Consider the following 138,391-nt stretch of genomic DNA (forward strand, 5'->3'; position numbering starts at 1 on the left):
GAGCTTTGCAGCAAGGAAAATGGAGGGGGGGGGGGAAGGCTGGACACGAACTGTGCGTCTGAAGGGGGCCTTGACCTTGGGAACTCTAGCATTGGCTTGTGGGTTGAGTTTCTTCCCGTTTGCACAGAGATGAATGTCTATATTAGGTCTGTAGACTGTTGGCCTCCTTCCCTCCATTTTTTCCTTCCAGTGCCTTTGTTTGCAGGACCGGCAACTGACCAGTGGAACTCTCTGCTGTGTGATGCAGAGAAGGCTGGCGGGGGGGGGGGAATGGGGCAGCGGCCTGGTTGTCTCTCAACAGCTTGTTTGTGGCCTACGTGTCCCAACACCGGAGGGCCACTTCCGTTGCATGGTGTGATAGGCTCAACACACCAGTGGGATTTGCTTTAGGATGCTTAGGGCTGATCCTGCGTAGAGCAGGGGGTTGGACTAGATGGCCTGCATGGCCCCTTCCAACTCTATGGTTCTATGATTCTGTGATTTCCATGCTTCTGGTGACCGGACACAGAAGGCAGGCCTAGAGAGGAGCCCTTTTGTGGCCCAGCAAGCCCGTTCTTGCAGGCCTCCTAGCGTGTTGCTGCACGCTTTGTCCCCCCCCCCCCCCGACTCCAAATTTCTGCCTTCCACCCCAATGGGAGGCTGCAACCGCCGCCCCCGTAACACAGAACGATTTTGCCCCACAGAACTGGCGCTCCCTCACCGGCTCTTAAAAAATGAATGTGCCAATGAGGCAGGGCAGCTTCTCAAGGGAACTGTGGGGCTCTCTGGTATTTGCATGAGTTTCCCCGGAAGGCTGGCTTTAAAATGACAAGAAGAATAATTCCAGTCTTTGCTTGTTTTTGGTGGATTTGGGAATTTGGGGGGGGGGGAAAGGGAGCTGGCAGCCTCTCTCATCTGTTGTCTCCTTGGCATACTCAACGGTGCCCGATGCCACCCAGTGGGCCTGGCTGCTCTGGCGGAAGGGCCTTGAGTTTCCCCCTATTCTCATTCTGTTGTACATCCCTATAATGCAGTGTTGAGCCTTGTTGGGGATGTTAAGAGCTTGGGGGAGGGGCGGCCTCTTCCCTTGGCTTCCTTCACCGCCCGATGCTGAGTGAGGACAGGAGAATGTCCCTTACGACTTTTGTGCCTCAGGTTTGTCATCTGGGGAAGGGGGGGGGGATTATGAAAACGAAACCTGCCTCACAGGCCTTGGCAAGAAGCATTTGGGTCGAAAAAAGACAGTCTTGTTTTGTGCTTGATTTGGAACCAAAATGGACGGGGCTGAGATCTGGATGTTGGGAAAAGCCAGCTGGAGCCAGTGTCAGGAGTTGGCTCGACCGAAATCCACATCCTGGAAGGACTGTTCCTGGCGCTTGGCGTCAAAGGAGGAGGCAGGGTGCAAAACAAATGGGCCGCATTCAGACACTTTTCCTGATGGGGAAATGAGATTGCTTTGGCCAGGGGTGGGGTGGTCAAACTGCGGTCCTCCAGATGTCCATGGACTACAATTCCCATGAGCCCCTGCTATCTGGAGGGCTGCAGTTTGACTACCCCTGGCTTTGGCCATGCTCTCCTGTTTCCTCATAATGCATGTAATGGGATTTAGGAGTCCAACTTCTCTCTCTTCCTGCAGATGCCCCCTTTAGTGGGGAGAGGGGACCCACGGGTGCATTTGGAATCCTCTGCTCAAAGGAGCTCAAGAGCTTGGAGCCAGCCGTGATCCTGGCACTGGTGCAGGGGACCCTCTTTGCACAGAAAGTTTGAAGCAGGGGGAAAGCTTCCTTGTAGAAGTTTGAAAACTCCCTCCCCACTTATGGAGAGCCATTTATGAGCTGGAAAGTCTTAACGATTCCTGCGGCTTCGTGAAATTGCGCAAAGGGGAAACAAACCTGTCAGAATCATCCCAAATTGTAAGGCAGCGGCAGCGAGCGACTGACATCAGCCTCGTTAATTGAAATCAAGCCTTCTCTTCCATTTTAAGCAATGCCTGAAGTAAGATACCATGAAAGCAAAGTTGAGCCTCCATGTTCAGGGGCAGTTTACCATTTTGAGTCCTAAATATTGGGTGCAGTGGATGTTGTGTTTCCACTGTGCCTGGGGGATTTAGGAAGGAAAGGCTTCTTGTCTTGGTGGGCTGGCAATCCTAGAAGTTCAGCCATGTCCTGCTGATGCAAACTGACCATGAGCAGAGGTCTTTGGGGTGAGCGGCTTTGAAGCCTGGCTATGAATGTGGTGAGGGATGGTTGTGTTTCCCAGCAGCATTTATTACAAAAGTCTGGAATCTTCCAAGTATGGTGGGATTGCGACTACACCTGTGTTTGATCCCCATGGAGGGTATCTGTCTTTTCCTCACCTGCCAACTCCTGGGCTGCCTGTTTTTCATGGCAGCAAGTCAGTTAGTTTGCCACTGACCATTCCTTCACCTTCGAAAGGTATTTCTGGGTTTTGCCATGGAGGGAGTTTGGCTTCTCCCCCACTTGGGTCTGCCTTCCTCCATTCTATACACTTCTTGAAAATTTCTTTCCACCAGGTAGGGATTTCAGTATGTTGAAGACATATTGAAGATTTCAATATGTTGAAGAACAGAAATGCCAAAACACCACACCTCTAGACATGGAAGGAGGGTGGTGATTTTGCAATGGTCTTAATCAGCCACTTCTGGATGTCCATTCATCCCAAAGGAAGGTTTCCCTGCACTGCAGGAAAGACAGGGCAGAAGGCGAGTGGCTCCCTCTGAGCAGTTGATCTGGGCTTTCAGGAGCCTTTTAAGTCATATAAAATATTTATAAATCTTTCTCCCAGAAATCCAGTACCCAGTGGCAGACCTTGGCGCACAATTTAGAAATTGCAGCTTTTTCAGAGGTGGAAGGAAACAGGACTGGTTAGCGTGATCATTTAGCTGAATGTTCTTCATTTAGCTGAATGATGTTCTTCAGTGTGGTGTGCTGGTCAGTCCGCGGTTGGTTGGATCACTCCCCTCCCACTCCTTGATGAATCACATGGGGGGGGGATGAGAATGGCCAGAACTTGCTCCCCAGAGTCTTCATGTTCTATCTATACAGTTTGCAAGGCCCAGCCAGACTGATGTGTGCCACTGCCTTGCTCTTGTCTTTTTGGCCTTTGATCTTGTGCCTCGCTCTCCGAGCCTCTTGTGTGCGTGTGTGTACATGTGTGTGTTTGAGCGTGAATGAGTCTTGCCCCTTGGCCTGTGCTTGCAGAATTGTGTGTGTGCTTGCATGTGCAGTGAGACATCACTCTGCTGGTGCATAGCTGTAGCACAGATCACGAGGAGCAGAGGGCAGCTGGGCCATACCTGTAATCTCAGCTTGATGTCAAGAGGGTGTGGGCACACCACCTTCCTTGCAGTGGCTACCATGATTGCATTAAAGTTTTTTCAAATGCAGGTTATAAGATGGACGTGGCTCTCAGGGCTGGCTTGGATGCACATTTTGCACCCAAGATAAAAACCTGCCTTGCAGCAGGCAGACGCTGGCCCTGCTCTCTATCCTCAAAGCGACCCTGTGGCAGATGGGCTGTCCAAGGGAAAACAGTTTCATGGGGAAGGAGGCAGAGTAGCAGCCATGAAGGCCAGAAACTTGATTTAAGTGGGACAGTGGGCCTCCGTGCCGAATAATGGATTCAGGGGCTACGTAGCTTGGCTCCACTTGCCAGCTCTGGACCGGGATGTTCCTGGAAATTCAGAAGGTGGGGCTTTGGGAGGGCGTGGGGAGGGGAGGCACCTTGGTCGTATTTAAAACAGATTGGACTCTTGCTTGCTCCTTAAATAGGTGCTTCTTCTGGTGAGGATCAGGAACGAATCTGATTGGGAGGGGACTGCAGAATTCCTGCTTCATCTCATTTCCCTCCCTTTCCCCAATTCAGTTCTGCAAAGAATCTTTCAGTTGTCTTTATTTTTTTTAGAGGTATTTATACCTGTGGGGTGTCTCTGGGGGCGTATGGGTGGCGGTAGAAGATGACGTGCAAAAATTCAAGGCATTAATCTTTTTTTTTTTGGATTGGGACAGTGGCTGTGGGTGATTATGCTGAAACGTTTAAACAAAATAGTCATATTTCTTCAGGGTTTTTTTTCATGCAATAATGAGACCTAGAAACTTGACCTTCAGTAGTCTGTGTTCAAAGTCTGCTGCTTTGTGACTGTGTCCAGTGGAGATGTGATCCTTCTCCCCTTCCTTGCAAGGAGGAATATGAAAAGTTCTGCTGCAGCTGTGCCACCCTTAGCTCCCACTGGGAAGGAGAATGACAAGCAATGCAAGGGCCCCCCTCAGTTGCCCAACTGCCGAGATGCTTGGAAGAGTGGGGTCCAGATAGTGGACCCCTGGGCAGAAGCCCCTGGAGAGGAAGGACGTTGGCTGCAGAGGCACCCAGGCTCACGTTTGTCTCTTCTCCCCCCCCCCCCACAGCTCTGTTTTGCATCCCGCCCCTTCTGCTTCCAGGCATGTAGGGGTGCCAAAAAAGCTGCGGATCTGTCTTAACAGGCCCTGTTTTGTGTTCCTTTGGGAATCGGGCTGCAAGTGATTGAGTGGGCTGCAGCCGTTTGCACCCCGATTTATCCATTAAACGAATTGCTAAAAAACAAACCAACCCAAACAGGATCGTTTTGATTTCCCATTATTGGCATACCCCAAAGGCAGCTGCAGCCTCTGCCCCTGAAGGGCCAGGCCAACCGCCCTGCAGCAGGGGCTGGGCCAGAGGTAGAATTATGCTCAGGGCTTCCCTGATAAGAAAAGAAGCCGCAGACACATGTGCTTATCAGGCACAATTCTCATTGTTTGCCATTCAGTCTCAGAACAGCCAGGACATTGGCATTTTAGATTTTTTTTTGTCACTGGGCGGATTGCAAGGGCTGGTTTTAATCAGGGTTTTATTGTGGGGCTTTTAATTGTAACCTGCCACAAGCCAGCCAGCCAGTCAGGAGTGGTGGGAAATAAATCCAATTGAAAAATAATTATTCTACCTGTTTAGTCCTTGGAACCTGCAAATTTGAAACAGATCACTCACCCCACCCCTGGTGCCTTGCAGGGCGCGGGTCTCTTCTGGTCCATGTAGGGAAAACTTGAAATACTTCTATGGAGCTATTTGTACCATAAAAACATTGGTGTAAATGTGTTTTTATACCTCCAAAGTGATGTAATGACTGACTGCTGATTGCAAACAACTTTCATTCCACAGGTGGACAGTGTGGCTCTTTGGGGATGTGAGAAGGGGGGACGGGGACAAGCTGTGTTTGTTCGTTTTCTTAAGCAACCCCTTGCAATGGTCTCTCCTGCCAACGTTGTACCTTTTATTTTTTAAAAAATGTTGAATGTATGACTGAGAACTGATATATGGCTAAACCAACCAAATGTTTGAACACTGGTGGCAGTGGGACACTGCTAACCGAAGCTGGCTGCTTTCTGTCCCATTTCATCTGGACCCATCCTGTGTAATAAACATGGCAGATCCAAAGTGACTTGCGCTTTTCTCTGGTTCTGGTTTTCTTTTCCCAGTGAGCACATTCGGGCAGTGGGTGTTTGAAGAAGAGTTGGTTTTTATGCCCCAATTTTCACTGCCTGAAGGCGTCTCCAAGTGGCTTCCAATCGACTTCCCGTTCTTCTCCCCACAAGAGACACCCTGTGAGGGAGGTGGGGCTGAGAGAACCCTGATATTACGGAAGACAAAGAAGATTTGGTTCTTATACACCGCTTTTCTCTACCTGAAGGAGTCTCAAAGTGGCTTCCAATCGACTTCCCTTTCTTCTCCCCACAACAGACACCCTGTGAGGGAGGTGAGGCTGATCTTATATGCCACTTTTCTCTGTCTGAAGGCGTCTCAAAGTGGCTTCCAATCGACTTCCCTTTCTTCTCCCCACAACAGACACCCTGTGAGGGAGGTGGGGCTGAGAGAGCCCTGGTATTACGGAAGAAGACGAAGAGTTGGTTCTTATACTCTGCTTTTCTCTACCCGAAGGAGTCTCAAAGTGGCTTCCAATCGACTTCCCTTTCTTCTCCCCCTCTCCCCCCTGTGAAGGGAGGTGGGGCTGAGAGAGCCCTGACAGGACTGTTCTGTGAGGGTCACCCTGCTGGATGCACGTGGAGGAGCAGGGAATCAAACCTGGCTTGCCAGATTAGACGGCATTGCTCTTAAGCACGATACTCTGCTGGCTCCTTCGAGAGAACCAAGGCGGCAGGTCTGGGCTGCAAAGAATTGCAGGCTTGTTCCGAGAGAATCTGGTGGTTGCCTCCATCTGTGACCAACATACATCAACCCCAACACATAAGCATGGCTGTCTTGTTACCCTGCTGGAGGTATGCAAGTTGACTGGGGAAACTCTGATTTAGGATTTTTTTTTAATTTGGACTTCTGAGATTTCACTATTGTCTACAACACTTTTAGAAACTTGAGGGAAAGAAGACAACCGTGATTCTTAAGAAACTGAATTCTGTACCTTAAATGCTGGGCGTACGGTGGGGCGACTGGAAGGGAGCTCTGACCAGTGAGTCTTCCAACAGCCAGCAACAATTCTTAAGGGGCCCTCCAGGCCTTGAGGCGGGGTCTCTTTGCATGCAGCCAATGCAGGCCTGCCAGCATAGCTCATGGGGACCATGGTCCATGGACAGCTGGAGAGCCACCGTTTGGCTGCCTCCAGCCGATGGGGCCCCCTGGCTGGCCGCTGTGGGGAACAGGCTGTGGACCTAGAGGTGGTCTTTGCCCCCCGCCCCCCCTAGCAGGGCTCGTGCGCCTGGGGGGGCTGCCAGCAACTGCCCCTTGGATCAGCCCTCATTTGACTCGAGATAAACTTCCTCTTGGAGCAAAGGAGACTCCTGATGTAAAGGGGAAGGGCTGATTTCAATGTAACTTGTTGGCTAATTAATGGCAGAGGATGCTCGTTACTGCCATCTGGCTAATTAATACCAGCCCAGATTTGGTGCCCCTTCTCTCCCAGTTGCTCTGTTCTGTTCGGCTTGGAGAATTGTCTCTCTGTGAAGCAGTTAATTAATTTCTCCACCCTTTGCTCTCAGGTGGGTCATTGTGAGGGGGTGGGGGAGGGCATCTGCTCTCTGCCATGCTGGGCAATTTGATTTCTCGTCTCTCCCTGCCACCACCCTTTTGCAAGGGAGTCGAATAGGGACAGGGATATAGGTGCTGTAGCCCCTACAGAGCCCCTGAGGCTGTCTGGCTCTGCAGCTTTATTCAGGAGTCCTGGGACTCTTTAAAAGGGCTGATGCAAGGGAGGGTTTTCAGATTCCACATGCCTTTCCCCCTCCTGGAGCTATGAGGCCTCTTAAAAAAGATCAAACCTTTAAAACAGAAAGGTAATCCTGTGGCGATTAGACTTAACTGGAGGGGGGAGGTGTATTGTATAGGCCCTAAACATCTGAAGGGACTCTAAAAAGGTTTGATCAGCAGAAGGTAGCTAATTTATCATTCAGAAGCAGAGTAAGCACCTGGTGTTTGCCATTAGCAAGAGAACCATTAGAAGAAATGGGAAGCAAAGGACAGGCAACTGTCTTTCCTCAATTAGCCCTTTGTGCCAGAAGGGGTGGGGGTGGGGGAAAGGGTCTTTGCCAGGCTGGTGAGGGTTGCTTAGGCAAGGTTGCTTAGGGAAAAAAATGAAGCTGGTGGGATCTCTCAGCTGGGGGGGGGGGGCTGCTGCTGCTTTCTATTTTATGGGGTTGCGGCCTGTGCTGCTAATGCTCAAGGAAGGGCTTTGCACGGGGGGCATTCTTCCATCTCGCACCTGGGCTGGCCCCACAAGTGAGAAGGGCCCTTCCAATCAATGCTGCCTTGGGGCCTCGATCCAGGCCACCTGGCAGGACTGAGCCTCCTGCTTGGGAGATGACTCAACCACAGCAGAGCCCTGCAGTCTTGAGTCACTGGCTTGTTAAGAGTAGGCACATTGCAAGGGGGGGGGTTCTTGGCAGCCCAGAGAGTGCTGCTGGCCAAAGCAGGCACCTTTAGCTACCTGATCAGCTTGCAAAGAATCATAGAGTTGGAAGGGGCCATACAGGCCATCTAGTCCAACTCCCTGCTCAACGCAGGATCAGCCCTAAGCATCCTAAAGCATCCAAGAAAAGTGTGCATCCAACCATTGCTTGAAGACTGCCAGTAAAGGGGAGCTCACCACCTCCTTAGGCAGCCGATTCCACTGCTGAACTACTCTGTGAAAATTTTTTTCCTGATATAGAGGGAGAAGAGGTCTCTCTCACTGGGGGAAGGTTGAGCATCTGCTGGGGGACTTGGCTCAAAACACCCCTCGCCCAGCCCCAAGGATGCATAAGCAGTACAGGTGCACCCCCAAGTGGCCAGCAGGGGCTGAAGCAGAGAGGAGGTCCCAGCCCCTCGGTTATGTTCCAGCTCTGCTTCGGCTTCTGGCGTCCCTTCCTGCTGCCACTGTCAAGCCCGCCCACCCCTTCTGCTCCCGATTTTGCCTCAGAGACCACCAAGTGCGGACATCGCGTCCTGGAATCGCTTCCTGGGCTGCCTCCGTCACTGAGGAAACGGCCTCTGCGTCAGCCGGCTTGATATAGGTCCATTTCCCACCCCGACTGCCCCAGGATGTCCTATGGCATAGCGCAATCAGCAGCAGAGGAAAAGCCTGTCCTGCCAACTTGCCACGACACTTCACTAGAGCAGAAAAACAAAGGCTCTTTCTACTTGCGCGGCCGTCAATGAGAGCAGGGCAGCACGAAACGTGAACAACAGAAGATCAGGACAAAGGAGCGATAAGGAGCTTCAAATGAGGCCAAGGCTGAAGGATCTGAGCCACAATCTGGTGTGCCAGAAACAGAACAAGCAGTGCTGGGCAATCAGGCCCACCCAGCAGAGACAAACCAACAGAAGGGAGAAAGGCAACTTCTGCTGACACAACCAAGGCAGAAGACTAGGACTGGCTCTCAGCCCTTGGGATGGGGGGGGCCTTGCTTAGCCTTCAGCCTCCCCTCCCCCCATGGGGTCTAGCCAGGCTCTGGGGAAAGACCGAGGGCGGCGGCAGCCACTTCCTTCATGGTGGGCAGGCGCTATAGCGGGCCCTGTGGCAGGGCCGCAGAAGGCCACCTCTGGTGCATCTCAAGACAGAAGGTGGCAAAGAGAGCAACCTACTGGCAACTAAGGGGGGGGGGGACTTTGTTTCCTGATTCTACTTGCGTTGATAGGGCACCAGCCGTCAAGAGAAAAGGCCCTTCCTCAGAGAATAAAAGTATTTAGAAATGTGATGGGGAAGGGGATGGGAGTGCAGAGTTCAGCTTCCCACAAGGACATCACTTTTAAGGGCAGGGCTGGCCACACTGTTGCACCCCAGGGACTACAGTCACCATGAGCCCCTGCCATGCTGGCTCATGGTCACTGTAGTCTATAGACAGCTAGACAGCCAGTTATGCCACCCCTGTAGGCCTCTCGCTCTAGGCCTGATGGGAGGGGGGGGGGACAGGGAGATTTCTTTTCCTGGCCACGGGCCTTCCGTGCTCCTTGGACTTTGCCCAGCAGAACCAGAGCTGTACAAATCAGACATGGCACAGATTGGATTAGCTTGGTTTGGCTGAAAGGATTTAATTCCAGGGTTCTTTCCTTGCAGTACGGGGGGAAAGTGTGAAGTGTCAGACTGGCTTCCATGGGCCCAAGGCAAGAGATTCCACCAGCAAACATATCATGGGAAGCCTTTCCCTTCTCTATGACCCTTCCAGGGGAACGGGGGGAGGGGGGGGGGAAGCATCCTGTCCAGGACTCCTGCCTGTGCCTGAGAGACGTGCCAAGATCTTGGATCAAAGGAAACCACTGAAGGCTACTCAGTTCGGTGTGTACAATTCAAGGCGGAGAACAGGCTATTTTTCAAAGGTGCCTGATCATTTTTCCTTCTGTGCCTAACGGAGCTGGAAACTTCACCCTCATTGCAACCCCACTCTCTGCCCATGATGGGGGCACCCCCAAAAAAGAACAAGTCTTCTTTTGGAGAAAGTCATCTTGTTAGAACAGGTGAGATTTCAATCATACCAGACACGAGTGATCAACGGACTCTACGGCACTTCCCTCTCCGACTCCCACAGAAGTCCCAGAGGACGTGGCCCTGCATGTGGGCGTTCCGATCCTGCTGCAGCACTGGAGTAGCCCACTCACTCCTTCCCACCATGTCAGATTACTCAGCACCAAGCAGCCAGAAATGCCTCCATCCAGGTGGATCAACTGTAGTTACACATCCGGGTTCTGCACTGAGGTTTGTTGGCAACGGGGCAGGGGAGGAGGAACCAGAAGAGACTGCAGCTGAGAACAGAAGGTGACTAGGCTTGTGAGCAATTATGGCCCTCCTTCCTTGGTTTGTGGAACAGGGAGAAAGGGCCGCAAGCCACAAAGGCCAAAGGGAAGCAAACCTGCCCAGGAAGCCTTTCCAGCGGAGACACACGGCTGTCATGCCAGTGGGGCTAATCTGCCCAGTCCATGGCTTACTTGTACCCACAGCTAGGGCGGAGAGGGGAAATTGCCAGAATGTGCAGGCTTCCCGGGAAAGCCCCTCCATTCTGAGGCCTAGACTAGATTCCCTCTCCCCACGCCCAAAGGCTAAACAGTGAAGTCTACAAAACAGAAGAGTGTGTCCAAGCTTAGAGGTAGAAAATGCCTCCTACTGTTTTTTTTTTCTTTAAAAAAGGAATTTTACTCTACAAACTCTCTCTTGAAAAGTGAAATTAACTGATTTTTGCCAAGATGCACTAGAACAGACTTGGTGCTAGGGAGCAAGATGGAGGAGACATCTCTGAGCGATCTGATTTAACTGGCACACCACCTGGGAGAGAAACAGGGAGAGAGAGAGGGAAGGGAAGGGAAGACAACACCGAGAGAAGATTAAAGGTGCACAGCCAGATATTCTGCTACACTACAGTGGATTTTATTGTGCTGGTTGCAAAGGTTCTGCTGGACTGTTCTTTGGCTTGAGACCAACACAACCAGCCCCCATAATCCTAGCCTGCCTGCCACCCCCTCCCTACTACTGCTTCTCGTCCCATTCATAAAACGGGCTAGGTGGCCCCATTCCCAAGCCTCTGAAAAACAGCCATGCTCCTTTCCCTCCCCCTGACGTTCACCCAAAGACTTGGTCACCTTTCAATCTAGCCCCACTTCAGCTACGCTCAGAGTGAGGTCTGCAGAGGCTACCCTGTTAGTGTCACAACACCCTGGCAAGGCAGGCAAGACTAAGGGAAGATTTGCCAGCGGGACAGCATCCTGGCAAAAGCACAACGATGTGTCTACCAGGGATTGGTCCACTGGCTTGTGCCACAGCCTGAGGCAGGCCGAGCTTGAAGTGCAAAAGGACTTAGGGGGTCTTCCAGCTCAGGGGGCTCAGCCCTCCCAGTTGGCCCACAAGAACAGAAACCACACTCCCACCTTGGTGGCTGCTTAGTTGGCATTCCTCTGGCGCACGTTCTGATCCTTATGATTGGAAGCATTGCTTTTCCTGGGAGAGAGAAAGAACAGAGTCAGATATTTCAAGTCCGCCCCCTTGATGGACACTTGTCTGCATTCCCACCCCACCCTCCATCAACCTGCAGCATTTTGCTACTTGTGGCAGAACCTCTGACTGGCCTTCCCTCTCCTCTCCTCTCTCTGAGGCACAACCCACTGGGGAGTCTTCCTGACTGAGCCTCCCGCCCTGGGCAGAAGCACTGCCAGAAAGAACGGAGGCGTCTCCATGCAAAGAGCACGCTGGGCCCTTCTGACCTAAGAGCACCCGGCCAACTGCAGGCTGCTCATTCCAGGAGCAGGCTGATGGTACCAGCTGCAGGCCTAGATAACCCTCCTATTACCTCTGCTGCTGGCGACTCCCCCTCATCTCCCTCTGCCAACAATGCTCAGCAGTCTCAAGGGAACCAACCTCTGATGCCACCCCACCCTGGTCAGGAAGAGGGCAGACCTTCTTGAGGGGCTTCTTGGGACTCTCTACTGAGGTGTTCCACGACCAGGGTCCCCTTCCCTGCCACAAACGGCCCAAAACAATTGCAAGAGAAGGAAAAGATGTGGGTACTTACAATGGCGCAGTCCCGCCGTCATCTTCTACACAAAAGCAGGAGAGCAGACAAGAAAAGGAAAGGGCAGCATTAGAAGGGTGTTTCTTCCTCCCAAGCAACTCTGTTCCCAACAGACCCCACCCAGTCAGAGGACCAAAGCACCAGCTGGTGTCCCTAGTCTGAATTGCTCCCTAAAATCCTCCACAAGGTATCTACACACACCTCCCCTCTCCTCCCCCAAGAAAGGATCAGCCTCAAACATCCAGGATAAGGATCTGTCCAGCCACTGCTTGAAGACGGCCAGTGAGGGGGAGCTCCCCACCTCCTGAGGCAGCCCATTCCACTGCTGAACTAGACTCCTAGAGTGGGAAGGGGCCACACAGGCCATCTAGTCCCACCCCCAGCTCAATGTAGGATCTGGCTAAAGCATCCAGAAGAAGGATCTGTCCAGCTGCTGCTTTAAAACGGCCAGTGAGGGGGAGCTCCCCACCTCCTCAGGCAGCCCATTCCACTGCTGAATTACTCTGTGAAATTTTTTTTCTTGTTCTACACGTTGTTTAAACCTATTACTGTGGGTCCTCTCCTCAGTTGCTAACAGGAACCTTTCCCTACCATCCTCTGACAACCTTTCAGTTACTTAAAGACATCAATCCTCTCTCAGCCTCCTCCTCCTCTCCAGGCTGAACTTTCCCAAACTCCTCAGCCTTTCCTCAGAGGGCTTGGTCCCCAGTCCCTGGATCATTCTTGTTGGTCTCCTCTGAACCCTCTCCATTTTGTCCATGTCCTTTTTGAAGTGAGGCCTCCAGAACTACACAGGTGGGGTCTGACCTGTGCCATTCTGCCACAGCATCTAAAAACTCTGCCAGAGAGCTGAAGCACCTGATCAGTGGGGCAACAGGATGCATGAAGATGTTAAATAGCATTTGGGAGAGAATTGCACCCTGCAACACATTAGTGTTGGCAGCAGTGTGACTGGTTCTCCCCACTGGCAACCTTCTGCCCTCAATTGCAGAGAAAGGAGATGAACCATGGGAGGGCCATCCCCCGTATCAATAAGGCGGCGAGCAGGAAGGTCACATGGCCTACCCAGTGAAATCCTGGTGTGAGATGGAGCAACACAAGCAGCACTGACCCGCCTCAGACCAGCTGTCTCTGGATATCACTCATTAGGGCCCTCAGTGCTGTCTGCACTCTGTGGCTGGGTTGGGAGCTGGACTGGAATGGATCCAGGACCAACGTGTCATCCAGCATGCTCGCAGTTTGTTCGTGACAGCCCGCTCCATCACCTTCCCCGGGAACGCAAGATACAACATAGGGCAGTAGTTGGCTGGCTGCCAAGGATCCAAGGATGACTTTTTCAATAGAGGACAAACCACTGCCTCTTTCAGACCGTCCAAAATGTCCCAGTAGACAGGGATAGGTTCAGGAGCTATAAGGGGCAGGGATCTAGGGGGCAAGTAGTAGGCCTCACTGATGTTAGCAATCCGTCAATCTGCATGAGGCATCTGAAACTATCAAAGCTCTCCTACAAAGGTGGTCAAGGGGCTACTTCCTCCTTTACTGTAGTAAGCATCGGGGGGGGGGGAAGGTCGTGGCAGAGTGTCAAAGGTCGTGGCAGAGTGTCAAAGATTTTATCCGCAAAGTAGCTCGCTAATCTCCAAATTACTTCCTTTGAGAGCATTTCATGGAGGGCTGTAAGAGACCCAATTACCTCGAGCAACTGAGCTTAGGGTCATAAGTTTTCCTCCAAACTCACCCTAGGTGTCTCAACTCCTGTTTTCATTTGTGTGGTTCATCAGTATACCAAAGGGCTGGCTTAGGACAGGAGAAGAGAGGTCAAATGGGATGCAATCTCATGGATGTTGGCCATCATCTGGTTATTCCAATCTTTGACCAACTCATCTAATGAGTTGCTGGGAGGTTTTGGATCCCACTTTCTGGAATCGATCAGGATCCAGAAGTCTCTGCAGGTGGGCATAAATGTACCCCCCGCTTGTAGAGGGGGATGGGAAATCTGCAGTCGGGTCTTCAAAACACAGTGGTCTGACCATGGCTCTGCATTCTTTGCTGCCAGGTCCCACCTCTAGCCCCACGCCAACGATCAAGTTCAGGGTGTGGCCTGCATGATGGGCAGGACCGGCAACAAACTACAATAGCCCAAGTGTGCACCTGTTTCTTTAACATTTCAATAAAGAGATTTCTTTCAACCATAAGTCTGCTTATTGGGGAACCTGACAGTTAAAGAATCTCTCTTCTCTGTTCATATAAATGTAAAGTTCTGCATTTAGGTCGGAAAAATCAAATGCATCACTACAGGATGGGGGAGACTTGTCTTGGCAGTAGTACGTGTGAAAAGGATCGAGGAGTCTTAGTAGACCAGACACTGAACGCGAGTCAGCAGTGTGACTCGGTGGCTAAAACGGCAAATGGGAATTTGGGCTGTATTAAAAGAAATAAGTGTCCAGATCATGTGAAGTGATGTTACCACTTTACTCTGCTCTGGTAAGACCTCACTTGGAGTATTGGGCACCACAACTGAGGAAAGGTGTAGACAAACTGGAACATGTCCAGAGGAGGACTATGAAGATAGTGAGGGGTTTGGAGGAAAGGCTGAGGGAGCTGGGTCTGTTTAGCCTGGAAAGAGGATGACTAAGAGGTGACATGATGACCATCCTCAAATACTTGGAAGGGCTGTCATATAGAAGATGGAGCAAAGTTGTTTTCTGTTGCCCCAGAGGGTCAGATCAGAACCAATGGGTTGAAATTAATTCAATAGAATTTTTGGCTGAACATCCAATGACAATTAGAATGGTTCCTCAGTGGAGCAGGCTTCCTTGGAGGTGGTGGGTTGTCCTTCTTTAGAAGTTCTAAAGCAGAGCCTAGATAGCCATCTGACAGAAATGTTGATTTTATGTGCTTAGGCAGATGGTGAGTGGGTGGGCAGGAAGGGCTGTGCCAGTGTTTGCCTCTTGTGGCCCTTCCTTGTACACCCAGGGAATTGCTGATTGCCACTGTGGAAGGGTAGATGAATTTCCTCCAGGCCAGGCTGGATTCTGGAGATATTTGGTGTGTGTGTGTGTGTGTGGGGGGGGGATCATTTGGGCATGGAATTGGGCTCACTGTCGGTAGGCAGGTAGTTGTGAGTGTCCTGCACTGTCCAGGGGGTTGGATTAGATGAGTCTGGTGGTCCCTTCCAACATTATGATTCTACTAGTAAATAAGCCAGCTGCAGGCTTAATGCAGCGGGCTCTAGTGGGTCCTCGGAGGCGGCGGGGCCGGTGCGGGCGGCACGGCTCTTCCGGGGCGCGGGAGGCCGATGGGGTCGTGGCGCAGCGCGGGTCAGCTGGGCCACATGGAGTTGGGGAGCGGGCGAGTCAGGCAGCGGCGAGTGCATTTGGCCGTGGGGCGGTGCGTCGCGGCTCAGAGGGCCCTCACGGCGCGCTGGCTACCTGGGGCGGCGTCAGCGGCGCTGTGAGGAGGTGAGGCATTGGCGACTGGGTGCGGAGGCCGGTAGCCGGCGTTGGAGAGGTGAGTGGAGTGATGCTGGTGTGCGTGCAGCTGCGGGTGAGGAGGAAGGGGGGCGGGGCGGGGCGGGGCGGGGCGGGAGGCGCTTCGCGGCTTCGATTAGGCAGGCCAGCGTGAACTGGCCAATTGCGAGCCACGCTGTGCGCGGCTCGCAATTGGGCCCTCCGATTGTCACTCTGGGGGAAGGGGCCTATGGGCACCCTTCCCCATCACGGACAGGGCCCACCTTAGGTGCCCTTAACGGATTATATTATCCGCTCCACCAGGAGCGGTTAAAGATGATTCTAAGAGGGCTGGTGGGACTGGAAAATGGAGGGGCATGGTCTGAACTCCCTCACATCCCATGTTGCCCCACTCTCCAGGACGAAAGATTAGGTGGTTCAAGCAACCATCAAGACATTTCCCACAGTTTAAAAGCTGGAGGCCTCTCTGTCGTATATTTCCTGGGAGCGTTTTATTGTTTTGACTTTGTTATCCTGATGTATCTCTTGGGAATCACTTTGTAGCATCTAAGCTACTACAGGTGTCTTCTGCATGGGAAACACAGTCTGTGCCTGGCTTCTTGTCCAGCACTCCTTTTTTTTGATTGAGGGAGGGGGGTTGGAGAATGAATATAGTCTGCAGCTAGCTTTGCTTTTCAGCTTTAGCAAGGTAACACCTTGCCCTCTGTTCATCATTTTCTTCAATAAAGAGATTTTCTTCATCGGTGAGTTGGCTTACTGAGAATTCAACAGAGGCCAGATACAGGATCCATTCTACAAAGTGGGATATGGTCCATAAAAGCAGGAATAAAATGTCACTGGACTGAACATGGTCACCCTTCTGGAATTACAATACTTTTTCCCCTGGGCATCAGGCTGGCCACCCTGAGAAATAGGAGTGCCATTTGGGGCTAAGTCATTAAGAGACCATGAAACAAGGCTGCTGGGTCTGGCAAGTCTAAGGAGCTGCCACCCACCCACCCACCCAAATCCTGCAGGCCACAGCAAGCGAGCAAAGAGGGGGTTAAACAGCTGAAGCGCAAATGGGGCTCTGGATCTCTCAGCAAACACAGAAGCAGTGCTGTAGCAACAGAAAGAGGCGGGCTGGTGGCGCGGGGGAAGACTCACAGGCCTTGCAACATCCTGCTACAGTCTGCCACCCTGCAGGGAGCACAGAGGACACCCCCCCCCCGTGCACTAAGCAATCACTCGAGATCTCTCTGCAGACCTGGAGTCTGGCACTAGAAGCATGCAAAAGAGTGCCACGGAGAGATCACGCCACAGCCGGCGAGAAGAACGTGTGGGCACACAGCTGAGGCTGGCTCCTCCACTTACCACAAGCAGTTGCACCCCCAGCAGCAGAGAAAGGAAGAGAGGGCAAAGATAACGCCAGCAATGACACCCCCTCACATGCCAGTTTGCCAAAACGTCCCTGCCTTACAGGACCAGAGCTGAGCCCCGCCCCCCCCAGCATTTCCCAAATAAAGGGCCATTTAAAAGTGCTAGAAACAAGGAGCCCAGGATGCAGAATTCAGAGGCTCTGAGCTCCAAAGGCCAGAAGGGCTATGGCGCCAGGCCAGAGAGAAGGTGGCAGAATCCTGCTGGTGGGTTTTGAAAGGTGAAACCATAGGCCTACATCTCACAGCTACAAAGAAAAGCTTGGCCCTTCCCCTACTCTCGCTCTTTTTTAAAAGGAGTAGCATTTGGGGGCAGATTGTGATGCAACACTGGGTACCATGTCACACACCCAGAGGGCAGAGAGAATCCCAGCGCAGTAGAAATAAAACACCAACTTGGGCAATCTCTGCCATTTGTCCCCAAGGCCTTTATATGCAAAGGGAGGAGACAAAAGCAGCAGGATCTAGGAGACTAAAGCGGACCCTGGTCCAATTCAGCAGCCTCAGTGTTCTCACATTTCCAGTCACCGAACAGCGATTAATTGTGCCTTTCTCTCTGAAGACCAAACACTCTTGCCTGATGGATTTAATTTATGGCACTTTTACTTTCGCCTTCCAACCTAAAAGGGACTTGGGGCAGCATGCCGTCCCCTCCAGCCTCACAACCAGCTGGGGGATGGGAGAGGAAGAACCTGGGCCAAAGGCCATTGGGACTCCTGGCAAGCAAACTGAGACCTCGCGGTTCACAAATCCCTCAAAAGGCAGACCAGATGTAACTCTCAAAGCAACCTGGTTTGAATTCCTGAGGACATCTTCTCTATGCAGGCAGACACAACTCCAGGTAAGCTGCCACCTCCCTACTGGGGAGAGGACCAGAAAGCGCTCTTTCTCAAGCCTGCAGAAAGATTCTTCAACTGAGGACATGCTCAAGTTCAGAGGCTTGCTTGGGAGGAAGCCCTGTAACTGTAAGAAGCCTCTCCACCCTCCATCCCTATGCAGCACCCCTTACCATCAGGGACCTCGTCGGGCTTTCTCCTCTTTTCGTAGATGAAGATAATTGTGACGAGGACAAGCACTTCGGCCACGATTCCGAGGAACGGCCACAGAGCTGCCAGGCGGCTGCGAACCCGCAAGGACACGACGGCACTATCTTCGCCCATCTCATTGGTGCCATTGCACCTGTACTCGCCAGGGTCCTTCTCAATGTCCAGGGACATGATGCGCAGCTCTGTCTTGTTGACATCGGATTTGATGAAGAATCGGCCATCTGTCCCGTTCAGAATGGGCTGGGTGGGAAGAAGAGCAGCTCTCATCAGCTGAGCATCAGGAGTCAGACGTGAGTGTCTGGTTTTAAAAGGAGGGGCAGATTTTGAATCTGATGAAAGCTGCAAGGCAGATGGTCCGCTCCACTCACTGAGGCCTGGTCCACCTTGTAGCATGAGGTAATGAGGCATACCAGATCAGACTGGGGGGGGGGGGGGGGGGAAGCTTGCATTTTTAGTGTTCCTCAACATTAAAAATCAGCAAAGCGCATGAGTTAGAAAAGTTTGAAGCCTAGCTGTCACATGCTATGCTGTTTACACGAAATTATTAAGGATGGAGAGCTCTGAAAAAAGTGGAATCCCTCCCCTGCTTTTAGAACCTTCCACAACAGAAGTCTGGCACCTGACTGGGTGGGCATGTCTGACTCACACCCAAGGGGATCGAGATGGAATTAAAAAGAATAAAAAGAAGACCTGTCCAAAACCCTTCTCCCCCAGCTTGGCTGACTTGAGTTCTTACTTTATACTATTATTCCACTCTGCTGCCCCAACAAAAAGCCTCCAGTTAGCTTACTTGTCAGTCTTAAGCTTGTGCTGCAAGATGTAGCAGAACAAGTGCAGTGGATGCTGGACAAGGGAGATCTGAGTTCAAATCCCCTCTGCCATGAAGCTTGCTAGGTAAAGGTTTCAGACTTCTCACACTATCTCACTCACACGTACATAGCCTAATCTATTGAACACAGTGGTCGCACACCAGCTATGGAGGAAGCCATGTGATAAAAAACAAAGTCGATAATCGGGAAAGGGGCAATGAAAACACAAGGAGGGTTCTTTGGATTGAAGAGAGGTCTCAGTTTTTGTTTTGCAAATACGTTTCCAGTGCTCAACTCTGTACAGAACTCCTCTGCAAATGCACAACACATTCCTAAAACCTTGGCAGGGGAAGGCAGGGTCTTGAAAGACACGCATTTAGATTGGAGACGTCTCCCCACCCTGGGAGCAGCTCTGGTGAGAAAGAGAGCAAACATTCCAGTTACTTGATAACTAGATCCAACCACTGGCAGAATGGGGTGTGGTAAAATTAATATTTAACTCTGTGAGAGGTAGATGGTTGCATTAAGAAGAAGAAAAAAGGCATCATGCATTCAGAACAAGTTTTTTAAATGCCCATATGTCACTTAGCTAATTACACACACGCTCGGCTGATACATAACAGTCTATTTTTATTCTGTGAAAACAAAATTCAGCTTGCAGAGGACCCCTGAAGCTCAGGTTTGGTCACAACCAATGGTGGTTTCACTGCCTTCGCTCCCTAATTAGGCTAGGCAGTATTTATTTATTGTGTGGCATGTGTGTAGAGCAGCCAGGAGATCCTAGGAGACACTGATCCTAGGAGGCAGTTTTGCCACTGCCTCCCTCTGCATCATGGCCAAAACACTGGTGGCTTAGAAACATAGACTCCTAAAGTGGGTAGGGGTCCTACAGGCTATCGAGTCCAATCCCCTGCTGAATGCAGGATCAGCCTGAAACATCCAGAAGTCTCTGTCCAGCCGCTGCTTGAAGACCACCAAGGAAGGGGAGCTCACCACCCCCTTAGGCAGCCCACTCCACTGCTGAACTAATAGAACCCTGGAGTGGGAAGGGGCCATGCAGACCATCTAGTCCCACCCCCTGCTCAATCTAGGATCAGCCTAGCATCCAGAAGTAGCTGTCGAGTTGTTGCTTGAAGCACTACAGCACTGTTTGGAGCTTCCTCCTGGGGGACCTTAGTCATGTCCAAACCCTTCTGCAGCCATTTCTTCTTGGTTTTGATGCTGTCACATCTTCCTCCCTCCCTCCCTCCCTCCCTGGCAAAGCCTGGTCCAGCTGCGGAGGCAAACAGGCGGCCCCAGCCATGGAGCTGGAGCCTGGGGGAAAGGCGTCTGAGCAAGCCCCCCCCCCCCCCCCGCCCTATGTGGATGTGTTCCACATAAAGGACGAGAATCCTTGCCGGAAGATTTTTTTGTATAATCTCCTATTGGAAAGGTAGTAAGGCCCACTGCAGAGCTCTGCAGTGAAAGTGGCCCCATGGTCTATTGTGAGCATGAGTAGGGCCGGCACCTCTGTGCGGTGATTAATGTGGACTCTGCTGAACTTTCTTTTTTTTCACACTGTGTCCTCAGAGACATTTTCCTGCCCAAGGCTGGAGGAAACTGAATCCCACTTGATGTTAAGATCTCTATGATCCCAGCCCCACCGGATGATATTTTTGACCAACAGGCAAGAGTTGGTGGATGAGGTGAAGGAGGTGGGGACCCTAGAGGGAAGTGACCATGTCCTCATAGAATTCCTTTTGAGATGGGGAGGCAAGGAAGCTTGTAGCCAGACGCGGATGTTGGATTTTCGTAGGGCAAACTTTAATAAACTCAGAGACATGATGAGTGTCATACCATGGACAAGAATGCTGGAAGGGAAGGGAGCATGTGAAGGGTGGGCGCTACTCAAACAAGAGCTATTGCATGCTCAATCCATGACTATCCCAGAAAGACGAAAACACTGCAGGAGCTCTAAGAAGCCTATTTGGATGAACAGAGAACTTCAAGAGAACTAAGAAAGAAAAGGGAAATGTTCAGGAAATGGAGGGAAGGACAGAGCTCTAAATAAGAGTACCTACAGGTTACTAGGCACTGTAGATCAATCATCAGAAAGGCCAAAGCTGAGAGTGAGCTAAGATTGACCAGGGAAGCCCACTGTAACAAGAAAAGATTTTTCAGTTATGTGAGGAGCAAACGTAAAGTAGAGGAGGCAATAGGCCCACTGTTGAGTGCAGATGGACAAACTCTAACAGAAGATGCAGAGAAAGCAGAAAGGCTTAGTGCCTATTTTACATCTGTTTTTCCCCACAGGTCAAAGGGTTAAGGCAAGGGATAGTGTCTGGGTGGCAGGTTGACATGGGCAGAGAGGTTGTCGAGAGGCATTTAGCTGCACTGGATGAGTTCAAATCCCCTGGCCGGATGAAATGCACCCGAGAGTGCTCAAAGAACTTTCCAGAGAACTTGCAGAACCCTTGTCCATCATTTTCGGGACCTCTTTAAGGACTGGAGATGTCCCGGAGGACTGGAAGAGAGCAAACATTATTCCGATCTTCAAAAAAGGGAGGAAGGATGAATTGATTAGAGAACCACACTCAAAGAATTGTTGTCAATGGTGTTCCATCAGACTGGATGGAGGTGAGTAGTGGGGTACCTCAAGGCTTGGTGCTCGGCCTGGTACTTTTTATCATATTAATGAGGGGGTGGAGAGACTACTCATCAAGTTTGCAGATGACACCAAATTGGTAGGACTGGCAAATACTCCGGAAGATAGAGACAGAGTTCAACAAAGATCTGAACACAATGGAAAAGTGGGCAAATGAGAACAAGATGCAATTTAATAAAGATAAGTGTAAAGTTCTGCATCTGGGTCAGAAAAATGCAAAGCATGCCTACTGGATGGGGGATACGCTTCTAGGCAACACTGTGTGTGAACGAGACCTTGGGGTACTTGTGGATTGTAAGCTAAATATGAGCAGGCAGTGTGATGCAGCGGTAAAAAATGCAAATGCCATTTTGGGCTGTATCAACAGGGGCATCACATCAAAATCACAAGATGTCATAGTCCCATTGTATACGGCACTGGTCAGACCACACCTGGAGTACTGTGTGCAATTCTGGAGGCCTCACTTCAAGAAGGACGTAGATAAAATTGAAAGGGTACAGAGGAGAGCGACGAGGATGATCTGGGGCCAAGGGACCAAGCCCTATGAAGATAGGCTGAGGGACTTGGGAATGTTCAGCCTGGAGAAAAGGAGGTTGAGAGGAGACATGATAGCCGTCTTTAAGTATTTGAAAGGTTGTCCGTTGGAGGAGGGCAAGATGCTGTTTCTGTTGGCTGCAGAGGAGAGGACACGCAGTAATGGGTACAACAATATAGGCTAGATATCAGGAAAAAAAATTTCACAGTCAGAGTAGTTCAGCAGTGGAATAGGCTGCCTAAGGAGGTGGTGAGCTCCCCCTCACTGGCAGTCTTCAAGCAAAGGTTGGATACAACTTTTCTCGGATGCTTTAGGATGTTTTGGGCTGATCCTGCGTTGAGCAGGGGGTTGGACTAAATGGCCCCTTCCAATTCTATGATTCTATGATACATGATCATATCAGTTTAAGTTAAAAACTGTATGGTCTATACATATTAGAGAAAGTTTTTACTTTACTGCGGATTTTGGGACACGTCATTTCGTGCTCCTTTGTTTTAAACAGATATTGCTTATGACTGTGTGTAGTTTTATGTGTACATGGATATTTTTATTCTTTTTCTGTACTTAATATATTCAATAGCTTCAAAGCCCGTTCATATGAATGGGCTTTAAAAGAGCCCTCCCTCCACCGTGAGGCGCCAGGTGTGCCCCATCTCCCCAGGCGAGCTTGCAGCTTTCTTGGGCCATCCCCAGCCCCCACTAGTGCGCAGCTTCCCCGCCCCTGTGGGCTCCTTACCGGGTTGTGTGGCCCCTGGGAGCAGGAGTGTCGGCTGCAGCCAACAGCTCCAGGGGCCGTCCCAATCCGGAACTGCTGGGCTCATCCGGATTGGCCTGTGCGCTCGGCTCCTGTAGGCGAGCGTTCCAGGGGCTGGTCCAATTCGGACGTCTGGATTGGCCTGCTAACCCGGACACCACCTGGACAAGGTGGCTGTCTGGGGCCGGACAGGGCCACCTACATGGCTCTTTACAAAATATAAGAGCCACTTATGGTTCAGATTTATTTTCTGATTATTGTATAATGGGTCTGGGCTCCTGTTGCTGCGGTTGCCTGCACAGAGGGGGGGCCCTTCCCAGGTTGGGGGATAGAGGCCAGAGCCCCCCTGGTCCCATGGGGCAGGGTCTTGGAAAAGGAGGCCATGTTTGAATCAGGTCTGATGGCCTCCACGCGCGGAGCTGAGAAACATGGATGATCCCAGGAAACACCCCCCTCCCCACAGTAAGACTCCATACTCCACCAGGTGGTTAGGCCTGCATCTACTTGGGGTGGGAGGAGGAGGAGCTTACTGCCTGTGCTCACCAGTCTGGAGCAGTTCTCTCAGAGCTCTCTCAGCCCCACCTACCTCACAGGATGTCTGTTGTGGGGTGAGGAATGAAAGGTGACCGTAAGTTGCTCCGCGATCCCTTTGGATCGTGAAAAGCAAGGTTTAAAAAAACAGCTCTTCTTCTGAAACCACTGAAGGAAATCTTGCATGCCCTCAGAAAAAAACGAACTTGTGCCTGAAGCTCAAACAGGAAGCCTACGGCTGCTCTTAAAAGGTACAAGAGAAATGCAGACAATGCAGTGAAGAGTCTCCTCTTGAACATCTACTCAACCACAGAACGCTAGTGTGCCCTGAAAGAGCCAGCCTTCAAAGCCAGGGCTTCATGTAGTCCAGTAACATCATGGGGGTCACACCGGGTGCACTCAGTGGCAGAGAACAAAGTGCTTGCTGCCAGTGAGAAAAAACCTACCTGGGGCCAATCCAACATCTTGTACCAGGACCAGTTGGTGATGGGGGGGTACGACGAAGACTTGCAAATGAGGACCCCGGTATCCTTCTCGTTCCCATGCTCTGACTTCTTGGGGGCAAACACATTTGGTGCAACTGCAAAGGGGAAAAACAATGCTACAGGTCAGCCGAAAGGATACAGAGAGCCGGCTGAGTGGCCAGGACTGGTATCTCAGTGCTGCAGGGATGCTTGAAAGAGGCAGGCCAAGAACAAAGAGCAAGGCCCAGCTTGTGCAGAGTGTTTTGGCTGTGGTGAGGAAGGCCTACCTTCCAGGGATTGGGGCATGAACTGGGAATTTCTACAAACTGGACTACCATTGGCCTTTGCCCCCTTGAGGCTGCAGAAGCCATAATGTAACTGCTTGGCATACCTGGTAACACTGCCCAAGACCAATTTTTGGAGAGGAACAGTTTAGAATCTCTAAACAAACAAGCATGCAAGCAAACAAACAAACTGTGGTGGACTCATCTGTAGGCGCAAAGTAATCCTGCCTGGGGTAGAAGTATTTGTTAACCTTAATCCTCCTCCTTTGCTTCCAAGGAATAAGGGGCAGCTACAGCTTCTCTTCATAACAGGGATCCAGACAGAACAGCTTCCAAATCAGAATCTTTACTCTCACATCCCCCTCAGTGGGGAAACTCTGGGGGGCCACCCCCCACAACAGTTACCTTTCACCAACACGGTCCCTTTGGAGAGCGGGGATGTCTTGAAGAAGCAGTCATATTCTCCTGAAGATTCATGATCCACTTTCTCTAACCTGCAACGAAGATAAGCTGGTAAGGAGGGGTGAGTGGATCACAAAGAACATTCTCAATTAAGAGGCAGGGACTACCAGAACAGGCAGATGACAAGCTGAGGTCCAAGCCTGGGACAGAACAGAAGGGGTATCTTGGGATAGGAGACTCAATGTTCTTCCAAAGTCAAGATCATGGTTGCCCTAAGAATCCACAGAACCTTGCCAGCTCTCAGGGCCTCTGGGATGACGGAGAGCTCCTCTTGTGTCAGACCAGTAACTCATGAATGGGGCTATGTACTTGCAAGAGCCAATCATGTGGTTCCCACGAGAAGCCTACTCTGGACCCTCATTGAGGCCCTTTCAGTGACTCTCAATCCTCCACACTCAGGCAAACTACTGGTGTTTGTAGGATAACAAGTATGCATGCATTCCCCTTTCTGGGTATCTCTCACCAAAGGGCCTGCAGTGTAAGCAGCTTCCTTTCCTGCCCCCTTACACTCAGAGTGGGAGTGGCTCAAATTCCCCCTCAACTATTTGCCCTTTCTGACAGCAGTCAGAAAAAAGTCGGGACCTTGGCTCATCATCTGAGTTGGCATCTTCCCCAAAACCTCTTTCCGCTGCCCACCAAGGAAGACCATCCCTCTTCAAGACAGACAGGGTGTGATCTCACCCCACCCCCTTTCCTGACCTTCTCCTTCATGCCTTTCTTCCATTCCTTCCCTGCTCTTTGGCTCTGACCTTTCTTCCGGGTTCTTTTTAAATCCCGGCCAGCAGGCTCTCTCGCGCCCTCCAGCCTTGTCCTCCACTGCTATGGTCTCCTGCCTCTGAGGATACACAAGCTAGCCCGGGCCTTCCAGGTCAGGGCAGATCAGTGCTTTCCCCCTGAGAATGTCTGCAGCCACTGAAATGTCATTTCTCTCCCCCCCCCTCTCTCTCTTAAAAAGCCGAAGAGCAGCCCAAGCCAGCACACAGGAAGAAGAGGAGCAGGCACTGCTACAGAGAGCCCCTTTGGGAATCAATTCCCTTCTATGGAGTGAGGCCCTTACATATACATACAATTACTTTTAAAAGCAAGAAAGGACATCCCATCAGTGTGTGTGTGTGTGTATGGGGGGGGGGTAATCCAGTTTGAGCCTTCCATGAATCCTGATATGGAAATCTCCCTTAGGAAAGTTCCTTCTGACTGGATTTCAAGTCTCAGCCCGGGGGGCTCACTAGGGAGGGGCTATCATGCTGCTGGGGGGGGGAGGAGGAGGGAGGGAGAAGAACCTGCCTTGTTGATTTGACCAGACTGCTGAGTTTGTCACCATTTCAACACAAATTGTCCAGAGGGAGAATTGAGGGCACACGGAGGGAGGCTGGGTTATAAATACTCTAATCCTCGCTCAGCTCCCTGCGGCTATGGGGAGAGAGGCACGTCTGCCTACCACAGGGAAGGGACATCACGCCTCGCCTCTCCAGCCTTTGCCAACTGGGAGAGGGAGTGAGAGCGCCATGGGCACTGCAAGTGTGCTGCTGCCATTACAATGGAGATGGGATCACAAAAGCTTCGGTCACATGCCATTAATTGAGACTAACCACACAGGACAGGCGTTAAACAGAGAAGAAAAAGAAGAAGAAGAAGAGTTGGTTCTTATATGCCGCTTTTCCCTACCCGAAGGAGGCTCAAAGCGGCTTACAATTGCCTTCCCTTTCTTTCCCTACAATATTGTATCTGAGGATGTGTGTGTTCACACAAAAGCTTATACCTTGAATAAAACCTTAATTGGTCTTAACGGAGCCACTGGACTCTAAATTCCCCCCCCCCCCCGTTCCCACAACAGACACCCTGTGAGGGAGGTGGGGGCTCCTACAGCACAACTCTGTGAGAACAGCTCTGTCAGAGCTATGATGAGCCCAGGGTCACCCAGCTGGCTACATGTGGAAGAGCAGGGAATCAAACCCAGCTCACCAGATTAGAAACTGCCACTCTTAACCACTATGCTGTGTTTGTCACCATCAGTTTGTCTACTGAGCACAGAGGCCCTGTTCCTGGAGGTGGACCAGCTTGTCTAGGTCCTGTAGACAGAAGGGCAAGAGGACAAGGGGACGTTTCTTCCTTTGTTCAGGAAAGCTGGCTTCACTCCTTCCCCAAATACACAAGAGATGCTTAATAAGGTACAGCTGAGATTCTGCTTAAGCTGTCAGATACAAAGGGAACATGAGGAGTCAGGAACTGGTGCTGCCATCTTTTCAGAAGTGGTTTACAAATTTTCCTGGTGAGGTCCCAAATCCCACTCCAAGCAAGGGCTCACAAAATCGCTCTCAGAGTAAAACCATATTCTGGGGGCCAACAATAATCTCTAAATCAGTGGTTCTCAGCCTAGGGTCGGGACCCCGTTGGGGGTTGAATGACGTTTCCATAGAGGTCGCGGCAGGGTGAGCACCTTGGCCAGGCGGGGGGGGGGGGGGGTGCCACTGCTGCCACTCCTCCTGCAGGCAAAAAAGAGCATGATCGGCATAGTGGCAGAGCTGAACTGAGAATCCCCAGGGATGAAACCATTTATATACAATCATGCACAATGGATCTTCACGCCATTGGTCAGTTTCGGTTTAATTTCTGTGCAAGAACCCTTGCCTAATTTTATGCTTGGGGGTCACCACAGCATGAGGAACTGTATTAAAGGGTCACGGCATTAGGAAGGTTGAGAATCGCTGCTCTAAATCTTGGTGGAACATTCAGGATGAGTGTATGCTAATAGCTAAAGAGGAGGAGAAAACAAACTCAGCTAAAAATGTTATAATTTTGTCAAGATGGCCAAGCTACAACAAATAAGGGCGTCCTTAAAGGGCCACTGCTTCAGTTATATGTATCCTGGTGACAGCAAGACTTGCTTGAAGAAGGGGGGGCTTGGCTGGGTGCTAGCAGCTATCACACAAAAGCTCTCCTTCCAGGAGGGGCAAAAGGAAGACTAGAAGGCCCCCCTCTCTCCTCACCACTGCTTAGTCACAGAAGGAAGCTGTCTTTCCTTTAGCCACTGTTAGTGACGTTCCCTCCTCCTCTAAGAACAGGACTAACCCTTCACAAAAGGCATTCTGACAAGTGGTGGCTAATTCCTTATCAGGTACATGAAGGTTTTTGGTCTGTCCTAAACCTTCTGCACACTTGTTGCCTTGGCCCTCCAGGAGCTCTTGCATTGAGTGAATAGATACACTCGAACCGAGTTTGATTCTTCAGTATCTGAAGCAGTGTGTGTGCACACAAAAACTTCTACCCAGAACTTATGTATTTATTTCTTTGATTTATATTTTGCCCCTCACAATGCTCTGCTGCTTCAGTCCAGGAGGGTAATGTGCTTGAATTTAAGTCATCAAGGCAATGATGCTACAGCTGCAACACGGTGCATTCCACTGACCCAAACCAGGCAGTCTCATGGCCAAGCCTAGAGGCCTCTGCCCTGCCTGATGCCTCCTTGACACCACTGCTGTGCTTCATACAGATGGCCAAACTCCCTCATGCCACCCTCCTCACATCCTCACTCTTACAACTCTGATCTTCCACACTTTCACAAAGGGAAGCTCTGCCTTTTTTGCCTCAACCCTTGGGTGGCCAAGCCCTGGAGAACTACCCTAGCTCACTTCTACCCTTGCCTTCTCCTCTCCAGGCACCCCAATCACAGGCCCACTTCGCCAACTCACCAACAGGCAGGAAGACATGGCTTCATCTCTAACACCCCCCCCAACACCGTATTTAGTACTGCTCTTTTTACACAACAGCTGAGTTAACTGGCCTTCCACTCTGCCACACCTGGGTGAAAACTCTGGCTCCCACTCTGGTCACCTCTTACCTTGTCCATGGCAATCCCCCCCCTTCTCTGGCCCTCAAATTATCACCACCACCACCACCTCCCGGATATCTTTCTGGCTTCCATCCTGCTCCAGGATGTTAAAGCCACCTGTAGGTCAAGCAACCGGTTTCACTGTTTGTGATCTGGAGGCAACTTTCCACTTGACTGACAGGCGACAATATGTTCTGTACAAACACACAGGCACATACGCGGTGATCCCAAAATACCTACGTGTAGGAAGTAAAATCGGCAGAACTGTCATCTGCATGAATCTCGGTGTCCCCCTTCATCCAGTAATGGCCTTTGATTTCTGTTGGCGCTCCACTTATGTTACAAGACATTACCAGGTTGGAGACTTCATTCAGCTCTTTTGAGACTGTGATTATGGGGCCTGGGTTTTGAGAAGGAAAGCAAAGTGAGGTTAACATAGCACACAGTCCACGTGGCAGTTTTGGCTGAGCCTGATTGCCTGCTGAAATGCAAGAAGGGAAGCATAGGAAATGCCATCGCATACTGGCCTGCTTCTAGCTATTGCATGGCCTCCGTTTGCAGCACAGGAGGCTCAGTTGTAGAGAACAGCATGAAGACATGGGGTCAGCAAGGACTGCAAACACAGCCAACTAACTGGATCCCAAGGAGAGCTTCCAAGTCTTAAGATGCTCGGGTGGGGGAGAAATGGGGGGCTTCTAAGCCCTGCCCCACACATTCCCTTTCCTACCTTCATTCCAGCCCTGGCCAACTCCAAATATTGCTATCAGAATAAAGGGAGAGAGTGAAAAGCATGCAAATCTGATTAGTTTGCATAGTTATTCTGGACACAATATTTGCGTTTTGCGGGGTAGCTGATGATGCTCATCTAGACCCCTAGGTGGACCCTCTCAAAGGATCTACCATGACATTCCTACATCGTTCTGTTCCCAGTGTGCAGCTTTACACACATGAAATATCTTACGGAGGCCCATAAAGATCCTTTTAAGTACAATCTTGCCAAAGGTGACTCCAGGAAACGATGAAGCACGACAGCCGGTCATTTTACCTGCTTTCTCCCACCTGTAACAAGCTATTCACTACCCTGGACTGAGAGCTGTATAAAACCCACAACTTCGGAATTCAGTTCTTGCCCCCCAAATTGCAAATCCCCGAAGGATCCAAATGAGTTCATCCTAGTCAACTGTCCGGTTCAACCAGAGTTTGTATTTCAAGACAAAACTGCTGCAGGGATTTTTTTTTTCTACACATCTAAAGCAACTGTGGACAAATATCTCTTCCCCACCCACTTTCCAGGGAAGAGGAATCCAACAGGGCTGAAAGGCCACCTAAATAATTTTTTCATTAAGAAGAAGAGTTGGTTCTTCTATGCCGCTTTTCTCTACCTGGAGGAGTCTCAAAGCAGCTTACAGTCACTTTTTCCCTTTCCTCTCCCCACTACAGACACCCTGTGAAGGAGATGAGGCTGAGAGAGCCCTGATATTCCTGCTCGGTCAGAACAGCTTTCTCAGTGCCGTGGCGTGCCCAAGGCCACACAGCTGGCTGCATGTAGGGGAGCATGGAATCAGACCTGGCTTGCCAGATTAGAGGTCTGCACTCCTAACCACTACACCAAGCTGGCTCGCCCAGGAACCCCCAAATAGCCTCCCCAGGAACTTCCAGGTTTCCTCAGCCTGAGAGAGGATGCTGCAGCAGGAGGTCAGAGTGAAAACACTCCTCTCCTTGCAATCCAATGGTTCACTTGACGCTTTTGCCATTAAAGCCGTTTATCTCACTGCTTGACGAAGTGGACTTTCAGCTCTGTACGGGATGAATGTCCACAGCACACACAATGAGCCACGTTACCAGTGCTACACAAACGCAGAGTGGCCATTTCAAAAATGGTTGCAGTTACTACAAAGAACACAAAGGTTTTAAAACATCCTCCGCCCCTCGACAACGTGTACCCATTTCCAAGGCGGGAAAGCTCTAACTAAGCAAGGCTGCATATTATGCGGGTGGGGAAGCTGGAAGGAGTTGGAAGGAAAAGGTGGGCTTGCCCTTGTCTGCAGGCCGCAGATGCTGAACAGGAGCACGCAGGAGAAAGAGGGAGGCACTCTGAGCTCTTCTAATGGGTCCAGGACCATCGGGTGATGTTTCCGACGGACAGCTACAACCCTTTTTGAGCAGGGCCAAGATGGTTCGCTCACTAGCAGTGGGTGGGTGGGTGGGGGCAAAACAGGGATGGGAAGTCTCTCAAAGCGCTACACAGTCGGGGCACGAAGGTGCAAGTGGATTCGCGGGACGTCACAGGACACAGGTGAAGCGTGGCAGAGACGTGGGCAAACTTGAGACATCCCAAATGTTCAAGCAGGCACCAGCACCTCAAGGCTACCACTCACGCTCAGTGACAATCACGTTCGCCTGGGAACGGATCCACTTGACTTTGGGGCTCCTCGACAAGTGGTTGCGGTCGGGGTCGTTGCTGGCCCGGCATTCGTATGTGCCGGAGTCGTCGAGGGTTAGATTGGCGATGGAGATGGTGCTGGTGGAGTGCCGCTCGTAGGTGGCGTTGATCGCGACCCGGTCCTGCCAGGCGCCGTCCCACAGCTGGGAGGCGGTGTCGTTGGGCTCCGCCCCCTCGAACCACCACTGGATCTCTGGGATGGGGCTGCCGACGGCCTCACAGTGCAATTCCACACTGTCCTCGGTCAGCTTCTTTTGAGACAGGGGCGACTTTATAAAGCCAGCTATGAGTCGAACAGGCGTTAGTGCAGAGTGTTAGTACAACAAGAGCATTCGAAGAACGGAAAATTAGCAGCTTTTACACCAAAGAAAGCATAAGGGTGACTCGGCCGGTGCCACCGCTGCAAGATGCGGGGAGCCCCTCCCCCACACTCCCCCCCCCATCAAAAGATGATCATTTGCTGTTTTGTTGTTTTGTTATGCCCCACATTTCACTGCCTGAAGGAATCTCAAAGTGGTTTCCAATCACCTTCCCTTCCTCTCCCCACAACGGACAATGTGTGAGGGAGGTGGGGCTGAGAGAGCTCTGACAGGATTGATCTGTGAAAGCAGAACTATCAGGACATGTGACTAGCCCCAGGTCACCCAGCTGGCTGTATGTGGAGGAGCAGGGAATCAAACCCAGCTTGCCAGATTAGAAGCTGTCGCTCTGAAGCACTACACCAAGCTGGCATCGAGTAAAGCTAGGGGGGAGGGGCCTCTCCTTCTACAGGATCTCCAGATTTCACAAATGTTTTTCAAGATTTGCTAATGAGGGGTTGCCTAATAAAGAAGGAGCCACAGGAATGCTCTTCACTATTTTTCTTAACTGTTGAATCTCAAAATTCCAAACCTTATTATCCTCACACGTCACCTTATGACATCCAGTCTGAAGAACTTACTGCTTGCTAAAGGGTTCTGCGGGTGCATCATTCTACCATATTTTGTTTGCAGAAATCTGAAAAGCCTTCATTATATCACTTTTTCATTCATTCATTCATTCATTCATTCATTCATTCATTCATTCATTCATTCATTCATTCATTCATTCATTCACCGCCCATCTCAGTAGGCAACACCAAAATGCAGCTTCCCTTAGAGTAGCTGAGCATGCTGGGTATAGATCAGTGGTTCTCAACCTGGGTCCCGCGACTCCTAGGGGGGGTCGACCTACCCGTTTTCCAGGGGTTCCGAGGCCGCTGTTGTGCCGCCACGGCCGCCTTCCTGATGGCTCCAGCTGCTTCGGCAATCCCGGAAGCCCAAAGCAACCAGTGCCACGGTGCGGAGGGGTGTCGGCAGCGTGACAGCCAGCGCCCCCATACAGGCGTAAAGCTCTGCACCTGTATGCGGGTGCCGGTTGGAGCACCAGGCCGCCCCTCCCCTATGTGCCGTGGTGCTGGCCGCCTTAGCTTCTGGGATCACCAGCGCGCCAGAGCGCACAGCCCTACAACCCCCTTTGGGTGGCTGCGATGGGGGTTGCAGGGTCACACTATCAGGTAGGTTGAGAACCACCGGGGCAGATAAAATAACTGATTCAAGGGAACAAAGGTAAGTCTTGAATAAAAAGATGGGATCAAAGAAACCGCAGGTGACCTCATTAGTGTTCTTATCAAGGTGAGCCTGACTCTTTCATTGTATTCCATTTGCTTCATGAAGCTACTGTTCAGCCGTTCCTCAAAGACCACAGGAGCAGCCAACTGTGGATTTCCACCCTCCGCAGCTTGTTTGATGCCCTTCTATGGACGAAAGGTGACGTACGTAACCAATAAGACAGTAACGCAGCTCACACAGTTCCATGAACGCCCAATGCACCTGGACCACGCTATAGTCATGCTGTCAGCACACATTCCACTACGGGGGCCTGCCTGTTTTATAGGTTAAAAAAAAAACTCTACCCAAAAACTGCATCAGCACACATTTATTCCTCAACCCTCCCTCTTCTCTACAGTTGGCTTTGCTGAAGGCTGACATCAGTCTAGAAAGTTGTGTGTGGCATGAAGGCAAGTACGGAGTGGAACTCCTCCACCCCTCTTCAATACTGCTGACTCTTGAGAGACTGAAGACAGACAAAAGGAAATGCTCGTTCATACAAACAGCAGAAGACCCGCAGGCCAAACTACTGAGATACAGTGACTGCCACTGGCTTAGGTGGACATGAAGTGGGGAGGGGCAAATTCACTGAGGACAGGTCTGTTGCTGGTTATCAGCCAGGGCAACCAAATGGGACCCCTGGGTTTAAAGGCAGAATGCCCGTGGGGGTTGCTGTCATTTGGCCTGCTCATCAGCTTCTCTGGGGCATCTGATTCGGCCCATGAAGCTGTCTAAAGATCCTTTGATGGCACAGTCATCGGACAGGTGCAGGATTATCTGCCTTGGGAAAGCAGAAGACTTTGCAGAAGGTGCCTAAGATCTCTCTGGAGTACGGGAACTTGGAGAAATGACTCTCTGGGCAGCTCTGGATGATTGGAAGTGTCTATTAGTATAAGCTGGATGCTTATTATTCTGACTTTCCCCTCTTTTTCTTCTGTAACTGGGGAACTTATGTGTAACTCTTTATCTTGACTCAGATGCTATGAGTTGTAAATAATTGATAAAGGTAAAGGTATCCCCTGTGCCAGCACCGAGTCATGCCTGACCCTTGGGGTGACGCCCTCCAGCGTTTTCATGGCAGACTCAATACGGGGTGGTTTGCCAGTGCCTTCCCCAGTCATTACCATTTACCCCCCAGCAAGCTGGGTACTCATTTTACCGACCTCGGAAGGATGGAAGGCTGAGTCAACCTTGAGCCGGCTGCTGGGACCAAACTCCCAGCCTCATGAGCAGAGCTTTCAGACAGCTGCCTTACCACTCTGCGCCACAAGAGGCTCTTAAATAATTGATAGTAACAGCCTAATTTCATATTATGCTAATAAGATATTCATATTCTCTTGGTTGTTTCATATATTAATCTTTTTAAGGAGGATAAATCTCAGCAAAACAGATTTAAGAGTTTTGGTGGAGGGTGTACATAAAGAAGTAGCTGGTGTGAGACAAGAAGTAAAGGACTGCAAAAAGGAACTGTCATAGAAGATTGATGGTTTAAAAGTGTCTGTAGACTCAAATGCCAAGCACATTGAAGAAGATCATTAAAAAATTCACAAGGTAGGATCAGAATTGACAGATTTGAAGGATTGGAAAGCAACAGCAAAAGAAAAAACTGAAGTCCTGGAAATCCAGACAAGAACAAGGAATTTAAAGGTTAAGGGCACTGTGGAAGAATTCAGTAAACAAGATTTGTGCCAAGAGATAACTGCTTTTGAAGACTACCTCTCGGAAGAAGATATTCATTCAGACCAAGTGTACAGGGTTTATCCCTGAGCAGCTACGCGGAAGAAGGTACCAAGAGACATCTTGGTACGTTTTGGCAGTAAGGTGGACAGGGATAACATACTCCGAAAAATAGTTATACCCCAGTAAAACTTGCCAGACAGGAGGTGAAATTTTTCCAGGATCTTCCCAACGATACTTTGCATTAAAAAAGCAGTTTCACTTTCTATGTCAGATACTAACCAGAAAGGATATTTTTTGGAAAATTCCATTTGCTCTTGAAGTAATTCTTCCCACGGGGAAGAAGGTTATTGAGAATCTGCAGCAAGCTCAAGATTGAGCTGATCAACTGTCACAAGACCTGGGCAATTCAGACTCGCAAGAGCAAAAACGACAGCGGCAGCAGAAACCTCCATCTCACACAGAACAACAAGGAGCTTCAGGTACAACTAAACACCATGGAGCAGGGGTAGTCACTGCGGCCCTCCAGATGTCCATGGACTACAATTCCCAGGAGCCCCTGCCAGCGTTCTGTCAGGGGCTCGTGGGAATTGTAGCCCATGGACATCTGGAGGGCCGCAGTTTGACTACCCCTGCGGCATGGAGAATGTACCAACAAAGAGCCAATTTTTTACCCAGCTTAAAAAATCCCAAGCTGATATCATTTGTTTACAAGAGACATGTTTATTAAGCAGAAACATGTTAAAGTGTTTATGTAAAAAAAAAAACTTGGAGAAGCTTTTATAGCTTCAGCATGCAAAAAGAAGAGAGGGGCCGTCATATATGTATCTAACTCCAACCTTAAGTTAGATTTATTATTTCAGGATTCTGATAGTCGTTTTCTTATCCTCAACATTCAATTACCTGAATTCTTCCTGATAAATCAAAGAGCAGATTCCAGACTTCTACAATTTTGGATGCCAGAAAAGCTTATATGAGGTAACTTAATACGACTGAACACCTTGATTAGGAAGGGGAAGGAAAGAACTGAAGACAATCCAAGAGCCCTTGAGAGCACCACCAGATCTAAACAAATTGGGAAACAAATCAAGCTTTTAAGGTTGAAGTGAGATCACACTGAAATGTAAAAGAGTTCAGAAATTTTGGATTAAAGTGCATAGTATATCAGAAGAAATGTTGAATGTCAAATTTCCCATAAAACCCAACTATATGTTATTAAGCATGTTTCCAGATTCCTTGCCGAGATCAGCTGCAGTGTTGTTGTTTTTTCATGCAACAACTGCAACGAGATTTGTGCTCCCTAAAGTTTGGAAGTCCTTGGAAGAATTTCAAGAACAATGATGGTTTGGCAAGGAGTGGAAGGTTTAATAGTTATCTAGTTAAGTATGATTATTCTGTAACATGTTGAATGCTGTTTATTTTATGTATTCTATGGACTCTTTTGGAAATTAATAAAGGCTGGATCTACAAATCCAGCTAAATAAATACATTTTTTAAAAAGTCGGCCCAAGACTGTACTTGGATGGGAGACCACCAAAGTTGCTACATGTGCCATGCTCCGCCACTTCCCCCCAGCAGTGGTGAGGAGGAACCGGCTGCAGTAGTGCTGCCGAAGACGTGTCTGCGCCATCGACAAGCCGCCAGTAGCAGGCACTGATGAGGAGATGGCGAGCCTGCCACGGCAGCAAGCACTGCCACGAGGCAGTGGCACTGCCTGTGGCAGGCACCGAGGAGGAAGAGCTACAAGGATGTGCCCACTGACATTTTCCCCCTCCCCCCACAGCACATGCAGAAGGCCATGTTGCTGGCTCCCGTAATCTCCAAGGACGCAATGGGCCCATTGCCACCTTACAGTATGCCGGCAGCTGCCCGCCAGCCCCAGGTCTGATGCAACCCCGCCCCGCTGCCTTCGGGGCTGCTGCTAGCACCCGCTGAATACTAGTCCTTAACACGCCTGCGACGCCGCGGGCACCACGGACTAAATAATTCGTTAAGCCCTCAGGAGGAGGGCTTTGTCCGTGATGAGGAAGGGGCCTGATTGGCCCCTTCCTCCTGACCGATCATCGGCCTGCCGATTGGCCTGGCCGATTCCCAGCCTGCTGAAGGAAGCAACTGCGAGCCGCACGGAGTGCGAAGCAAGGGAGGCGCGAAGCAAGGCAAGGGAGCCCCTGGCAGCCGTGCGGAGCGCCCACAAAGGGAACCCTGCCCAACGGCCTGACGCGGCGAGAGGCCCCTGACAAACGGAGCCCCCGGCAGCCGCGCTCCGCGTGAATGCCGGTGGCTCCGTGGTCTAGCGCCCGCTGTATTTAGGTACAGCAGGCTTGATTACTAGTATATATCTATAATGAGCCTATTTTCTAACTATTGTAACCATACAATCTAATGCTAACCAGTTTCTTTCTTGAAGCTCTAACAAAACTTCTGGCATATAAATATGGGGTGACCTTAGCTGTCACAACAAAATGTTAACTTCAAGCAATTTCTCGCAGTGTTTTAAAATTTCTACTTAACTGAACACTGGAATCAATCTCAAAAAGCAATAGTGGATGAGGAACAAATTTGTAAAGCTTACACAGAAACAAGCAACAATGACATTTGATGTGTTTTTCTTTTTACGTCAAGCAACAAAGCATTTGGATGAGAAACGAATGCAAGGCAGGAAAAGTGTGCTCCCGCACGTCCTTAGGTGCACTGTGTGCGAGGGAAACAAACTGCTTCTCTACTCACCCTCACATGGCCCAGGCTGTCAGCTGATCACATTGGGTAACTCCTGGCACATGGCCTGGTCTTAGTGACAGGGCAGTATTGTGTGGGGCTCAGCCAGCTCTCTGCTTGCCAATCTGTTCCCACAAGCCTCCAGCACCCTCTCGCTCAATTACTGGAGGCCCAGGCCACAAATGTTGCATGCCTGGACTTTTATCTTCTATCGACCTCTGACGCTGCCACTGTGATCCATGCAAGAGTCTCTTCCAGACTGATTTATTGCAGCAGGCTCTACGCAAGGCTAGCCTTGAAGATGCTTCAGAAACCGCAACTGGCCCACAATGCGACTGCACAAGTCTTTATGGAACTCACTGGAGGACACATAAGACCTGGGCTTTCCCAGCTGCACTGGTACCAGATTGGAGATCAAATCGGATTCAAGCTTTTGGTCATGTCTGGGACCATTGTACCTGCAGGGCTGCCTCTCCCTGTCTGTCCTCCAAAAAGTTTTAAGATTCAGTGAGCAAAATTTACTCAGGATCCCCAGCCCCAAGGAGATTAGATTGGCCTCAACCTGGAATACCCTTCCAAATGAGATCTGAGCCCTATGGGACAGCTCCTGAATGGTTCCAAAGGCCTTGTATAAAGGAGCTGTTCTGCCAAGCCTATGGTTAAGGCCCAAAACAACATCTGAATTACACTGGCCTCCCTGTCGAAGCTCCCAATTTATATGTCAATTAGGACTGGTATGGCTCCTCTCCTCCTATCCCAGGAAATGGAAGAGCTAGGAAACTGATAACTTAACTTTCACTTTCAGTTCTTAATTGTATTTAATTTTATAAAAGCTTATATAGAGAAGATTTATCTTTATATGTGATTTTATCATGATGTGATCCACCATGAGTCCCAGGAGATAGGGCGGAAAACAAGTTTAATAAACAAACAAACAAACAAACAAATGGAGACACACATCCATGTGAGTTACTGGAGCTAACCGTCAAAAACAAAACTGAGATTGGGACATTTTACTTAGCCTGGGCATCGTCCATGTTGGCTAAGTCGCGTCTGTACAATGGATCAATATGAATCCTGCAAGGCTATCCAAGAACAGAGGTGATCATGCTCAAAGGAGCAACCTGAATTTCCCTACTGTAGAGAAAGGAACAGAGGCTGGAGCATTTGCAAGGTAGAGAAATATCGTGCTACTGGGAAAGGAGGAGATACACAGTACAAGGGCAAACTTCTCTTCTAAATGGAATTTAGGAGAGTGGACCATCCTAGGTCAATCAGAACCATTTCACACTTAGATGGCCAGCAAACTAAAGCATTAGTCATCTACCTCCATTTGGCTTGTAACAATCCTTTTTGGATGAACCAGAAAAGCAGAATAACATTTCTTTCAACTACACAATTTCCAAAGCAATTATAAAACCCTGGGATGGCATAAAAATGTGGGTATCATTTCATTCCTTCCACAGGTAGATTCAATTCTGAGCAGGAGGTGGGAATTTGAGAAATACATTTCAAGAAGTTATTACCCAAGTAGAGAGGTAACATTCCCAGAAAATGTGGAAGAAAGCTGTACTAATGCAATACTAATTTGCCAATCAAACCTGTTTTATAGCTTTAATGTCATAAGATTCATCCTTTATAACTTAGCATATAAGAATAATCTACTTAGCATATTTAAAAATACAGCCAACTTATTTTTCTTAAAGCAAAATTACAAAGATTAACAATACTAGAAAGAACTAAGAATTGCAGCACCCTATATTTAATGTGTGTCTATTTTTGCCACTAAAAGGATAAGAAGCATGACATGAAATGAAAAAGCAAATGATGTAGAGAGAAGAAAAGTAGATGTCTTGGACAGAAACAGTTTCACAGTCACAACTTCTCTTCTCTGGTACAAAACTGGAAATGTAGTGGCTGCATCACTCCCGAATTCACCAGGCTCTTGAACAGAGGACTCCTTAGTAAGTTTGAGTCCAATGGGACCCAGATATCTGCATGAACACGGAAGCTTAAAACTTTGTTGGCTTTAAAGGTGTCCCTGGACTGCTGCTTCAAGACCCACCTGAATCATCATAAAGATGAATTATCTAATTTATAAATAGGAATTATCTTGTTTATGCCTCACCTTTCCTAGGCAAGCCTAACCGTTGCTCAGTGATCAAGCCAGCTCCATAGAATCATAGAGTTGGAAGGGGCCATTCAGGCCATCTAGTCCAACCCCCTGCTCTACGCAGGATCAGCCCAAAGCATCCTAAAGCATCCAAGAAAAGTGTGTATCCAACCTTTGCTTGAAGACTGCCAGTGAGGGGGAGCTCCCCACCTCCTTAGGCAGCCTATTCCGCTGCTGAACTACTCTGACTGTGAAAAATGTTTTCCTGATATTTAGCCTATATCGTTGTACTTGTAGTTTAAACCCATTACTGCGCATCCTTTCCTCTGCAGCCAACGGAAACAGCATACTGCCCTCCTCCAAGTGACAACCTTTCAAATACTTAAAGAGGGCGATCATGTCTCCTCTCAACCTCCATCTTGAGTAGGATTGTCAGGAAGAAAAACTGATGCTAGAGTGTGTTTATTCCAAGTACTTCACAGCACATGGGTCCTTCTTGTAATGCACAACTGAATTAAAGTGCCTGAATGCCCCATATTCTCCTGTTTTAGAATTATTACTGCCATTTAAAGCCTCCCTTTAAGGTCATTCCATGCACTTGTTGCTACCTGATGGTTTATTTAGCTGGAACCTGATGGTGGGGATTTAGCTGGAACCAAGAAGTCTGTACATATTTGTATGGCATCAGTGTACTCACTTTTTGGGCTATTGCATATTTTCCTACAAAATACTTCCATTATGCAACTGCGTTTGTGAAGCCAGCTGTGCTTTCTAAGATTCACATTTGAAACAATGGAACCATTTAAGCACTGTTAGGTGTCAGGGTATGGACAAGTTCGAAATATTTTTTCTAGAAGAGTTGATTTTTATATACCTTGCTTTTCTTCTAGCCTCTGAAGCTCCCCTTTACCTACCAGAGAGAGCAAGCACAGTATTCCTGTCCAGAGCTGTGTAAGCAACCAGGGTCCCAGCAGTGTGAGAGAAGGCAACATGGACAGATTAGGCATGTCAAAGCCTTCTTGACAGCTGTGAGCTTGGTCGGGGGTCACCCTGGCAGCACGCTGCGGCTCGCTTTACTCCCAGTGTGTCTGGCCAAGTACAACTGTCAATCCCCACCCACCACCTGTGTCTTCTGGCACACCAAGCTCTTGAAGAATAACTGGTTTTTACAGCACCACATTTCACTACCTGAAGGTGTCTCAAAGCAGTCTTCCCTTCCTGTCCCCCCAGCAGGCACCTTGTGAGGAAGGTGGGGCTGAGAGCTCTGAAAGAACTGCTCTGTGAAAGCAGCTCTATCCGGATTGTAAATAGCCCAAGGTCAACCAGCTGACTGCATGTGAAAGAGAGAGGAATCAAGCCTGATTTGCCAGATTAGAGGCTACCAGTTTTAACAACTACACCAAGCTGGCTTCACAGGCGTATGCTTTTGCCCGGCACTTGGGTCACAAAGGCTATTTGCATTTGGAGTAGTTCCTGCCACATTTTAACTTCATAGGGCTGTTGTAAATTCAAAAAGAAAACTTTGTTTGCAAGGTCAATGAATTTTACTAAATTCAATAAGCTAAAAGGGGCCATCCCATTCAAGGTCAATTTAATGACATTTACAGCTCCCAACAGATTTTGGAGGCTTAAAATAGTAGTCCTGTTTTGCAAACAAGATAGCTTGAAACAGGAGGCAAGCTAAATGTAAGACTTCTAATCATGTCCACAAGTGAAAGCCAACCAGGAGCAAGGACTGGATGTCCAGCTCTACATAGGATGTCCTTTTGCTGGTGCGTATGCTGGCCATGTCAGCCAGCAAATGGAAGCTTGCTTGATTTTTGTCAATCCCTGAAAAAGGGTCGAAAAAACAAGCTATATCAACAAACAGGATGAGGGGCAGATAGGCTTTACAGTCAGCTCATACTCGGCCCCCGAAGGGAGAACACATGATCTATTCGCTGGATCCAAGGTCAAGTCACCTTAAGCTAACAACAGACAATTCCTACTTTGATATGAAAGGAGGAGCTGAGACAGCATAAGGCAGATTTAACCAACTGATTTAACCAGCTGATTGAGGCAGAGTGTCATTTTTTAAATACATGTAAAACATTGACTTTATCCCCCCACCACCACCCAGTTACCATGAAGAATATCTCCTCCATCACATTCCTCTCTTCCCATCTTCAGATAACTTCTAGTATAGCAATGGGAAGTTAATGAACAATCCAGTTGAAACGTCTTTATATACTGTCTTCCTTCGGTGAACTTCAGTGATAGATCCCAGTCAACTTCCTACTTAAGCCTTGACCTTCTAGACCACTCTAGACCTTCTAGACCACCCTTCTAGACCACTCCTTCATATGTCAATATACTGAAGGGCTCAGGAAACCAGACATCTCTTGCTCCTGGCACTGCAGGGCCAAGTCAGCATCCAGAAGACATTAAAACTGGGGAGAAAACTGGACCAAGATGGAATTACGTTTTGGAGGGTCCCCCCCAGGTGGAGATTCTAATATTGTTACCAAAAGGCTCTTCTGTAGGCAAAGACTAACTTTGGTTTGATATCCTGCGTTTCTGAATTTTAAGAAGTCTCAAACCTTCCCTTCCTCTCCCAACTGGCACCTGATGAGGTTGGTGGGGCTGACAAAGCCCTGAGAGAACTGGGACTGGCCAATGTCACCCAGTGGGGAATCAACCCCGGCTCTCCAGATTAGATTCGAGCACTCTTAACCACTGTGCCACAATGCTTCTCTGTTTAATAATAGCAGGAATAAAATCAATAACTGACAATTTGCATCTGTTTAATGGCACCCAGAATCTGCCACCCGAGGCACCATTGTGCCTCATGGCAGAAACAGTCCTGGGTAATAATCAAGGACAACACCTCTTTCCTTACTGATATAACCCGCTTGGCTGGCACTCCCCTGAACCTTCGGGGAGGGCGGTATATAAATCTAAAAAATAAATAAATAAAATAAATAAAATCTGTGGATGACAGTGGGATTGGTGGGTGCTAATTTCCTAGGGAAGTTTGCTTGAACTTCAATGTATTTTGTCTTCCAGGAACACAACTGGCTGAGATGTCACAGGCAAAATTTAATTCCAGATACACGACCAACAGGGGATTATAAAAGATTTAGCACCGGGGGGGGGGGGGTCTGCCCAGTGGTGGAACATATGACTTGCATGCCAAAGATCCCATCTCCAGCTAAATATCTCATATATTAAAACTGGAGAAGACCTCTGCTTGAAGCTCTGGGGAAACATTGTTGGGTCAAACTGCCTAATAGATGAGCAGCCTCAGATATTCAGATATACTTCTAAGCCTGATTCAAACCAGTGCTTGGCTGATAACGGATCTCTGAATGGTTTAAATCAACATGAATCTATTATTAAGAATTACACAGAAAGAATCTCCAAAATATTTGGTATATCAATAGAAAGCTGCTCCGTTTCCATTACGCAACTCCAGTCTTTCCATGTTTGGTCTCAATAAATGCTGGAGGGTAGCGATAAAGCTGTGTCATGTGTACATTCTCAGAGCTAAGCTAAGCTAATGATCTGCTCAAAGATTGGGCTGACGAACATTAATCTCCTGGTTTGCATGCAGAGGTCAGCACCTGTAATGAAATTACCAAGCTGAACAGCTAGTCTCTTTGACGTTCTGCAATATGGAGGCAATGTACAAGAACCAGGAAGGGGGGAAGGGGGTCTTGTTGAACCATGAAAGTTTACAAAACGTAATGCCATGCATAGGCAAGGCTGTTCCTTCAGTTTCCACTCAGCATGCATTAAATGTTTAAGCAAACTACAGCCTTTAAAACAAAGTTTGAATCCAGTGGCACCTTTAAGACCAACAAACTTTAATCCTGGGTAGAAGCTGGGTATGTGCACACAAAAGCTTATACCCAAAATTAAACTTGTTGGTCTCAAGCTGCTACTGGACTCAAACCTTGTTCTATTGCTTCAGACCAACACAGCGACCCACCTTCAGCCTTTAAAGTTTCACATATATTCGACAAAGAAGCCTAAAAATGTCAGGCAACAACTGCACTGAGGGACACCAAGGTACCTGCTGGAGAATAAACTTTTGAAGGTGCCAGCAAAGGGGGGGGGGAGAAATAAGGCAGAGTTGCCAAAATAAGACACACTCTTAAGCTTCTCATAGAAACAAAATCTTTAGAAACAAACTGATTGAATACAAGCGGATTAAATACAAGATTACAGTAGCATATCCTGAATTTTGAGAAGCAAATTGGGTATTAAAGTGCTATACTGAAAAAAAAAAGCACAGAATCACAAATCGGTAGTTCAAACACAAAAGCATCCACCAAGATGGAAGTTGGGAGGAAAAACACCAGTCTCTAGCTCTGTAAACAAAGCTATTACGGGATCAGCAGAAATATTTTTATATAAGCTCTCTCAACTTTTTAAACTGGATATACATACTAATAATTGATAATTAATTAGCAGTCAGCTTGGCCTGGGTGCCGTGGTCAATGAGAATATTTTCAGGTAATAAAATTCCAGGGGAGGGGAATGTGTGCTCTGCCTCCCATAGGCCACAAATGTGTAAATGTAGGTCTGGGCAGCCAGGCTAATAGTGCTGTCAACTTTTTTGCAAGGCTGGCCTGTTATCTTCTTGAGTCCAACGAAGAGACGATGGGAAATCATCTTTTTAAAAATGAAAGATTCTTCCTCACTCCCAACTCCTTTGGAATGCATGTTCATGCCTGAATTGGGGGACTCTGACTGAGCAGAGAACTGGAGAAGGACATTTATTTTATTTATAACTCAATTTATACACTGCCCCACACAGGTCATCAGCTCAGGGTGGTTAACAGCAAAATTCAAAACAATATTATAAATTAGGTAATAAACCAATACAAACACTAGAATAACACACTATATAACAATATTAAAAGGTAAAAATGGTAAATGAAATACAGATTTCCAGCACTGATAGAAACATTTCCAGCCTGTCAAAATTAGAAAGATGAGGAGGTGGTGGGAGAGAAAGGGAGGCCAGGTTAGTTCATGATTAACAAAACATGACAACACTATACATGCAGTGCCAGACCTAAACTTTGAACCAGATGCTAACTTTATATTTTAAGCTTGGAGAAGACAGGCAGCCTAAATACACAGCTACCATAAAATCCTGAAAAAAACCAATGCTCCGTGTTTTTATTTGTCTGGGGCTTTGCCAGTAATCACTTGCTGCATTTCTCTCCTGAACCAACTGAAGTGTCACGAGTTAGGTCACTATGAATGCAGGGCTATGCTACTTAATCCATCTGACTAGTGTAGCATGTGGGCCTAGAAAAAGATACAGCTGGGCAGCCGTCTTCTGCTGAGAGTCTACCATATTGTGCAAGTGCCAAAAGGGCCTGAGAGCAGGGAACCTCTGGCAAATGTGAACATTAGCACATGAGACCATATGGCTCGGGGCTTAAGGCTGGTTCACCACTGAAGTAACAGCAATAAGCATCAGGAGTTTGCGTTGGCTCTGGGGGGGGGGGTGGCAGCATAGGAGGAGGCAAGAGACATGACTTATGCCCATTGATGTATGGCTGCCAGGTGAGTCCTGAAATTCTGGCAGTGGCATGTGGGCTCAGCTAGCTCTCAATGCACCTGGATAAGTCACCTTGGTCTCTCCTCACCCTCATATACTAAGATTGCTCCCTATGTGATTTCCCCAGTCAAAAAGTTGTCAACTCCTGCTTTAGAGAATGAAGACCTAGCTCCTTATAACAGCTGCTAAAGTTTGATGCAAACTAATAATAATAATGAAAGACTTCAACCCACTACTTAGCAAAAACATAGGCTATTTTACCCTTTGGAAGCAGTAACTGGCCAGCGAGGTGGAGAGGAGGAAGGCACAGGCTCAAGATACTTTTCAATAAAAATAGAAAGTGAAGCCTTTAAAGTAAGAGTTTCCACCAGCAAAAAACCTCACTGCCCCTTGAGAAGACAATGGATAGATAGAAAAACAATATTATTTTGAAGGAAGTGCAGAGCCCTGTGAGAAATGCACACTAGGTACTCACTTTAACACACTTCCTAACAGGGATCAGTGATACATTCTTTTAACTTAGGGGTAGTCAAAACTGTGGCCCTCCAGATGTCCATGGACTACAATTCCCAGGAGCCCCTGCCAGCGTTTGCTGGCAGGGGCTCCTGGGAATTGTAGTCCATGGACATCTGGAGGGCCGCAGTTTGACTACCCCTGTTTTAACTACTGAGGACTCTTTGTGACTCTCAAGAGAGGGCTGTTCCTGAACATCTTCCTCCCACAAATGCCCTCAGCCTACACACCCACCAAACTCTGAAAGAATTGAAGAAGTGTCCCAATGATTTCCTCTACACTCCATGCTTTCCCCCATGTTACGGGGAGTGATGGGCCTCACAAAAGCCCCCAACTCTTTAAGGAGTAGAATCCCTCACCTCAGAGCTCAGCATGCCTGATCAGCAAACCCCAATCAATTTTTCTGGAAGCCTCTCTGAACATCCGGGAAGGCTCCACGTTCTGAGGAACTGGCAGCTCCCAACACACCTTTGCACAGCCTCGCTCAAGACTGGAGGAGGCCTCTGTTCCCAGTCTGTGTGCTAACCTAACCAAGCCTTTCTGCAATAAGGGTCCTTCACAGCCACTTGCCAAGCTACAAACCTCCCTTCCTCAGCCACCCCCATCTCCACTATCTCCAGAGGGGCTGTTTGGTGGAAGCTCCAACACCAGGGAGCCTCTTCCTTAGTTCTCTTCCCAGCTGACCTTTCCCTCAGCTCAATACACTCAATGCATTAATATTCCTATCTCAGAACTTCCTACTTTTAACTTAAATCTCCTTCCCACTACTTTCCTCTATCATTCTTCCACTTCCAGCCTGAGTTCTTATCTCTTCCCCAATCTTGTACCTGATCCAATCTCCTCCCCCTCAAAATCTGGGTCAGGGGAGACCCAACCACTGCTCTATTTACAATCTGCCCCCATGCACCCCACACCTTTATCTCAAAGGATGTGGGGGCAAGCAGTGGCCCCTTCAGGCCTCCTGTGCTCACCTTCTGCCAGATCCCCCTTTGCCCCAGCTACATTCCTATGTCCTGCTTTGACAACTAGAGCACAAATGGTCAGAGTGTTGAACTGTAATCTGACTTCAAATTGTAATTCAGCAGTGAAGCTCAGTGGTTGACCTTGAACCTCTCTCTCTCTCAGCCTAACTGACTTCAGAGTTGCTATGAAGATGAAATTAGGAGGGAGACCATGTGCACCACTCCAAACTTCCTGGAAGGGGGCACAAATTTATTACCCAGGCAAACAGTGTTTTCTGCAGCAGTGGCAATGCGGACTTTCTCAAATATCACCCCTCAGTGGAGCTGGGAAACTCCTTTTCTCCATCCCTCATTGTCTTCCTATTCCTAGCAGCCTTTGGCACTTAAGAAACAAAGCAGTTAACTCTTCCTTCTTTTAGTCACCCAAATGGCTCCCATTGCTCTCAAAGTCTGCCCACATAGCCTGCCACAGGGAATGAAACCCCGCATCTCTTTCCAATGATCCAGCCAACGTTTGTTTCTGTATATTGTGTAATAGAAGCATTCAGAATGGAAGGATTGTGAAGGTTCTCACGTAATTGGCTAAAGACTGTGTTAATTGTTAACTGACCAACAGCCTTGCTCAAAACTGGGGCAGGCAGGAAAGAAAGGATTTCTGGTCTTCTAGTAGGAAGGTTTTTTTTTTTTTTTTTTTTGTAGGGACCTGTATCTGTCATTACAGAGCTATACACATAAGAAAAGAGAGACAAGGAAATATACATAATTCAAGAAAGATGACATCCTCTATCAAATTTTCGATTGCTCTAACATAGTTTTAGCATCAGCTCCTAAAAAGCTAGTCCCCTCCCTCCCTTTTGTATCAAAAGCATCAATCATCAAAAGCCCTGGAACAGTATAACCTGAGGTCCTGCTTGAGAACTAGGGCCACGAAACTAGGGCCAGTGTGAACCATGGCAGTGAAATGCTCCCAAGCCCTGCAATGGCTGGGGGAAGCCACCAACGGGAGCAGTGAGCAGAGCTCAACCCCCCACCCACCCCTCTTTTCTTTGTCTCCTACAATGGGCATGCAAACCTTTTGGACTCATGGATTGCCGGGGGGGGGGGGGGACTGAGGGCACCACAGTCCTGGTCCAGGGGCAGGAAAGCTGGTTTCTCCACCTATCTCCCCAAGGTGGCCGGGGGTCCATCGCACAAAGGAAGTGGGGTGCAAGGACCTCCACCCACCCCCAGCTTAGGTCCTTCAGAGAAAGAGGGAGTTGCTTGGGATAGAGCAGGGGTAGTCAACCTGTTGTCCTCCAGATGTCCGTGGACTACAATTCCCATGAGCCCCTGCCAGCAACTGCTGGCAGGGGCTCATGGGAATTGTAGTCCATTGACATCTGGCGGACAACAGGTTGACTACTCCTGGGATAGAGGTTTTCCAGGCAGGGAGGGGAGCTCTGCTTATGCAAGCACGACCCTGCAGGCTTTTTCTCTCTTGCAGGTTAGGTTAACCAACTCTCCCCCCACCTCCCCCTACTCCGCCCGCACATGGAAGGCTTCCCCCCCCCCCCGTGCTTAGACTGATGCTAGAATCTCCCTCCCCCGAGGTGGGGCGCAGCGAGCCTCCAGCTCCCGGAGTAGCGCACGACAGCCCTGCGAGGTGGGCCGGTCGGGAGGGGCAGCTGCGAGCTGGAAGGCAGGACAAGCCCCACCCGCCCCCTCCCCCTCCCCGCCCGCTTGCCTCACCTGCCCCGGCAGCCCCGCGGGCGACGCAGAGGAAGGCGCCCAGCGCCACCACGACCTCACTCACGGCCATCTCGGCTCCTCGGTCCGCCGCAACGCCCGATCTCCCTCAGGCGCCGGGGCTACTGGGGGAAGGGCGAGCGGCACGCGGACGCGGAAGGCGGGGCCGGCGGCCGGCCAATCAGCGGACGCGGGGGGGATGGCCCAGCACGGCGATTGGCGGAAGAGGATGCCAAAGACGGGCGGTTGGCCCAATCCGGTACCTCGCGGAGGGAATCGCCGCAGTGGGCATCGCGAGCTCTGAATGACAAAGGGCCTGTCCAATCGGAGAGGGGAGGCGTCCGTGGCGCCCCGCCTCGCAGTAGTTGTGAAAGGGAAAACAAGAGAGGCGGGGGGGGGGGGCCGAGGGAAGATCCGGAAGACCCGCGTCGTTCCCTACTGAGATGTGCCGGTTGGTCACGTCCGCCGGGTGAACATCTTTAACCAATCAGGGGCCAGAATTCTCCCGAGTCCGCCCACCAAAGAGCGGCTTTCCCGAATTGGCAACAGCGCGGGCCAATCATGGGCCGCTCAACCCCACCTCCCTCTCTCCGGCCACGCCCAGCTAACCAGCACGGCCAACCACGGCGAGGCGACGTGACCTTGAGGGGCGCCGGAATGACCTCTGGAAGAGGAGGCTGCGGGAAGGAATAGCTTTGGGTTGCCACCCTCCTGCTGGAGATCTCCCGGTGGAGATATATGACACTGATTGGTTCAAGTTCAGCCAAGGAGTGAGACAAGGGTGTATCTTATCACCCTTTAGGATGCTTAGGGCTGATCCTGCGTAGAGCAGGGGGTTGGACTAGATGGCCTGTATGGCCCCTTCCAACTCTATGATTCTATGATTCTACCCTTTCTTTTTAACCTTTATGCAGGGGTAATTATGCGGAAGCTTTTGGTGGAAGAATCTACGATTGGAGTCAAAATTGGAGGTCGTAACATCAATACTCTCTGCTATGCAGATAATACAACACACTCCTTGCTGAATCGGAGCATGATCTGAAGACCCTGATAAAGGGACCAAAAGAAGAAAGTGAAAAGATGAGACTATACCTAAATATCAAAAAGACCAAGATTATAACTACTGGCAGTAGCACCAAAGTCATGATTGGCAACGAGAACATTGAATGTATTGATGATTTCATCTTTCTTGACTCCAAGATCACCCAAAGTGATGGATGCAGGCATGAAATCAAACGGTGAATAACACTGGGCCGGAATGCAATGTTAGGCATGAACCGAATATGGAAAAGGAAGGATATCAGGCTTAATACAAAGTGCTGGCTAGTCAACGCCGTTGTCTTCCCCATAACAAGCTATGGATGCGAAAGCTGGACCCTGAAGAAGGAAGACAGGAGAAGGATAGATGGATTTGAATTATGGTGTTGGAGCCGAATGCTGCGAATACCATGGACAGCCAAAGTTAACAAGAGTTTTAGAGAGGAGACAAGTATACTTAGGTGGGAGACAAGTCTACTTGCCTGAAGAGCAGAAGCAGGGACAAAGGAGAGACGCAGCAAGCTCCGGAGGTAAAAAATAGTTTCCGGCCTCCCCCTCTCCCTGCCTTAACAAGGCTAGCAGGAGGCCAGCATGTGCAGGAAGCTGCAGGAAGCTCTGAAGCTCTCTGAACAGAGAGCAGAAGGAGGAAACACCCCTAGAGGAAGGCATGGAAAGTGGAGAGAACAGAACACGGAGCTAAGAAGAAGGGAAGCAGCACAGGATCGGATATCAAAAGGCAAGACAGTTCAGAGGGAAAGAGGGAGGAGGAAGGCAAGAAGGGAAAAAATCCTGCCCAAAACAGGGGAGAGGGGAGGAAAGGAGAAAAAGACACTATCCAAACACCACCCTCGGCTTATATGCAAGTCAATACGTTTTCCAGCATTTTGGTGTGAAATTAGGTGCCTCGGCTTATATGAGAGTATATACAGTATGTCATTAGAAGGGAAGATATTACGGCTAACGCTCACTTACTTTGGATACATCATGCAATCAAACTCGCTAGAAAAATCATTAATGCTTGGCATGATCAGCGGCAAAAGGAAACGTGGTCGCCAAAGGATCTGCTAGCTTGACACGATCAAAGCCGATGCAGGGATGACTATGAGCCAACTAAAAGAAGCAGTCAGAGATAGGGGCGCATGGTGAACACTTTCCTATAGAATTGACGAGGGTCAGACATGACTGAAGGGATGACATCATCATCAAGGAGACCTCTGGACTTGAGGAAAAAAGCCAGCAGTCCAGGCAGAGGCTTCGACCCTAAATTATGGGAGGTAGGGGTTGCTCACACCCCAGATCTTACTAGATTTGTGGTCTTTGTCATAATGGGGCCATCCATCACCACCATCAACTAAGCAGGGCATGGAAATGCATAGACTGTTAGGATGCAATTTTGTTTCCCAAGGCAATGCAACAACAACAGCCCTTTGCGGCCGCCCAGTAGATAAAGGTCTTTCTGAACATGGATCTAAGCTAGTCATATGCCTAGTGGAGTCTTTGGCTTGAACAACCGCTTCCTTGGTCAGCTTCACCCATCAATAGCAGAAGAAACTAGAGAATCAGACCTATACCAAGAACAGCTAGAGCATCTTAAGAGTCCAACCACATTTTCAGAGGACATGCTGTTGAGAGTCAAAGTTTGTATTTGACAAAGGGAATGTTTAATCTCAGACAGTTGTACTTTGAAAATCTTGTTGGCAGCCAAGGACTTGAATCTAGCTATTCTGCTGCAGGCCAACACTAGAAGAACCAAGCCAAGGTAACCCCAAAAATTACAAATGCCGCTTGGCTCAGAGGACCAACTTCTCCGTTGCTAAAAGTTCATGGCAACCCCCCACAATCCCTGATCTGGAACATAAGCAAATTAGGAGGGCTGCGTCCTGTTTACTCAGGAAGGCTGCATTCCGGGCCTCAAGACCCACCCTCCAAAACCAACTTCAGAAGCCGCTTCTAGCCAAAAGCCTAGGATCAGTCAAAGTTGGGTTTTCAAACAAGGGAGTATAGTACAACAGTGGCATATCCAAACAGTCCAGCTATTTACTTCAGTAGTGCACAAATGCAATCTTCAGGAAGCCAAATCCCTCTTCAGGGCTTAAATTTCTGGCACACCTGTTTTCAGCCAATGCCCTGGCCCTGAAAACCTTTCCCCCTAGTTTTCCTTGTTTGCATGCTACCTGCAGTTGCCCAGCTGCAAGCCAAAGGCAGCTTGCATGTGCACACACAGTCCTTATTCCACATGACTCCAAGCCTGTGGCCTCACATGGGAAGCACGTTCTGCTGAATTGAAAAGCACTTTGCAACACTCCAGTCTCTTTGGCAGGAGTCAGCAGCCAATTGGCTTCCATGAACAACGTCTGGCCATGTTGGGAACCCCCCCAAAAAGGGTTTCTTTTCCAGGAAGGTTCTAATAATGGCTAACTGCTAGCTCACAAATATAGTCTGCTACAGGGCACCTGTATAGCTCACAAATAGAGTCTGCTATAGTCTGTCCACAGGCACTATGATGCTCAGCAGTGCTTTCCTTAGAACAGGGGTAGTCAAAACTGTGGCCCTCCAGATGTCCATGGACTACAATTTCCATGAGCGAGTGCTGGCAGGCACTCATGGGAATTATAGTCCATGGACATCTGGAGTGACACAGTTTGACTACTCCTGCCTTAGAGCTTCACAGAAAGTAAGTGAGGCCACTATACGGCAGGGATTGCGACTAGCTGCCCTCAGTCAAATGAAATGGGCCTTCAGCTGGAGGCTCAGGTAAGCACGTTGGCCTTCCTTATTCAGTGTGTGGATCCCTTCCCTTCAGGTGTCCCTTCTTTGCACGAGGTGTGAGGTATTCAGTATGACTCCAATTCCTGGAGGCCATTTTAAGGTAGCCCTCAAATTCACCACTCAAAATCCCCAAGGTGCCTGCAGACGATAGTCTGCTTGCCAAACATTTTATTTTATGCATCCAACAAGAATGATTTTGCTGTGCCAAACCTCTGGTTGACAGTTTAATTACCGGCTGCCTTTCTTCTGGCTTAATGATTCTCAGGATTTCACTGACAGCATAACAGTGGCAATAACATTTCAAAGTTACGCTGCCAGGCACAGTCCATGGCTATCTACATATTCGTTGTAGTGGCAATGGCTGACTGCATTTTAGAGAAGTCTCTTTGGGAGCCTTCTTGCCCTTTTGCAGAATACACTTTTTCAAACACGCTTTCAGGGAAATGCTTCTATATTAACTTGGATATTGCCAACAGCTCTCCGGAACACTGCTCAAGACGGAGGTGTGTCACGGGCCAAGGACTCCTAACAGGTCCCAGGGAAACCTGACACACTTGGAAGTTTTTCAGAGCTCAGGCGCAGGCTGCTCAGTAAGATTTAGCCACAGGTGCCTGTTCAAGCGTACAGCACAAGGCAACAGTGAGGCTACAGGGTAGGCCCAGGTGAAGCAAACCCAAAGTTCCGCACAGACAAGCCCCCCTTTGAAAAGCTCCAGAAGTAATTGTGAGTGACTGAAGAAGCCCGGCCATCCATTCAAACGCAATCTGACTGCACACGGGCAGTGCCAGGCAGGCAGATGTATCTTCGTTTCAAAGTCCTTTTATTAAATAGCTTCAAATCAAAAGAGGGAAAAGTAAGACCACAAAAGCATGAACTCCCAGTTTTCACCAAAAAAAGTCACCGTCGTCCCCCAAATCATTGTCTTCCCATGAATTTCCACCTCTTTTCAGCAGTCTGTCTGGTTTTCTAATATATCCCAGATGCTAATGACCCCCCCCCCCAAAAAACAAACAGTTAGAAGACTTTAGACCAGGGGTAGTCAAACTGCGGCCCTCCAGATATCCATGGAATACAATTCCCATGAGCGCCTGCCAGCATTTGCTGGCAGGGGCTCATGGAAATTGTAGTCCATGGACATCTGGAGGGCCGCAGTTTGACTGCCCCTGCTACCTAGAACTTGCAGCAGGACACAAGTGCCCTCCAGTGGCTAAAAATGGCAATTTCAATAGGGCTCCAATAAAAGTTACTTAAATGCTTTAAAAGGGGGAAAAAAAGGAACAGGCTAGTTAAAACTAGAGCCAATGTGCTCAACCATCTATTCTGCCCACCCTGCTTTCCTAAACAGCCCTTGCTACAAATTCTCCCAAAGTACTATGGCATTGGAAAAAACAGCATGTGTGCGCACACACAGACACTGTGCCCTCTCATTTCCTTGCTGGGCTCGAAAACTTCCTTTGCATTCTCCTGAATGCCAGTTGGAACCCCTGCTTGATTTCCAGCAGCAACCAGGGATGGGTCTGTAGGAATGGCAACCCTCTCCGTCCACTCTCCCAGCTGGAGACAACACAGAATTGCAGACTCTGCAGGGTGCGCCTGAAGCCAAGTTGTCCCGCAGCGTGCGCATCCCCCCCCCACTCCATCCCCATAAGCAGAAGTTGTGTCTCCCTTTTTTGAGGTAGAGTTTTGTCTCGGGGCTAAACAGGATTTCAGGTCTCAGCCAGCTGCTGCCTCCTGGGTTCAAGTACAAAAAAAAGGCAAGATAAGTTTATTGCTCCCCTCAGGAGGCAGCGGTGCAAAAGGGAGGGGGAGAAGAGGGAGGAGGGGCCCGGGCGGCATCCCTCATCAAGATTCCTCATTGCCGGAGTCATCCTCATCTCCGTAGCAACTGTCAACTTCGTCATCCATCTCGTCGTCCTCGTAATAGTCATCATAGAAGAGGTCAGAGCCTTCGTCTGGCGCGGGGGTCTTTGTTTTCACGCAATATTCTGCCAGTGTGGTAGGAACCTTGACTCCATCGCGTTCAGCATCCACCTTGGTCCCAAGGACTTGCTTCCTGGAAAGTGGGCAGGGAAATGAGAGCTAGTCAACATCATTTCACCCCATCATTCTCGGGAGACCTGGCAGCTTATGAACAAGCACCACAGGCTGCAACAGAGCTAGGAAATCTGTACTTGCAACCCTGATTTCTATGCATATCTATGTTTTCTCTTCTTTTACTGTTGTATACCACCCTGAGACCATTTTTTGGAGAGGGGTGGTTTAGAAAATAAAATAAACAGGAAGCCTAAAAAGCCTTAAAGTCCAAATGTTCCTCCACTGCCCAATTCTGTTAAAGGTAAAGGTAAAGATAAAGGTATCCCCTATACAAGCACTCGTTCATGTCTGACCCTTGGGGTGACGCCCTCTAGCGTTTTCTTGGCAGACTCAATACAGGGTGGTTTGCCAGTGCCTTCCCCAGTCATTACCGTTTCACCCCCCAGCAAGCAAGCTGGTACTCATTTTACCGACTTCAGAAGGATGGAAGGCTGAGTCAGCCTTGAGCCGGCTGCTGGGATTGAACTCCCAGCCTCATGGGCAGAACTTTCAGACTACATATCTGCTGCCTTACCACTCTGCGCCACAAGAGGCTCTCCCAGGGGTAGTGAGCCTCCTCTAAATAGGTTGTTTGGACGCACCCTGGACTCAAACCGTTCAGGTTTGGGACATGTTTCAGCATTTTATGTATTTTGCTCACTCCTGTCAGTGTGAAAGGCTGTCTCTGTCTTCTTCCCACCAGAGGTAGGCAGGCAGGCAGGACAAACGCCTGGAGCCCCACTCCTCCAGCCAGCTACACCAATGAGAAGGGGCAGTGATCCAAGAAAGAATGAATTGGGGGAGATTAGCTGGTTCTTATATGCTACTTTTCTCTAACCGAGGGAGCCTGCAACAGACACCCTGTGAGGTAGGTGGGTGAGAGAGCTCTAAGAGAACTGTGAGGTCACCCAGCAGGCTGCTGGTGGAGGCGTGGGAAATCAAACCCAGTTCTCCAGGTTAGAGGCCCACTGCTCTTCACCACTCCCCCACACTGGCATTCAAGCAGGCAGTGCCTGGAATGATGGGAGGCCTCCTGCACCCCGTGAGGAAGGAGCCTTGTGCCCAGGGACTGCGAGAGGGAACCTGCTCAAGGGCAAAACTGCTCTTCAACAACCATTTGGGGTAGTGGTTAGGAGTGCGGACTTCTAATCCGGCATGCCGGGTTCGATTCTGCACTCCCCCACATGCAGCCAGCTGGGTGACCTTGGGCTCGCCACAGCACTGATAAAACTGTTCTGACCGAGCAGGAATATCAGGGCTCTCTCAGCCTCACCCACCTCACAGGGTGTCTGTTGTGGGGAGAGGACAGGGAAGGCGACTGTAAGTCGCTTTGAGCCTCCTTCGGGTAGAGAAAAATATATAAGAACCTCCACCTCCTCCTTCTTGGCCAGTCAGCACAACAGCTGGGTGACAAATAGTGGTAGAAAGAGCCACCTAATGGCAGCCAACTCATGCTCCCCCCTCCCCCACCCCAGGCTAAAGATAAGCAGAGGAGGTTTGCCCTGGCCTGTTGCAGCCCTGGCCTTCCGTGGTGGTCTCCTGTCCCAGTCTGAACCAGGGTGACTCTGCTTAGCCTCTGAACTGACCCTGCTTAGCCAAAGCGCCCAAGCCCTACTAACCACATTGGGCCATCCAGGTCAGGGCTATGGGTTAGCGAGAGGGAAAGAGTTCAGACAAGGCAAAATTTTGTCAGTGTGGCTGGGCTTCGAGACCTCACTGCTATGTGAGGCACTTTTGGCTGACCTCATGTGCCCATTCTAACCAGCAGCAGCTTATTTAACTTGGCTATTCTTTCATGCCTCCTTTGGTAAATCAAGCTGCAAAATCAAATTGGAGTTTTTTATCCATGAAGGGACAAGGTCAATGAAAACCATTTTGGGGCAACCCGTTTTTTACTGAACCTGTCCCAACCTATGAAAGGCAGGGGTTACAGCTGTTTCCTGGTAAGCTACAGATGACATGAGGTGGTACCCGAGTCACAGCCTTCTGTACAGAGCCCCACATGCCTGCAAAACCAGTAGGGCAAATGGGCTGCAGCTGCTGCTCTCACCAAGAAGCCCCTCAGATGCACCTCCCAAGACTGGGGACACCTTGGGCTAAAAAAAAAACCAGGGAAACCTTCAACATTGGTTGTCTCCAGTGACCCAGAAGGCGCTTGCTTTCTGGGCAACCATGAGGATCCAAGGAAACACAAAATATCATCTTTTCTTCAGAACAATAAAAAGACAGGCCAGTAATGCCCCTCCCCTTCCCCAGGCTGCGTCAGCTGGGGAAGGGGAGAGGAAAGGAGATCCCATTCCATGGTTTCAATGGACCCCCAAGGCCACAGCCTCAAGCCAAACGGGAGCCCTGCAACTCCTGAGTCATTTCTTCCCAGGCCTTCTCGGTCCTGGCCCCCACCTGGTGGAACGAGCTCCCTCAGGAGATCAGAGCCCTGCCCAAACTTCCACAGTTCCGCAGGGCCTGCAAGAGGGAGCTCTCCCACCAGACTTTCACTTGAGGCCGACTGACGTAGAACAGCTGCTGAACCCCCAGACTGAAAGAACCAACCCATGAAAGAACCAACCCCCAATGTTACTGTTAATTGTTATTTATAATGTGGTTTATGTCACATACTGTTTATGAAAGTTTATGTTACATACTGTTGGTATTATACATCGTTCCATGCAATTTGTATTATAATGTTCAATGTAAACCACCCAGAGCTGCAAAGAAATGGGCGTTATAAAAATCTAAATAAATAAATAAAATAAATAATTACTCTGCATTAGCATCCCTACAATTCTCAGGCTCAAAGGCTTTGACATGCAGAGGATTTCAGTTTCAGTCCCTTCTGGTATCTCCAGTCAAGAACCAAGCAATAAATGATGGCCAAGTCCCTGAAGTGCCAGCCAGTCTGAGTGGTTGATCCTGACTCTGGTGGACCACTGGGTCTGATTCAGCAGAAGGCAGAGTCACATCTTCACTGCCAGTTAACAGCTGCTTCCCAGACACAGATGACCAAATACGGAAGTGTGGTAGTTGTGTGAGATTTTTACCTTCACAACAGGCCTGTAAGGTAGCTCAGGCCGAGTGTGACTAGTTCACAGTCAACAAATGAGCTTCGTAACAGATTGAGAAGTAGAACTCTGATCCTGCCCAATGCCGTACCGCTCTACCCAGAACAGGGCTCCATCCACTGTCCAATTTGGCCTGAGCAATGGCATCTCTGAATTCGATGCAGGGAGGGGAATGATGAAAGAGGACACGAGACAAGTTTTCCCACCCACCTGATAATATCTGTATATTCTTGATCCTTCCCTTTGCTCTCCTTCCATTTCCTGTACATCACAGACGCATCAACGTTGGCCGGAGAGAATGTGTTTGGTTCATTGAGCAGCGAGATTACGCTAAGGAGGATCGTCCTGGTATGAGAGGAGGAGAGGGAACAGGAGTGTTAAGAGCTGACAGAACAAAACTCAAAGGGGAACCAGCAGCCAGAATTGTGGGACTTCCTGCCAGTCGAAGATCTCATATTCTGTGCTGGACTAAAAAATGCCACGAGGGAAATCTGCCCATTTCACGGCCTACCTCCGAAGACCAGGTGCCCCAGGCTTCGCTCCCTAAGTCTGCTAGGAGGCACAGCCTGTGCTGGCAAAGGAACTCTCCCACTCTTCCCCCTTCCACTCGGAGTTGCCTTTGTTTCGCCAAAGAAAGCCCATGTTCTAAAAATGGCCCGTCATGGTAGCAGGCAGCCTGGAACCTTCATTCAGCCTCTGGAGTCTTGTCTGCCCTGACTCACGGGTCCCTGCAGCCTGGCCCTACACTGTTCCTCTTACCATGCTTCTGGCTGGGGGCGAGATATCCAGCAAGAATATTTTGCGTGATTGTTGCAGGGGATGACGTTTATTTTAAACACTTCCATCATAGTGGGTCACACCCCCAAGTTCCATTTAGCAGGCCAGGTTTTAATGATTCAAGTCTCTTCCAAGTTTGTTTCAGATCTGTTTCAGGTTTATGCAACCCAAACCCCACTGCCCTGTTTCACTGGCTATCCCAGGCCAGATGAACGCTAGGTAATTTGGCATAAGTCTCAGAAAGACAGCCTTTGGATCATGTTAAAAATAATATATAGAAGAGGAAGAGGAAGAGGAAGAAGAAGAGGAAGAAGAGTTGGTTCTTATCACTTTTCTCTACCCAAAGGAGTCTCCAAGCAGCTTAGAGTGGCCTTCCCTTTCCTCTCACCACAACAGACACCCTGTGGGGTGGGTGAGGCTGAGAGAGCCCTGATATCGCTGCTCAGTCAGAACAGCTTTATCAGTGCCATGGCGAGCCCAAGGTCACATAGCTGGGTGCACGTGGGGGAGTGCAGAATCAAACCTGGCATGCCAGATTAGAAGTCCGCACTCCTAACCACTACACCAAACTGGCTCTTTGAGAATATATATTTCTTGAGGTACTGCTCTAAAGGAAGATATAGAAGGCATTATTTTGAAGAAGAATCATACACACACACGACAGTCTCCATTCTTTCAAATGGTTTGGAATCAGTCTTCATCAGCAGTGGAAGAAACAAAACGCCTGATCCTCTGGGGGAGAACAACAATGCAAACACTAGATCTATGTTTCAAACATACCCCATGGGTGCTTGTGGAGCCCAGGGGCAGGGAGAGGGCTCTTTAGCAACCCCTTCTCCTTTCCTGAACAAATGGCCTTGTTGAGCCTCTTTCTTCACTCACCTGCTGCAGTCCCTTGTGGGGGGCAGGGTGCTGAGGGCTCTGTGGGGAGAGCGTCTGGCTGGAAGCTGAGAGGACTGAGCTCTAAGCTCTCATTCACCTGCCAGCCCCTATCCCACTCTGGCAGCCTCAGTGATAGAATCACAGAATCATAGAGTTGGAAGGGGCCACACAGGCCATCTAGTCCAACCCCCTGCTCAACGCAGGATCAGCCCAAAGCATCCTAAAGCATCCAAGAAAAGTGTGTATCCAGCCTTTGCTTGAAGACTGCCACTGAGGGGGAGCTCACCACCTCCTTAGGCAGCCTATTCCACTGCTGAACTACTCTGACTGCGAAAAACCTTTTCCTGATATCTAGCCTATATCATTGTAGTAGTTTAAACCCATTACTGCGTGTCCTCTCCCTCTGCAGCCAATGGGAACAGCATCTTTCCAAGGCAGCTGTTGTGGGGATGAAGTGGAGGAAAGGGAATGATGTGAAAAGCTGCTTTGCGTCTCCGATCAGGGAGAAAAGCGAGATGCAAATAAGAAATAAACGTAACTGACAAGCATAGGAGGAAAGCCTCTTGGCCACTGCTTGGGAGGGAGCCTCTCTGCTTGTCAGAAATGGGTTCTGCCGTCCTCAGGGGTAAGGAGTCTTACCTCACGTTCTGGGTAGGATTCCACCTTTCTGAAGGCAGCTCCCCACTTTGCGGGTCGTCCACTGGCGGGTGAAGGATGGAGATGCAAACGTCTCCAGTCTGAAAGGGGGGGGGGAAGAGGGAAGAGAACGACTGATTAAAAGCACGGCAAAACTTTCTGGTCTACCGTCAGGTGCACAACCTTCAGCCCCATAAGACAATTTTGGTTACCTCTTGCAAAACCAGCCTCCATGACAGGCACTTTTCTCCACAGATGCCCGCAAACACTTCTGCACACAACTTTACCCTGAATTCCAGCTCCTGCTGACCTCCCTGCCCAGCAGAAGGAAAGTCTCCCAGAATCCTCCACTCATCACAGAGAACTCAATGCAGCTGGCCATTGGGGAGGGAGGTCAACCCCAAAATGACTAAAGAGACTAGAAGAGTTGGCTGCTTGCCCCAGTGACTGGCAGCACCTGCTGAATTCTGTGGAGGGCAGCGGTCTCCCACTGCTCCCAAGCAAACCCTCTTTTCTCCCAGGTCCGAGGACTCAGGGTCAGAGGCAAGCCCAAGGAACTGCTAATGGTCTGCCACTCCCTGTTCCTCAAGCCTCCTGTGTGCTAATGATCAGGTAATTCACAAACCTCTCATTGTGTACACATATATTTGCAGGTCATGAAGCAATAGTGAGAACTGTCGCCTTGCCTATTTAACTTGTATGCGGACCACATCATGAGAAAGGCGGGGTTAGATGAGTCACAAATTGGGATTAAGATTGCAGGGAGAAATAGCAACAACCTCAGATATGCAGAGGATACCACTGAAGAGGAACTAAAGAGGCTGGTGAAGGAGGAGAGTGCAAAAGTTGGCTTGAAACTCAACATCAAGAAAACGAAGATTATGGCATCCGGCCCTCTCAATTCCTGGCAAATAGATGGAGAAGAAATGGAGATAGTGACAGATTTTATTTTCCTGGGCTCCAAGATCACTGCAGATAGGGACTGCAGCAAAGAGATTAAAATATGCTTACTCCTGGGGAGGAAAGCTATTGCAAATCTAGACAGCATCCTAAAAAGCAGAGACATCACCCTGCCAACAAAAGTGAATCTAGTCAAGGCTATGGTCTTCCCAGTTGCAATGTATGGCTGTGAAAGTTGGACCATAAGGAAGACCGAGCATCAAAGAATTGAGGCTTTTGAACTCTGGTGCTGGAGAAGACTCTTGCGAGTCCCTTGGACTGCAAGGCGAACAAACAGGTCAGTCCTAGAGGAGATCAGCCCTGACTGCTCCTTAGAAGGCCAGATTCTGAAGATGAAACTCAAGTACTTTGGCCACCTCATGAGAAGGAAGGACTCCCTGGAGAAGAGCCTGATGATGGGAATTATTGAGGGCAAAAGAAGAAGGGGACGACAGAGAATGAGGTGGCTGGATGGAGTCACTGAAGTAGTCGGGGCGAGCTTAAATAGACTCTGGGGAATGGTAGAGGACAGGAAGGCCTGGAGGGTCATTGTCCATAGGGTCACGATGGGTTGGACACAACTTCACACCTAACAACAACACACTTACTGAGGGAACAGGGAGCATGCATGTGCAGTGGGTGCATGTGCAATGCTTAAGCATAAATGTATTTCTATCCAGATGGGTAGCTGTGCCAGTCTGCCTGGAGCAAGAGAAAAGAGCCAGAGGGCAACAGCACCCGCAAGACACACTTATATTGGGGCAACTATTGTAAGCCACTGATCACTTCTTAAGACAGATCAACACGGGTAGCTGTGTTAGTCCGTCCATTGCAGCAGAAAAGACCAAGACCAAGAGCAGGAAAATCTCACAATGTATGAACTATGTGAAGAAGTGAGCTCATCTCCTGGCATCATTTTTTTTAGCCTGTAAGATGGTAAAAGTTAAAGGTAAAGGTATCCCCTGTGCAAGCACCGAGCCATGTCTGACCCTTGGGGTGATGCCCTCTAGCATTTTCATGGAAGACTCATTACGGGGTGGTTTGCCAGTGCCTTCCCCAGTCATTACCGTTTACCCCCCAGCAAGCTGGGTACTCATTTTACTGACCTCGGAAGGATGGAAGGCTGAGTCAACCTTGAGCCGGCTGCTGGGATCGAACTCCCAACCTCATGGACAGACAGCATTTCTGCCGCTTACCACTCTGCGCCACAAGAGGCTCCTGGACTCTTAATCTTGTATTTGCAGATATTTCCCCTTTTTCACCAAGTGCCAATTAAGCAAAAGTTAACTAAGCAAGGCTAGTGTCTGGAAGGAGTTTTGATAGCGAGGAAGACAAAATAAGGAGCCTAGAAGCAAGAGTAACCCAGGGAAGAACGGAAGGAAACAAAGCCATGTCTACCTGGGGCATTGCTGTAGGTGAAGACTAAGGAGAGACTCAGGCCAGAAAGGGAGAAAGAAGCTAAAGGGGCGATTCACAGGCCATGAGGGCCAGAAAAACAGCATCAGAGGCAGCAAAGGGAAATGGGCAGAGAATTTTAACCAGGCTGCCCATGACTGATGTAAACATGGATGAATTCTGCCTCAGATCAGTCCCTAGGTTTACCACTGTGAATAAAACCAAGGCTTTCAATAGACAACCATTTTTTAAAAAATCCAAAATTAAACTTCTCACTTTAAAGATGGCCTGGTTACTATTAAATCTGAAGGCTAAAACGTTAAAAATTCACTAATAGGAAATCAGTGGATGGCTCTCTTTAAGGCCCCAAGTTCCAATCTGTTTGCCTACATAAATGAAGAATCAACTTGATCAGTTCAGTTTGGGAACGGAAAATTTGTGGCAGCTCCCAAGGGGTTCCAAAAAGCAAGAGTTGGTTCGCCATTGCCCGCCTCCACATCACAATCCTGGTATGTCTTGGAGGTCTCCTACCCAAATGTGAGCCCTGCAAACTTCTGAAACCAGGTGAGATGGGGCTAGCCTGGGCCATTCTGCCTGGGTGCCCCCCCCCCAATGAGATCAGGCTAGCGTGGGCCGAGTTCAAATTCCCAACCCTCCATCTCACAGCCATTTCCCATGACACCCCATCCACTTGCTCAGCCTCCGCTAAACTCAGTAAGGCAAAACTGAGGGAACCATAAGCCCCACCCGCATCTCCTTGGCTAGATAAAAAACGTACTAAATAAATAACAGCACAGGCAGCAAAGTGGGGGAAGGGGGGAATCTGGGGAAGTTATCGCTCCCTCTTCCGGGGAACTGCATATTTGGGTACGAGCCAGTGGGCACTACTTTGCAGGCAATTTGCTTCTAGTTAACAGTCACGGTGCTGCACATCACAAGCAAAATTATACATTGCATGAGCTACAGCGTGCCATTTTCTAAAATTAGGTGCAATCTGAATGTTACACCAGGCATGCCTCCTGGATGGGATAAATGCCCTGCTTGCTTTAATGACCAGATGAGCACAATGTTTGTGCGGAAGAAGCACTCCTGGAAAAGGGCCTGTCTGGGGTGATGCCGACAGACCTGATTGAATGAGGACACCCCACCCCACTCCCACTCCCCGTCACATACCTCGTATATGTTAGGATGCCACATCTTGGTCAGGAATCTGAAGGCCGGTGGTGAATAAGGATAGTCGATGGGGAACCTGAGACGAGCCTGCAGGGGAAGAGGAGCAGGGGGACCATGAACAAGGGAAGTGCAACCAACAATGGCCGCCTCTCACAAGCCGACAATCAATGACGTGACTCCGCATCAGTTTCTATGCAGGCTAGGATCTCAACCTGTGCACCTCTCCCTCAGTCTGCAACCCAAGAAATAAGGCATGCTAATTCGCTGATGCTGTGGTCCTTCCAACCCTCCTCATCCAGGAAGCACCTGGCAGGAAGTTATGTGACAAGACCCATGTGACAGGAAAGGAAAATCTGGAAATGAGGCAGGAAAGGAGACCAACACAAGCCAAGAGTCTGGCACAATCCTCTCTGCCCACGGCATAGCCCTGCTGTTCGATCGCTCATCTCTGTATGGAGAGGTAGCAGTACGGCTTGCGTTCTCTACATCAGGGGCCCCCAATCCCAATCTTTTGCAGCCTACAGGCACCTTTAGAATTCTGACAAAAGCACATTGAGAGCAGTCCCAAAATGGCCAGAATGGCCACTGGAGGCAGAGCCAGCCACAAAATCCCAAGGGCCTCTCAGCCTTAGCTTCCTGGTCCATCTAGCTCACCACTAACCAAGATGGAGATCTCTGCATTCATGAATTCCCAGAATCTGGCAGCCAATTTCCTTTACTCCAAAGCACTGGGGCCACATTTCTCAGACTGGTGTTCTTGAGGCCTTTGTTAGGGACAGAGGGCAAGTCCCTCTTGCACTCGGAAACATTCGCATCTTCAGAAACTCCCAAGTGGAGAAGAAACGCTCCATCTCCTAGCCTCCCAGTTTCAAAGGGTGCAAAAGCCACACAGAGCTGCTGTTGCCCAGTTACCCAGCTTCTGGACCACCAGGAAACCACTGGCCAGAAAACATGCAGCTGCACTTGCAAGAGCCAGCTGCTCAGACCCAGAAATGTTATCTGGCTGAGTGACACCAGGGGGGGTTCAGCTTCTCTCTAGGGCCCTCTGATGCCACGATCATCACTGGCTGCTTCTGAGACACAAGCAAAGAGTAAAGCTCTGCCTTGCTGGGAGACTGGCGGGTGGGATTTTGCTTGGGTGTGGCAGACCTCCCAAGTCAAAACACAAGTCCAGAGGCAGCCTTTCCCAGCACTGTGGCTGGTGATGAGTAACAGCCAACCCCACTTCTAGTTCCACAGGCATTTTCTGATGCCCAAGAGCTACACTCCCAACCCATAACATTCCAGGCTCCAAGAAGCTAATAATGCACACTGTGAGGCAATACTTCCACTGGCCTGATCCTGCCGTCTTGTGGCTAGTCCATTAGCTTTTAATTTCCAGGTGAGTATCCACCCCTCACGATGCTGACGCCACATCTTGTGATCTTATATCCTTATATACTTGTGATCTTACATACTGCAGCAGCCCTCAGCCTCCTGGCTACTCCCCCTGCCACGGAAGACCCATGGAGGGAGCCCATTTTCAACCCCTCAGCATCTGAACAGGATTCTCCTCAATTCTATACCCAAGGCACCTGTCAAATCAATGCCAATACTATTTTATTCCCCAGGTGGACCTTGGGGAACCTCCGGAATTCAGCTCATTTCTAGAGATTAGTTCCTTGGGGGAACTGGATGTTTTGGAGCAGGGGTGAGCAACCTGTGGCCCTCCAGATGTCCATGGACTACAATTCCCATGAGCCCCTGCCAGCATTCGCGTGTAGTCCGTGGACATCTGGAGGGCCACAGGTTGCCCACCCCTGTTTTGGAGGGTGGATTCTATGGCACTGTGCCCCATTTGAGATCCCTGCCCTCCTCAGGTTCCTCCCCCACATGTGAGTGTTTCCCAACCTGGAGTTGGCAACCCTACTGCTCTACACCCCCGTCAGAGACCAGGGAGGACCCAGCCACTCTATTTGTGCCCTTCCCCCTGGGAACCTAAAGTGGGCAGATGCCAGGCCTGAAGGTACCAGGTGACCAAAGCATTCCGTGCCAACTAAGCATTCCTGCATTGTGCTGGACTAGATGACCCTTGAGAACCCTTCCAACTCCATGATTGAGAACCCTTCCAACTCCAACTCCATCCTAGCTAAAACTGTTGTCTATTGCAGTGTTGGGGCATGTATCACCTCCCTTCTCCTGCCTTTATCATCTGACCAGACTTAAGAGTTTTTCGGTTTCCTTTGTTTGTACTGTTTCCCAGTTCTGTAGTCCTAAGCGTACTTTATGGCTTACTGGCTGGCTGGTCATTTAAAAGAAAATATTTTGTGATCTGTGGGCCATCCATGAAATAAAGTAAAATGCCATTTAAGATGCTCTGCCTAAAGTTGGACACAGACAGGGCTTTTGCAGTGATGGGGCCATGGATTAGTGGAAAAACTGCTTTGCAAGCAGAAGGTCCCAGGTTCAGCCCTGGGCCTCTCCAGATAAAAAGAGCTAGCAACACAAAAGGACTACAGTGGAGACCCTGGAATGCTGTGCCAGGTCTTGAGTGCATAAGACTGATCATGATGAACTAATGGTCGGATTCAGCCCCTTCCAGCTAAATTGTTCTATGATTCTAAGTGCACTTGAGGCCAAAACCAAACAACAAGGCCTCAGGGGCTGCCAAGAAAAGGGATGTTCAGAGGTGGTTTGCCATTGATCAGCTCTGTGTACTGAACCTGAACTTCCTTGGAGATCCTACCCAAGGTGACCCCTGCTTAGCTCCCAGAGGCCAGGGCAAAATGCATACCAGGGGATGTTTTCCATGGCCTGCTTTTACGTAGCAACCCTGGTCTTTGTAGGACATTTCCCATCTAACCAGGACCACCCAAGCCCAATTCTGCTTAGCTTCTGAGATCTGAGAAGACCATGCTAGTGGGGGCCATCCAGGCCAGGGCCTGTCCAACACATGGGATGGAAAGCAAGCTCTTCCCAAATAAATATGCTGCTCTTGGCCAGCCTTTTAAAATTCTTATTCTGACCCTTGGGCTGACTGTACCACTCTCCCCCCCTCCCATCCTTGGGTCCCTGATCCTGCAGATCCCGGCTCCTGTTGAACCAGCTAAAGTCCAGGGGTAGTCAAGCTGCGGCCCTCCAGATGTCCATGGACTACAATTCCCATGAGCCCCTGCCAGCATTTGCTGGCAGGGGCTCATGGGAAATGTAGTCCACGGACATCTGGAGGGCCGCAGCTTGACTACCCCTGAGCTAAACAGTATAAAAGCAAACCAATGTTGCTTTATTTCCTTCTCTTGCACCAAATCCAGAAGGCCAGCTCCAAGAGGAGGCAAAGGATTTGTTTTAAAGTGGGGCAGAAGTCATTTCAAGAGCTCCCTTCGGAGAAATGCTAAAGCCACCCTTATCCCTTGTACCGGTCTCAGGCCCACCTGATCCCACCCCTCCTTTCCCAGGCCATGGGCAGAGCTCCACTGATAACATGGCCTCGTGCAGCACTGAAGAGTCTCAACTGAGCTGGCAAGCATTCCATCACAACCGTGAAAAACACAACTCAGCCAATGGCTGTGAAGGAGCCCAGAGGCTCACAGCCCATGAGTAGTGAGACAACATCCCATGCTGCACTTAGCCCCAGTTTATATACTGGATGAATCACATCAAGCACATGTTAACAGCTTCTCCTTCCCAAATATGCACGATTGCTCACATCTCTGTGGACTGCAACCAGCAACCGACTTGTGTGCATGTGGCCTTCATGTCACAGCTGACCTATGGTGACATGCTAGGGTTTTCAAGACAGAGACCAACACGGGTGGGTTTGCCCTTGCCTGTCTCTGCATAGTGACCCTGGGCTTTCTCAGTGGTCTCCCATCCAAGAACTAATCAAGGCTGACCCAGCTTAGCTTCTGAGATTTGACGAGCTCAGGCTCGCCTGCAACCAGTTTAAGTGAGTCAAAAAACCCTGCCTAGTGAACAAGAACCACTACCCTACAATCAAGAACAGAAAAATGTGTGTGTGTTGTTGTTTTTTTTACAACTTAGCTTTTTAGGCCCTAAAGGAACTGTTATAGACTAGCACCTTGAGTCATCTGAAGTCTTGTAAACAAATCTCTGTGGATGTTAAGATGTTGAGAGAGATTATTCTGGGCAAACAAACAGGAAACCTCTGGGATACTGCAGTAAAATCTCTCGCCCGCCCCCCCCCCAGCCCCCAACACGCCCATGACACAGCCAAGATAAAACACCAGAGCCAGACAGATGAAAAGATGCCAGCTCTCTGGCTTCCACATCAACCCTGTGTGCCAGCTGCCAAATCCAGTGTCCTAGGCATGGGTAGCTCCTGCCCACATGGATTTCTGCACCTCTTTCAGGCACGGGGAGATCAGGCAAGAACATTGATTGTATATTTTACCCCAGTGGTGGGCAAACTGTGTCCCTCCAGATATCCATGGACTACAATTCCCAGGAGCCCCTGCCAGCATTTGCTGGCAGGGGCTCATGGGAATTGTAGTCCATGGACATCTGGAGGACCACAGTTCACCCACCCCTGTTTTACCATGTCCTTCTTCCAAAAGCCCCCAAGGCAGTATACTGCTTCTCCCTTCCCAAACTTATGTGTGCACAACAGGTTATGCTGAAAAAAAGTGAGTGTAGTAACAGAGTGGGATTTTGAACTCAGGACTCCCTGAGTTAATCGCTCCCCATGTTTGGTGGAATAACACCAAAAGAGCATGGTGCAGTGGTTAAGAGCAGCGGACTCCAATATGGAGAGCCAGGTTTGATTCCCCACTCCTCCCCAACATGCAGCCCAACCTTGGGCCAGTCAGTTCTCTCAGAGCTCTCCTTACATAGTTCTCTTAGAGCTCTCTCAACCCAACCTAGCTCGCAGGGTGTCTGTGTCGGGAGAGGAAGGGAAAGGTGTTTGTAAGCCACTCTGGGACTCCTTTAGGTAGTGAAAAGGTATTAAAAAAAACAGCTCCTCCTTTCCTTTGTTTGGGGGATGTATCTCCAAAGCTAAAGTGTTTTTCCTTTGAAGCAGTGCACCCTCCAACTACCCAGAAGACTCAAAGTGTTGCTAGAAGGAATTACAATCCAAAAACCTGGCTGAAGCTGGGCAGGTCTGACTCTGGCCACCAACTAGATGGGAATCCTACAGAGGCCACCTCAGGTGCCATGATGGACAGATGGAATGTCTGAGCTGCCATTTCCCTTCAGTGGGGCTCATGGGTTGCAGCAGGGGTAGTCAACCTGTAGTCCTCTAGATGTTTATGGACTACAATTCCCATGAGCACCTGCCAGCAAACGCTGGCAGGGGCTCATGGGAATTGTAGGCCATGGACATCTGGAGGACCACAGGTTGACTGCCCCTGGGTTACAGGGTTAGGCTATTAATCAGGGGTGAGAAAAGAAGCAGGCCCAGTACAGCGCAACGGATTCATTAAAGGAGGCCCTACAACAGGGGTAGTCAAACTGCGGCCCTCCAGATGTCCATGGACTACAATTCCCATGAGCCCCTGCCAGCATTTGCTGGCAGGGGCTCATGGGAATTGTAGTCCACGGACATCTGGAGGGCCGCAGTTTGACTACCCCTGCCCTACAATGTAGAACTGTTTACATCAGCATTTTGCCTGAGACAAGAACTACAGCAGGGGTAGTCAAACTGCAGCCCTCCAGAGGTCCATGGAGTGTCTGTGGGAATGAAGTAACAGTTTAGGACAACATGAACTTCGGTGTCTAACAAGACCCACACATCCTGCTTTTGCACAGCTGCCAGACTTTGCCTGACTGGTCATGGCAGCCCTGGAGAAGGCGCTGAGAGCCCTTCAGTCTGTGAAATCAAACACCCACTTCATTTCCTGAAACGACAGAGAGTTGACATGGGCTTCTAAGCAGGCTCGAGATGTGTATCATGATCACATCTAAACAGCACTTGTTTTGGAAAGCCACAAACATGTTCTAGTGCTATAAAAATCTGCAGGAGGAGAAAAATAAACAGTTGAGTAAATATTTTTGGGAGGCGAGACACCTACTGATTCTAAAAATACACCACAGTCGAGTGGTACTTGTGAGACTAACAAGATCTTATTTACAGCTTTCTTTTTTGGACCACAACCAAATGCAGTTGGACACAAGTGATATACAGCCAAGAGGGCCCCGGTTCACAAAAGAAACATGCTGGACCAAAAGCTTGTTAGTCTTTGAAGTGCCACAAGATTCCTGACTATTTTTGCTGCTGCTGACAAGCACAGTTACCACTCTGGATCTCCTAACAATTCTGGAAAGACTGGAACAGCAGAGCCACCTCCTCTTTGCCCCCCCCCCCCACCAAAAACCAACAATGGGAAATGTCACACATGCAGGTCAAACAAAATGAGACAGTAACAGGACACAATTCTTTGTTGTAAACACACACATGCCTGCCACGTGTCGAATCCACATCTTTCCCAGGGAAACCATTTTCTCCTCTCTCAGCCCTTCCCATGGATAAAATATTCCAACTGAAAACAAACCCATTCATGGTGACGCATGAGGTGGGGCTGTTGAGTTTCAGGGACAGAATGCACCAGGCCGACCACATTGAGAACTGCCACGATATGCCCCCCACAACATGAGGAAAATGATTATTCCTGCTAAACTCAGACACAAGTGTGGTTTACAAACAAGTTCAAGGGAATCACATGGGTAGAACCAAGTCTGAGTCCAGGGGCACCTTGTAGCCCATCACAGTTTCATTCAAGCACACAAAAGCTTATACCTTGAATGGAACTGTGTTGCCCTTCAAAGTGCCCCTTGGAATTGGATCCAACCTATGGTAGTTTCTTGAGATTTACCAGGCAGTAGGGCAGGGGTAGTCAACCTGTGGTCCTCCAGATGTTCATGGACTACAATTCCCAAGAGCCCCTGCAAGCAAATGCTGGCAAGGGCTCATGAGAATTGTAGTCCATGAACATCTGGAGGACCACAGGTTAACTACCCCTGCAGTAAGAGACAGGGGCAGAATTTCTCCAAGATTTCATGGAGAAGAGTCCAATTCATCATGGGCAAGCAACTGTTCAATGAGGGAGTTCTGGTACAAGAGATTTCATTCCTATCTATCAACAACTGGTCCCAACCTTACTGAACTACACAGTTTGGACCAGCGAGCAACCGGAGCTAAGTGCCAAGACAGGCAGGTAACGGAGGAATTACTGATATGACTTGAGTTGCCAAGCCAAGTCACATGCTAAAAGGAAAGGCAAAGCAAAAGAAAGAATTCCAAAAGAATGAGGGAGCCAAGTAATCCTCAGTCCTCAATTCACTTTGGGCCACAGATTCATCTGGTGGCCTTATGCAAATCAATGCTCTCCAGGCCCTCCTAGGGGACAGCTGGAAAGCCAGTAGAACTGCCATGTCAGATAAAGATCTGGAAGATCCAGATTCACATCCGTACTCTGCCAGGGAAGGTCACTGGATGACCTTGGACCACTCAAATACACTCAGCCTAACATACCTCACTGGGTTGTTGTGAGCATAAAATGGAGCAGTCTTAAGTGTGTAATGTGTGAAAGCTGCTCTGGGTTCCCAGTGGGGGAGAAGGTGAGGTATAAAAGTAGCAAGTAAATAAATATAAGAAGCCTACCTAGAAATGTGAAGGACCAGGAAAAAAACAGTTCCCTGTCCTCCTCCCAAGATTTTCTCTTTGTAGAAATGCTATATTTCTTTTTCAGTATGGGTGAAATACCTTATATTCTAAGGTATTTCACCCATACTGAAAAAGAAATATAGCATTTCTACAAATTGAAAGTCTTGGGGAGACATGCTTAGTAAGACTATATAGTAGAAAATGTTACCCCAAATAATCTTCAGCATTAGATAATGCTGAACTTCTAGGAAAGAGCAAGCTAAAAATAAATAATAATTATAATTAGTGAACACATATATATAGACAAGTTTAGGATATATTTGTTGCCTAAATAATTTTGTTTCCAATATGGTGTAATGTAATATTATAGTTTTCAACACTATACCCAGCCAGTTCTTAGAAATCCAAATATATATACACAAAAAAGTCCCATAGTTGCCTTCCACGGAGGACCAGGCAAGGTTGAAATCACTCACCATCAAGTCCCAGAAACCTCTGGCATCTGACCATGCTCTGGGAATGAACTCCTGTCACCCACAGAATGAAAACTATTATGAATTTATAGATACCCAAACCATGTCGTTTTCAGTACATAAAAAGAGGAGATCAATTTACATATACCTCAGGGACACCATTTTAAGTTCCCTAATTTTTTTTTAAATCTCAGCTACAAGAGGGTTTACAACCCTTGCTTCCAAGGAAAAGGCATTTATTCCTGCTGTAACCACACAAATAAACCAAGATGGCTTTGACTGAAATCTCACTTTCACCAGGGACCCAATCCAAAGCCCCAGAGATCTTAGAGGCATGAGAATAACATTGGCCTGCAGGAATCATTGCAAAACACTCTTAAAACTCTTGTGCACTGCCTCAATCCTCAATGCAAGGATCAAACACAAGACGCCATATCCTCACTTCCAGATCTAGGTGTGATGAGGTTAACCTGCCCTAACAAACCACCCCTGGAACACGAGGACCCAACACAACCGGGTTTGAGATGACTCATGCAAGTTCTGTTTTCACCTAGCCTCTTCAGGAAGAGAAAGAAAAGGACAAAGGCAGGAAGTGTGGCTTGCAAAACAGGCTTGTAAACTTACCCCAGGGTTGGCCTAGAGGAAGAAACTTCCTTTTGTTTACCTCCCTCAGTCTCTATGACGTAATCACACTGCACTTCTGGAGTCTCAGGCTCCAGAAGTTCATTCTTCCACTCTTGGATGGAAAAACTCCAGACAATAGAGCACAGGCTAAGAACTATAGGGTCCTCACTCAGTCTGAGGAAGTGACAGGAAAACTACTGTATCCTCCACTTTAAGTACCAACTAGGTAACAAAACACTGCCTCATTTTCTGTCTGCTTGTCTAGCTTGGAGACTTACTTCTTTGGTAGAAGCCTCAGGGGAGGGCAGTATATAAATAAAATAATGTTATATACACCTGTCTTGTTCAAACAATAAATTGGTTCTGGCCCTTCTGCCTCCCCAAGTAAGCCCACAAAAGACAGCTTTACTCCTCAGCTCAGCTACATCAGTTCAGCGGTCTAAAACAATTAACCCTCTACTCACTGAGTCTATCTTGCTCGGATGCCAATTTTAGTCACCATTGGAGACCAGGCTAGCCCTGTTCTGCCCATCACTATGTCCTCCAGTGGAGGAGACAATTCTTAATTCCAATATTATCATTGTGTAGTAATCACTCTTTCCTTTCTCCTCTCAGAAGGAAGGGGGGAATGAAGGAGGCATCTAATTTTTCTCCGAGAAGACTGCCAAATTCCATTGGCATTGAGAAAAATGGTTCCAATAATTCACTACTTTGCAGACAAAAAGGAAGAAAAGATTAATATCTACTATTTACTTAAAGAAGAAAACAGTGTAGTCAAGTATATACTGCTAATGCTGTTTTAAAATAATTATTCAAACTGTTTACATTATATCAAGAAACTTGTAAAATTCCCCTATTAATGGGAAGAATTAGAGCATTCCAAACTATACTACTACGAATAATGCCAATAACATTTACTCTATAGATAAATTGGGGGGAGGGGACAATGAAATGCCTATGAGTATTGAACAAGAATGGGGGCAAAAGAGAATCTTCAAATACTTAATTACATTGAAGGATGGAGAAGATGGGAGTTATATCAGGCATTTGGGTCTTTTTAAAGGAAGGGAAAACAAAAGATACGTGGACACACTTATGCCTGTTTATTCAGAAATACAGAGTTGAAGGGCAGAGCCTCCATGGGATCCCACAGCCTGACCACTTCGCATTGAGATCTTTCCCCCCCCTACCCGTTTCTTTTATTGGAATGTTTAATTTTAAAGTAGTGCAATAAAATCAGAGCCTAGTAGCCCCTTTAAGACCAACAAAGATTTATTCAATAAATCTTTGTTGGTCTTAAAGGGGCTACTTCAGACCAACATGACTACTCAGTTGAATCTATCTTTAAAGTAGTGCGTTAACTTTCATGTTTGACCATTACACACATGCATTCACACTTGTGTGTGTGTGTGTGTGTGTGTGTGGAGGAGACAAAAACGCCACAACAAGAAACCCCAAAAAAGCCACAACAAGAAACCCTTTCCCCCAAGAGGAAAAAGTGTGGGTTGAAAAGGCCAGGCATGGAGGGCAAGTCGGGAAGAGAGGGGTCGCGGTGGGGGAGGCCGAGGAAGAGGGGGCTAATTTGGGAGGCATTCGCTCTCTTCTCTCCTCCCGCACCTGACCCCGGGGTGGGCTCCCAGATCCCGCCCTCCTTGCTATTATGGGATGCCTCCTGAGAAGGGACGGGGGGGTCACTCACTTTGAAGTAGCCCCCCTCGTAGTGGGTGTTGGGGGGCCCGAAGATGGCCACCTCCCAGTTGTAGAGGTCCCCCTCGTCCACCAGGCTGACTCGGAAGCCCTCCACGGGCTCCTCCTGAAGCCCCTTCAGTTCCAGCAGCAGCGCCTTCTGAGAGCTGGGCACGTACGGCCGCGCCATGTCGCGCCAGAGGAGGACGACGACGACGACGGGGAAGGTAGGCCTCGCCTGAAGCCGGAGACTCGGGTAGAAACAAGCGCCGGCAAGCGGGCGGAGGGAGAGCGAAGCCGCTGCGGACCCGAAAGAACGCCGCCAGCCCCGAAACCAGCCAGCGCGCGCGCGGTGTCACCTGGGAGGCGTAGTTCTCAGCGGAAGAGGGAAGCCGTGGCGCCCGGGGCCACGCCCACCCGCCTGGCATGCACCAATAGCGCAAAGGAGAGGCGGAGCTCGGAGGCCGAGAGAGTGGCCGCGTGAGTCAGGCGAGCCCACAACAACAGTTCCCGTCAGCCTCTGCGCGCCCCGGCCGTCTCAACAAGGGCCGCCCGCGGACGTGGGGGGCGCGTCACGGGGCGAAGGGCGGAGCGAGACCATAAGGCCACGCCCCTGTATCTGGTCCGGTGGTTTCACCCATGTCAATCGAGATCTAAGTCGCCCAGAGAAGCCCAGGGACCAGATGAGGGCAGGGTTGCCAATCTCCAGGGGGGGCTGGCGAGGACACAGAATTGAACCAACTGTCCAGGCGGGAGCCATCCCTTCCCTTGGAGGAAATGGCGGCCTTGGGGGGGGGGGGGCGGGCTGCGCGGCATTATGCTCTGTTGAGGTCCCCCCCTTTCTTAGGCTGCAGTCCCAAACCTTCAGAAATTTCCCAGCCTAGAGTTGCAAAACTAGCAGAGAGACATGATGGTCCCGAACAAAATAAAACTGACTTGGGCATGGCTTCTCAAGACAGCTTAAAGCTGTCAACTGCAGCTTGGAAAGGTCCTAGAGATTGGGGGGTGAGAAAGCTCAGAGTACCAGGGACAGCTGAACTGTGGTTCTCCAGAGGTCCATAGACTACAAGTCCCATGAGCCACTGCCAGTAGCATCCTGTCAGGGGCTCATGGGAATAGTAGTCCATGGACCTCTGAAGAACCAGTTTGGCCACCCCTGCTCTATGGTGTACCATAGATCAGGGGTAGTCAACCTGTGGTCCTCCAGATGTTCATGGACTACGATTCCCATGAGGAATTGTAGTCCATTAACATCTGGAGGACCACAGGTTGACTAACCCTGCCATAGTTGACAGCCTCCAGAGCTGCCATTTCCTCTGGGTAGATCTGAGTCCAGGAGCATCTTTGAGACCAACAAGATGTTCTTTTGGGTAGCAGCTTTCAAAAGTCAAAGCACCTTTCATGAAGGGCGTTTTGACTCATAAAACTCATCCCCTGAAAATCTTGCCAGGCTCTGGGTGCTGCTGGACTTGAATCTCACACCTCTCGCAGAGACCAATATGACTCCCTTTTGAAACAATTTCCCCCAGGGGAGCTGACCTCTGTGGTATGTTTCCAGGTTGAGTGTCTGCCCAAGCTAGCCCAATCTTGCCAGTTCTCAAAAGCAAAGCACAGTCAGCCTGGGTCAGCACTTGGATGGGAAACTTAGGGTTGTGCGCTCTGGCGCAGTTCAGCCACTTTGGTGATTATCAAAGCCCGAGGCAGCCAGTGCCGCGGAGGGGAGGGGTGGTGCAGGCACACCAGTTGGTGGCCGCGCGCAGATGCAGAGCTCTGATTATTGCCAGAGTGGCCGAACCACGCCTGAGCGCACAACCCTACCAAGGAATCCTGTTGGCCAGCTGCACACAAACCATTAATGGCTAGGGCTACCAGCCTCCAGGCACTCTGAATCCTGTCATGAGAGCTACTCAATATATCGAGAAGAGGTGCGAGTGAACAAGATAAACTCTCTTTACAAAAAATCAATGTTTTTTGCAGCAAAATAGTTTTAGAAAGCATGTTGAAGAGAACCGGTCTACTGTGAGGGCCAGCTATCATGTTGCTAAATGTATTGCTGAGAGTTGTAGGCCATTCTCTGAAGGTGAATTTGTTTTTAAAAAGTGCAAGGTTAAAGTAATGGAGGAAATGTGCCCTGAGAAGGTATCTTGTATTGGTTGTGTCAGTTTATCTGCATCTACAACCACCAGGCGTGTTGAAGAACCAGGAGAAGGGCTGCAGATGTCACTGGTTGTCAAGGCAAAAGGTTTTGATTCTTTTTTCTTGGGCATTAGATGAGAGCAATGACATTATAGACACTGGTCAACTGCTAATTTTTATCAGGGGAATAGATTCCAACTTCAGAATTACTGAAAGCACCACAACTGCAGAAAACATATTATTGGAGGTGTGTAAATCTTGGTCTGAGTTGGGATAAATTCAAAAGCATCACAACTGATGGTGCAAGAAAGATGGTGGGAGGTAAAACTGGTGCAGTTCCAAAAATCAATGAAGAGATATTGAAATTAAACAGTACACTCCCCATGCAATTTCACTGCATCATCCATCAGCAAGCTTTGTGTAATAAGATTTTTCAGTGGGAAAATGTAATTAGTACTCAGCAGTAATTACATCAGACATCGTGGCCTTGCTCACTGTCAGTTTCAAAATTTTCTCTCAGAGATAGATGCAGAATACGGGGATGTATTGTACCATGCAGAAGTCAGGTGGCTGGCAGATGCAAAGTCCTCAAACGTTTTTTCAGTCTTCCCAAAAACGTCCAAAATGTACATAAAAACATGAAATTTAAAAACAAAACAAAAGACAAACCAAACCAACAAACCTTGAGGGGTTAAAGGTAAAGGTGCAAGAACCGGGTTATGTCTGACCCTTGGGGTGACGCCCTCCAGCGTTTTCATGGCAGACTCAATGCAGGGTGGTTTTCCAGTGCCTTCCCCAGTCATTACCATTTACCCCCCAGCAAGCTGGATGCTCATTTTACCGACCTCGGAAGGATGGAAGGCTGAGTCAACCTTGAGCCGGCTGCTGGGATTGAACTCCCAGCCTCATGGGCAAAGCTTTCAGACGGCTGCCTTACCACTCTGTGCCACAAGAGGCTTGAGGGGTTACCCACCTCCAAAAATAATAGAAGCAGCGCCTGCAGCTGTAACAAACACACACTCTCAAGGGTCATTGCTAGTATTGTAAACCAGGCCTTTGTTTCTATCAGTACAAAGCAGGGGGAGGATCTGGGCCCTTTACAGGGCAGTTTTGTAAGCAACAACGGATGACTTTATCTCCCAACTTTCATGATTCAACCGAGCTTGCGCTTCCTACAGCTCAACAGCAACCACCCTGTGAAAACCAGTGTAGTTTAGCTTCAGATTAGAATCTGGGAGACCTAAGGCTAAAATCCCAGATTTTGTTTGGAAACTCACTGGATGCCCTTAGGACAGTCACTCATTCCCAGACTAACTTACCCCCACAGGGTTGTTGTCAGGATATAGTGGAGGAGAGAAGAATGATGTAAGCAGGGTATAAATGAAGTTTAAAAACAGCAAAAACAGCTGAAGGTGGGAGGCAAAGAAAAACCTGGTGGGTGGGCAGAAGGAAGCAGGTAAAGGTCAGTCCTTGGTGGTTGGCAGAAATGGAGAAAAAAGAAAGTGTGTGGGGAGGGATATAGGGAGAAGCAAGGTGCCCTAGCAAGTATTTGGGGTTCCTCACTGTGCAGTTAAGAGCCTCTTGCGGTGCAGAGTGGTAAGGCAGCAGAAATGCTGTCTGAAGCTGTCTGCCCATGAGGCTGGGAGTTCAATCCCAGCAGCCGGCTCGAGGTCGACTCAGCCTTCCATCCTTCCGAGGTCGGTAAAATGAGTACCCAGCTTGCTGGGGGGTAAGCGGTAATGACTGGGGAAGGCACTGGCAAACCACCCCGTATTGAGTCTGCCATGAAAACGCTGGAGGGCGTCTGACTCCAAGGGTCAGACATGACTTGGTGCTTGCACAAGGGATACCTTTACCTTTACCTTACTGTGCAGTTGGGCCTAGCCTAACGACTGGCACCATGCCACTGAGCCATAGTCTTTCAAGCTAGGTTGGCTGTTGGGTGGGAAGGAGAGAAGGAAATGGGAAAAGAGACAAGGCTATGGGAATTCTCGAAGAAGGAAAAGATGAAAAAGTGTGGGATGAAAAATGGAATGTCCCCTGCATATCCTTGTGGGTCATCCATTTATAATGACACAATAGTACAATTTCATTTTTTCACTTCTCTTTAAACTGAAAGCACAATATATATGTGTGTGTGTGTGTGCTTCTCATGTTGAAATCACTTTACACACATTTATTGGGTGGGAGGGAGTACTGCAGATGAGAGGCAGAGCGGAAACAGAAGTTCCCCTAGCAACGAGCTTGTGGTTGCCCTGAGATCTGAAACGGTGACCTTCCTGATCACAGCTAATTTTGCTTAGCTCCCAACACTGTACCACTTTCTGTTTTGATAAGTTCAGGTGGGGGGTCGTGTTGATCTGAAGCAATAGTCCAAACCTTGAGTCCAATGGCATCTTTAAGACCAACAAAGTTTAATTCTGGGCACAAACTTTTGGCACATGCACTGCACAAAAGATTACACCTAGAATTAAACTTTGTTGGTCTTAAAGTAGTAGTGGTCCATTTTGTAAGCCTGCTTCAGGAGCCAGCTTTACACAGAGCAGGAGAGTAAAAACACAATAAAAAAATCTGCAATGCCTAATCAAAATTTGCTTGGAATATCTTTGGTGAATGCAGAAAATAACTTCAAATTTGGCAACTCCAAGATTTGAAATGAATTTGGACATATAAAAGCAAACAGAAAGTCTTGAAATCTGCAATGCCACTACCACATCTTTGGTTTGGTCATTTAAGGTTTCTTTATAACCCTGAAATATCCAGGCAGATCCTACGACTATGCACATCGGCACCAGACACATCGGCTTCAGAAAAGCTAAATGGTCTACTTAAAAACAATGGGAATTCCCATCAGCCGTTGCAGGAAGTATCTTTCAAAGGCCATCACCAAAGCTAACAATGTATAATAATTTTATATTAACTTTATAGCCTGCCCTTCCCAGTTGGCAGTTTTATAGACATTTTTGTGGTCCAGCAGTGGTCCCCAACCTTTTTATCACCAGGGACCAGTCAGCACTTGAAGAAGAGTTGGTTCTTATATGTCGCTTTTCCCTACCCAAAGGAGGCTCAAAGCAGCTTACAGTCGCCTTCCCATTCCTCTCCCCACAACAGACACCCTGTGGGGTGGGTGAGGCTGAGAGAGCGCTGATATCACTGCCCAGTCAGAACAGTTTTATTAGTGCTGTGGCGAGCTGACAATTTTTCTGAGGGCAAAAGACTACATGGAGGGGGGGGTAGTCTTTTGCTGAGGGACATCGTCACTGCTGCCTGAGCCCCTGCTCTGCTTGCTTTCCCGTCAGCATCCCTGACATCCCACCACCCATTGGGAGGTGCTGCCAGCAGCAGCTGCGCAGTGCCACGTTGAGGAGCCCCAGCCATGGCGGCTGCTGGAAAGCACCAAAGGTGAGCCGGTGGCAGAGTGGCAGGGCAGCCCCCGAGGCAGCAGCCGGGGAGGAGGATGAGGAGGAGCCGTGGCCCGGTACTGACTGATCCATGGACCAGTACAGGTCCCTGGACCGGGGGTTGGGGACAACTGGTCTACAGTATTCAGACTCAGAACAATGGCATTATCACAGAGAGGTGCATCACTGTCTCAAAAGCTCCCCCACATGTGCCAGTGTTTCTCTTTGAGATAGTCTCTCCCCATGCATCAGCGGAGTTCATACCCTGATAGCTCTTCAGCCTAGATTGTGTGGCTGCAGCCAACGCTATGGGCTGGATGGGGCAGGGAAGACAAATTATACCCATGTTGGAGATCTCTAATTTTTGAGGCAGCCTGGAGACAATTTTTATTTAGACAAATCTGCACAGGATTTGATTCACACAGAACTCTTCTACATGCTTGGTGTGTTTTTGGTTATACATATAATAGCAGGGAATAGAACAAAGGTATAGTTTCACTTGAAATTAACTGCCTCTGATTCCTTCCCAGTATCTCTCAGTCCACCCACCAGTAGCCTGAATAGTTCCACTTTGCCTTGGCTCCCCAGGGCTCAGGAGTTGGCTACAGTCAGCACTTGATTGGCACCAAGGAAGGCTAAGGTGGCAAAGGAAGGAGATAGTAAACCATCTCTGCTTGTGAGCAGGGATGCCAGCCTCCAGTTGGGGTCTGGGGACCCCTGGAATAACAGCTCATCTCCAGACTATGTGGGGGCAAGCAAACATAAAACATTAAAATACAAGCAATCGGTCATACTTAAACCCATTTAAATACAATTAAATGGGATGTTAATTACTTTAAATTATCGGGCAACTGTCAGCCATCCCAAAGCTTAGCACTCTGACCTTGCAGAAAAAACAGGGAAGAAGTTGACCTCCTACTGAACAACATTGGTTAGAATAAATTTTTTCCCTTGTAATTTTTTTCAGTTAAAGGGGCTGGAACAATAATGAATTAAATTGCAGGCCAGAATTTCATTCAAAAAGTCTTTGTCAGCCGAGGAGGTAGCCTGCTGTGTCTCTGCATGAGTGTCTGCTCCTCCAGATCAGCTTCCTCTAGTCATTCGGCCACACCTTGTCATAGGATGTTCTCAGAGGATTCAAACAACACCTCCTGGGCCACTGGTGCAGCACAATCCCACATCCACACAAGATTGCTCCTCTTCAAGAGGCAGTTTTAGGCCCCCCATCCTTTTCAAATCAGGAGGCCTGCCCCAAACACAGCAACTCCTACAGATATGTAAGAAGGAGGCTTAGGTTGCACAGTCATACCTTTTTTGCTGTTGGGTATATTTCCAATTTCAACTCTGGAAAAAAAACACACAGGCCAAGGAGTTTATTGGGCATCTCAACTGCAGAGCCTTTCCCCCCAGGAGAGAGAACAGAAGCGGAGATGGAGCCATCAAGCATAGGTAATGATGGAGTTTACACTGCGCCTGCTGTTTCCACCTGTATAAGCCAGTTAGTCTAAGTTTGCTCCTTGAGGTTCCCCATTCAGCACTATTATATGCCAGTTGAGTCCTTTCCTGCCATTGTGGCTGCCTGAAGCATTTTAAAGTAATTTACTCTTAACTGGCCACCTCAGCCCCCATGGATGATGTGCTAAGGTGAGGAAATTGTGTCAAAGGTAATACAAATACTACAAATGTATATAGTTTTACGAACTCTAAAGGTATCCCCTGTGCCAGCACCGAGTCATGTCTGACCCTTGGGATGACACCCTCTAGCGTTTTCATGGCAGACTCAATACAGGGTGGTTTGCCAGTGCCTTCCCCAGTCATTACCGTTTTCCCCCCAGCAAGCTGGGTACTCATTTTACCGACCTCGGAAGGATGGAAGGCTGAGTCAACCTTGAGCCGGCTGCTGGGATTGAACTCCCAGCCTCATGGGCAGAGCTTTCAGACTGCATGTCTGCTGCCTTACCACTCTGCGCCACAAGAGGCTCTTTTTATGAACTCTACAAACACCTATCATTTTGCAGCACCCTATAGTTTGTAATTTGAAGTCCAATTGATGGGGGGGATGTGAGGACACAAGCAAAAGACAGCTCCATTATGGTTTCCTTTCTCTTCTGTATATCAGAAATTCCAGGCTTTAGGGAAACAACAGCTTGTCAGCTAAAGAATTCATCTACGGAGCAAATTTCCACCCTGCCTGTCTTCAGTGGGCTCAGGGTGGTTTCCAATCTTCCTCCTCTTCCAGTTTTTTCTTCCAGCAATCCTATGAGGTGGGTTAGAAACCAGGAGCAGCTAGCTAAAGGTACTCTGTGTGCTCTGTTGCCAAGTGGGGAATTGAAACCAAATCTTTCCAATTCCTTTGTCTGACACTGCCCTGACTTTTTATCCATGGGTGTCTTGTGTACAGGGGACACATGCCCAGTATGTAGAACCCCTAAAGTTATCTTCTCACCAACTAACAGTCTTGCTCCTTGTAAAGCACAAAAACACTCCACAGCTGTACTTCACGAAGGAAGAGCAGTGGGCAAGTAACATTTCATGGAAATGTGGCTGTTCTCATCAATCTTCTATTTAGGAGCCCTGGTTAAAGTCTTCCAGATCCTTGGTGCTTCCAGTTCTAAACAACTTTCGTGTCTCCCCTTCTTCTCACACATGTATGCCAAATTTTGTAATTTGTTTCTATTTGGGATTACAGGAACTGTGGCTCACAGGCGCTCTTCTCCCCCACTCCCAGCAACTGACTGGGGCCCTCTCATATCTAGCTGTCCTCCCTTTCTCCTGCAGGGGATAATCAACTCTCTTTTTGTTTGTCTGTACTTCTGCTTTCTCTCCCCTGTAGTCAAGCTGTTGGCTGTGCCTCATTTCAAGTTCCTCCTCAAGAAGGATTTGAAACTGATTGGAGTATTAAAACTGTTAAAAGTACTCCACATGATATTACAAGGTGAAGAAAGAGTGCATGGCACCTGAAGTCCTAGAAAAACATCTCAAGTCTGTCTCTTTGGAAAGTTGAAGACCAACACATTCCCTGACATGATGAAGGGGCATCTGCATAATGGAAGAATTTGAAATAGACGTATGCCTTAAAGATCCCATGACTCTTGGGAAACCTGAAAAGAAGACACAAAATTGAGGATGTAGCATTCCAGGACACGGGTTGGGTAGAATTCAAAATTCACCTAAAACTGCATGGAAAGTGGAGAATTGCATGGCAGCTAGGATGGTCTTACCATTTGCCTGGTTGTGATGGGTAAAACACTGCCTTTGGCCCCAATCCCTCACCCTTTAGAAACAGAGGAGCAGGTGATTAAATGGCCATCATAGTGATGCTCTAGGAATTTCTACATACTAGGATGATATTTACCACAAAGATTAGGGGTAATTCCTAGCTAGTCAACGAGAAACTGCATCATATCCTCCCAAGCATCACCCTCCGCATGCACTGACATAAACATTTCCCAGCATTTGCCAAGGCAGTGCTGACAATCCTAGGCTAGGAATATACATCTGAAAAGTGGTTGTTTCATGGATGAATGACTTTTAGCCAGACTATTGTTTCCCCAGTGGAAGGTCAAACAAGCCATTTGTATGTGTTTAAATTCAATTATAATTTCTCAACAAAAGTAATCAAATTTACCTCAATATCCTCCAGCAAGCTCAACATGTCACTTAAAAATATACTGAATAAGTCAGAAGAACTTCAGCAATTTGACACAGCTTACAAAATGGTAGTTCTGCTTAAGTTCCCAAGCAACGTACACCTCTTTCCTATTTTTATCCTATCTGTCCCATTCCAGAAAAAATAGGAGTCCTCTCTCGGCTTCCCTCCATCCTGAATATAACCAGTTCTTGGTCAAGCCTGCATTTGTCCAGCCTTGCACTTCAGCCAATAGGTTTCACTCTGGCAACAAAAATGGCTGATGCTTTCTTGAGAAACTCCTCTTTCTTCATGGCCACGCTGGACTTCTTCTCAACCAACGCCTTGTCCATGGCCAAAGCCAAGTAGTCTGGCCCAAGCTTGGACCCAGCCTCCAAGTATCGGATGGGAGTGGAGACAGCGCTGGTATGAAGCGCTTCCTCCAGAGTGCTGAGCACGGCCAAACAGATCCGCTGATCAGCCACACCAGAGCCACGATCCAGGGCCTCATAGAGCGCGTTCGCCTTGGCCAAAAACTCAAGGAGAACTAGACAAGTGAGCACCCCGTAGCGGAAGACATCGAACGGCACCGCCTCATGGTCTCGACATGTTATCTTGTGAAGCAACGGTGTGATGATATCTTCAGTAGCTCCCCTGTCTTGGAAGAACATCTTCAGCAACTCACTGTAGAGTTTTCCACTGACCCCAGGCTTCTTCCGTCTCCCACCGGCACTCAAGGAATCATATGCCATGCTGACATTGTTGCTGAAGGCTGTTCTACTGGAACAGGAAGGAGGAAACATTACACACTGCAAACAAACAAGCACAAAGCTGCCTTAGGTCCATCAAAGTCAACGATGGCTACTCAAAATGGCAGCAGCTCTCCAGTGTGTCAGGTTGAGGTCTTTCCCATTACCTACTGCTAGACGTTTCACTGGAGCCACCGGGGATTGAACCCGGGGCCTTCTGCACACCAACCAGAGGCTCTACCCCTGAGCCACAGCACCTTCTGTGCTTGAAAACAAAGAAGTACTCCAGTTTTCAGAGCATGATGGTTGACACCAAAGACTATAATACTGCATGCCCTGGCTCAAGAGGAAGCCATACTGAGATTAGCAGCACTTGCTACAAATATGCAATTATGCTACAAAGACAAGCCAATGCTCACTTCCTTGAGAGTAAGCCTAATACACTCAGCATCTTCATACAAAGTGAACACACTCATAAAGGGAGATGTATTGAGAGCCAGATGGATGGAGTAGATTTAGAATCAGAGTTGGAAGGGACCTCCTGGGTCATCTAATCCAACCCCCTGCATCATGCAGGACACTCACAACCCTATTGCTCATCCACTGTAACCTGGCACCCCCTTGAATATTCACAGAATCAGCCTTTCTGTCAGATGGCTATCCAGGCTGTGTTTAAAAATCTCCAAAGATGGAGAACCCACCACCTCCCAAGAAAGCCTGTTCCATTGAGAAACTGTAACTGCCAGGAATTTCTTCCAGATGTTTAGACGGAATTTCTTTTGAATCTGGTCCATCCCTCCAAGGCAAGAGAGAACAACCCTTCTCCATCCTCTATATGGCAGCCTTTTAAATACAAAGATCAGATCCCCTCTCAGTTGTCTCTTCCCCAGGCTAAACCGGCCAAGCTCCCCCAACCTTTCCTCATAGATCTTGGTCTCCAAAACTCTCACCATCTTTGTTGCCCTCCTCTGGATATGCTTAAGTTTGTCTACATCCCTCTTCAATTGGGGTGACCAAAACTGAACACAGTAGTCCAAGTGAGGCCAAACCAGAGCAGAGTAAAGCGGTACCTCCCATGATCTGGACATGATACTCCATTTGATGCAGCCCAGATTTAAAGGATCTGTTGACAATCCCTACTAAGACACAATGATTTCTGGGAAAGTAATACTCTAACAGCCTAGCCTATCTCGAAGTTGTTTTGGGGAAGGGAGAATAATAGAAAGTGCTCCAAGCTCCTTAGCACTGATGCCGGAAGGCAAAACAACCTTTGTGGTTCTTATCTCACTATGTGTGCTAATTTCATTCAACTCTTATATCCACATTCTTTTCAATCCTCTCTTTTTATTTTATTTGGGACAATTAGGCTGTTATGGGGTGTACATAAGTACACAATGCTATTTAGAATTTAACTCTCTCAGGATGGGATAACTAACTGAGCATGGCTTGTCACTTGTGGGGATGCTTCCATGCTTGAGTGGAGATAGAGTCACTTTTAATTACTTCTCTACCCAACTGGGAAAGTGTCTGCCATTAATCACCCTTGACATTTTTATTGCCCCAGTGTTTCTGTGACTGTCAACTGAACCCAAAGGACTGATTAGCTTTTCTAGCAAATAATTATCATACTGCATATTTAGGAATTTATGACAGTTTACTAATTTGCTACTAAATTGCTCTCTCCTTATATTTGTACTTTCATTATCCCTGTTCCATTGTCAGGAAGTGTGCATGCACACAACAGCTCAATCCTTTGTTAGTCTGAAGCGCACATCCCTCATCCCATCAGCTTGTGCTGTGTTGTTGCTAGGAGCGAAGTCGTGTCTGACCCATCACAGCCCCATGGACAATGATCCAACTAACAGAGGGGGTCGCAAACCAACTAACAGAGTACCCGGAAGAAGCTTCGGTCCTAGACCCATCCCAGTCAGGCTTCCGGCCTGGCCATGGGGTGGAGACAGCGCTAGTCGCCCTGACGGACGACCTCCGTTGCCAGTTGGACCGAGGCGGGTCGGCACTGCTGATATTACTAGACCTCTCAGCAGCGTTCGACACAGTCGATCATGAGCTTCCAGCTCGCCACCTCATCGATGCCGGAATACAAGAGACAGCCCTCCAATGGCTGATCTCCTTCCTCCGGGATCGTGGACAGAGGGTTGCAATAGGAGACAAAACATCAGACTGTCGTCAATTTACTTGTGAGTCCCACAAGGAGTGGTCCTCTCTCCTATCCTATCCAACTTCTTTATGCGCCCTCTTGCACAACTGGTACGGAGGTTTGGGCTGGGTTGTCATCAGTATGCCAATGACACCCAGCTCTTCCTCCTGATGGATGACTGCCCTGACTCTCCCCCAGAAACATTAGCCAGCTGCCTGGAAGCAGTGAAGAGATGGCTCAAGCAGAGTTGTCTGAAGCTCAGTCCTTCAAAGACGGAGGTCCTGTGGCTGGGTAGGAAGGGCATTCGCTGTCCTGGCCCCCACCTGGTGAAACAAGCTCCCGGAGGAGCCAATCACGAAGGAGATCAGGGCCCTGACGGAGCTTAAACAGTTCCGCAGGGCCTGGAAAAGGAGCTCCTCCGCCAGGCATTCGGTTGAGACCGGGCACAACCAACAGTGAATGAAGGGGCCCCGCTCTCCCCCCCCTTCCTCCCAGAACTCCACCAGAGCGCTCTGGAACTGTTGTGGTATTGCACTGTTGCATCGTTATACTATTTTATTATATTGTTATACTGTTATATTATTCTGTTATATTGTTACAACCACTGTTATTAATTACTGTATGTTTTTAACAAAGACTGTTTCATGTATTGTTGACTAGTTTAATATAAACCGCCCTGAGCCTTCGGGGAGGGCGGTATATAAATCTAAATAAATAAATAAATCCTCCAGGCCTTCCTGTCCTACAGCTTGTACTGTACTGAGGAAAAGAAGTGCTGAAGAAGCCTGTCCAAAAGGGAAGACCTCTCCAGATATAGAGGAGGCGTTTCTTCATAACCGTTCATTCACTTTCTCTCAAAGGACTACAATTCCCAGGATGCCAGTCGCCATGCATGACTGCATGCATGGCGCGGTGCTTTCTGGGGGCTGTAGTCCCGTTCCCGAGATCCTTTCGCTTCCCTCCACAAACACACCTGTGGGAATGGTGGGCTAGGCGCAGGTACCAGAGGGCCCGGTCAAGGCGCCAGTGAGGCAGCCTCGGCGGGTCTGCGCCGTCCTCGGTGCTGTTCTGCATCAGCTTCTCGAAGTAGCTGGCCAGGAACTCGACAGGCTCCTCCGGCCGCGCCTCCAGCACTTTCAGCAAGGCCCCCCGGACCATGTCGCTCACGCCGGCCTGCAGCAGGAAGGCGGCCGCAGCCTCCGAGACGCCGTCGCTCGATCCGGCCGGCCGCCTGGGCTCGCTTGCCGGCGTTGAGCGCTGCTTCTCGCTGTCCGCCATCTCGGCGGAAAAAGAACCAGAAGTCGCCATCTTGGATGAGGCCCCGCCCCTTCTCCGAGGCCGCCATCTTGTTCACAACAGCCAATCACGGCGGCCATTTTGTTACCGGGAGGCGGGAATAAGTGGGGCATCAGTTAGGAGAAAGTGTTTCCGGAGTAAGAAGGAAGTGTCCAGGCCGCGTAGGGACTCTGGCCGAATTTTCAAAATGGACCCGGAAAGGGTGTGAAGAGGTCTATTCCGGAAGTGTGTGTCTTTAGCCCGCCTAGGAGCCTTGTTTATGGTGAAGCTACTCCGTGGAACATCCCGTTCTTCTCTACTTCCGGGGGAGAGCGGTGTTTAAAAACGTTTTTTTAACGGCTGTGAAAGCGGCAAAGAACGGAAGCCGCGAAGGCACGCCTGTCGTTCTCCTCTTTTCGGGCGAACCGTATCTCGCCGGGCTTCTCTTTCCTTCCGCACCAGCCTCAGAGCTAAACTTCCGGCCTCAGCTACTGGCGACTTTCTCAGCGAGCCTCTGCGCCTGGGGCGGGACTTCGCGCCGGAAGTGCCCACGGATCACAGAGTTGAGATGCCCAGAGCGGCGGGCGCCAAGAAGCTGCCCAGCGGGCTCCGTCTCGAAGGCGCTGCGCCTCCTCAGGACGCGGCTTCCGGGAAGCGGAGGGCGCCCCGCCCTGTTCCCCGCCGGAGTGGAGGGCCCGATCGGCTGCCTCGTTCTCCGCGGTGAGGGGGCCTTGGGAGAGGGTTTCCCGCGCCGGCGTCGCTCGAAGCTTCGGCCTGGCCTTTGACCCCACTTTCTACTTCCGGTACCTGTTTAGCGCGCCTTCTTGGCCACCTGGATTTAGGGGGAGAAGAGCTGCGGTGGCGGGAGAAACCCTCCCTCCGGAATTGTCCATCTGTCTGGCAGGTTGCCAGCTATAGGACCCGAGGAGTGGGGAGCGCATCCGGCCCCGGCCTTAAAATGAACAGTTACTTAAATCCAATACGAAGCTTGAGTTAAGGGGCATCTTTCAGGCCAACAAAGCTTTATTTCCGGGAATAGGTTTCTGTGTGCATGCACACATTTATTTATTTACAGCGAGACTTTTAGACCGCCACTGTCAGACCAGTCGGCTCGTGGTGGTTTACATTAAAAACTTAAAATTGTAAAATGCAATCCCCATACAACCAACAATATGACAGATGGCGGCCACAATAAAGGTAAAGGTATCCCCTGTGCAAGCACTGTGTCATGTCTGACCCTTGGGGTGACGCCCTCTAGCGTTTCCATGGCAGACTCAATACGGGGTGGTTTGCCAGTGCCTTCCCCAGTCATTACCGTTTACCCCCCAGCAAGCAACCTGGGTACTCATTTTACCGACCTTAGAAGGATGGAAGGCTGAGTCAACCTTAAGCCGGCTGCTGGGATCGAACTCCCAGCCTCATGGGCAGAGCTTCAGACAGCATGACAGCTGCCTTACCACTCTGTGCCACAAGAGGTGGCAACAATACCTAACCCCTAATCCCTCAATACCTCAGCCCTTCTGTTCACAGTTGTGATGTTCTGTAGATGTTTTAGTCTGGCAAGGTTGGCCTGGGGGGGTGAAGCCAGTTTCAGCTAGAAGTGGGGGGGGGGGGACCCGATCTTATTACCCAGGTCTCCAACTGGGCCTCAACCAAATGCCTGGTAGAAGAGCTCCATCTTGCAGTTCCTGCAGAACACTGAGAGCTGCATTAGGGCCCTCAGCTTTTCCGGGAGGTCATTACACGAGGTAGGGGCCAGGACCAAAAAGGCTGTGGCCCTGGTCAAGGACAGGTGCACTTCCCTGGGGGTCCAGGACCACCAGCAAATTAATACCTGTAGACCAAAGAGCACTGCGGGGTGCATAAAGAGATAAGCAGTCCCACAGATAGGAAGGACCTGGCCCTTAAACTTGACCCAGAAGCAAACTGGAAACTACGGTTGTGCGTGGTGGCGTCCGAATCGGCCGCTCTAGGCCACTGCAGTCAGCGCCTCACCGCAGGGGGGTGGGGGAGTGTGCGGCCAGTGCAGCTGCCTCAGCAATGTCTGGACGTGGGCTCTTCAAGATGACCTAGTAAGGACCCGTGTAGCCCCATTTTGTGTCAGTTGCAATTTCTCGATCAACGCTACCCTGCATAGAGCGAGTTACAGAAATCTAATCTGGAAGTCTAATCTGGAAGTGACCATTGCATAGATCATTGTGGCCACGTGTTCTGAGGACAGGTGAAAAAATGCCATCTGGGCTACCTTCCCATATATGGCAATGCAGGAGGTTTTCCAAAGCAAAATAAGTTTTGCCCTTGCCTAGCTCTGTGTAGCTAGGTGCAAAGTCGTGTCCTTGGCCTTCCTCTGGGGTCTCATCCAAGTACTAACCAGGGCCAACCTCATCACTTAGGTTCTAAGATTTTACGGGATTGGGTTCGCTTGAGCCATGTCAGGTTGGAAGTCATTCCAGGAGGGACTAAGCTGCTCAGGGGTTATTGTGCCTGCTCACATGGGGACAGGTCATGCTTCTCATGGGTGACTGTGCTTGCCATGGACTGTATGTAAAGCTTGAAATCTCATATTCCAGGTGTGTTATGGATGCTGGACAGATCTCTGCCAAGGTCCGGAAGAAGAAGAAGAAGATTACGCAAGCACCAAAACGGAAGCGGCCCAAGGTTTCCTCCAGTGACCCGGATGTGCATCATTGCGATGTATGTGGGAAAGACATCAGGCACCTGACAAGCTTCCGGGAGCACCAGCGCATCCATACAGGGGAGCGGCCCTACCAGTGCAAGCGATGCTGCAAGACGTTCACTCGCTGTGCCGACCTCACCAAGCACCGCTTGGTGCACTCGGCCAAAAGGCCGTACCGCTGTAAAATCTGCGGGAAGCGCTTCAAACTGCAGGCCGATTTGGACAAGCACGGCAAGGTGCATTCAGATGACGCGCCCTTCCCCTGTCACCTGTGCCCTAAGCGCTTCAAGAGGACTTCTTGCCTGGTGAAGCACCTGCGCATCCACACGCAGGAGAAGCCCTTTGTGTGCGCGCACTGTGACCGGCGCTTCAAATGGGAGGCGTCAGTCAAGGAACATGAGCGAGTCCATACAGGGGAGCGGCCCCACCAGTGCAGCCAGTGCTCTAAAACATTCACCCATCGTTCTACCTTCCTGCAGCACCAGCGCACCCATCAGAAGTTCCCAGCCTTCAGCTGTAAGCATTGCTCCAAGGCCTTCAACCATAAGTCAAACCTTCTGAAGCACGTGCGGGTTCTGCATAGCTAGGCCAGGAGAGGCAGACCAAGGTGGGGGGGAGGGGGGGGAGAGAGCCGGTTGCAGCTGCGCACCAGCTGAAGCACTGTGGAGAAATACACACCGTAAAAACATATTATGTTAATGTTATTGTTGTTATAACCTCATTATTATTGCTACAAATGGAGTTACCTAGATCATTTCTTGTTTCATGTAAACTGCTTTGAGCCTTCGGGGAGGCAATATATAAATACAATAAACAAATAAATAAAATATCAAGGTTGCTGTTAAAGCAACAGAGTTCGGCTCTGTTTTATGGTTCAGGCAAGAACAAGGTGGGGAAACGGCTTCAAACTGGGTGTGCGGTGCCAATTGGCATCGAATGAAAGCATTCCCAAGCACAGTTCAGCAATACATGGAAGAGCTGATTGCAAACTGAAGGTTGCTTGCAGGGGGGGAAAGAGCGCCCCAAAGCAGCTCTTGATGCTGTTTATTCAAAAGGAGCTCCCATATGGAATTCTGACAGGGCATTGTACCAGGGGCACAGCTACTCACAAAACGGCTGCAGCAGGAGGCTAAAAACATTTGGTGGGCACCAGGAAATGGGGCAGCGGGCATTGTGGTGCCCATGGCACTCTGTTGGTGACCCCATTACACAACCGTCTTTGTGCTGGGCCTGGGGACCCAGGACACTGCAGAAGCTTGTCGGAATAAGTGAGGATGCTTCCTGAGAAGGCACATGGGCTGCCATCCCCGGCAGTATTCAGCATGGAATGGGAAGCAATGCATGCTGGTGCAACAGGGTGGTCCAGCCAGTCCTCCCCCTTGTGAACAGAGATTATTGGTTAAAGCCAGCTTGATGTAGTGGTTAAGAGTGGCAGCCTCTGATTCAGAGAACTAAGCTTGATTCCTGCACCTTGGGCTGGTAATTTCTCTTAGAGCTCTCAGCCCCACCTACCTCATGAGATGTCTGTTGTGGGGGAAGGAAGGGAAGGCAATTTGTCAGCTGCTTTAAGACTCCTTCAGGGATTAAAAAGCGAGGTACAAAAAAACAGCTCTTCTGCAGTGTGATCAACAGGGATCCATCCAAAGGGTTTGGAAAGGGATGAAGGTAGGGAGCTGGCCAGCCACCCTTCTGAAACAAACGCAGGCTCAACAGGACAGCAGTTTCTCTGGGACAGGAGGGCCCTTGGGTCAGGGGTCCCCGACTTTCCAGGGAGAGTGAGTGCATTTGGAATTCATAGAACCATAGAGTTGGAAGGGGCCATACACCTGGCCCCACCTACTTTCTAGACTAGGAGTGGCCAAGCTGTCGCTCTTCACGCTGGCAGGGGCACAAGGTAATTGTAGTCTGAACGTCTGGAGGAGCCACCGTTTGGCCCCCCATGTTAGACACTTGGTGGGCACCGGAAAAGGTAGTTGCGGATCCCATGTTGGAGATCCAGTCCTTAGGCTGTCACCCCATTGGAATTCTCAGGTGGGGACCCCTGGGCTCTAGAGAGGCTGGGAATCTACCATTTTCCAGCCTTACTAATTCAAAGCCCATAAGGGCCCAGCTAACAGAAATGCTGAAGTCACTTCACCTTATCCCACCAGGCACAAGAGACCGACGGATTGTGTGAACGTTAAGCAGGATGCCATAACAGTCAAGAACACCTTCAAATGTGTGTTCTTTCAATCTTTGGTCTTCCAGCAGCTTCCTGAAGGTGCTTCAGCCACTCACTTCCACGTGGCCCCGACTCAGTGGCTTGTGGGAGTTAAGTGGTGTAGTTAAGTGCCCTGCAAACGCCTCCCAGTTTGGTGAGCCAGTTTGGTGTAGTGGTTAGGAGTGCGGACTTCTAATCTGGCATGCCAGATTCGATTCTGCGCTCCCCCACATGCAACCAGCTGGGTGACCTTGGGCTTGCCACGGCACTGATAGAGCTGTTCTGACCGAGCAGTGATATCAGAGCTCTCTCAGCCCCACCCACTCCACAGGGTGTCTGCTGTGAGGAGAGGAAAGGGAAGGTGACTGTAAGCCACTTTGAGACTCTTTCGGGTAGAGAAAAGTGGCATATAAGAACCAACCCTTCTTCAGTAATACCAGGGCTCTCTCAGCCTCACCCGCAGCACAGGGTGTCTGTTGTGGGGAGAGGAATGGGAAGGCGACTGTAAGCCGCTTTGAGCCTCCTTCGGGTAGGGAAAAGCGGCATATAAGAACCAACTCTTCTTCTTCTTCCCTTGAGGAAAAGCCAGAGGCAAAGTGCGTGTGTTTGGTGGGGAGGTCACAGGTCTCCGGTTGCCAGTCCCTGGTTTGTTATAAAACTGGCAATCCTCAAAAGTGGCAAAATGAGCATGCTGGTTTTTATTCTGCACATTCCTCCAGTATCTGGAAGGCTCTCCCAAGCACTGGAGGGAGGGGCCAGTAAGAGCTCATCATCCCCCATGGGATCAGGCCAGACGTCCTTCAGCTTTGGCGGGGGAAGCGGGAGTGAGATGTGCTGCAGAAGGATCAGACTCTGCATGCAGGTATCCGCATTATTCTTCCAGAAATAATATATATATATTTTTTTTTAATTGTAAAAGTGCTATTTTAGTTCAGGAAAAGAAAACCTGGACCAGACAAGGACTGAAATTTTATACAAACCATTCACAATCAAATTTGTTGGGGATAGCCTAGCGCAGGGGTAGTCAAGCTGTGGCCCTCCAGATGTCCATGGACCACAATTCCCAGAAGCCCCCTGCCAGCGAATGCTGGCAGGGGCTTCTGGGAATTGTAGTCCATGGACATCTGGAGGGCCGCAGTTTGACTACCCCTGGCCTAGCGGCTTAACGTGATGTCGGAGATCTTGCCACATCACAGGGATGACACGGAATGTTCACAAACGACCTGTCTTTTTTGGTGACAGTGCTCATGTGCACTAAACCTCTGCCTCAGAGACCTCACAGTTGTTTTAGTGAGACTAAAATGAAGGAGGGAAGAGGGATGCTGTAAGCCACTTTTGGTTGCCTTTTATGGGGAAAGTGGGATATAAATATCTTAGTTACTTAAGAAGGTCCTGGGAATTAGAAGCCAGTTTAGTGTTGTTAGTGTTAGAGTATAAGGATTGAGGAGACCTGAATTCAAGTCTCCGGCTCAGCCATTATGTTGACTGGATACTTAAGGCTCGTTGCACATTCTTAGTCTCACCACATTTCATTGGGATGCAAGTATTTGAGGGGCAAGGCAGAATATGCAGCCAGAAGATTCAAGTTTAAAGGCGCTTTTGCTGACAGAGAGCTCACTTTGCAGCAGTGATACAGAACAGACCTGATAACCGTGTAGAAAAGGTTGGTTTTATTACAAATAATAATATCTGCATAGCAAAACCATCATATCTCCATAGTACTGATCTGACTTTGGAAGCATACATTTCCTTTCCCCAAAATGATCACGCACAAGCAGTCAATGCAGGTTGTCACCATAGTCCCTCTTGTCTGAGAAACAAACCAAAAGCACAGTCAGCTCCTCACGCCATCCTGTCCCTGGGAAACCAGCACCCTCCACCATCCCCCATGCTGGTCTCTCCTGCTATCTAGCAACCACAGAAAGAGCCCCATTAAAGCCAGAGATGTCACCATCCTTGGCCTCTGCAGCTAGCAACAGGGATCTCCTCCATGCATGCATCTAAGCCTTTTACAAAAGCCACCCGTTTTTAAAACCCAGGAATTAGTTTTGCATTGTGTGCTTCTCTTCGCTTGTGCTTCTATTTCATTTGGCTAGACCAAGTAATTTTTTAAGAGCATTTCTAGCCCACAAACTCTTACTTTCCATCAGTAATTACTTTCCCCAAAGGCTGCTGTGATCTGTGTTTTGGGGACAGCTCAATCCAAAGTCTCTTTGGGAATTTCAGCTTCCTGCAGTCCAGGAATGACTGTTAATCCCATGTAAATCTGTAGCATAGACACACTGAGAGACAATGGCTCCTATCTCTGGACTTGGGAGAGGGCGTGTCTCATTCGGCATCCTAAGTAGGCCTGGTCCTTGGCCATCTTTTCCCCATGCAAAATATTGGAGGGGAAACCGGCTCAGGTTTTGGTCTCAGGGGTGTCTTCCGGAATGGACTCTGGAGCAACTAAACTGATGGTAGCTTCATATTTGAAGTATATTCAACGACCTAAGAGGAATGGGAAGGCAACTGTAAGCTGCTTTGAGCCTCCTTCGGGTAGGGAAAAGTGGCATATAAGAACCAACTCTTCTTCTTCTTCTTCTAAGAGAGGACCCACATAAGACCATTGTCCAGCCTAAAATGAAACCATGACACCACTGCAGAGGAGTATACTTTCCAAATTGGAGAGTTTCTCTTCCACCGGCATTTTGCAGGGAAGTGCCTCCGCTGGGACAGCTGTGCCTTTCCTTGCAAGTCCCGCTCGGGCCAGTGGCCTCACAGGGAGAACAGTGCAACAATGGAACCACACAGTGCTAGCTGCCACGCTGTTGCCACAGTCGCCGAGACACGTAGCTGGTAATGAACAGCCCCACGAGAGATCCTGCAGCCCCGATGGTGATCACCGTGCTGGCACTGAACGCAGCTGGACAGAGAAATGAAAAGAAGATGCAATATGAGCCCCTGGGAGCATCAAGTCCACCATTCCCACCCTTTGCATGAGCGTGGCATGAAAGAGGGTCAATCTTGGCAGGGAGGTGGATTGGCATCCACTTTGAAACAGGTGAGGAGTAGAAATACCACAAATGACAAACTAAGGATGTGGGGGTGCACCAGGATGTGGGGATACAGGCAGCCGCACAGCTTCCAGTGGGAGCAGCCAGCTTGGTGACTGGGTTAAGAGTGACAGCCTGTAATCTGGAGGACTGGGTTTGATTCCCTGCTCCTCCTCATGCAGCCAGCTGGGTGACCTTGGGCTAGTCACAGCCCTGATAATGCTGTTCTGACCGAACAGTAACATCAGGGCTCTCTCAGCCCCACTGACCTCATGGGGGACCAAAGGAAGGCAATTGTAAGCTGCTTTCAGACTCCTTTGGACAGTGAAAAGTGGGGTATGAAATCCAACTCTTCTTCAAAGGATTCTGCCATGACCTTCTTCACATCAATCGGATAGAGAAGTGGTCCCCAACCTTTTTATCACCAGGGACCGGTCATCCCTTGACAATTTTACTGAGGCCCGGGGGGGGGTCGTCTTTTGCTGAGGGACGTCGCTGAGGGACCCCTGACTTCCCGCCGCTCACTGGGGGGCCACAGCAGCTGTGCAGTGCCACACCGAGGGGGAGCCCCAGCTATGGTGGCCACCGGAGAGCACCAAAGGTGAGCTAGTGGCAGAGTGGCAGGGCAGCCCCCGAGGCCGCAGCTGGGGAGGAGGACAAGGGGGAGCCGCGGCCCGGTACCAACTGATCTACGAACCGGTACCGGTCCCCGGACTGGGGGCTGGGGACCACTGGGATAGAGGGAAGAACTGCGAACTAGGGTATCAAGCTGACTGAGATGCTGGAGAACATACACCATGGTCTATGTAGTTTGGCGTAGTAGTTTCATACGCCTCTTTTTATTACCCAAAGGAGTCTCAAAGTGGCTTCCGCTTCCCCTGTGAGGGAGGTGGGGCCGAGAAGGCTCTGAGAACCATGACTAACCCAAGATCACCCAGCTGGCTACTTGTGGACGAGAGGGGAAATCAAATCCATCCCTGGCCCACCCCCCATCCCCATGCCTTCGTCCCTCACCCCACCTCGGGAGAAGCAACTGCAGCAGTTCTGCTCAGAAATTTGCCATTGTGTGAGGATGTGTATATGTGTGTGTGTGTGTGTGCGTGTGCGTGTGTGAGGGAATTACTCACCATGGTGCTCCACCTCGAGACGGACGCTGGCCACCTTCGGCTGGCTGGTCATTGCAAGGCATCGGTAGACCCCTTGGTACTCTGCACTGACCCTGTCGACTGCAAGGGTGGACTGGCCCTCAGCCCTCTCCTGGTGGTACCGGGACTGAGCCATGGGAGTTTCCACCCACCGGACTTGGATGTCTTTGGAACACCCTGGTGCGTGGCAAGTGATGCGAAGCGGTCTCCCCACGGTCCCTTGAGGAGGCACAGGGGTGATCACAGGCCTGCAGAGAGCCACCCCTGTGGCAGCCGTACTATTGGTGGGAAGGCTGCTGGAGGGAGAGGTGTGCTTGGGGGCCAGTGTCCAGTCTGTTGGGGAGAGGGCTTTGGAAGGGACCCCCGGCTTAGCGGAGGTCTCAGGAACGGGTCTCCCAGTCCCCGCAGAGTCCATTCCACCCGCAGGCTCCGGAGAGACTGCCGGGGCTTCCCCCAGGGGGATCTGTGCTGGAGAAGGTGCTCCACTGGAAGGAGATCTGCCCAGGGCGGGGCTTGTCCAAAAGGCCAGATCAGGGGCAGCTGTGATGGCACCAAGAAGTGTCCGAACGGTGGGATGCTCAGTGGATCGGAGGGGTGGGAGGCGTCCAGGGAGCGTTGCAAGAGAAGAAGTCCCCTCGGTGGCACCCACTGGCCTCTCTGGAGTCGCCCCGAAAGCCGTCACGGTCGCTGGCTGGGAAGAGGCCTTGCCTGTCATGGAGGCCATAGGCTGGGTCTCTGCAAAGCAAACAGTTGACTCCCTTAAATATTTCACTTTCAGATCTTTGGCCTACGCTGGGAGGCTGGTTTGGGTCCGGCTACGGTTAACGAGGACTGCCAGCCGCCCAGCAGGAGATGGAGATCACCCTGGGGTTACAACAGGGAGAAAATTACTGCTTTGGGGAGCTCAAGGCTCAAGGGCATTCTACCTCGCTGCATTCTACCTTTTCCAGCCCCTCCCCTGGTTCCCCCCCCCCTCGAGCTCCAGGCACAACCCAGAGCTGGCAGTCCCAACTGAACGGGAAGGCGCTGCAGATGGGCGGCCACCTTGGGCTGAGGCAGCAGAACATGGTCCGAGTCTCCTTCTGGGCAGAGGCTTGCTGGGTCAAAGTGGGCCAGCCCCATCCTGGCAGCCTAATCTACCCCTGCAGGGCTGTTGTGTGCTTTGGGTTTTCATTGAACATGCCACCCTGCAACACAGGACTACTTTTAGAGGACAGTGCTGGAGCTTCCCACTTGCCAAATTCTAGGGACAGAGGAAATTTACAGTGCAATGCTGTGCTGAGTCTGCACCAGTCTTTGAAATCAGCGATCGATGGGAGTAACTCTGCACAAGTTCACATGGTCCATCTTTGCCACCTCTCCACCAGCCCTGCCTTGCCTGAGATAAAAGCCAAAAGCTAACTTGGCTCAGAAAAGGCCGGAGGGCACAGGTGCTGGTCAACGGCTAGAGACTGGCCCTTGGAGCTGTCCGGGTGGGAAGCCGTCTGCATTGAATCATAAGGTAAAGGTAAAGGTATCCCCTGTGCAAGCATCAGGTCATGTCTGACCCTTGGGGTGACGCCCTCCAGCGTTTTCATGGCAGACTCAATACGGGGTGGTTTGCCAGTGCCTTCCCCAGTCATTACCCTTTACCCCCCCAGCAGGAAGCTGGGTACTCATTTTACCGACCTCGGAAGGATGGAAGGCTGAGTCAACCTTGAGTTGGCTGCTGGGATTGAACTCCCAGCCTCATGGGCACAGCTTTCAGACTGCATGTCTGCTGCCTTACCACTCTGCGCCACAAGAGGCTCTTGCGTTGAATCATATTGTGTCCCTAAATAAGGAATCAAGAGCAGAGTAGAAAATATTACTCTTTCAAGGTGAGTAAAACTGAAGTCCAGTAGCACTGCGAAGGCCAGTAAAATTTGCCAGGGCATATGCTTTTGGCAGTCAAAGCTCACTTCATTAGATATCTGACTTTGACTCACAAAAATTTATGCACTAGGAAATTGTGTTGTTGCTACCGGACACATATTTTGTTCTTGTACTACAACTTTTACAGATGAATGTGGTGGCTACCTGCCTGAAACTATTTTCAAGTTGGACTCCAATTATAACCTTGAATTGCAGCATCTCTTGGGAGTAGAGGGTTGGAATAAGAAGTCTGTGGATGATCATAGAATCATAGAGTTGGAAGGGGCCATACAGGCCATCTAGTCCAACCCCCTGCTCAACGCAGGATCAGCCCTAAGCATCCTAAATCATCCAAGAAAAGTGTGTATCCAGCCAGTGAGGGGGAGCTCACCACCTCCTTAGGCAGCCTATTCCACTGCTGAACTACTCTGAATGTGAAAAACTTTTTTCCTGATATCTAGCCTATATCGTTGTACTTGTAGTTTAAACCCATCATTCCTTTCCTCTGCAGCCAACGGGAACAGCATCCTGCCCTCCTCCAAGTGACAACCTTTCAAATACTTAAAGAGGGCTATCCTGTCCCCTCTCAACCTCCTTTTCTCCAGGCTGAACATTCCCAAGTCCCTCAACCTATCTTCATAGGGTTTGGTCCCTTGGCCCCAGATCATCTTCGTCGCTCTCCTCTGTACCCTTTCAGTTTTATCTACGTCCTTCTTGAAGTGGGGCCTCCAGAATGATGGCACCTTAGGTTTAGCAAAGTAGTTCATCAGACAGTCTGACCTTTCTGCAGCAAAATCACACACTGAGCCAAACCTCAAACATCTCTACTCCTGCCTATTTGGCCTCTCCAATCAGGCTAAGAAATGTCTTTGGTTTGAGGTGGGGCTGCTTCTCCAGAGGGCGTGGGACTTCTACTACAGGGGAGGGGCTTCTGCAGGACAAGGGCAGAGACGACGGCTCTCTCCCCACTCTTAGCCCACCTACCACCTTGCTTGGGGGCACTGGGCAAATGGGCCATTTGCTCACGGCTCTTACCTTTGGCCTGAATGGTTAATGTCCTACTTTGGTGGAACAGGTGCTGACCAATCTGCAGCTGTGCCTCACACCTATAGGTTGTCTGTTCTTCAGCCATTGGGCTCTCCAGTTTGGAACGGAATGTAAACAGGTCGGCATCCTCCATCTCTTTGTCCACGTGACGTTCCACCCTCTCATCTCCCTGGAACCAGTTCAGCGTGAAGGCCTCAGAAGGGTACACGTTTCTCACCAGACAGGAGAGATGGGCTGGCTGCCCAGTCATGAGCTCCACGGGTTGGGAGTCCAGTTGCAGGGAGTCTGGAAGAGCTGAAAGGGGGGTGGGGTGGGGGGTCAGGACAGAATCTAAGGCATGCCACACTGGGATGATTGTGAACTTTGAGGCTTGAAGCTGTAACTGCAAGGACCTTTAGAGCTACCTGGGTTGGTACTCGGTCAAATGGTACCCAGTCAAATCTCACCATTTCCTTCCAACACTAAACTGAACTGGGGTTTGCCAGTTTGGGCTCAGTGATTGGCTGACACACTGAAGCTTCTGGATTGGCCAGACCTGGGAAGAATGCTGGGAACCTGGCCTTCTGCCCAACCCAGGCCAATGGAGCTGGATTTACTTAAGAAAATATGTCGGCAGAATGCAGCCAGTGAAAATAAGAAGAGCCCTGCTAGATCAGACCTGCGAGGGTCCATCTAATCCAGCATCCCATCTCACACAGGGGCCAACCAGTTTCTCTGAATGGCCAACAACAGGGCAGAGAGGCTGTGGCCCTCCTAAGAACATCAGAAGAGCCCTGCTGGATCAGAACAGTGAAGGTCCATCTAGTCCAGTATCCTGCCTCACATAGTGGCCAACCAGTTCTTCTGGAGGGGGAACGATGGGGCAGAGATGTTGCGACCTTCCCCGATCTTGCTTCCTGGCACTAAGATTCAGAAGTGGAGTTTCTCCTCATTCACCATTCTTAGAAGTATCAATAGACTTCTCCCCCATGAATCTATCTAATCCCCCTTTCAAGCTGTTTATTCCTGAGGCCCCCCACAGCAACGAGGATGGTCTCTTGAAGGATTGGAAAGGCTTCTGCTTAGAGGAGGACAGGAAGCTGTTCCTGTTGGCAGAACTCTCAATGATGGGTTTCAGTTACAGGAGGAAAGGTACTGGCTGGATATTAGGATTATTATTATTTTTTACACTACAAGTAGTTAATCAGTGGAATGGGCTGCTTCTGGAGATGGTGGGCACCCGTCCCTGGCAGTCTTCAAGCTGCGGCTAGGCAAACCTTGTCAGGGACGCTTTGAACAGGGGGTGGGACTAGCTGGCTTGCTTGGCCCCTTCCAACTTTAGGATTCTATACTAGCCCATCTGGATTTGGGTGCACGCTTCCTGTCTTGAGTTTCTGCCTTGAGCTGCTGGGAAAGCTGCTTCTATCAGCCCTCCCTTCCTAGCCAGAGCCTGACTGGAATGAGCAAGCGTGGGCCAGTGGTGGGAAGCCTCCGCTTCCAGCCTAGCCCCCACCCATGGGGTCACCTCAGGACAAGCAGGCCTTGGACATGTTGACTAGCAACGCCACAGAGCTTTCATGCTGTAGAACCTCGCCAGCCATCCAAAGAGGGTTCTTTGGTTATGATTTAATGGGGCCTTTATTTGACCGGATATCATCTGCATATTGACCCAGGGACACACGGCCCGTTCCGTTATTGCTCCTCCCAAGCTGACTTTTGAGGAAATCTCTGCCTCAGCTCAGCTGAGCTGTTGTGATGATGCAGAACGGCCACAGATATCCTAACGGCGATAGAATTTTCACAAATGTTCTGACTGTGTGTGGGCTACATGGGAACATGTGAGCTCTGTAATGTGCATAATGTAACAGAAGATGGGGAACGTACTGCAGGGGGGCATCAAAAAAGATGCGTAGTTTGCATATTTTCCAAATAATCTCCCCTGTGTGTTGATTGGCTCATGGAAGCTTCCTGCTCTTTCGAGCACACTTCCTCCCTGCTTGCCTCCAGAACGCAAAAGGCAGAAGGAATGCGGAACAGAGCAGTCAGATAGTCAGAACTCTCTCATCCTTTCCTATACCAAGTTGTTTCTCTTCTGTATAAAAACGATTCTATTATTTGAACAGCCTGGTGCTGCCGTCCTTTGCGTGCCTAAACTCTGCCAGCAGAGTCAGCAGCTTCCCTAAGCCACCCCATGTGCGTGCACACGCATGCACACAAACATGCACATACACACACGCACGCGCGCGCGCACATGAAACCATCGACTTACAATAGACCTGTAATTGCACAGTCTTCTGGAAGACCTTTCCTTGGCATTGGCCCGTGCAGATCTTCGTGCCTTCTGCGCTCACGGCTGCCTTGCTCACAGTCAGGATGCTGGTCGTGTGGTTGGAGATGACGTCTCCCAGGTCGGTGTCCAGGCCCTCCCACTGCACTTTGCCTCCCAGGCAAGCCAAGGAACAGTGCAATTGAATGGAGCCCCCGACTTCCACCAGCGGCTCACTGGGATGAATGGTCAGGGGGGTCTTGGACCTCGGGGGACGAGCTGCTCGCGGCAGAAGGGAGAAAGACCAGTATTAGTGCTCACTGCTTCCAATTTAAGGGCTGGCTATCTTCTCTGTCTCCTCCTCCTCTGTCTTCTCCCCTGCCAGGGCTGCCTGGGTGCCTTCCCCTTGCCCATATCCTGTCCTCTGAGTGACCTGGGCTGCCCAGCTCTGCCACAGAACAGTGGCCCTCCCAGTGCAATCGAGGAAAGGGCATGCATGGGAAGGGTCCGAGCAAGCAGGGGAAGGGTGCACAGGCACGTGGGGAGGGAGGAGAGGGCAGGGGTCTGGGTGTTTGTGGGGAGAGCCGTGAACATGCTCTGCCGAGCGCCCATCAAGATCTGGATCCGGCCCCACCACACCCTGTTCGGTATCAATGTGGTAACAACACCCCTCAGGTCACAATGAAAACTAGTATCAAAACTTCTGTAAAGTGGCCAGTGTAAATGCCAAGGGGTTCATGTGAAAGGTGGGCTTGATGTTTCATCCTTGCTGATGGGTCTGGTTCATTTCCTCCTTCCCTTCTCCACAACACTTCTGTGAGGTGGGCTTGGCCAAAAGAGACCAGCTGGTTCACAAGTATCCAGGGAGCTTCCTAGCAGAGTGTGGATTTGAACTCGGCTCTTTCAGGGCCTAAGCCCTGACACCTGACTAACTAGTCCACCATATTGGCTCATGTCATGCACTCAGACTTTTGCCATGTGGCTACGGCCTTTAGAAAGGTTAATGCTGTCTCTTGCACGGCCCAGGTGGCTTGCTTGCAGCCTCCGTGCCACTTGGGGCTTAATGTCTGGCTTAATGCTCACAAAGAAGAGGGCCGTGTGTCATGTAGACACAAGCAATTATATGTACTAGAAAGCTCCTGGAAGTAGGATTAGAACAGACTTAAAAAATAAAGTAGACCCTGACTGCAGAACTACAGTCTAACACGGCATGATTTGGGAATTAACGGCTGTGCTGTATCCTAACTTGGTAGACGACAAGAAGATTACAGAAGAACTTTTGTTACAGGTTCAAAATCTGTAAACCGCTCCACGGGAGCGGTAACAATAAAACGCTAAGGGCAATGTGGGAGGAGAAAGGGGCGGGGCAAGTCCGGGATAAAAACTCGAAGGGGCCAAACTCTAAGGGGTGGGGGGAAAGGCTTCCCAGGAGGAGGCCGGGCCCTCGGGGGAGGAGGGGGTGGCGGGAGCTTCCCGCGCCCAGCTGCCTACACGCTAGCACTCCTCCCCTGCCACCCCCACTCCCAATTCGCCCCCCCTCATGACTGCCCCCCCCCCCGGGGCCTTCACACACACCCTCCTTCCCCCCCCCCGCGGTCCCATCCCATTACACCTACCTCCCTGCCTGCCTTGCCTCCTTCCTTCCTTCCTCTATTTCTCTCTCTCCTTTCTGCCTCTCTCTCCCTCTTTCTCTCCCTCTCACTTGCTCGCTTGCGGGCTTTCTGCCTTTCTTCCTGTCTCTCTTCCTTTTTTTCTTCCTTCTATCCATCCCTTCACCCACCCCTTGCCCCCCTTTCTCCCTCCCATTCCTCCTTCCCTTTTCTTCCTTCCTTTCCTACGTTCTTCCTCCCAAATCCCCAGCGCCCGCTGTATTTCTTCTACAGTGGACTTAATTTCTAGTAAATCAATAAAGCCGGTAGTTCTGACTTTATCATTATCATTATTTAGATTTATAGCCCGCCACTCCCCTAAGGCTCGTGGCGGGTAGCAGCATAAAACTTCTCTCAGCATAAAATTTCTCTCATTCCTGCTCACTCTGTGCTTTTAGCAGCCGTGCAACAGTCAGAAATTCCACGGACAGAGCAGTTTCCCAGATTTTCAAAGGCAAGGAATGGAGGCAACACCTCCACCTGTGGAAATTCTGCCTGCACGGCCAGTAGAACATAAGCCACTGAGTCCCGTATCCTGCATCCAGTGTTGAACAGCCCTCCTGCACATGGTCTTCCCTGCCTCGGAGCGTGGAGATTCTGCGTGGCTGGCCCGGCTAGAAAGCACCGGTTAGAACTTCCTCTACTTCTGAAGTGGAGCTGAGGGGGGGGGGGGGTGACCAAGGCCGTAGCTTGTGGCAGTGAGTCCCCCACACTCAAGGGCCTCTCAGGTCACCCTCCTCTGCTATTAGCCGACATCCCAAGTGCTTTGAAAGGCACGAGAGACCTAGAGGAAAACCCTCAGCTGTTCACCTCCGCAGCGGGCTGATTTTTCAAGGGATGGGCCGTGCAACTCACCGCAGCTATTCCAGACCACGCTGAGCAGGAGAGCAGGCAGCAGGACTCCCATTTCTTTCCCTCTTGGATGGATCTGCCCTCGCGGGGAGCTGAAGCAAGGCTTAATAGCTTTGACTTGGGTCGCTTCCTTCCTTCAGAGCCAGGATGCCAAGAGAGGCTCAACCGGTGGCAATTCTCTTCCTGGCCCATAATCATGGATGGCGAACCTCTTAAATACAAACCGGGAGTCCCCACCCACACCGCTGGCTAACAAACGAAAAATGCCCTCCCCCTTCTGTAGCCCCCCACGATGCACAAATTCGGGACAAAAGGGGGGGGAATAGAAAGAGCACTTAACTCTTGAATGACCTGACCAGAGTCCCAAAGGACAAAGGGCAGTATTTTTAGATGGGATCTATAGGCTTCCATTTTCATAATGGAGTAATCATTTCTCATGTTTTCAGCTCTCCTTTCCTCCAAGGAGCTCAGCACAGCCTCCCTGTTTCTCCTGTTCCCGTTTTGTCCTCACAACAGCCCTGCCAAGGAGAGCTGGGCTGAAAGAACACCCAGGAGGATGCACTTTGCTGTGGTCTTTAAACATGCTCTGCAAAAGTTCCTTCAGGAATCCATTTCCAAAGGGGGCACCAGGAGAAATGATTTCTTGCTTACCAAATTAATCCCCCCCCAAACCTCTTTCCAAGCAGCTGCTTTGGGGACAGGGAATTCTTCCATCTCTCTGTGGCCAAAACATTCAGGCCCTCCCGATGAGTATAGGCAGGCACCACCATCTGTTCCCGGGAGTCTGCTTGTGGTCTCTCTCCAAGAGTCCCTGCTCCAGGCTCCCGTCTTCCTGGCCAAGAAGCTCACCCTGCACAGCAATTCACTCTGAGGGTGTGCAAGGCCCCTTCTAGCCTACCAGTGTGGTTTTACCAGTGGCCCAGCTCATGTCCAGGGGCGGGCCCTTTCCTGTTTCTGTCTGCTGCACTGGAGACCTCTCTCCGTCTGCCCAAAGACAACTGGCAGCAGAATCCTTCCCTCCAGCACTGTCGGAGAATCCTATAGGTAAAGATGCTGATTGAAATCCCCAGAGGGCTCTCAAGGGCTTGAATGATCCCCCCCCCATGCCCACTGTCCACTTTGCCTGCTTCAAATGTCCCCTTTCCCCACCCTTATGATGCCCTTGAAACTAGATAGGGCAGAATCTTATCACAAGGGGGTTGGTCTCAGCTAGACGAACCCCCCCCCCACCCTTTGTTTTTCCCCTTTTGACTCTGCTGAAAGGGACTTGGCATAGTGTTGCCAACCTAAAGGTGGGGGCTGGAGATCCAGAACTGATCTCCAGATGACATAAAATTTAAAACATTCCCCACCCCCACTCATCCTGGAGAAAAAGGCTGTTCAGGAAGGTGGGCTGCCTAACAGGGGTAGTCAAACTGCAGCCTTCCAGATGTCCATGGACTACAATTCCCAGGAGCCCCTTCCAGCGAATGCATTCGCTGGCAGGGGCTCCTGGGAATTGTAGTCCATGGACATCTGGAGGGCCGCAGTTTGACTACTCCTGGTTACCCTACCAAGGACCCTCCCTAAATCCCAGCTGCCTTTCACATGTGCCGACAGAAGCAAGAAACAACTTAGGATGCCTAAGGGAAAAAAGTTAGAGTCCAGGGAACAAAGTTTGACCCAACAAAGTTAATTCTGAGTGTCAGCTTTAATGCAAGTTTATTCCCAGGATTAGGCTTTGTTGGTCTTCAGTGGTGCCCCGGACTTGAGCTTGGTTCTGTTGCTTCAGACAACATGGCTCCCCACCTGCATCTATTTTCATGGAATGTGCCTAAAAGGTTAAAAGGGACGGCACCAGGCAGCTTTGGTGAACCCAGAGGCCGCCGTAGAGCTCTCTGCATGTTTTTCGGGTGGGGGTGTCCAGTTTGGCCTAACTGGAAATGGCAGGGCTAGAACCCGGGGCCGTTGCTGTGCCACCGATGTGCTGTGCTTCCCACCCATGGACCCATAGCATACCCTGCTCCTCCATGGGCACATGAAGGTCCCTGAGTCCATGATTGGCAACTGGCCCGGTGAGCTCCAAAGAGCCAAGAGCAGCTCTCCTAGCAAGAGCAGAGTCTGGTCTAACCCCAGCTACCTATATGCCACTTTTAACTGGCAATTAAGCCTGGAGACCTTCTGCTGCAAAGTGGGCGCTCTCCCAGTGGCACGCAGTCTCTTCGCCGATGGTTTGTGGAACCAAGTTTGAAATCAGTGGCACCTTTAAGTGGGTTGGGAAACACCTGAGGACTGGGGGTGGAGCTGGGAGTGGGCAGGATTTGAAGCAGGGAGGGACCTCAGTGGGGTGCCACCTGGAGGTTGGCAAGCCTACCTTCACAACGTCTGCCTGCACCTCAAAGCGGATCCCCGGGGCCATTCCGCACCGGGATCCATGTTGCAAATTGTTTGCAGAACGAAAAAATACCATTTAAAATAGTGGAATTCGTCGTTATGCACACCTGCCTTTGTAGTGGAATCCAGTTGCGTTTCTATCGTTTCCCACAGGCTTCCGGTCTCGGCAAAAATTGCTAGCCAGGAAGCGCTATTGCTGAGCTCATCCTGCCCCTGGCCATCAAGCAGCCAATGGGCGGCCGTTAGCATGCTCCAAAACAGCCCCTTTCCCTTTAAGGAAGGTTTAAAAAAACACACACACACACCCGTTGCAATGAATCTGCGTTGATTCGCTGCTACGGAGAGACCCATCCAGCTAGCAGGTGGTGTTTGAGCTGCCGTTTCATCGTTGCCACGCTCCCCCCGAGTGAAAAAAAAAATTCCCCCCCCCCATGGGTGCAATTTTCGGCCGAAAACAGTGTGAAAAATAAAGGGAAAATAAACCAGCAAACGGGCTTCTGTGTTGCTTGTGCTTAGTGACTTTAAACAGAGGGGCTGCAGCCAGGGAAGCCTCGCTGGGTAAACGAAGGCTCGCCGGAGAAAAAAAAATGGCCATCGCTTCCCCGGAAGATCAGAGGAGAGAGCCAGGGGGAGGGACTTGGCAGAAACCGCAACAATGGTAACGCACAGAACTTTCCCGCTAGTGTTGCAGATTGGTTGCAGGAGTGTAGCGCTTTCCGGAGGGTGAATCCACTTTTTGGGATTTCCCTGAAAGCGCTACAATGAAGCGCTTTTTGCGGATCGGTTTCAGGTGTGTGGCAGATTGTCAACGACGTTGTGCATAACGGCAAAACTGTAGCGATTTCAATTAGTAACCATTGTGCTATTTTGGACGAATGCGAAAAGCCCCCCCAGAGTGAGACTTGGTTGGCCTTCAAGGTGCCCCTGCTCGAGCCAGACCCTGTTCTGCAGCTGTCCACCTGAACCTCATCATTTATTGTTTAAGCAGCTGCCAATGCATGGGAAGCAAATCTTATATTTTTCAAACTCATCCTTATCCATTGTTGTTCCTCTATATATTTATGAAACGGTCTAGGGGGTGGGATGTGTCCACCTGTCCAAGTTGGAATAGGGCCAATCAGCGTGCAGTCAGCTTTGCCCTGATTGGCCCTGCCCCTGCAGCTCCCGCCCTCTGGCCCTGGACTCTATCTATCCTCTTTGCTCTCAGACGCCTCAGTGCCTGGAGCCAGCAGCAGGTAAGGGGAGAGAGCCCTGGACAAAGGGTCGTGGTGGAGGGCTTGCTAACAAGGGCCTCTAGGCCTGCTAGGCTGGGCCTGCTGACAAGGGCCTCCCGGCCTGCTGACTGCCTGCTAAGGAGCTCTGTTCCAGCCGTGCTACTGAGCTGCCCAGCCCCCACCTGCACCACTTGATTTGGCTGTGAGCTGCGGCCCAAAGCCACCTTAAGCTGCCTGGCCAGGGGCCAGGGGAGGGGACTCTTTCAGGGCCCGTTCTTAGGAACGGGCTTTGAAGTTAGTTCATTTATAAAAGAAGAACTGTTTTTTATGCTCCACTTTTCACTACCCGGAGGAATTCCAAAGTGGCTGACAGACACCTTTCCCTTTCACTCCCAACAGACACCCTGTGAGGTGGGAGGGGCAGAGAGAGCTCTGGGAGAACTGTTCTGCAAGAACAGCTTTTTAAAAACCTGTGAAATGCCCCAGGTCACCCAGCTGGCTGCAGGTGGAAGAGGAGTGGAGAATCAAACCTGGTTCTCCAGATTAGAGGGTGTTGCGCTTTAACCACAGCATCACACTGGCTGTCTGTCTCACCTTTCCCCTCAACGTGGACCCAAAGTGGCTTACGTCACTCTGCTCTCTTCCAGTTTGTCATCCCAACAGCCTTGTGAGCTACGTTAGATGGACAGACTGGAGAGCTTCCATGGCCCAACTGGGGTATTTCAGCCCAGGTTTTCCAGAGCTGAGTTCGATACTCTTAACCTCGACCCCTTGTGGGCTCTGTACCCCATCCTCTCCTCTGGCCCTCCTTGCTCTGTTTTGCAGTGACCTTTAGCCCCAGGTGCTGTGCCCGATTTTACTGCCTGGAGGCCTCCAAGGGCAGTGTCAAGGCCCAGGGAATCCCCTCTGGCAAACGTCCTGGACAACAGGGGGAAATCAGCTCTGCTTCCAGCAACAGGCCTCTTCCAAGGAACATTGTGGAGATAACCTGGGAAAAGCTGCAGCAAGCAGCAAAGAGGGGAAATCCCCGCCCTGGTCCAGACCTCTCTCAGAAGTTTCTGGGGGTGGAAAATCCCCTCCTTGAGCCCAGAGCTTCCTTTTCGCCAGAATCCTGCCCACACCTTTTGGCCTGGTTTTGTTCAGCGACGCAGGAACTGATTCCGGCAAGCAGCCAAGCCTCTGCTCTGGGCTTTCACTGGCTTCTCTAAGACAATCAGTCAACTGGCATCAAGCAGGCAGCAAACAGGAGCCGCCCTCCGTTCTGTGGTGAGGGGACAGTGGGGAAGAGCCAACACGAAAGACTTAGTCGCCCACAGAAGCAGCCAGCTAGTCCTGGGTTCAGGTTCATAACACCCCTGTAAAGTTGGCCAGTCAGCCTACCTGCAACATGGAACCCAGGGCCCTGGCTGACCTTACTGGAGGGTTGTGAATGGGGCCAGGGAAGGGGTCTGACCAGAAAAGAGGCATCCAATGTGGTTTGGGAATGACCTTGATGGCAGGGTGGCCAGTGTAGAGCTGGGATGAAGGACGCTTACCCAGAAAGCAAAAGTGCTATGGGTAAGGTTGCCAACCTCCAGGTAGTAACTGAAAATCTAGTATTACAACTGGTTACCACCACCACTTCCCATGGGCCTTTCCCTCCCTCCTATGGCACCCACTGCAGTTCTGCCCAACCCACTGGGCCTTCAGTATGCGTTCATTTAATATTCTCCATATTATTCTGTGGTTCTGTTATGCTGCTTGCCATTATCACTGTATTATTGTTAAAAGGAGTTATCTGTATCGTTTCTGTTTCACGTGGACTGCCTTGAGCCTTTTGGGGGGTAGGTATAGATCAGGGGTAGTCAAACTACGGCCCTCCAGATGTCCATGGACTACAATTCCCAAGAGCCCCCTGCCAGCATTCGCTGGCAGGGGGCTCCTGGGAATTGTAGTCCATGGACATCTGGAGGGCCGCAGTTTGACTACCCCTGGTATAGATACATGTATACGTGTATAGGCATATAAACAAACAAACAAACTTGTCACCAGATCTGAAGTGGTTCTGGGTGGGACTCAGCCCCCAAACTGTACGATTTTGTTCTCACCCACAACCACTTCAAAACCAGTGTTCTACCCAGTCCAGCATCCCTGCATGAGTTTTGATGCCTCTGTAGCTGGAGGCTGGCTGGAGTCCCCGCTGATGGCCTCTCCTCCATCCGCCTGTCTCACTCTGCTGACATTTAGCTGTTTAGTAAATTACGGATTTCCTTTTGTCAGATCTAAACAGACGCTCCCTCTATCCACTTCCTCCACTCCACGCAGAACTGTATAAACCTTGACCACTTATCCCCCTTAGCCATCGATTTCCTAGAGGGAAAAGTCCCCGACTCTCCAGCCTTTCCGCACAGGAAAGCTGCTCCAACAGCCTCATCATTTCTCCTCTGTGCTTTTCCCAGCTCTGCAGGATCCCTTGTGGGGATTCAGCAGCCAGGACAGCGTGGAATCTGCCTTTTCCACCCTTGCAGCACGCTGGGCCAACCGTTTCCCTTGAGTTCCTCTTTCCATCACTGTCTCAGCCAGTTCAGACTGGCATATATTGAAAATTGGGAGTTAGGGGGAGGAGGCTCCAGCATTCATCAGCTTACACTTAAAGGTAAAGGTATCCCCTGTGCAAGCACTGAGTCATGTCTGACCCTTGGGGTGACGCCCTCTAGCGTTTTCTTGGCAGACTCAATACGGGGTGGTTTTCCAGTGCCTTCCCCAGTCATTACCGTTTACCCCCCAGCAAGCAAGCTGGGTCCTCATTTTACCGACCTCGGAAGGATGGAAGGCTGAGTCAACCTTGAGCCGACTGCTGGGATTGAACTCCCAGCCTCATGGGCAAAGCTTTCAGACGGCTGCCTTACCACTCTGTGCCACAAGAGGCAGCTTACACTTACCACCATCACCTTACACTTACCACCTGCCATGTTGTTTCCCACTTGTCTAATTTAGGGCAATCCTTCACAATCCACCTTGGGTCTCTTTCTTTGCCAGGAAGCCTACCCTCCGGAGAATCCATTTCCTTCTGGAGATGAGCTGGAATTCTGGGGTGTCCCTTGGCTCCAACTAGGAGCTGGCATCCCTACTGCCCTCCCTCAATTCCACAGGAATCACTCCTGGTCCCCCCAATACCACTCCTCACAGAACCCTGATGAAACATGGGAGTGTGCCAAAAAGAAGTGTTAAGAACAGCATGGGTTTTTTGCACCATTAACATGCACGCATGATTGGAACGCAGGTGGGTGGTTTGCCTCAGCTGATCAGGCAAGAGAGCTCGGCAAGCCCTCCGACATCTCTGGAAATGGCTCTTGTGCTTCAATAGGGCCAGTCAGAAGAGACGCTGAAGGCTGGTGCAGGATGTCACCTTGTCCCATTGGCAACCACAGGAGGAAGGGGCCGTGAAAATGGAGGGGAAAGGGCAAGAGACGGCCCCTGCCAGCGAGGAACTGCTGAGGTGGCAAAGATGGCTCCTGAGGCAGGAAGGGAAGGCGCCAATGGCCCTGAGGAGACGACCCGAGACCTGCTTGGGGGAACAATGGGCCTCACACAGGCCTGGCACGGGTGAGGGGCAGAGGTCTCAAGGCCAGTTCAGAAAGGGACGCGAACAACAAACAACAACACACCAAAGCCTTGGGCATCAACAGCTGGGCTTCCTGTCTCCAGGGGTGGAAATGCACAACACTTCCGCTGAGATCCATACCAGCTTGGGAAAGAGCTTTGGGTTTCATAGCTGTAGCAAGAGTCACCTGAAAACTGTGGCACATAAGAAGGCATTCCATGTAAACCGCCCAGAGCGGGAAAGAATGGGTGGTATGAAAATCCAAATAAATAAATAAATTCCGATTGGGCCCTCACACCACTTCCACAGGTGCCTCAATACTTCTACGGGTCACTCAGTTAAGAGCTACGTTTTGCGTAGAATGATAGTCCGCACACCTGGAGGAGCACCAGTGGAGTGGCGTGGTTGGAGCCAGGTCCGAATCCTGCTTCTGCTCTAGCAGCTGGCTGGGGTGACTGCAGGTCAGTCATAGAATCAGAACCATAGAGTTGGAAGGGGCCATACAGGCCATCTAGTCCAACCCCCTTCTCAATGCAGGATCATAGAATCATAGAATCATAGAGTTGGAAGGGGCCATACAGGCCATCTAGTCCAACCCCCTGCTCTACGTAGGATCAGCCCTAAGCATCCAAGAAAAGTATGTATCCAGTCAGATGCTTTCAGCCTAACCCAACTCACAGGAGGAGAGGATGAAAGGGAGAATAAACCACAATCCACTGCCCTGGGCTCCTTGGAGGTAAGACAGGTTAAAGCAACCAGGATAAATATCTGTCCAGTTACTACATAAGGACCACCAGTGAGGGGGAGCGCCCCACCTCCTTAGGCAGCCCATTCCACTGCTGAACCAGAATCATAGAATCCTAGAGTGGGAAGGGGTCAAATAATATCCATGATGCTTGACGCTGATCCTGCATTGAGAAGAGGTGGGACTAGATGTCCTGTGGGGCCCCACCCCATTCTAGGATGGAGTTTCCCCTCACTGGCGGTCTTTACGTAGTGGCTGGACAGATATTTATCCTGGTTGCTGCTCCTGCATTGAGCAGGGGGTGGGACTAGATGCTTATCCTGGAAGTGCTTCCGAAAGCATTTTCAACGGCATTTCCCTAGTTCAGGGGTAGTCAACCTGTGGTCCTCCAGATGTCCATGGACTACAATTCCCATGAGCCCCTGCCAGCAAACTACCCCTGCCCTAGTTGACCTGTGGCCATCAGTATACATTCTGCTCATATCGTCATCACTCTTATTCCAGGACTGACCAGTGTTGGTGTTCTAAGTCTATCTCAGCGAAGGTTGTAAATACTGAAATTCTACCCAACACTTTTGCAGATCATCACCCATTATTAGTAGAACTGTCTCATTGTAGAGTGGGTATGAATGAGGAGATGGAGAATGAATGGCTGTATACTGGAGGATCCAAAAACCTTCAAAAGTGTGAGATTGATCTTCAAGAATTTCTACAAATTAATATTAACACAAGAGGTCTTGTTGCCTACAGTTTGGGATGCTAGTAAAGCTTTCATGAGACTGGTCCCCGGTGATAAAAAGGTTGGGGACCACTGCTCTACATGGCAGCCTTTCAAATACTTGAAGATGGTTATCAGATCCCCTCTCAGTCATCTCCTCTCCAGGCTAAACAGACCAAGCTCCCCCAACCTTTCCTCATACATCTTGATCTCCAAACCCCTCACCATCTCGGTTGGCCTTCTCTGGACATGCTCCGGTTTGTCTACATCTCTCTTCAACTGGGGTGCCCAAAACTGAACACTTTACTCCAAGTGAGTCCAAACTAGAGCAGAGTTACGCAGTACCATTACCTCCCACAATCTGGATACGATAGTCCGTTTGATACAGCCCAAAATCCCATTTGCCTTTTTAGCCACCGAGTCACACTGCTGACTCATGTTCAATGTATGCTCTACTAAGACTCCTAGATCCTTTTTGCACATGCTACTGTTAAGACAAGTCTCCCCCATCCTATATTGGTATATTTGGTTTTTCCTACCTAAATGCAGAACTTTACATTTGTCCCTATTGAATTTCATTTTATTCAGTTTAGCCCACTTCTCGAGCCTACCAAGATCATCCTGTATTCTGTTGCTGTCTTCAGTTGTGTTTGCTTCCCTTCCCAGTTTAGTATTGTCTGCAAATTTAATAAGTATCCCCTCTAATCCCTCATCCAAATAATTTATAAATATGTTGAACAGCGCAGGCCACAGGACAGATCCTTGGGATATTCCACTTGTCACTCTTCTCCAAGAGGAACTATTAACAAGTACACCTGACAGAATTAGGATCCATACTGCATTTTACCAACATCTAGTCTAGACTCATAGAGTCCTAGAGTGGGAAGGGGCCATGCAGGCCATCTAGTCCCACCCCCTGCTCAGTGCAGGATCAGCCTCAAGCATCCAGGAGAAGGATCAGTCTAGCTGCTGCTTAAAGACCGCTAGTGAGGGGGAGCTCCCCACTTCCTGAGGCAGCCCCTTCCACTGTTGAGCTGTCAGTGAACAGCCAGTGAAATCACCCATCAGAATATCAGGCAGAACCTTGTCTAAAGCCTTACTGAGATCCAGGTAAACAACCTGTTCCCGGCTGTTTTTTTTATTTTGCTTTTGTGCAGAAAGCCCATTGTGAGGAAGCTCTGATTGCTTTCTTGCAGCACTTGGCATGAGGTCAGTCCTGTAGTGAGGTCAGTCCTGTAGTGCAGTTTCCATATTCCAGGCGTTTGCTTCCCTCAATAGCTAAATATGCTGCTTTAGGGGTGGGTGGGGGTGGGCCTGCTTAGATTGACCTTGATAGCTGGTTGTCTAAGTGCAAAGAGAGGCTCTGAGGGGAGTCTGGCCTTTCTGAAGTTGCTGGCAAAAAAAGTCCCCACCTACACCTAGCTGCCACGAACAGACCTTTGCCCTCCTTTCCCCCACTCGGATGCTGATTTACTTTGCAAGAACAGCTGTTTTCAAAGATGGGCCAGGACAAACACAGTTTCAAATCTTTTCAAGGTCTCAAAGTTTACAACAACCTAGCCTACCTCGCAGGGTTATTATGAAGGTGAACTGGAAAGAGAACTGTCAATGCCACCCTGAGTCTTTTGAGAGAAGGCCGGGCTAAAACCAGTCCAGGAGCATCGGAAAAGCCACCAGAAGGACTCACTCTGGTTATGAATATGTGAATGCTCTGCTTTTCCTCCCCGTGGGACCCGATGAAGCTTACAAGGCCTTTATTCTCTCCTTCCTGTTATCCTCACAACCATCCTGTGAGGTAGGTTAGACTGTGCATGACTGGCCCACGGTCACCAAGGGAGTTTCCATGACAGAGTAGGGATTCAAACTCAGGTCTCCTAGACGCTGAGCCTAGCCTGACCCTTGAACCATCACACAAAGAAATGGACTCAAACAATGCAAAATAAAAGTGCCCTTGTGATTGGAAAGGTTTCCAAGAGATTACCAGAAAGGGGGTGGGGGGAGGGAGACTTCTCCAGCATCCCGTTCCTCGGGAAAAATCACAAAACCCCAGAAAAGCAGGAAATGGCAGGAAAAGGTCAGGTTTTCCTTCCTTGGGATGGAGAGAAGATTAATGGGGCGTCCAGCACTGGAATGCCTGGCTAATGAGAAAGGAAGTCTTGTGTAAACAGGGCAGCGTCAAGGGGCTGGCCAGGGCTGGCCGTTTGGGAGGGGGCCAAGGAAGCCGAGGGACTGTTCCGATGGTGTGCGTGGAGTGCCGGCCCCCGTCCCTCCGTGGAAGCACGTGCCCAGCCCTTCGGCTTTGCAGCTCCCCCCAACCCGGCCCTTACCTTGAGAGGTCAGCTGCAGTCTGCAAGGATTCCTGTTAATCAAATGATTTTCTTGGGAAATGAGCTCCTTCCCAGCATTTATTCCAGACTGGAGAAAAACATCCCCAAGGACCCCCCCCCCCCGCAAAGGCAGTTCCCAAAACTGAAAGAACAACTCTGCATGACAGTCTGACCCCCCCTCCTCCCCATGTCTTCTCTGCCCTTGACAAGAGACTCCCCTCCAGGGAGCTAAGGTGGTTTGAAGGGGCCCCTGTTGGAGACCCGTGAGCAACCAACTGTCTAGCAACCAACAGCGCTAGCATTATTACCCCGAGGGGCACAACCCACCACACTTCACGGGCCCCTGATCGCTCTAGCCACCTCGCAGGGCCTGCTCCGACCCTGGGGAGGGGCATTTCAGAGGCCCCCGATAAAGTCCCCTTTGACTCCGGTAGAGGCTCTGAGAGGAGGGGAAAAACCAATCGGAGCAAGTTCTGATTTCGTTCCTGATCCAAGGGGACCATCAAGATGACAGGGAGCTGTCAAACAGGCAAAACACACCTTTCCTCCATCTTATGGCACGTAACCGTTTCCTCCCTGAACTGGGTGATGCCATCCATTGGGCAGCCTTGTTTGGACAAGGCAATCCTGCATCACTGGGGGAGGAGGGAGGGTCTTCCCACTGTCCTTTCACACTAGGCCCCCCTTTAGCACTCTCCGGAGGACAAGTTCCCCAGGAGCAAGCCCTGAGAAATGCCTGGGAACCGCCTATGATAGCGATCCCCAACCTGTGGGCTACGGACCACATGTGGACCTTCGACTAATTGGAGGTGGGCCCTGAAGGATGCCTCCCCCCCCCGGCCCTTTACTTCATCCCCCCCCCAGCCCTTTACAACACACTTCATTGTTGTGGCGTGTCTGTATCTTATTTTGAAGGGATGTTTAAACATTACCATAGCGATCAGAGAGCGTTAGAGCAGTGGTTGAGAGTAGAGGAGTAAACTACCCCCCCACCGGGCCTCAGTAAAAGGCGTTGAGTGGTCCCCGGTGAGTGGTCCCCGGCGTTGAGTGGTCCCCAGTGATAAAAAGGTTGGGGACCACTGGCCTATGAGACCCGTCAGCTTTTCTGCTTGGCTCCCCCTCCTTCCAGTTGCCACTGCCCAACAGTAAAGGTCCATGCGGTCACTCCGCATGGAGACACGCAGCCAGAACTGCCTTCACAGGGCAGCGAGAGTCACCACTTGGGCCTCCTGCAGAGGAAAGAGGGCTGCTTCTCTGCCAGGCAGGGCCACTTGATCCATGCAGCACACGTGGCATGTGTTACAGACCCTGGAGCCCTGCACCATGCCTTCCCCCCATGGTCAGGGCCATAGCCTCCCTTTCCTCCCCCTGTTTCCCCTCTTTAGGGACACTCGAGTGACACCCCTTTCACTGTGACGGCCCCCCATGCCCCCACCTAGTCTGGCTGCTCCAGAAAACACTGTATTCTCCCTCTTCAGAACAGTGGGAGCCTGTTGCTGGGAGGGACCGCCTCTACTTCTTCTCTAGGAAAATACTCTTGCTTTTGAGAGCACGTGAAGTCGCCATGGTAGACAAGAGGCAGAGTCCCGGAGCACCTTTAAGACTAACACAATTTGCAGCACAGGAGGGGCTTTTGCGAGTCACGGGTCCCTTTCGAACGCTCCTGGACTCTGGCTCCCACTGACTGCTACAGACTGACTACCACAACTACCCACACTGACCTCTTGACATGAAGCTGCCTTCTGCTGAATCAGCCCCTGGTCCGGCAGGCTCAGCACTGTCTGCTCAGGGTCTTAGGCCGAGAGGTCTTCCCCATCACCTGCTGCCCAGACTTCCCCAATGGCCTTGCTCTGTGGGCACCAGACGCAGCCCAGGGCTCCCAGCAAGCTTCACACAAGTGTGGAAACTTGGGTGTAGAACTCCTAGGAACTAGCCTGGAAGTCCAAGTGCCCCACCACACTGGCTCATGCACACTCTAGGTTCTAGATGAATGCCAGAGGGAAACCAGTTTGGTCCGTCAATGGGGCGGCATATTTGGGGCAGGGATGCTCCGTGCTTCAGGGAGCACTAGTGGGAGGGCTTCTGGCGTTCTGGCCCCACTGGTGGACCTCCTAGGGACCCCTGGATCCTGGCCACTGTGTTGGACTGGAGCGGATCCAGCATGTGTTCTTTTATGTTCCTCCCCCTCCCTCAAATATCCCGAGCACTTGAAATGGTGTGTGTGTGCCATTTTGGGCTGTATCAACAGGGGCATCACATCGAAATCACAAGATGTCATAGTCCCATTGTACACAGCACTGGAAGAGCCTCTTGTGGCGCAGAGTGGTAAGGCAGCCGTCTGAAAGCTTTGCCCATGAGGCTGGGAGTTCAATCCCAGCAGCCGGCTCAAGGTTGACTCAGCCTTCCATCCTTCCGAGGTCAGTAAATTGAGTACCCAGCTTGCTGGGGGGTAAATGGTAATGACTGGGGAAGGCACTGGCAAACCACCCCGTATTGAGTCTGCCATGAAAACGCTAGAGGGCGTCACCCCAAGGGTCAGACATGACTTGGTGCTTGCACAGGGGATACCTCTACCTTTTACCTTTTTACACGGCACTGGTCAGACCACACCTGGAGTACTGTGTGCAGTTCTGGAGGCCTCACTTCAAGAAGGATGTAGATAAAACTGAAAGGGTACAGAGGAGAGCGACGAAGATGATCTGGGGCCAAGGGACCAAGCCCTATGAAGATAGGTTGAGGGACTTGGGAATGTTCAGCCTGGAGGAAAGGAGGTTGAGAGGAGACATGATAGCCCTCTTTAAGTATTTGAAAGCTTGTCACTTGGAGGAGGGCAGGATGCTATTCCCATTGGCTGCAGAGGAAAGGACGCACAGTAATGGGTTTAAACTACAAGTACAACGATATAGGCTAGATATCAGGAAATGAATTTTCACAGTCAGAGTAGTTCAGTAGTGGAATAGGCTGCCTAAGGAGGTGGTGAGCTCCCCCTCACTGGCAGTCTTCAAGCAAAGGTTGGATACACGCTTTTCTTGGATGCTTTAGGATGCTTAGGGCTGATCCTGCGTTGAGCAGGGGGTTGGACTAGATGGCCCCTTCCAACTCTATGATTCTATGATTCTAGGGAGACCACAGCTCAGGTTTTACAGAGAAGCTCCACGGGGAAGAAGGTGCACAGGAAACACAGATGAATGCTGCCCCCCCCCTTGCTGGTCCAAATTGCCAAGGGAACAGCATGCCTGCCAGCACTGAGTCTCCCAATTAGCTAAATTGGCAGTGGCACCAGAGAACAGGGGAAGCCACAATCAAGGGAAGAGAGGAAACGCGGCTGGAGCAGACATTTTAGAACTTTTAATGAATGGCTCAGGGAAAGAAAGGAAACGGATGAAGATTCCGTGTGATATTTCTTTCAGGCTGGGAGTGAGAACACAGACTAATTGGGAAATTGCAGAGGGGGGGGGCGGCTTGTCGGCAGGGCACATTTGTTTTTGAGAGGGCTCCTGCCTTCAAGCATGGAGCACACCTGTTGGATTTCTGCCCTCTTGAACACAATCAGTGGGAAGAGCAAGGGAGGAAAGCAGGCGCTCCCCCGCAGGCAGCCCAACAACCCTGCGATGTTGTCCCACGTGAATGATTATGGGGCACTTTACTGCCACAGATTAACGTGGGCTGTGTGTGTATATCTGAAGCGGGTTGAAATGCAGTTCTCTAGAGCAGGGTTAATGAAACTGCGGCCCTCCTGATGTCCAAGGACTACAATTCCCATGAGCCCCTGCCAGCTGAGCAAGGCACTGTGGAAAAGGAGAGAAATCAGTGTTCTTTGTGGAAGTTATGAGTCGGTGGCGAGGTCTATTTAAAGGACTTGAGAGAAACTGTGCATCTAAGAGAAAAAGCATTACGCCTATGTGCTCGTCTGAAACCTTTTGCTTATGCACCAGGCTGTTTTACTTCTACATGAACTCTTGCACACAGACGCTTATACCCAGCATAAAACTCTTGTCAGTCCTAAAGGTGTGGTTGGCCCAGAAAAGATCAGAATACTACAAGCTGCCAAGACAAAATTTTTCTCCCACAAGAGAAACAGCTGCTAGGATCAAGGAAGGGACGTGCAATTTTCATTTCCCCCTTTTTTTGGTTTAATCTTAGCAGATTCACCTGAAACACATTTCTGGCTGCAGCTTTGCTTTTCTTTGCTTGTAGAAGACACTGCTTGGGATTGTGCCCCTGTGACCAGTTGGATCTTTCACTCGGGAAGTATAGGCTACTAAAATAGATATGGCTGGAGCATTTTAAAAGAAAAAAAAATGCGTCTGCAGTTTAAAAACTTCTAGGCCTGTTATTATAAGAAGTAGATAGATGTTTATGCCCCCCTAAAGGATTCCCACATGACGGAGAGGCAGCATTAAAAAAAAAAAGGGGGGGGGAGAGTAGCTTTCAATCAGTAGCCTTTGGCAGAGGGAGACATTTATTTCAAGCCCCAGAGAGAGAGGGCAAACACACTACAGTCTGTATTAACAACACAAAAGCATTAAATATGTGTATGTATAACCAGTAACTAAGCAGTAAGCCTGCAAAGACTATGCTGTGGAAAGAAAGACATTACACACAGCAGCACATTCTCATGTTGACAGATGTTTGATATTGATGATTGGAAAGTACCCACATCAGTTCCCTTCTTCCCAACTCCCTCCCTTCCTCCTGAAGCAGAGTGTTAAGGAAAAAAATGGCATGCATGCATTCATGGACATTCTCACGCATTTTTGTTCAAAAACAGGACTTTTTCAACTTGAAAACAAATGCAGAGCTCTGAACCAGGAGGGGATGTATTCTCTGCTTAAATGATGAGGGAAGTACAAACTATGAATTTTGTCTGAAAATCCTGCATGTTTCTGATTATGGATGTAATTTTGCACAGCTGATTTGGTTTCTATTAGTCAGGAGAGGTAAGATGCGAGTTGCCCCTCCCAATGTACACACAAACAAAACACAACACAGCCACCCCACTGAGCTGGTGATAGGCCTTGTTATTGTTGTTATTGGATTTATTGCCCGTCACTCCCAGACAGGCTGGCTTGTGGCGGGTTACATACAAAAATTCAGAACAATAATACAATCCCCATTATTATAATAATAATGTTGTTGTTAAGTGCGAAGTCGTGTCCGACCCATCGCGATCCCATGGACAATGATCCTCCAGGCCTTCCTGTCCTCTACCATTCCCCGGAGTCCATTTAAGTTTGCACCTACTGCTTCAGTTACTCCATCCAGCCACCTCATTCTCTGTCGTCCCCTTCTTCTTTTGCCCTCAGTCGCTCCCAGCATTAGGCTCTTCTCCAGGGAGTCCTTCCTTCTCATGAGGTGGCCAAAGTATTGGAGTTTCATCTTCAGGATCTGGCCTTCTAAGGAGCAGTCAGGGCTGATCTCCTCTAGGACTGACCGGTTTGTTCGCCTTGCAGTCCAAGGGACTCGCAAGAGTCTTCTCCAGCACCAGAGTTCAAAAGCCTCAATTCTTTGACGCTCGGCCTTCCTTATGTTCCAACTTTCACAGCCATACATTGCAACTGGGAAGACCATAGCCTTGACTAAACGCACTTTTGTTGGCAGGGTGATGTCTCTGCTTTTTAGGATGCTGTCTAGATTTGCCATAGCTTTCCTCCTCGGGAGCAAGCATCTTTTAATTTCTTTATGCAGTCCCCATCTGCAGTGATCTTGAAGCCCAGGAAAATAAAATCTGTCACTATCTCCATTTCTTCCCCATCTATTTGCCAGGAATTGAGAGGGCCGGATGCCATGATCTTTGTTTTCTTGATGTTGAGTTTAAAGCCAACTTTTGCACTCTCCTTCTTCACCTGCATCAACAGGCTCTTTAGTTCCTCTTCACTTTCTGCCATCAGAGTGGTATCATCTGCATATCTGAGGTTGTTATTTCTCTCTGCAATCTTGGTCCCAATTTGTGACTCCTCTAATCCTACCTTTCTCATGATGTGCTCCGCATACAAGTTAAATAGGCAAGGCGACAGTATACAGCCTTGCCGAACTCCTTTCTCAATTTTGAATCAATCAGTGATTCCATGTTCAGTTCTCAGTGTTGCTTCTTGACCTGCATATAAATTTCTCAAGAGACAAATAAGATGCTCTGGTATTCCCATCTCTTTAAGAACTTGCCACAATTTGTTGTGCTCCACACAATCAAAGGCTTTAGCATAGTCAATGAAGCAGAAGCAGATGTTCTTCTGGAACTCTCTAGCTTTCTCCATGATCCAGTGTATGTTGGCAATTTGATCTCTAGTTCCTCTGCCTCTTCGAAATCCTGCCTGTACTTCTGGAAGTTCTCGGTCCACATACTGCTCGAGCCTAGCTTGTAGGATTTTGAGCATAACTTTGCTAGAAGATACTGCTTGGGATTAATAATAATAATCCCCCATTAAAACCCCGTAAAATTACAGAAAAATAATGGCTAGAACCATGCATAGTCAATATCCATCACATTGCCTACTGCCTGCTAGTTGGTAAATGACTCTGGCCATTCACCATAGAAAGTGGATCTATCATTGAGCTACGGCCCCTTTCTACAGAGCACTAGAATCATGGAATCCTAGAGTGGGAAGGGGCCGAACAAGCCAGTTTGTCCGGCCTCTTGCTCAATGCAGGATCAGACTCAAGCATCCAGGAGAAGTCTCAGTCCAGCTGCTGCTTGAAGACTCCCAGTGAGGGGGAGCTCCCCACCTCCTTAGGCAGCCCATCCCACTGCTGAACTAGAATCATAGAATCCTAGAGTGGGAAGTGGCCACGCAGGCCATCTAGTCCCACCCTCTGCTCAACGCAGGATCAGCCTCAAGCATCCAGGAGAACTCTGTCCAGCCGCTGCTTGAAGACAGCTTGTTAGGGGGAGTTCACCGCCTCCAGGGGCAGCCCTTTCCACTGCTGAACTAGACTCATAGAATCCTAAAGTGGAAGGGGCCACACAGGCCATCTAGTTCCACCGTCTGCTCATTGTAAGATCAGCCTAAAGCATCCAGGATCAGTGTCTGTCCAGTTCCTGCTTGAAGACAGCCTGTGAGGGGGAGCTCACCACTTCCAGAGGCAGCCCATTCCACTGCTGAACTACTCTTATGGAAAGTGTTCTCCGATATTTAGTTGATACCGTTCTACACATGGAATTCCCTCAGTGTTTCCTTATAGGGCTGGGTCCCCAGAAGTCTGTTACTCTTCTCCCCAAGGGGAAAAACACAGGAGGGAAAGAACAAAAGTTAGAAGACAGAATTCAGTATCCTTAGAGAATAAAGTCTGAGCCCAGGGGCACTCTGAAGACCAACCCAGTTTTCTTCCAGATATAAGCTTATGTACGGAATTAAATTTTTCTCAAGGTGCTTCTGGCCTCAATCTTTGTCCTGCTGCTTCAGACCAAAACAGTAACCCCCTGAATCTATCCTTAGCCAGGCCCTTCTGAAGACACTCAGGAGCCTGGAATCCATTGCCTTCTCTGCTTCCTAATTGGGAGCATGAGACAGAGACCCTACAGCACTCCTGATTTGCGACCAGAGGACTCCGCAGGACTCAAAGGGGCTGAAGATGTTCTCCCGTCTTCACAGCCACTACAACACTACAGCGGTTTGTTAGTCTGAGTGGGGGGCAGTAAAAGGTCACTCAGGGAGCTTCTGCAGGGAACTTGCATTTGGGTGTTCTGGATCCCAGACTGCCCATCTGTTTGCGACAAGCAGGGCTGTGTGTGGCAGAACTGCACGTGGAAAGCAAGTGAGCTTCTCAGAGAGCTGCGTGGGCAAGAATTCTCTTCCCTGATGCACTAGTTTTCTGGATGGTGTTCATTTGTTTTTTAAAGCACCCACCACATCCCCATTGTCTGCCTTCTGAAGGGGGGTGGGTCAAAGCTGGATATTCCAGAACCTGCAGGGTCATCCATACAAGGGAAGCAGGCAAAAGAAACTGAAACCATGGCAGACGAGTTTCAGCGCGGACGCAGGCCAGAGGGAACCCTTTTGTAATACTTAAAAAAGAGACAAACCAGTTTTACTAGAACTGCAAAGAGTTTAATAAATAGCCCACAAAATATTAGCCAACTCTAAATTCAAAATAAAAGTTTTCTTTTAAAAAAATCACATTTCATCAGAAACTAAAAAGTACACACGTAGAAATCAACAATCAAGTGGAAAAGGCCCTAATTTCCAAAGTTTGGATTTGTCTGTGGGGTGGGGGTGGGCGGGCTGCTGTGCGTTGCCGGTCCTCTCCCCAGTCCCCAAAAGATCATCTTATTAAGCTGAGAAGGAATCTAAAAAGTTAATGTAAAAATAACAAGGCAAAGAAACAGGTTTTTTTTGGCTTTGTGGACCATATTAAAAATTATTAGATGGGGGAAGGGATGCAAGGAGGGTTGCACATTACTGCCTGGCCAGCCTGGAGCCACTGTGGAAGCCTCAATGCCCCCCCCCAGTGGTCTCAGTGTGCTCAGATATCACCCAAGAAGCCAGGGAGTGTTTGTTCAAGTTGGGGGTGTATAGACATCACGGCCCTAATTGACTGTGGTGTTCGCAGAACACTAGGTCACTCACAGCTGCTGAAAAGGGGGAGGCTGTCAGTCAGGGCTATGAGTCCTGCCCACAAACAGGCAAGACCCACGGTACCCACGTGGACACTCCTTGCTGGCTCTGCACCCGAGACACGGAAGCCCCCAGCATGACAATCCTAGGAAACTTCTCTGGGACTGAGACCCCAGTGCAGGGTGATCCTCGAAGAAGCCAGGACGGCACAGACAGCTCTTCCAGTGCCAGGAAAGGCGAGATTTTGGCAAAGAGCAGGGCGCACGCACACTGAGACACACAAGCTGGCTAAGCAGAGCTATTTCCATGGGCAGCCTTCAGAATGGCATGTCTCTTCATTGGGCTCTGGTAGCTTTGGTCCTGTCCTTGGGATGGGGGGTGGGGGTGGGGAGGGAGACAGAAACAAGTCCCACCCCTACCCCTGGAAAGAAGCAGAGAAGATGGGTAAGAAGAGAGCTGGAAAATAATCTGCTTGTCAGTACTTGTCCATACTGGACCTAAACACAATGGTTTATTCCCCACCTGCAAACTCACAGTTTTCTTCTACCCCCCTTTTTAAAATTCTATACCATTTTTCTCTTCCTAATTGTTCAGATGCAAGCTATGGAATGTTGAGAACAACTCACTTCCACCAGGGAAGTGAAAGATCAGTTCTGACTGAAAAAAAAAAACTGAACAGGAACTCAATATTGTCTAAACGGACTGGAGCCACTGTCCAGGATCTCCAGCAAAGAAAGGTCTTTCCAAATATGTTATTTATTTGGGAGAAGCTGGGGCTTGAACTCTGAACCTTCTGCATGCAAAATACGCTTGCTGCTCCAGAGAGGAGCTCCCTTTCCTGAAAAAGAGGGAGTAGGATGTAAGTTCCTGCCCACCTAAATCACCTAGCTCCCCTTCAAGCTGCAGTTTCTAGTAGAAGACCTCTGTCAGCCAGAACAGTTCACTACAACCGAGTCCAGACAGCCCACCAGAAGTTTAGATGGTGAGAAGAAGGGATGACAGGAGATTTCCCTCCAGGCTGAGACCCTGGTATTCCCCCCCCCCCCCCCCCCCGCGATTTAAGAAAAATCCCATTTTGTTTACAAGGCCCTTCATCTTGTGCCAATCACTGACACTTGGTCCCTGGCACTAGGTTTCTACCCTTTATGCTTGCAAGAAAGTGTGACGAATGCAAGATCTTGGGCCTTCCTGGTTCTCCATCACCTTGGCAAGAGCCAAGTGATGCCGCCTCCTTGCCCACTGCAAACTCAGATCTGTCCCACCCCACTTTCCTCTGGGCTTCAGAATCCTTGGCATCCAGCTTCTGCCAGAAGTCCAAAACATGTCTATTGAGACACAACGAGACAACAGTAATTGCAAGTCAAGGCTTCAGGGCATCTGAAGAAGCTGGAACTTGCCAACCAAAACGTCCTTCGAAAACTTGGGGTTTCTGGCAGTAAAATCCAGTCCTCTCCTCTCATGCTCCCCAACCTCCTTCAACTATTTCCCTTTAGAATTCATACATTGTTGTCCTACTGAAGCCTGCTAATCTCCCCCTGATGTGAATCCAAATGGCTGAGCTGCAGACTGCCTGGGAACTGGTTAGGTATTACCAAATTTCACAGTATGTGCTGTGGCTGTGCACACACCTGCCCAAACTGCTTCACTGCATCCTCCCTACAGCCAACTCATTTCTCAGCCAAGAGGCTTTCAAAGCTCCTCATCAAGGGAGCGAGGGGAGTGGGAGGGCCTTGCCTACAGACTCTTTCATAACTCATTTATAACCTCCATTCCCCCATGTAGAACAGTGGCTCCCAGGCATCCAAAGCCTGAGGCATAACCACCCCCCCCCCACTAGCTAGAACTGGAGGCATCCTTCCCTCTTTCACAGGGATCATTCCCCCATAGTGTTCCTGGGTATGACGCCAGAGTACAAGGCACATCTGGAACTCATACAGAAGCACAGCAGGAAACTCTCCTGCAGGAAGGGGAACCTCAAGGCACCTCTGCAATGAGATGTCCTGAATTAGGACTTAATGCAAGGACAGGGGAGGATATGCTGGCCCTTGCTTGAAGGCAGATGCACACCAAGACACAGCAGGCAGACTCTTCAGGTAGAAACTCTATACCAGGGGTAGTCCAACTGTGGCCCTCCAGCTGTCCATGGACTACAATTCCCATGAGCCCCTGCCAGCGAATGCTGGACACCTGGAGGGCCGCAGTTTGACTACCCCTGCTCTATACAAATGGCAGTCAGTATTCAAACTCATTCCCTGTGTCTCCGGAAGAGAAGGGGGAACTGCTGGCTTAGAACATCCGAAGTCACTGTAGGAATGAAGAGGTGAAGGTAGTGGCTGGCGGTGAGATGTTAAGAATTATTTACCTGCCCCCCACACGACTGACTTTCAGTTTTTCCATCTGGCGGAGCACCTAAACAATTCCTGTGAAATGCCCTTTTGGAATCAGGCAAATGGGCCCTCTCTGTGGGGGTCTTACAACCTGCCTCCCTCAGGTGACCTTGAAAACAAACATGCCAGGAGAGCTTAGGGGGCACACTGGGCAGCAGTCTGCAGCTCTCTCTCTCTCTGGTACTGGACGTATTTCCAGCTTTGCTCACCAAACCTACGGAATTTATAATTTTCAGTTTAATAAATATGCCAAACGGCACAATTATTTTCCATAGTTATAAAAACTACGCTTATTTTTGATAAGCATTGCATATATTTAATTCTTCCCTCTCCATGGCTTCCAGAAATTTCCCCGTTACCTAAGAAACAAACCTTCTGGGTAGGGCACCATCACACAATTTCGCTCCCTTCAGGATAGCTGGGCCTAAGCCAGGGGTAGTCAAACTGCGGCCCTCCAGATGTCCATGGACTACAATTCCCAGGAGCCCCTTGCCAGCGAATGCTTGCAGGGGGCTCTTGGGAATTGTAGTCCATGGACATCTGGAGGCCGCAGTTTGACTACCCCTGGCCTCAGCAGCAGAGGACTGGGGACCAGGCTAAGCCCCAACGAAGGCAAGCATGCTCAGGAATGCACTTTTGGGCCGTGTAGCTCTAGAGGGAAGAGTAACCATGTGAGGAACCTCTGAAGGCCACTTGTTCCTCTGCACTACAAGAGTCAGCTCTTGAGCATCATCAGCAGAAATAAGGCGGCAAGGCAGAGGCTGCGGGTCAGGGAGGTACTTCATTTCCCCTAAACTGCTTCTTTGGCACAGGGAAAGAACTCCAGCTCTCTCCTCATCCTCCAGCTTCTTCACATCTTGAGGGGGAAACCCAAGAAAGAGGGACTGTGCAGCCAGCTCCACAAGCAGCAATCTACTTGTAGAACAGCCTGACACAAGGGATGGTGTGTCTTTTTTTGGTCTGAAGTGCTCACAGGGGTTGGACTGGATGAAATCCAGCCTCCTATGATGGGCAGCTGGAATTGGGGGGGGGGGGTTAGCTCTTAAGACTGAACATGCAGCTCTAACTGGCTGGGTGCTGCACACCCTCATGGGTCTTGAAAGGGCTGTCCCTCAAGGTCCTGTGGTCATAGGAGACAGCAGACAAAGGGTTACTAGCTCCAGAGGCTTAGCAGGACGTCCAACTTCCCCAGCAGAGCTCACCCCCTTGCCCAACTTCAGTCTAGGGAAGCAACCTGCAGCCACCAACCATCCTGCTTAATGGAGCCATTCAGAGCACGGGGTGCCTTACAGACAAGCTGCTTTTATTTCTGAATGAGCTTTCTTGAGTCACACTGCGCGCAACCCATGAAGGCTTGTACAGAAACGAAGGATGTTCCATCTTTAAGGCACCCCTAGTGATGCCTTTGTGATCCTCAGTGGAACAAACCCCGCAGCCAATTACAGACCAATGAGTAGAAGAAGGCTGCCATTAGCCATATGTTTGTTTTTTAATGCCCTGCAGGCGATTCACACCTCGGCTTGGTCTTGGTTTGTTACAGAAATCAGGATTAAGAACCTCCCCACACACACCTTCTTCCTCCCAACTGGAAAAGCAGAGAGGGTTTTTTGGCAGGTTGATCTTCCTCCCTGATCCTGTCAATGTTTAAGAGCATCTTGGCATCTTCCACTCTGCAAACGGAAAGACGCCTTTTCCTTCCGGCGGCACCCAACGGTACAGGTGTTCTCTCCTTCTGCTGCAGACGGATGTATCTGGCTTTCCACACCTCCATCTGCCTGAACTGTGGCCTTGGTGTCGTACCGGCCACCTCCTTGTCCCTCCACCGTCGATCCATGCCATGTGGTCTGTCCTTGGCGAGAGTTCAGGTCTCCAAGGGGGCCTCTGCTTCCTTCATACGCTGCTGTCCTCCAGCAGAGGCTCTTTGCTGTCTGAGCCTCCCCCAGGGGGTCCATGAACATGGGCCTGGGCCCCATTGCTGTGTCTCTTGTGGCTACCTGACCTCAAGGCAAGGCTGTGTTCTGGAATGAACAGGGCCACGAGGAGGGACAGCAGGACAGAGCATGCTCCAAAGAGGAAAGGTGGACCTGGAATGATGCCTCTCTAGAAGATAAGAAAACACCGGGTAGGAAATGACCATTGGCTACTTACTGCAGAAGGTCCTTCTCCTCTGAAGTAAAGAGATCCGAAGAGTGGGTTTTCTCATCCACTTCCCAGGGAGGAAGGAGTTAAACAAAACACACTCCTTTGAAATGTTGGCATGCACTCTGTAACTCCTCTCTAGTCGGTAACTCCAAAAACTAAATGCTACTAACTTAAACCATTATATCCAACCAGAGAGGAAACAAGTTTAAGTAATGAAAGAAAAAACAGAATCCCACAAGGAGGGGCAGATTGAGTTTACTCTGCTTCTAGTATATCATTATTATTAATTAGATCAACAGCTGTCCAATTTGTAAATCGAGAGACATTAGGGAGGGGTCAGGTCTCCTTACTCCAGAGGAGAAGGACCCCCTAAGGTTGTTCTCCCTTTGGAGTGGAGGATATCTGAAATGTGGGGCTTTCTAAAGCTTAAGGGCCAGGTGGGTTACCGTCTCTCTGGACCACATTCAAAAACATTCTCCTACTGAAGGAGGCATCCAATGTGGCTTAAGCATCAATCTTAGAATCAGAGTTGGAAGGGACCTCCAGAGTCATCAAATCAAACTCCCTGCACAATGTAGGAATTCACAACTACCTGCCTACCCACAGTGACCCCAATTCCATGCCCAAGTGAACTCCCCCAACAAAAATCTCTAGAATCCAGCATGGCCTGGAGGAAGTTCACCTACAATCCCACAGTGGTGATCAGCAATTCCCTGGGTCTGCAAGGAAGGGCCACAAGAGACAAACACTGGCACATCCCTTCCTGCCCACCTCAGTCTGCCTAAGTTCATAAAATCAGCATTTCTGTCTCATGACTATCTAGCCTCCTTCCAAAGAAGGAGAACTCACCACCCCCCAAGGAAGCCCATTCCACTGAGGAACCACTCTAACTGCCAGGAACTTCTTCCGGATGTTTAGCTGAAAATTCTTTTAAATTAATTTCAACCCATTGGTTCTGGTCTGACCCTCTGGGGCAAGAGAAAACAACTCTGCTCCATCTTCTATGTGAAAGCCCTTCAATGAAATTAATTCAAAAGAAATTCTGTCTAAACATCTGGAAGAAGTTCCTGACAGAGTGGTTTCTCAGTGGAACAGACTTCCTCGAGAGGAAATTCCATCTTTGGAAATTTTTAAACACAGGCTAGATAGCCATCTGATGGAGAGGGTGATTCTGTGAAGGCTCAAGGGGGTGGCAGGTTACAGTGGATGAGCGATAGCGTTGTGAGTGTCCTGCATAATGCAGGGAGTTGGACTAGATGACCCAGGAAGTACCTTCCAACTCTATGATTCTATGATTCTAAGTCCTTGAAGATGGTTCTCATATCACCTCTTAGTCGTCTTTTCTCCAAGTTAAACAGACCAAGCTCCCTCAACCTTTCCTCATACGACTTGGTCTCCAAACCCCTCACCATCTTTGTAGCCCTCCTCTGGACACACTCTCTGAGACTAGAAAAAATTTCTCCGCTCCTAATGCTGCCCTGCTGTTTTTGAAGGTACACCCTAAGTATCTGGTTCTGAAGATTGTTTCAAATTTACTGCAGCTACTAACTTTTAAAGGAAGTACTGATAATCCTCTTGCAGTTTGTTCTGGAACTGATTTCCTCAATCGGTTCTTCATCTGACAGAAACTCTCTCTTCCTTTGAGGCACTGTAGCTGTCAGATGAGTCCTCATGTTTGGAGGATGTTAAGGTCCTTTTCCTTGCTAGCCTTGTCTCTTTTGGTCTCTTCTCTCATTGTATGAAAGGGAATAATGTGGGAAGAGGCCCTTTTCAGAGACAGGCCCACTACGATTACAGAAAACCAAGATCTCTTCCCCCATCTGTTTATTTAAAAATGCCACAATTTGAGTGTTAAAGGGGTTGCCTCCCCATGTGCTGTTGGTTTCCTGCATATTTTTTTCATGAATTGTCTCAGCACTAGTCCCCAGGTGTGGGATCTTAGAATCATAGAGTTGGAAGGGGCCATACAGGCCATCCAGTCCAACCCCCTGCTCAACGCAGGATCAGCCCTAAGCATCCTAAAGCATCCAAGAAAAGTGTGTATCCAGCCTTTGCTTGAAGACTGCCAGTGAGGGGAAGCTCACCATCTCCTTAGGCAGCCTATTCCACTGCTGAACTACTCTGACTGTGAAAATGTTTTCCTGATATCTAGCCTATATCGTTGTACTTGTAGTTTAAACCCATTACTGCGTGTCCTCTCCTCTGCAGCCAACAGAAACAGCATCCTGCCCTCCTCCAAGTGACAACCTTTCAAATACTTAAAGAGGGCTATCATGTCCCCTCTCAACCTCCTTTTCTCCAGGCTGAACATTCCCAAGTCCCTCAACCTATCTTCATAGGGCTTGGTCCCTTGGCCCCAGATCATCTTCATCGCTCTCCTCTGTACCCTTTCAATTTTATCTACGTCCTTCTTGAAGTGAGGCCTCCAGAACTGCACACAGTACTCCAGGTGTGGTCTGACCAGTGCCGTATACAATGGGACTATGACATCTTGTGATTTTGATTTTGTCCATTGTATTAATTTTTGAGGCAAGGGAAGGATCTATAAAATGGCTGCCAGGCTGGACTGGCCATTGAAGGGCCCTCTCCGCGAAACTGCTGCTGGCGCTTTCAGTATTGTGCCCATCCACCTGTCTCACCTGATCCCCACGGGCTGTCTTTACCTTGGTTGAAGCAGGCCGATTCGGGACATCACCTACCGGCCCATTGCCTCTTGCTAAAATCCCCGTTTGAAAGGAAGTCATCCCTCTCTCTATTTTGTTAACATTTTGAACAAAAAAAATAACAATCAGGACTGCTACAGTAAAAAAGCGGCTGCTTAAAATGGCTGCTGCGCTGCCGGCGTGCAATTTGCCAGTGTGACTTATACGGCTGTTAAAGAAAAAATAATCCCTCCCCTCACCCTTTTCCCGACCCGAAAATAAAATAACTGGGTTAAGGGAAGGTAGGGAAGAGTGCATGCCAAACATTCCAAAGGAGGGCGTTTCATTTAACTCCTGCCTCCCTGGGAAGTGGATGAGAAAACCTGCTCTTCAGATGTCCTCCACCCCAGAGGGAGAAGGTCCAGTCATTCAAGGGGGTATAGCTCAACCTGGCAATGGCAGCTGTGGAAACTGCCAGCCAACCCCCTGACAGGTTCTAAGCAAGAATGCTGGGTGGACATTACTAACGTTTGTGCACAAAAATGTCCTGACCACCCCCCACCATCCAGCACCCACTCGCCCCCCAAAGCTACCTCGTCGGTTGGGTTGGCCATATTGGCCTTTGAGGCTTTGCCCAGGGGCTCCACACTGGCCATTTCATTCAGCTCCACATGGAAAAGGTAGAAGACAAAGCCGTAGAGGGCAGGACCCAGCCCGTTACACAAGCCGCGGATCCCGGTGATCATCCCTTGAACCACACCTAGAGACAGGGCATCAGGATAAGCAGGAGGCTAGAGTGAGCTGTCTTTCCCCTCACCCTGTTTCTCTAGTTGTAGTGTGAGAAGGACACTGAAGGAACACACACCCATGAGCAGAAGCAGCTGGCCTCGGTTGTGGGCAGGCAGTTTTGCTTACCTCTGAACCCACCCTTGACAGAGAAGTCTTCAATTTACAAAACAAGAACACATCCTTGAGTTCTCTACTCAGAGGATTCCCAGTTACATAGAAATTGTGACTCTAAATCAGAGGTAGTCAAGCTGCGGCCCTCCAGATGTCCATGGAATACAATTCCCATGAGCCCCTGCCAGCGTTCGCTGGGGCTCTTGGGAATTGTAGTCCTTGGACATCTGGAGGGCTGCAGTTTGACTACCCTGCTCTAAACTAACCAAGGCCTGATCTAGATGATCTCTTGTCCTGGCCTGAATCGCCCAGGCTGATTCTATCTCATCTGATCTCGGGAGATAAAAAGGGCCAGCCCTAGTGAGTACCTGGTTGGAATGCCCCAAGGACGGCCAGGGTTGCTATGCAGAGGCAACCAATCTCAAACTTCCTTTGAATGCCCCATAAGTGAACTGCAGGACCTGAGGGCACTTCCCACCACCAGGTTAACCAAAGCAATTGGAGAGGGAGGGAAGAAAGCAGCCTTGGCAAACCCCAGCTGTGTGTGTAAGTGTGGGAGATGTTTTAGAATAGGATTTCAAAGCCGACCCGCTCCCACCACAAGACTCCTAGCAGGACTCCAGGTTATACTAACTAGAATAAAATTGTTTGAGATACAATTCTGCAGAAAGGTCGATTGAAACAGGCAAAACCAGCATGGAAAATTAGTATATTTGAGAGGCATACGAGCCTTCTCCTCAAACATTGGGTGTTTAAATGCAGAGAACATCAAAATGTGCATCTCTTCTCCCATCTGGGGCATCCCAAAGTAGAGGGTAATATGACAACTGTTATTTCTGCACTCAAGCAAATACATGTGCTCTACATGCAGTTTGGACACAGATCATAGCATGAATAAGAAAACTGGCTGCTACCTTGCTGGTCGGGGTCAGCATTCCTCGACACCATGGCACTGATGGCAGGGAAAGTGATGCTCGACATGGCAGCCACAGCCCCAGCTGCCCACATCATCCTGCCAGGGAAGACCAAACAAGACAGGAGGTGAGAAAACCACTGGGGGAGGGGGCACCCTAGACTACCCTTGCCCTTTTCCCCAGAAACTCCAAGCAGCAAATTATCTTTTGAGGCAGGCAAGCCCAAGATATCCGAATCACCCATGCTCACCTAGATTGGGGTGTGCGTGTCCCCATGTTGGTCTAAAGCCGCAGAACCTTGAGTTTGGTGGCATCTTTAATACCAACACAGTTTCAGTGGCATTTATAAGACATAGGAAGTTCGGTATAAGCTTTCCTAGGTATGCCACCAGACTCAACCTGACCCAGTGAGCTTCATTGTAATGGATGAACCTGGGTCACACAGATCCTGCTCAACACTAACCGCATCGGCAGACCATGAAACAGGGGCATGGGCTAATGAGGAGCTGCCAGCTTCCTTGGCAGGCCAATAAAAGTTGGTCTGCATGCAATTATCAGATGACAATTCCAAGATGACAACACAGTTAGGTTTTATGGCACTGCCAGGTGATTATGTCAAATCCAGAGAATTAAGGAAGCAGGCCTTATGACAAGCTAAATTACCACCCTCCCCATCTTCTCCCTGCCTTCAAGCATTCTGGCTGCCTAGGAGGGGGATAAAATACATTGAAGACTGCACTTAAAAGAAGGCTTCTGAAGTGTCTTCTTTAAACTGAGAAATCTGAATTCCACAGAAACAAACATGCTAAAGGATAAACTTTTAAACATCTGAACACAGAACGAGGACACTATAACATATGCAGGAAGGTCAAGCGTGCTTTAACATTTGAAAGGAAAATCCTATGGGGAAAAAGTATCTCAAACGGGCCATTCATAGACGCTGCTATGTTTCCTTCTTACTGCCCCAAGGTCTACCAAATCATCTAAAAGCAGTGGGGATTGGTATCTCTGCAGGATCAGCCACTAACATGAATGTCTTTATGATGCCTTCCACTTATCTGAAGGAAATATATTACCAGAATTTATGACTCCATCAAGAAAAAGAATTGTTTTTCATATTCCGCTTTTCACTGCCCGAAGCAGCCTCAAGGCGGCCTTCCCCTCCTCTCCCCACAACAGACACCCTGTGAGGTAAGTAAGGCTGAGAGAGCTCTGAGAGAGACTGCTCCATGGGAATAGCTCTAACAGGACTGTGACAAGTTCTGCTGACCAGCACTTACCATGGCTGTGACCCAAAGCCATACCAGGCAAGCTGCAGAATCTGAAAGCCCAAGCCCAGAAGGATGGTGTTTTTGTTCCCTATTGACCTCATGAGAATCCCAAGCACAACAGTCTGGATGATGGGGAAAGAAAGGGAGGAAAAAATTAAGTTATGTAGACTTCATTTTTGCGGGATATATAAAGAATACAGAAAAAGAAAGGTACGTAATTATATATCAAACAAAAATTAAAAAAAAAATTTCTTCCAACATCCCCTTCATTACATTTAGGAATCTTTGAAACACTATCAATAAGGGACAATAAAAATAACTTTTGGTATACATTATTATTATTATTATTAGATTTATAGCCCGCCACTCCCTTGCGGCTCGTGCATCAGACTTCCTCAATCAGGGTTTCATGAAACTCTGGGGTTTCTTGGCATCCTGAATGGGCAGCTCTCAGCAACTCACTCCATCAGGAACCTGGGTGTGATCCTGGACCCTTACAATGGAAGCCCAGGTCACAAAGGTAGAGCGGCTGGCGTTTTACCACCGCTGCCAATCCAAACTACTAGCACCCTACCTGGCCCCAGAACACCTAGCTACAGTAATCCATGCAACGTTCACCTCTAGATTGGACTTCTGCAACTGCTTTATGCATGCCTACCAACAACTCAGCTGGCTCCCAGTCGAATTCTGGATTAAGCTTAAGGTTTTGGTAATCATCTTCAAGGCCATATGTGGTCTGAGCCCAGTGTAGAGAGACCACCTGCCTGCCTATAACCCTAAGAGAGCTTTACGCTCCACCACCTCCAAGCGTCTGCGGATTGCTGGCCCCAAGGAAGCATGTCGGACCTCAACAAGGGACAAAGCCTTCTTGGTCCTGGCCCCTACCTGGTGGAACAAGCTCTCTGAAGAGCTGAGGGCCCTGCCTGAACTTCCATAATACCGCAGGGCCTGCAAAAGGGAGCTCCCCCACCAGGCATTTGCTTGAAGCCAACTGATCCAAAAACTTCCACTGGTCCCTCCCTCCCCCTTCCAGGACTGAATAACCTGACCTACCCAAGGATTTTGTCAATATTACTGTTCCTGTTAAAGTATTGTTCTGCTTGATATGTTATGTTATGATTGTTATATTTGTTCTATGTCATAATGTTCTATGTAATGAATACATGACATTCTATGTAAACCGCCCAGAGCCGTATGGAAGGGTGTTATAAAAATCTAAATAAAATAAATAAATGGATGGGAGTTGTAATTAATTTTAATATATATTTTTCAACACCCCCCAAAACAGCCAATGATGGGCCTGGAGGGGGTGAGAAGGGAAGGGGCCCGAGTGGGCATGGACACAGCTCTGCTTCCCAACTATATTCTGCATCATTGTGCCATTTCTGGGGTTTCTCAGAAACTGAAAAATGTTTCAGGGGTCTCTCAATGGTAAAAAGGTGGAGAAAAGCTCATTTATATCCAACATTTTATATTTAGAACTACCACTTATTTATTTAGTCATACAGTCTTAAGACCAGAATGTATAAAGGATAAAAACAAAATGCTTGTGATACTCAAGCATTTGAAACAGTTTATGGATATATTACAATTAAGTTAAAAGATATCATTATGAAAAATTAACAGGAAGAAAATAATTAAGTGTTTAAGAGATTGAAAGTTCAGAATCATTCAATATATTTCTTGTCCTTCTGGTGGGTTTGAATCACAAACATGCAGAATGTCAACGCCTACAGAGAGATCTGAAACTTTCCACTGAAAAGTAGTTCTCTAATCCGCTCTACATTGGTTTGATGTGGCATCGCGTCAATTAGTGTGCAAATAAGTTTAGAGCGGGCTTGATAGTGAAAGGGGCAGCGGAAGAGAATGTGTTCTATTGTCTCAACTTCTTTTAGAGGGCAGGGACAGAGTCTCTCTGCAAGAGGAATTTTTCTGTATCTGCCCTCCAGGACTGTAGAAGGCAAAACAGAACATCTAGCCAAGATGAAGGCTCTTCTGTGTTTGTGGAGGATGAGAGCAGGCGATTTGGCTGCCGCCGCTCACAACCCTACTCTGCAACACCTCTGCATGGACAGTGAGTGGGTGACCCATCTCATGCTTTGAGGCTGGACACAAGAGGGGGAGGCCAAAGCTGAGACTCATATCAAAAGGCAGAAAACACTTTCATCTGAGGGAGGATTCTTTTGAACTGACAGGAACCTGCCTTTTGCAATGGCTCAGGAATTAGTGCTCAAGTAGTCCAAGAAACCAGGTCCTCACCTGAGCCAGGATGGACAGAATCCCAACGACACCAATAAAGGCTGCCACCGTCTCGGAGGAGAAACTGATGACCTGCAAAGACAGTAAGTAATAAAAGCTGGAGCCAAAATGCTTTGGGTATCAGAAAGCGAGGAATGCTGCCAAACACAGACAATTGCCCCACACGCTCTCGACCCTACGTGCTCATGCCAGGATGGTTTTTTAATGCTGGATTCTCTTCAGTTTTTTTATGTTATAAACTGCCTCAGCCAGGGTCCTGGAGAGGTGGCACAAAACTTTTCTAAATAAAAAAAATCACAAGGATTAGACTTGTGCATATTTCTCATGAGGTCCCTATGTCCCACTTAAGCTACATTGGCATTTCTCCCTCTCTCCATCTTGCAGTGCAAGCAGCTACAGATGGGGAAATCTGCAGTGTAATTACATCACAACATGGGCTAAGTGCGAGTAACTTTTAAGGAGCGGCAGTTCTAACGGCAGTCAGCTGTCACACCATAACGTGCCACCATGCTCTCCTGAAAGACGGCATCGTTAGGCCAATGCCTAAGCCTCTGCCCACAGGGAAGGATCGTGAACAGGTCAGCTGCCCAAAATCTCACATGCCCCCATGATCGAAGTGGCTCACCTGGCGCAGGTAGAGGAAAAAGCTGGAGTACTGGCCGGCTTCGGGGAGGTAGGACAGAAAGACCGTGATGCAGATCAGGAGTACCGTGGAATCTTGGCCCACTTTGCGGAGAGACTGCGAGAAGAGAGAAGGTGCAAAGGTGCTTCAATTCTGGTGCAAAACGTCTGCCTGTCTGGTGCAGCAGTGACAGCTTTTGGCTAGGATCTTGGAGACAAGAGTTCAAATCCCCACACAGCCTTGCAGCTCAATGGGCTACTTTCAGGCAGTCAGCTCTTCCTAACCAAACCTTGCAGGGTTGTTGTGAGGATAAAACAGGAAACAGAGAACCATATGCACTGCTTGGAGCTCCCTGGATGAAGGGATTTTCTAAAAAAGAGGCAAGTTTACTCTGCAGCTGGCTAATTTTTGGGTTAAGGAAGGTGAAAAGGGCAGTGTCCGCGTCAAAAAACGCAACCTCAGCTGCACAGGACCAGCTCCGTCATTCTGTTGTTAGAGTCAAGAGCAGGGGTAGCACAACAGACATGGGAGAAAGCCAGGAAGCCCTTTCCTCTCACCTCAACAGCAACACAAGCTTGCCTACCCAAACAGTTCAGCCTCAGTGCCCCGCCCATCAGCCCACTATACAAGATTATTGAGAAAGTGACACAAAGGTCTTGTCAACCCCCCAACCCCTGCCCACAAAACCCTTCACTGCTATGCGACTCCATACTCCCCACTCTCTGCCTTGGAACAGAACCTGCGACAGAAACACGCTGCACCCACCCACCCCAACTTACAGCAAAGGGGTCTGCTTGCTCCCAAGAAATGGGTGCCCCCCAGGATACAGGCCGCATTTCCTCTGGCAGAGACTCCGGCACAGCCAATAGGATGAAGCCGATGTCCAGGAGAGCGACCCCCGAGGCCAGCACCACAACGAGGGTGTCGCTATAGTCACGGGAAAGGTAGGCGCCGATGGCGGGGCTTGTCACCAAGCTGGCAGCAAACGTGGCCGATACCTGTCAATGCACCGATTCAAAATGGCAGTTAGTGGCTGCATGACATACTCCTCCACAAGGCACGTAAATATAAAACTGAGCCACAGATGGATGGGGATGTTACTATCCACCCCTGCCACAGAGAACTGCAGCCTAAAGAAGAAGAAAAGTTGGTTCTTATACGCCGCTTTTCTCTACCTGAAGGAGTCTCCAAGTGGCTTACATTCGCCTTCCCTTTCTTCTCCTCACAACAGACACTCTGTGAGGGAGGTGAGGCTGAGAGAGCCCTGATATTACTGAAGAAGAAGAAGAGTTGGTTCTTCTATGCCGCTTTTCTCTACCTGAAGGAGTCTCCAAGTGGCTTACATTCGCCTTCCCTTTCCTCTCCCCACAACAGACACCCTGTGAGGGAGGTGAGGTTGAGAGAGCCCTGATATTACTGAAGAAGAAGAAGAGTTGGTTCTTCTATGCCGCTTTTCTCTACCTGAAGGAGTCTCCAAGTGGCTTACATTCGCCTTCCCTTTCTTCTCCTCACAACAGACACTCTGTGAGGGAGGTGAGGCTGAGAGAGCCCTGATATTACTGAAGAAGAAGAAGAGTTGGTTCTTCTATGCCGCTTTTCTCTACCTGAAGGAGTCTCCAAGTGGCTTACATTCGCCTTCCCTTTCTTCTCCTCACAACAGACACTCTGTGAGGGAGGTGAGGCTGAGAGAGCCCTGATATTACTGAAGAAGAAGAAGAGTTGGTTCTTCTATGCCGCTTTTCTCTACCTGAAGGAGTCTCCAAGTGGCTTACATTCGCCTTCCCTTTCTTCTCCTCACAACAGACACTCTGTGAGGGAGGTGAGGCTGAGAGAGCCCTGATATTACTGAAGAAGAAGAAGAGTTGGTTCTTCTATGCCGCTTTTCTCTACCTGAAGGAGTCTCCAAGTGGCTTACATTCGCCTTCCCTTTCCTCTCCCCACAACAGACACCCTGTGAGGGAGGTGAGGTTGAGAGAGCCCTGATATTACTGAAGAAGAAGAAGAGTTGGTTCTTCTATGCCGCTTTTCTCTACCTGAAGGAGTCTCCAAGTGGCTTACATTCGCCTTCCCTTTCTTCTCCTCACAACAGACACTCTGTGAGGGAGGTGAGGCTGAGAGAGCCCTGATATTACTGAAGAAGAAGAAGAGTTGGTTCTTCTATGCCGCTTTTCTCTACCTGAAGGAGTCTCCAAGTGGCTTACATTCGCCTTCCCTTTCTTCTCCTCACAACAGACACCCTGTGAGGGAGGTGAGGTTGAGAGAGCCCTGATATTACTGCTCGGTTAGAACAGCCTTATCAGTGCTGTGGAGAGTCCAAGGTCAGCCAGTTGGCTGCATGTAGGGGAGTGCAGAATCAAACCTGGCTCTGCACTCCTAACCACTACACACAATGGTAGAGAAGCCCACACCTGAAGCCCACATCTCTATGCTAGGGATTACTAGGAATCATAAAATCATAGAGTGGGAAGGAACTATGCAAGCCATCGTGTCCATTCCTGCTCAGTGCAGGAAAAGCCTAAAGCATCCATGCTAAGAATCTGTCTAGCCGATGTTTGAAGACTGCTAGTGAAGAAAGGATTAAGAATAAAATGACTGAGATTGTAATGCCCCTGTATAGATCTATAGTGTGGCCCCATTTGGAATACTATGAACAGTTCTGGTCCCCCTATCTCCAAAAGTGCATTACACCACTGGAAAAAGTATAGAAAGCAGCAACCAAGATGATGAGGGGGTTGGAGGAAAAGCTGAAGTGTCTGAGACTCATCAGTTCAGAAAGGAGGCAATTAATGGGGGGAATTAATTATGAATGAGGTCGAGTGAGTTCAAACAGAGAAATTTTCCTCTCTCACCCAAAATGCTAAAAATTGAAAGGATCCAATGAAACTGATGGGCAATAGGTTCAGGACGGACAAAAGCAAATCCAGTTCTTCTGGGACTCTACTTCTGCTTCATTGACTATGCT

The 138,391-nt window shown here is 49.5% G+C and overlaps 6 protein-coding genes, 1 long non-coding RNA gene and 1 other non-coding gene across 14 annotated transcripts in view; 1 reads left to right on the top strand and 7 right to left on the bottom strand.

The window, feature by feature from the left end:
* Positions 1-9,503: 9,503 nt before the first annotated feature.
* BSG (basigin (Ok blood group)) lies at positions 9,504-47,710 on the bottom strand. Of its 2 annotated transcripts, none has more exons than XM_077331933.1 (9): positions 47,570-47,710; positions 30,612-30,959; positions 28,474-28,633; positions 24,348-24,436; positions 23,641-23,774; positions 17,885-18,161; positions 11,994-12,015; positions 11,353-11,422; positions 9,504-10,753 (listed from the first exon to the last, which is right to left on the bottom strand). In XM_077331933.1, exons 1-8 carry the CDS (start codon positions 47,637-47,639, stop codon positions 11,365-11,367), a joined length of 1,158 nt encoding a protein of 385 aa, XP_077188048.1. In that variant the 5' UTR covers positions 47,640-47,710; the 3' UTR covers positions 9,504-10,753; positions 11,353-11,364. The 2 variants fall into 2 exon arrangements, with proteins under 2 accessions (XP_077188048.1, XP_077188047.1); XM_077331932.1 differs by having other exon boundaries at positions 11,994-12,018; positions 47,570-47,706.
* LOC143834953 (uncharacterized) lies at positions 41,849-47,388 on the bottom strand. Its single transcript, XR_013229937.1, has 2 exons — positions 45,041-47,388; positions 41,849-44,909 (listed from the first exon to the last, which is right to left on the bottom strand). It is a non-coding gene; the product is annotated as an uncharacterized LOC143834953 (long non-coding RNA).
* Positions 47,711-52,176: 4,466 nt separating the features above from the next.
* On the bottom strand, positions 52,177-73,125 carry CDC34 (cell division cycle 34, ubiquitin conjugating enzyme). Its single transcript, XM_077331934.1, has 5 exons — positions 72,704-73,125; positions 62,308-62,394; positions 58,804-58,901; positions 56,716-56,850; positions 52,177-53,426 (listed from the first exon to the last, which is right to left on the bottom strand). Exons 1-5 carry the CDS (start codon positions 72,878-72,880, stop codon positions 53,216-53,218), a joined length of 708 nt encoding a protein of 235 aa, XP_077188049.1. The 5' UTR covers positions 72,881-73,125; the 3' UTR covers positions 52,177-53,215.
* Positions 73,126-78,474: 5,349 nt separating this feature from the next.
* Positions 78,475-86,215, bottom strand: TPGS1 (tubulin polyglutamylase complex subunit 1). 2 transcript variants are annotated; one of them, XM_077331935.1, is made up of 3 exons: positions 85,736-86,215; positions 81,856-82,635; positions 78,475-81,328 (listed from the first exon to the last, which is right to left on the bottom strand). In XM_077331935.1, exons 1-2 carry the CDS (start codon positions 86,068-86,070, stop codon positions 82,101-82,103), a joined length of 870 nt encoding a protein of 289 aa, XP_077188050.1. In that variant the 5' UTR covers positions 86,071-86,215; the 3' UTR covers positions 78,475-81,328; positions 81,856-82,100. The 2 variants fall into 2 exon arrangements, with proteins under 2 accessions (XP_077188050.1, XP_077188051.1); XM_077331936.1 differs by lacking the exon at positions 78,475-81,328 and having other exon boundaries at positions 81,802-82,632.
* TRNAT-GGU (transfer RNA threonine (anticodon GGU)) lies at positions 82,791-82,862 on the bottom strand. The gene has a single exon. It is a non-coding gene; the product is annotated as a tRNA-Thr (tRNA).
* Positions 86,216-86,450: 235 nt separating the features above from the next.
* On the top strand, positions 86,451-89,547 carry LOC143834955 (uncharacterized). 3 transcript variants are annotated; one of them, XM_077331937.1, is made up of 2 exons: positions 86,451-86,757; positions 88,608-89,547. In XM_077331937.1, the coding sequence occupies exons 1-2, from the start codon at positions 86,606-86,608 to the stop codon at positions 89,299-89,301; spliced, it is 846 nt and encodes a 281-aa protein (XP_077188052.1). In that variant the 5' UTR covers positions 86,451-86,605; the 3' UTR covers positions 89,302-89,547. The 3 variants fall into 3 exon arrangements, with proteins under 3 accessions (XP_077188052.1, XP_077188053.1, XP_077188055.1); XM_077331938.1 differs by having other exon boundaries at positions 86,550-86,840; XM_077331940.1 differs by lacking the exon at positions 86,451-86,757 and adding an exon at positions 86,853-87,234.
* Positions 89,548-92,569: 3,022 nt separating this feature from the next.
* MADCAM1 (mucosal vascular addressin cell adhesion molecule 1) lies at positions 92,570-103,870 on the bottom strand. Its single transcript, XM_077331941.1, has 5 exons — positions 102,784-103,870; positions 100,283-100,558; positions 98,023-98,328; positions 95,077-95,829; positions 92,570-93,819 (listed from the first exon to the last, which is right to left on the bottom strand). Exons 1-5 carry the CDS (start codon positions 102,833-102,835, stop codon positions 93,710-93,712), a joined length of 1,497 nt encoding a protein of 498 aa, XP_077188056.1. The 5' UTR covers positions 102,836-103,870; the 3' UTR covers positions 92,570-93,709.
* An 18,062-nt stretch (positions 103,871-121,932) lies between these two features.
* The window catches only part of LOC143834957 (hippocampus abundant transcript 1 protein-like), a 32,527-nt gene continuing 16,068 nt past the window's right edge, over positions 121,933-138,391 (bottom strand). For 2 of the 3 annotated variants that reach the window (XM_077331942.1, XM_077331943.1), the window contains exons 6-12: positions 136,209-136,427; positions 135,433-135,546; positions 134,808-134,879; positions 132,558-132,670; positions 131,278-131,375; positions 130,057-130,223; positions 121,933-126,779 (exon numbers count right to left, since the gene is read on the bottom strand). In XM_077331942.1, the coding sequence (XP_077188057.1) occupies positions 126,570-126,779; positions 130,057-130,223; positions 131,278-131,375; positions 132,558-132,670; positions 134,808-134,879; positions 135,433-135,546; positions 136,209-136,427 (993 nt within the window). In that variant the 3' untranslated portion in view covers positions 121,933-126,569. The remainder of the gene's footprint in view (positions 126,780-130,056; positions 130,224-131,277; positions 131,376-132,557; positions 132,671-134,807; positions 134,880-135,432; positions 135,547-136,208; positions 136,428-138,391) is intronic. The other variant, XR_013229939.1, reaches the window with a different exon arrangement.

Source organism: Paroedura picta, chromosome 4 (genome assembly GCF_049243985.1).
Source record: "Paroedura picta isolate Pp20150507F chromosome 4, Ppicta_v3.0, whole genome shotgun sequence".
In the NCBI taxonomy this organism is placed as follows: domain Eukaryota; kingdom Metazoa; phylum Chordata; class Lepidosauria; order Squamata; family Gekkonidae; genus Paroedura; species Paroedura picta.

Bases quoted from the DNA above. Each gene is read 5' to 3' on its own strand.
- CDC34 (XM_077331934.1), bottom strand. From the start codon at position 72,880: ATGGCGCGGCCGTACGTGCCCAGCTCTCAGAAGGCGCTGCTGCTGGAA. The intron at 56,851-58,803 runs GTAAGACTCCTT...CTCTCATACCAG, and splicing joins AATCCTACCCAGAACGTGAG to GACGATCCTCCTTAGCGTAA. The intron at 53,427-56,715 runs GTGGGTGGGAAA...CCCACTTTCCAG, and splicing joins GAATATACAGATATTATCAG to GAAGCAAGTCCTTGGGACCA.
- TPGS1 (XM_077331935.1), bottom strand. From the start codon at position 86,070: ATGGCGACTTCTGGTTCTTTTTCCGCCGAGATGGCGGACAGCGAGAAG. The intron at 82,636-85,735 runs GTGTGTTTGTGG...TTCCTGTTCCAG, and splicing joins CTAGCCCACCATTCCCACAG to TAGAACAGCCTTCAGCAACA.
- MADCAM1 (XM_077331941.1), bottom strand. From the start codon at position 102,835: ATGGGAGTCCTGCTGCCTGCTCTCCTGCTCAGCGTGGTCTGGAATAGC. The intron at 98,329-100,282 runs GTAAGTCGATGG...CCCCCCTTTCAG, and splicing joins TGTGCAATTACAGGTCTATT to CTCTTCCAGACTCCCTGCAA. The intron at 95,830-98,022 runs GTAAGAGCCGTG...TTTGCTTTGCAG, and splicing joins ATTAACCATTCAGGCCAAAG to AGACCCAGCCTATGGCCTCC.
- BSG (XM_077331932.1), bottom strand. From the start codon at position 47,639: ATGGCCGTGAGTGAGGTCGTGGTGGCGCTGGGCGCCTTCCTCTGCGTC. The intron at 30,960-47,569 runs GTGAGGCAAGCG...TTCGACTCATAG, and splicing joins CCGCGGGGCTGCCGGGGCAG to CTGGCTTTATAAAGTCGCCC. The intron at 12,019-17,884 runs GTAAGGGGTGCT...GCTTTTGTGTAG, and splicing joins GCCCGACGAGGTCCCTGATG to AAGATGACGGCGGGACTGCG.
- LOC143834955 (XM_077331937.1), top strand. From the start codon at position 86,606: ATGCCCAGAGCGGCGGGCGCCAAGAAGCTGCCCAGCGGGCTCCGTCTC. The intron at 86,758-88,607 runs GTGAGGGGGCCT...CTCATATTCCAG, and splicing joins CGGCTGCCTCGTTCTCCGCG to GTGTGTTATGGATGCTGGAC.